This window comes from Lissotriton vulgaris, chromosome 3_1 (assembly GCF_964263255.1).
Source record: "Lissotriton vulgaris chromosome 3_1, aLisVul1.2, whole genome shotgun sequence".
NCBI classification, from domain to species: domain Eukaryota; kingdom Metazoa; phylum Chordata; class Amphibia; order Caudata; family Salamandridae; genus Lissotriton; species Lissotriton vulgaris.
In genome coordinates, this window is record NC_141689.1 from 971,864,693 (window position 1) to 972,008,871 (window position 144,179).

Sequence of the window (144,179 nt, forward strand, 5' to 3'; positions counted from 1 at the left end):
CTGTGGCGCCGTACAACTGGAGGGCAGTGGCTGGGGCCCGGGGTATTGGAGGAGGCTGCAGCTGCTGCCACCTCCTCTTCCTCCTCCTCTTCCAGAACCACCAGCTGACGATATTCAAACTGTATGGCCTCCAGCTTCCGTGGCGCCGAGCCTTACGTCACCTCCTTCCGATCAGGTTTCCCTGTGGAAGGAGTAGCTATATATCAAAAAGAAAAAACAAGACTATTGTAAAATATACTCTTAGCAAAGCAATAAGACAATTTAATTATGCACATAGTGTCATGGTAGCACTATCAAGCACAGGACATAACATTTGTTGTATGTATCTATCCTCGCACTTCCTTGTGTGTTTTTACATTTGTGAGAGTTTTTCAGGCCTACAACCAAACATGCATCTGATTCCTATCAGCCACCTATGCATGCATGCATCCCACGTATCCTTTTCTGTCAGTCATAAATATTAAATATCGCCCATCCTTCTTCCTTCCACCCTTCTTTCCCTTTTCGTTCAACCCATCCATCAAGGTTATCCTATCTGACTTTTAGTCTTCTCCATAAAACTTTCACAGCTGAGTTGAAATCAGATAGAAGAGGCCATTGGTTACTTAACACTCCCGCCGCTAATGCCTTTACTAATGCCAATTAAAGGATGTCTTCACTCTTCAACCGTTGACAACAACTTCTGACTTAGTAAGTCTCAACAGTGAGTGTAATGTCAATAAGTAAGGATTAGGAATCTAACTTACCACCACCCGCCACAGCTGCCGTCACCAGCCGCGTCGCCTTCACCGCTGGCCCCAGCACTGGTTGTCGGTAGTGTGCCTAGAAAAAACATTACACATCTTTTAGGTGTCATATACACCTCCTCTATTTTTCAGTAGCAAGATTGAAAAATGTGTTAATAGTAATACATACATATACAACATATATCACTAGGACTAATCAGGTAGTAGTAGAGTAGACACTAGTAGTTATATGGTCCCTAGGTCATTCTAGTCTTTGCTTAGTTAGCCCAAGCCATGCAACCATTTTATCTTTGTGTCTTTTATTTTTGCACACTGTTGGACCCGGCCCTTTAGGCAGGTTCACCCGAGACTTTTTGCTTTTTCCTAGCCTGTTTCTGGAACCTGGTGGTGGTGATTTTAGGCCTCTGCGCACTTTTTCACTGTGGTACAGTGTAAAGTGCTTGAGCTCTCAGTGTATGTGTGGTGAGTGACCTGCCCTCCCATAGGAATGAATGGGGAATATGTATGCCCATGGTAGTTCCTGATGTGTGGGGAGTGCAGGGGCGAGTTTGGTATGAGAGAACTCATGAGACTGAATGCTGCGAAATGGTATATGCGGCATGATTGTGCCTAGTCTAGAAGTGCCACTTTTAGAAGTTGGCAATTTTGTGTAATTTGTGTCTGGCGTGTGATTGGCTGGTGAGCCTGGGTCAGGAGTGCCTGGGCCTGCTTGTGGATTGACTGTCTGGTTTGAGGATGACAGGGGCTGCAGAGCCCCCAGGAGGTTGTCTGAGTCAGCCCATGGAGGAAAGGCAGCATCTGCTGCCAGGGAAGTGGGAGGAGATGGCACCTGATAGTGAAGGGCTGTGCCTGCTTGACCACAATGCTGGCTCCACCTCCCGCTGGGCGACTGTCACCTCTGTCCCTGATAATGACATGACTTCCCTATAACCAGTTCTAGCTGGTTCTCACACTGCCTGCACAAAGACTTCAAAGACTTTTCTCTGTATAAGAAGGGGCTGTGTCCCCTTCCAAAATGTTCTTGTTTCTGGCTTGAATATACCAGGGGCGGGCGCTGCCCAGCCTCTGGATGCCTGGAGGACTTCTGGGGGACCCCTCTGCCTTGCCTGGGCTGATGGGGGGACTTTGCTTTGCCCTGGGATCCTTTGGACCTTCTTCTTATCCCCCCAGGACTTTGCTGGACTTTTCTTGATTCCCCCTAGCGCCTGGGAGCGCTTTGTCCTGCTTTCAGCGCTTAAGAGCGCTCTATTTCGCCTGTAGCGCTTGGGAAGCGCTTTATTGGGCTGCTAGCGCTTATGAGCGCTTTATTTCATTTATGAACAAAACAGGTGATGGACCAAATGTGGACAATGTCACACATTCACCTCAGTCCAAAGATCTGGGCCCAAATCCATCGTTTTTTTGCACTCCACACCACCCTGGGTTAGAAAATGGCGATATGCAAATCAGCTCTGACCCTGTGCCCCATGGGAACAGTCCAGTCCGAACTACAAAAGCCATGTCCTTCCTAGAACGGAATCAAGCATCCGAGGACCGGACCGGTTTCGAGGTAACACCTCTCATCAGCCCGGCTAGCTTGACTCCAGTGGTGTGGAGTGCCTGGGACCCACGTCTGGGCATCCCCAGCGCACTTAGGCCCAGATCTTTGGACTGGGGTGAATGTTTGACATTGATCCACATTCGGTCCATCACCTGTTTTGTTTGCAAATTCCGCCCTAAGTGCGCTGGGGATGCTCAGACGTGGGTCCCAGGCACTCCACACCACTGGAGTCAAGCTAGCCGGGCTGATGAGAGGTGTTACCTCGAAACCGGTCCGGTCCTCGGATGCTTGATTCCGTTCTGGGAAGGACATGGCTTTTGTAGTTCGGACTGGACTGTTCCCATGGGGCACAGGGTCAGAGCTGATTTGCATATCGCCATTGTCTAACCCAGGGTGGTGTGGAGTGCAAAAAAACTATGGATTTGGGCCCAGATCTTCGGACTGGGGTGAATGTGTGACATTGATTCACATTCGGTCCATCACCTGTTTTGTTTGCAAATTCCGCCCTAAGTGCGCTGGGGATGCTCAGACGTGGGTCCCAGGCACTCCACACCACTGGAGTCAAGCTAGCCGGGCTGATGAGAGGTGTTACCTCGAAACCGGTCCGGTCCTCGGATGCTTGATTCTGCTCTGGGAAGGACATGACTTTTGTAGTTCGAACTGGACTGTTCCCATGGGGCACAAGGTCAGAGCTGATTTGCATATCGCCATTGTCTAACCCAGGGTGGTGTGGAGTGCAAAAAAACAATGGATTTGGGCCCAGATCTTCGGACTTGGGTGAATGTGTGACATTGATCCACATTCGGTCCATCACCTGTTTTGTTTGCAAATTCCGCCCTAAGTGCGCTGGGGATGCTCAGACGTGGGTCCCAGGCACTCCACACCACTAGAGTCAAGCTAGCCGGGCTGATGAGAGGTGTTACCTCGAAATCGGTCCGGTCCTCGGATGCTTGATTCCGTTCTGGGAAGGACATGGCTTTTGTAGTTCGGACTGGACTGTTCCCATGGGGCACAGGGTCAGAGCTGATTTGCATATCGCCATTGTCTAACCCAGGGTGGTGTGGAGTGCAAAAAAACGATGGATTTGGGCCCAGATCTTTGGACTGGGTTGAGTGTGTGACATTGATCCGCATTCGGTCATCACCTGTTGTGTTTGCTTATTTCATTTATAGCGCTGGGAGCGCTGTAATTTTCCCCTCAGCGCGTGGTAGCGCTGTTATGGCCTTCCGCGGCTGCCCACGCCGCGTATTCACTTGTTATTTATTTATCTCGAGGGAGCCCACCCCTCGGATAATGACTCCCCGCCTGCCTGCCTAAGCGGGGCCGCTGCGCTGCCCGCAGCGACCCGGAAGTGGTTGGCCGGCCGGCCAATCCTGGCGCCCCCGGCCAGAAGTCCCGCCCCGCCGCCGGGAAAGGGAAGAAGAAGGCACCAGGGAGATGGTGGCCGGTGCGGCCTGTCGCGGGGCTCCCCTGTGCTGAGGGAGCCCAGGAGGAGCTGAGGAGTAGCGGAGGGGGCACGGGGCACATTGCCTGTGCATGCCCCCACCGCACTGAGGAAATATAAATTTTATGGTCAAGTTGTGTTCCCTAGCGTGTACCCCACCGTCTCCATGTACCAGCTTAAAGTGCATGTAACTTCCCTCCTGTACCAGCTATGAAGACGCAAATACATTTGCGTCCAACGTTAACATGTCCTCTTTCAGACCCACCCTGAATGGGTTGAATAGTCCGTTCCTAAGTATGCTATGCCAACGTCTTTTTGTAGTGTACTTTACACGTTTTTCAGCTCTGGCAAAGTAGGCCCTGAATTCTGCCTTCGAGCTTCTCCCTGCCTTCTGACTCTGAAAGCCTCAGCCCAGGCTGTCTCTGTACCCGTGACCTCTGACTTACTTTCTGTGCGGCTCCCGGCGCTTAGCACAGCCTGCTGCCTGCCAAGACTGACTTCAACCTTCGAATTATCTGTTCCGCTCCTCGAAAATGCATTCCTGCCTACTAGTTTAAGTAAACATCCCCCCAGCTGCAAGAGCAAAGGGCCCGGCCTCACTGTCTACGTGCAAGTAATTCATAGCTCTGTTACCATGGTAGGCCCATGCCCCTCGCATTCTCATGCAGACACTTAGGCGCTTATACACGCACTCACAGTCAGTATAGAATAGCTTCTGCCCCAGAGACCTTTCCGTTTAGATAATATGGTTCCCAAACATCAGATATCAGATATGATAGAAGTACGAGTTGATCTGACATGCCAGACTTCTGTCTCTTTCCGCCAGTGTAAATGTCAAGTCCCCTGCACCCTCCAGTTTCACGTCAATCACACGTCATGCAGCTGCGCGCGCATCCAAGCCTCAGATTTCTGCTGACATTGCAACCTTTCTGCTTTGTGCCACCCATTTGTGACACCCACCTATGACGTTTCTAGCACACACCTCTAGTTCACGCCTAGTTCACGCCTTCTGATTACGTACTACTAACACGTGGATGCTGTTATCTTGTCTTCTCTCAGCTGTTACGCCTACTATATTGGTTTTTATGATGTGATTTCGGTATATAAGCTATGTATTATCAATAAAATATTGCTCTATCCCTTCCTGAACCCCTGTGGTTGCAGGAACATGATATCCAGGTCATGACCATTCCTTTTTGAGGAATAAAACCCCTAAGAACTCTAACACCACGGACTCTGCCTTTTTCTTTCCGATTGAGTTATTATTGATTAAGTACTTACCTGCATAGAAATTAAGACGGTAAATCAAATATTTACCACATTATTCTGGCGCCCGAACAGGGACCCCTCCCCCACCCCACGCGCCGGTTGGTGCGTTGCAAGCTCTGTCCCCTGCCATCAGTTAGACGGAAACTACGCGTACCGGCAGGATTTCCTGTATCTCCCTCTGGCCCACGGAGGTGACGAAGACTGCGATCAGCACCCAGACGAGGCGGTGAGGAGTGCGGAGGATCCCGACCAGAGCCTAGCCGAAAGAAGCAAGGTCCGAGGTGTCAAGAGGCCCACCAGTTTCCGAAGTATCCACGTGTCGAGTCGAGTCGAGTCCGGTCCAGTCCAGTCGAGTTTTCCGAGGCCTTCTGTTTCCGTGCTTCCCGGTGAGTACCATTGCTGGGACGTATCAAGACGGGTTTGGGTACACAAATTCGGTCTGCACTGTTTTAGACAGTGTATCTGTGCTGTTTAGCAGTACATCAGTTATTCAAGTTTTTGCATTGTCTCTGACAGTGTATCTGTGCTGTTTAGCAGTACATCCGGTATAGGGGGTAGTCATATATGTCTCAAATGTCTTTCATGTGATTAATGTCGTGGTATGAGTGTGACTGTTTTTAATGTGCATTATTGTGTTCTTGTGTAACTAGCTGTATTCAGAATTAAGTAGCAAGGATTGAGCGTTCAGTATTAAGTAAACAAGATGCCGTTTTTCAACAAGTTAAAGCAGATAGGGACTAGGAAAGGGATACTAGAGGAAGAAATTCCTATCCCCCCTAGGGACACTCCTGGAAATTTTATGTACCACAAGCATGGCTTAGATGCCATATTGTATCTAGATTTATGGGCCGATTATACTAAGCATCTAGACGAAAGACACAGATGGCCTGTTACCGGAACATGGGATGCCGAGTGCATCATGAAGGTAGAAGAAGCACTATGGAAAAAGAAAGCCAGACAGTCTCAGAAGGACGCCATAGAATTTTGGCGTAAGGAATCACATAAGCGTGCTGAAAAAGCACTCCGTAGAGAAGACAGACTTAAAGAATCAGATAAAGCCCAAGAAAACAAATTAGTTACTGAAGGGATTCGAGTAAAATCAGAGCAAATAGACCGTGCACGAAACAATCTCGTAAATGGTATGTATCTCGTGGCCGAGGGTTCGCCTAAGGCCACTTCAGAAATACCGAAAAATCTGCCGCCACCATTGGTTCCAACTAAAGTAAATCACAGGACTACTAAAGACATATTCCTGAATTCCTATCTAGAGGATGTAGCACCCGCTTACACCAATCTGCCTGTCCGCGTCCCGCCTACTGACGGTGACGGAGGTGGCAACCCGCCTCCAGATCATAACCCACCGTTACTGCAATCAGGTTTCCCCGTTCGACAGCCCATCGCTCCTCCACCTCCACCACTTCCCGCACCTAAAATTGATAGACCGAAACCGCTTCTACCTGATCCTACTAAAAGACAAGTTCAAGTACAGATACAGACCCCACAGAGAAATAATGTCCACGCTTCCGCTTCAGGAGGTGCGACCGGGGGTCACCAGACCCCGCCCCCAACACACAAATTACAGCTTAGGGATATGCAGAACCCTTTTTCGCTTCAATCACCCCGTCTCGACAGACTCAAAGAACCGCTTCCAGTTTGCAGATACGATCCAGTACCCGGTAAAGACGATAGGATGTTGATAGCATCACTACGATTGCGACAAGCTACAGATTACCTAACATTATTCTCAGGAATGAAGGAGCACCTAGATAGAATATATCATTTTGTCCAGACTGGGGAAGACCCAGACAGTATTAAGGATGCCATGGCACATCAGAAAGTTGACACTCAAGCATATATACTACGTTTTTTTATAAATTGCTTAATAAGAGAACGAGACAGGCCCGAGACAGAACAGGAGGAATTAGATGGGCTCAACAAGTGGGGTCAAAATATATCCGAAGGAAAGCATGATAAAGGGGGTTGCATAGCCAGTATGTACAAGAGAATAAGAAAAGCAGTGATAGAAATACACGAAAAAGAGAAAGAAAGGGCCTCCTCCGAGGGGGAGGAAGAACCTGAAGAATCAGAAAGGACTACAGACACGATAGCGTATGTAGGTAAGGGAACTTACCTTAGGAAAGGCATTCGTCCGGAAAGCAAGAGAGTTTTTCTCTCTGGCATAACAAAAACGAATTCTCCGGAACACCAGTTCCAAGAGACTGATAAAAGGCTTCGAGACCGAATAGGGTACCACGTACTCAATTCTATGGATGAACAAGAACTAGCCCGGTCAGCAGTATTATGGGCTGACAATCCGAACATATACAATGATGACAAAGTAGCGCAGACATTCCTGAACCTCTCCCCAGACGAGCAGAAATTAGCAGGTGTATACATGATTCAGCACCTCCTCACGTTATACAGAAACCAACATTCTGATCCAGGTCCCTTACACGATACATTAGAAGCACTACTCATGGATAGATGGAGAGGTCTAAGTACCAAGTTAATACAAATAATTCTAGAACAACGACATAGATATAACACTTTCGTAAGCTCCGAATATGTTCCCGCTCCGCCCCCAGAAAGGAAAATGTATCATATGGAGCGTCTGCATGGTCTTGAAAGTCAGAACCCCTTACGAGAAGTACATCCAGTTATGGGTGCCGATCAGACCTTGAAACGTGTGTATGTACACACGCCTCTGACTAAGTTAGAACTGTTAGAAATGAAGAAATTAGTACCCTGTCATGATAAAGACCCTGCAGGTTTTCACAGAGAACTTAAAGACATGTTACTGATGGGGGATTATACATATGAAGATATCATGAAAATGTTAAAGGTATTGTTGCCTACCGGCATCTACGAGAAACTCAAGGAAAAAGAATGGGAGGTGGGAGACAAAAAGATTGTATGGGCAGAAATAGAAGACGAGGAGGAAAAACGTACCCCAGGGCTAGGCCTTGGGGAGAAAACTAAAGCATTACCGGGTTTGATAGTACAGGTTCTGCCAAGATTACTGACAACTAGAAAGGAAGATTAGGACGCAATTTCGGCCTGTAAACAGAAACCAGATGAAGATACTAGTGACTTCTATTCAAGATTCGAGAAATGTTTCATTATTAATAGTGGTCTTAAACCAAGTAGCGAGTCGTACCCGCATCTTTTTGTATCGAAGTTAGTGGAAAATTCCCTGTTAGCAGTTAAAAACCGTGTATACAAGGTTGAGAGTACATGGCAAGCAAACACGCCATCACAGATGTTACAGATGTTACAATACCATCAGAACAGAATTAGAGAAGAACAGGATCATGAACAGAAACGTATGAAAGACACGAAAATGAAAATGTTAGTGGCCCAATCGGTTCCAGCCGACGGCCAAAGAAAGGGTACGACCCAGACAGGTCACGCCGCAGCTCCTGTTAAAGGGACATGCAACTATTGCAAGCAGCCAGGTCACTACGTACATGAATGCCCAGTTCTGAAACACAATATAGCAACAGGTAAAACTAAGGAAAGACCGCATCCGCCTAGACAAGACCAGGCCCAGCAACAGACTTCACAGAATGTACAGCCCATGCAGAATACACAGCATACACATGCTTCATCTCATACAGCACAGACGGTAGCGGTACCACAGCCACAGCCCATTGCCGCGACTCAACAAGTCTCACAACAGATGTACCAGTATGCCCAATCTGCTTACCCCGATTACCCACGATACACATGAAACAGCCTAGAGAGGGAATTTGGCTTGCCTCTTATTGAAATTCCTGTAGATCAAGAGGGTCCTTATGTACACAGTCAAGTATTGGGAAAAGACAGAAAGTTTTTAATTGACACAGGGGCAAGCTGCACAACAATCAGCCATAATGAAGTCCCAGGGGCACCCCTCTCAGGCTCACAGAATGTTTCCCTTGGTTTTTCAGGACAGCCTATTGTAAATGAGGTATCAGAACCAGTCCCCCTGGCTGTGGGTCCATTATCACGCGTTACAGACCTGTTACTTACGAAATCATGTCCAGAAAACCTGTTAGGTATCAAAACATTGAAGGCTCTAGGAGCAGTGATATGTTGTTCCCCGGAGGGAGTTAGACTCTTTCTGCGGGATTTCAAGGGTCACTATGTATTACGAGAGTTTGATGTCAGATTGAAAAATGTACCAGATCACTTATGGGCACAAGGCCCAAGTGATGTAGGCTGTATGCACATTACACCATACCGTGTTACACTCAAACCAGGTGTTGTTCTACCACGAATCAGACAATACAAGTTACCACCCGATGCTGTAGTGGCTTTACTGGAAATCATTGAAGAGCTCATCGCCCAAGGAGTGGTCGTAGAGACCGACTCCAATATCTGCAATTCCCCTATCATTCCAATTCTTAAACGTACTGATCCCAATGCACCGCCAGTATATCGGCTGGTGATTGATTTACGAGAACTGAATAAATGCATTGTACCACAGTACCCTGTGGTCCCCGACATCTCTTCCCTGTTGACTGCTATTGATTCCGAAGCAACGTTCTTTACTGTAATTGACCTCAAGAACGCCTTCTTTAGTGTACCTATTGACCCCGAGAGCCAATACCTTTTTGGATTCAGTTTAAATGGACGAAGTTTCAAATTTTCACGCGCACCTCAAGGATTCACAGAAAGCCCCAGCATCTATAGTCAAGCACTGAAAAGACAACTAGATTGTATTCAAATGCCAGTTAACACCGCTTTACTGCAATACGTCGATGATCTGCTGATCACCGCACGAAGTGAACCCGAATGTGAACAAGCATCACTGACAGTTTTATATTTCCTGGCCGACAAGGGACACAAGGTGTCTCCTTCGAAGCTACAATTCTGTGTTCAGCAAGTTGTGTACTTGGGTCACTTGCTGTCCAAAGTGGGGAGACAGCTCACTCCCGATCGCATTCAGTTAATTGTAAATATGCCACAACCCCAGACACAAAAGGAAGTGCGGGCCTTTATAGGCCTCACCTCGTACTGCAGACAATGGATTCCTCAATATGCATTTCTAGCTAAACCACTCATTCAGTTAACGACACAGGAGGCAGCGACTTCAACTGCCCTCCCTTGGACTCAGGAACACACACAAGCCTTTGAAGAATTAAAGAAAGCTTTATGCCAAGCACCAGTTTTAGCGACACCATGTTACAGCAAACTTTTTACACTTTTCGTTACAGAACGTGATGGTACAGCGTTGTCTGTCCTCACCCAAGACCACGCAGGTTCACATAAGCCTTGCGCTTATTTTTCAAGTACATTGGATTCAGTAGCCCAGGCACTCCCTGCGTGCTTAAAGTCAGTAGCAGCGACAGCATTAGCAATCAGACAGAGCGACTCAATTGTTTTAGGACATCAATTAACAGTACAAGTTCCACATTCTGTAGAGGTTCTTTTAAACAGAACCCAGACTCAACACTTGACTATAGCACGACTGACAGGTTATGAATTAACACTATTCCAGCCACACATAGAAATCAGACGCTGCAGCATTCTGAACCCCGCAACATTGTTACCTTCCATTATGACAGATCCAGCCCCGCATGATTGTCTAGAGATCATTAATGCAGTAACAAAGCCTCGACGAGACTTAACTGATGTTCCATTGACAAACCCAGACCTGACACTTTATGTGGATGGTTCATGTATGAGAACAAGTACAGGAGAATTAGTGGCCGCGTATGCAGTGACCACTGAAACCGAAGTTAAAGAAACACATCGTATTGACACACTGTCCGCTCAAGCGGCAGAGCTCATCGCTCTGACCCGAGCCTGTATACTAGCCAAGAACAGAAATGTTAACATATACACTGATTCCCGTTATGCCTTCGGAGTTGTACACGACTTCGGAATGTTATGGCAAGAACGAGGTTTTTTGACCTCTCATGGTGCCAAGATTCAACACGGTCCCCTCATTCAAGCACTGTTAGATGCAATACATCTGCCTTCAGGCATTTCCGTCATGAAGTGTAAAGCACATACTAAAGTTACAGATTCTGTTTCCCAGGGTAACGACCTGGCAGACCAGACAGCAAAACATACAGCACTGACTCACACTCAGACAACTGACGTGACAAAGACAATAGTACCGACACATTGTATGACAGTCAGGGATCCCGCACTAGATGTAATCGATATTCAGACACATGCTACTACAGATGAAATAAAGAAATGGACTGAACTAGGAGGGATCCAGACAGATCAAGGTTGGATGACGAAGGGAAAATCTACATGGTTTCTCCCCGACTCTATGGTTCAAGTCATAATCAATACAGCACATAGTCCTGCACATCTAGGAGAAAAAGCAATGTTAGACAGTTTACAGAATCTCTGGTGTAATAAACACTTACGAGCAGCAGCAAAACAGAAAGTGCGTACTTGCATGATCTGTTGTCAGTTCAATCCAGGTAAAAGCGTCCCTGTAGAGCAAGGTGGATTTCATCCTCCCGATCACCCTTTTGAAGTCCTCCAGATGGATTATATCCAGATGGACCATTGTCGAGGATTCAAATATGTTCTCGTAATTGTTTGTGCACTTTCCCGTTGGACCGAAGCATATCCAGTCCCAGATTACACTGCTCCGACCACTGCCAGGCAGCTGGTTCGAGAATTCTTCCCACGGTACAGCTTGCCTCGTGTCGTGTACTCAGATAACGGACAGCCATTCTCATCCGAATTAATGAAACAAGTTTCCTTGCTGCTAGGATATCAGTGGAGATTCCATTGTGTCCGACATCCCGAAGCCGCTGGCCTTGTAGAGAGGCATAACCAGACACTAAAGACACGCCTTGCTAAAGTTTGTAAAGAGAAAGGGGTCGACTGGATAGTCGCCCTGCCAGTTGCATTGTTCTATATGAGGATGGTCGCCCACTCGCGATCAGGACTATCCCCGTATGAAGTGGTCTTTGGCAGACCACCGAATATGTGGGGGACGCCCATTCCTAAGAAAATTACCGATGTCGATTGTAATATGCTGACAGATTACCTTGCCTCCTTGATGTCTGCACTCCAATCATGTCGTTCACAGGTTGCCGCAGCCTTCCCTGACAACACTGATGTAAAGCCGCATGATGTCCGTCCAGGAGATCTGGTCCTGATTAGGAACTTTGACAGGAAAAGTCCGCTGGAGCCCCGCTGGAAAGAGCCGAAGACCGTCCTTCTTACTACGAGGACAGCAATAAAGGTGGAAGGCAGAAAGGGGTGGATACATACGAGTCATATTAAAAGGTGCAACGAACTGAAACCAGACCCAGACTCGTCCACCCCCTCCAAAGACTGTATCGAGCCAAGTGACTTTAAAGTTCCCGAACGAGAGAAAACTCCCCGAGAGGAGTACAAACTGAAACTTCGATCTAGCAAGTCAGACAGTTTAATTGTTTAAGTCCTCCCCTAGGTGAATCGGTTAAATAGTTTCTGACATGTATCCCCTAGATCGAGATAGAGAGAGAGAGAGACAACTCAAGAAACACACATATTGCAAATCACTCCGCAGTCACTGTATAGTGACATTATTGATTATGTTTTTCCTAAGTCTTCTGATTATTGTTGCCAGTATACTGCTTCCTATCTACTACCCTATTTTCAAGCGTGAACAATCTGCTTACAATGTCACTGCTGAACATTCTTTTAGTGAATTACCTCCACACGAACTTTCTTACAGACTTGCGCTGCGCAACAACACATTCATTAGTATGTTACATCACTCCCATCAGACTAACAATGCTACAAACTGTTGGATATGTGGCCGACTCCCTCCCTACCAGAAATACAAGGGAGTTCTGCCCCTCTTTCCGTACCCGTTCACTCACAATGGCTCCTGTGGTGCATGGTTTAGAATAATTAATTCCTTAGATCCTGATATCGCTGTTTTCAAAGGGAGCTGGGTTTGGGGAAACTTGAACTTAGTTCTGCTTAATGTCTGTTACCCTGATAAGAAGGGACTCCCCACTAGAATAGGAACTGATCTAGAAAATGAAGTATATGGATTAGGTAATTACACAATTAACCTTATGATTCTTACTGTTGAATCCGAAGCTGCACCAGTTCTCCCTGCTATGTCAGTATTACCAGTCACTGGTGAATTATGTGTCAGTAAGAAAGGTTCAGTACACTTAGGTCATAGTAAATGTACTACTGTGGTCGAATTCAGTGATCAAGGTAAATCTTCCTTTAGAGCTACCCGTCATTCCTACTTTGTTTGTGGTCATACCGCATACATACGCTTACCTCCAGATTGGGATGGTACCTGTTATATTGCATTCCTTCTGCCCCCTGTTTTTCTAGCTCCTCCTGATTATCACAGAAATACAAATCTAGTAAAGAATAGACTCCGAAGAGATCTCCCGATTGTCGACTACACTGAAACGGCATGGGAACAGTACACAGATTTCAATAAAGGATTCTTTTTCTTCACAGGCCCCGTCCAAAATAGTAAATTGATACGCAGATTAACTAGAACACTTGAAGCAGTAGTGAATGAAACTGCCTCCGCCCTAGGTAACTTAACAGAAGAGCAGTCCGCCATGCGGGTTGTTGTTCTTCAGAATCGTCTTGTTATTGACGTCATCTTGGCAGATAGAGGCGGAGCTTGTAAGGTCATCGGGTCAAGTTGCTGTGTTTTCATTCCAGAAAACGCGCCATCTGTATACAAAGCTATTACACGTCTTCATAAGATTGCAAATCTGATAACTCAGAATCCAGGCACCTGGACTTGGTCCGGTTGGTTCTGGACAACGTTAACTGCTTGGGGATGGAAGATCCTATCCTTCCTAGGCGTTGGCCTAGTCATAGTATTCAGTTGTTGCCTGTGCCTACAGTGTGGGCCAGCGATTTGTGGACTGTGTGCCACATCATGCATTGAACATTCCAGTTTTCTCTCAAACCGTGAAAGAAAGAAAGAAAGAAGAACAAATGATGTTACAAGAACAGACTGATCGATTTATGAGGATCGATATATCATGAAGGGTCCGTAGGGAACAAGGAGGGAATGAGGAAATATAAATTTTATGGTCAAGTTGTGTTCCCTAGCGTGTACCCCACCGTCTCCATGTACCAGCTTAAAGTGCATGTAACTTCCCTCCTGTACCAGCTATGAAGACGCAAATACATTTGCATCCAACGTTAACATGTCCTCTTTCAGACCCACCCTGAATGGGTTGAATAGTCCGTTCTTAAGTATGCTATGCCAACGTCTTTTTGTAGTGTACTTTACACGTTTTTCAGCTCTGGCAAAGTAGGCCCTGAATTCTGCCTTCGAGCTTCTCCCTGCCTTCTGACTCTGAAAGCCTCAGCCCAGGCTGTCTCTGTACCCGTGACCTCTGACTTACTTTCTGTGCGGCTCCCGGCGCTTAGCACAGCCTGCTGCCTGCCAAGACTGACTTCAACCTTCGAATTATCTGTTCCGCTCCTCGAAAATGCATTCCTGCCTACTAGTTTAAGTAAACATCCCCCCAGCTGCAAGAGCAAAGGGCCCGGCCTCACTGTCTACGTGCAAGTAATTCATAGCTCTGTTACCATGGTAGGCCCATGCCCCTCGCATTCTCATGCAGACACTTAGGCGCTTATACACGCACTCACAGTCAGTATAGAATAGCTTCTGCCCCAGAGACCTTTCCGTTTAGATAATATGGTTCCCAAACATCAGATATCAGATATGATAGAAGTACGAGTTGATCTGACATGCCAGACTTCTGTCTCTTTCCGCCAGTGTAAATGTCAAGTCCCCTGCACCCTCCAGTTTCACGTCAATCACACGTCATGCAGCTGCGCGCGCATCCAAGCCTCAGATTTCTGCTGACATTGCAACCTTTCTGCTTTGTGCCACCCATTTGTGACACCCACCTATGACGTTTCTAGCACACACCTCTAGTTCACGCCTAGTTCACGCCTTCTGATTACGTACTACTAACACGTGGATGCTGTTATCTTGTCTTCTCTCAGCTGTTACGCCTACTATATTGGTTTTTATGATGTGATTTCGGTATATAAGCTATGTATTATCAATAAAATATTGCTCTATCCCTTCCTGAACCCCTGTGGTTGCAGGAACATGATATCCAGGTCATGACTATTCATTTTTGAGGAATAAAACCCCTAAGAACTCTTAACACCACGGACTCTGCCTTTTTCTTTCCGATTGAGTTATTATTGATTAAGTACTTACCTGCATAGAAATTAAGACGGTAAATCAAATATTTACCACAGCACGTCGAAGTCCGGAGAAGCGATGGCGGCCGGTGCCGCCGGTGCGGGGCTCCCACTGCTGAGGGAGAGCCCCGCAGGCACCAGCCAGCAGTTAGGAGAGGGCAGAGGTGGCACGGGGCACATTGCTGGTGCCCGCCCCTGCCCCAAGAGAAGAATCGCCGGAGGAGTCCCTGAAGCCGGTGAGTCAAAGCCGGCTGGGAGGAGAGGGGGAGTGAGGAGGCACTTTGCCGGTGCCTTCACCCTGAGCGGCCCCACTTGATAGCGGGCCGCTCCAACCTGTTGAGAGTTGTTCCTAAAGAGCCCTGAGAGGCTCCATGCCCGCAATATTGGTTTAGAGCCCTGCGAGGGCTCCTGGGGCATTTGTTCTTTGAGTCCCCCGGAGGGGGCTCCACCGAAGGCACCAACATTTGTTGTAGAGCCCTGAGAATGCTCTGGGGGCCATTTTTAGCTAGAAGGGGGCATTGGGGCACATTGTCGGTGCCCACCCCCCTCCTGCCTGCGAGATGTTGGGTTCTTGAGCTTGAGAGAAGGCTCGTGGCAGCATTTCCTTGATGTCGAGCCCCCGAGGGGGGCTCCAACGACCCCCCACAGTTGTTTCAGAGCCTGCTAGGCTCAGGGGGGGTATTTTGTTGAGGAGCCAGAGGGCTCCAGAGAGAGGATTTGCTGCAGAGCCTGTGTGGCTCCACCATTTGTGGCGCAATTCGCCAGAGGGGCTACTGAAGGCCCTGCCACAGTTTTTCATGATTCTCCAGCTGCCCAGCAATTAGTGGGCAGCTGCACCGTTTAGGCGCAATTTCAGGAGAGAGTCCCTGTGTGGGACAGAGAGGGCACAGTGGTGCCAGGCCTTCACAGCTGCGTAGCACTTAGTGCCAGCTGCTATGTTTAGGCTTTCTTTTCTTGGGACTGGCGCTGCATGGCAGCGCGCCCTGACATTTGGACACAGGGCATCTTTGCCCCAACAAGGCTAGTTGGCCTAGGGACTGCCACAGGTAGTGGCTTATGTGTGTTTTTACGCAATTGTATGGTTATTGCACCTCTGAATGTGTTTTCTTGCATCATGTGTTATTCCTGCACCTCTGAATGTTTTTAGGCATCATGTGATTTTTGCGCTATTGTATTGTTCTGGCACCTCTGAATGTTTTTAGGCATCAAGTGTCTTCCTTTTCCCTGCGCTGCGCCTCTGAATGTTTTAGGCATCATGTGTCTTCTTGCGCTGCACCCCTGAATGTATTTTATTGCATCATGTGCTTTGTTCTGAACACCGCTGAATGTGTAGGTTTATGCATCATGTGTTTCCCTTGTCTTACATCTCTGAATGTTTTTATGCATCATGTGTTTCCCTGGTCCTACTCCTCTGAAGGTATATTTATGCATCATGGGTAATGTGTTCTTTCCTAGACCCCTAAACGCTGTGTGATACTTAGGTGGTTGTTCTTTTTAGTACAGGTGGTCCTAGTGAGGTCCTGGTTCCCTGCGTGACATTCTCCTAAGGTGTTTAGGGTTGCGTAGGAGGTACTTACCTGTTCCCAGTAGTTACTGGATGTGATTTATAACTGTTACTTGGTGCTACAGTGATTCTATATTCTTTTATTCTAATTTCTGACAGTATTTCATTTCTACTAAGTGCTGATTCTGACAGTGGCCCATGTGGCCCTATCTTGTAAATAATCCCTTATGAATGTTGCCCGTGCCAGTTGGCACAATGTACATGTGTGATTTTTTATCTGATGTGTTTTTACAATACAAAAGATATTTTATAATAACCTTGTGTGGAGTTCCTTTTGTGGTGTGCCTAGTATGTAGTTGCCGTTGTGTGCTGGCGCAAATGCTTTACACATTGCCTCCGAGTTTAGCCTTAGTGCTCGTGCCAAGCTACCAAGGGGGTGAGCAGGGGTTATCTTGGCGTGTGACTTCCTTGCCCTGACTAGAATGGTGGTATCTGCCTGGCTTTGGCGTCAGCCTTAGCCTACCAAAAATAGCCAGTTCTAACACACATGTTACCTCGCAGCTTGTTTTATAAGATGCCTTTGAGCCCACATAACCTCATACTGCTACTGTCTAAGCGCTGCATACAAGGTCAACCAAAACAAGCCACTTTTTTATGGAGTTCTGGTGTTAGTGCATATTGATTATCCATAAAAATCTTACACTTTTTGGCACGACTGAGAAATGCTTTCAATATACTAACGTGCACCATTTTTCTCATAACAGACGGAAGACTCCCTTCTATGAACCAGAGCTTTGCAGAGCTTATGATGTAACCAGTACTAGGTTCTTCTAAGGTGAGGGGTCACCAGAATTCACTCAGAGATCTTCATTTATAATTTTATATAAACTATATTCCTACCAAGGGGATGGTGCTGCTTCCACCACTGTTCAGTTATCATGATTTCCCATTTTTTTATGTCCATTCTATGGACTTGTAGTTATTGTAAGTGTAACTAAGTGTAACAATGTTTATTGTTTTAATGTTATGCCCTTTTGCTGTTGGTGCTGCATTATAGAACAACGTACAGAGCTTGTCAATTGAGAATAAAACTTTTAAACTTACATAGACTTTGTGGTATTTGGTGTGGACTTACACGAGTGAGTGAGCGAAAGGAAGGGTGTGAGCATGTGTATTGCTTCCATGACTGAGATGTCAGGAGTGTTATGTTCTGGGTTGTCTACTCACTGTTGGGTATATTGGGGGGGTTCGGAGAGCAAATGGTTATGAGACACTACTATAACTAGTCGGGCAGGGGATTGTGGTGGGTTCTGATTGAGGTGTGAGGAAGGTCCATCCTCGCCATCACCAACATCCTATTTTCTTGTGCAAAGTTATGAATGTGCAAAATCCCTACAACAGTAGTAGTATGTCCTATCCTATCAAAATAGTAAAATCTGGGTGGGCATTTTGTTGGTGGGAATTGTTGAAAAGCCTCAAGATTAATAAAGCCTCAAGATTAATAAGACTAGAAGTAGTACAAGAGGACAACCCAAAGGACTGGGCTCAATGGCTAGAGCTACTAGTGAATCTGAGTTTTATTTAAAACCTTTTAAATAAAGAGTGGCCAACTGGGCAAGCTTCGCTACAGACAGACTAATAGTAGTAGTATAAAGAGTCATCATAGCAAAGGCAATTAGAGGCAGGAATAACAAGAATTTAGAAACAGATAGTCTAGATTGAAGGATAATTGTTGGTAAAAAATAGCATTTGGAAACAATAGTTTGGAAAAAATATGGTGCAGTAAAAGTTAGGGAATAAGAATTATTAATATTAAAAACAGGAAGACTTACTGGGGCCAGCAGAAGAGCCCTGTCCCTGGTCCTCCTGTCCCTGGTCTTCAAGTGCTCCCGCCGACTCGGACCCAGTGTTCTTGTCCCTGGGTGCTGATCATGAAAGATGTAAGAAAGAGACAAACATTGATGATTGGTGTGAAACAAATAAAATATTTTTAAAGTACGGTAGAAAAAACATTTATGTAAAGAACAATTGCAATGAAATTGACCTATTTCATCTGGTCGACAAGTAGTATCGGAGGATTCGCAGATCGACTAGTTAATATTTATCAACCCTAATCCAGTGTTAATTCTGATTCCAGAATACTAACTTAGCCTAAGTAGTATGTACCACCTGACCTAGCTCACCTATTCCTGGCGTGCTAATTGTACATTAGGTATGCATTTCTACTTCTTTTAGTCATCAAAAATGCATAAATGGAGGACACATGACTACATTTTTGCATACACCAAATTGTTGGTTGGTTGATGCTGATGTTCTGCTAGTGCTAAGCCTATTACCACTCACTGAAGAAACTACAAAAGGTTCTACTAAAGACTGGGGTAAGCACTAGCAGTGCGTGACGTAACAGAGGAGGTGTCATGCATACCACTAAATAATTACAAACTCATACTAATAAGTAACTAAACCTAAGTATAAATCAACCCTATCTCTTAGTGACAGGACAAAGGAAGGATTAGAGTCACTCTAGCATTACCTAACTTAAGTTCTCTAAAATAAATATTTACATAATCACGCTAAGCAAGCGAAAACGCAAAGTTGCAAGCAAGTAAGATTAGTACTGCAGAGCACCTGTGTCATAACAATCACAGAAGACGTTTAAATGTAATTCACCTGTAATGTAAGCAGCAGCATTCTAGCTGGTTGGAAAAAAAAGATATTCGCAATATATAACACAGAGCAGAAGAACAGACACAAAGTAGTAATAATTAAATAGTTACTCACCAAGACCCGGGAACTGCACTCCTAGCAGGTCCAGCAGGTCCTGCTCCCGGTCCAGGATATCGAACCACCTGTGCGTCAGCTGGTTCTGTGTGTGCCGGACACCAGAGCAGCGAAACACTCCCTGGCACACCTTTCCCCACCGCTGCCGACGCTCCTGGAGCCCATACCCGGACCCAGGCCTGCTGCCTGCAGCCAGGGTTAAGGGGAGGTGACGCTGCACAAAGAAAACCAGTGTGGCCAACTCTGCCTCCCCAAATAAGGCCCGTGCCTGCATTCCTTGTGGGCGCCGCCTTCCGCAAGGAAGGCGGTCGAGGCTCTAACTACGTGGAGCCCTGTGGCCCTTTCACATGGTTCTGGGGTAGGCTGGGGTGAGAAAGAAATGGTAAAAATTAAAAAAGAAGGTAAAAGAAATGAAAAAGCAGGTAATAGAAAAAGAGTGAAAAAGTAGTTAAAAACACACAAAAAGTAGACAAAAACAAAAAATATAGAATCAGGAAAATAGTCTGAGAGAAAATAAATAAAAAAGGTCAAACAAAAGTTTCCACAAACAAATGAGCAATAGAGTGAAAAACAAGATGGCTGCGCCCATTGGGACCGCGTGGGCAAGTTTGCGTGATATTTCCAACCCGAGCACGCAGAAAACGTCGCAAACACGTACTAGCGTTCCCCAACAGCAAATACTTATTGCGAACGGATGCGAGCATGCATTGCGCGACTCGGACCAGGAAATAAGCATCGCGAGCGGGCGGGACAAGTGAAAACAAGATGGCCGTGCCCTTATGCGACCGCATGGGCAAGTTGGCGACACATTTCCAACGCGATCACGCAAAAAATATCGCAAACAGGCAGGACAAGCATTTCCGCGTTTTCGCGATATTTCCGAGTGTTTGCGGATATTTTTGGCATTTTCGCAAAGATTTGTGTTACACGAATCCGCAAATTCCACTCCCCCCCCCCCTTGTTTCTTCCTTAGTACTTGATCTTCTGTTGGTCCATTGCTCTCCTGAACATTAAGGTTGCAGGGCATTCTCCTGTGGTCGATTGAGGGTACGAACGGTAAGCTTGAAGAGTAGAATTCAAGACAGTTTTTAAGGTCGAGCTTTTCCAATGCACCATGCTGAACAGCATTCTTAAGAGTACTCATGAAACGTTCGCATTCGACATGGCCAGTGGCCTTTTTGGCAAAATAGGTGTACTTCTCTGATGTTTCACAATAGGATGACCGAGCAAGTCTCCAAATTCTTGACTATTGAACCGGAACACCCCATGTTGCGCGCATGACATGTAATCTCTCAATGACTCTTTCTTGAGTGGTAGATGGGAGATCTTTAATCAATGGAAAATGGGAGTACTCATCAACAATCAACATCAGGTGATGTCCATTGTCAATTGGATTGCAGAAGTCAATGGCAATTCTTACTTTGGCAACGCTGACGTTTTTAAAGTGTGCTGAGTGGTTTTGGTTGAAAGGAAGTTGCATACATAACAGGCCTTCTATTCACTTTCAATTCTGAGATGAGGAAACCAGACTCTGTCTAGGAGACCTTGTTTTGAGGCAGTGATTTCACAATGTGCTTCATAGGCCACTTCATTTATCTGTGGTCACAGACTCTCTGGAGTAACAATTCTCAAATCTCTCGGGATAATGCCTCCTTGAGTGATGGACAGCTCATCTTTGATTTTTTTAAACGTCTGGTAATCATGGTCACTGATAATAGTTCGAGTGTACTGGTTCCTACATTAATGTGTAATAATGTCTTTTGGATTTAACATTTCACTATCTGAACTCGTGGCAGTCACAATTTGTTCCAACTAAATGGTAGCTGCTGTGCTTGATTTCACAATTAAATTTATGTTGGTGTCAGCCGTCTTGGAAGGGGTCCCCTGGCACTGTAAGGGCACTCTTGAGAAGTAGTCTGCAGGGTTCAGGGTTTTGATCTTTCCCTGGGTGGTGCACAAGTGTATTGTTGTACTCTTGTAATCATAGACCACAACGTTCAATGCGAGGAGGCATCTTGGCCTTTGGATTGCCTAAGATGGTCAACAATAGTTGATGATCTTTCACAAGCGTAAAAAGCTTTCCATATAAAAATATGTGAGATTGTTCACAAGCCAACACCACTGCTAAACGTTCTTCCTCAGGTTGTAAATAAGCATATTCAGTTTGGGATCCACTTCTGCTTGCAGATGCCAAAATATATCTTCGAACATGGGGGTGTCCGTTGTGCTGTGCAATTATTGCACATAACCAGACTAGGCTAGTGTCAACAACAACTTCTGGATTAAGCTTTAGGTCAAAGAATGCCATTTCAGTAGCCTTTTCAATAGCTTGTTCAATTTTCTTGAAGCTTCTCTCGCATTCATGTAACCATTATTTTTCGTCAAGTCTTTCAAATAAGCACTTGTGGTGGCAAAGTCTTACATGGATCTAGAACAGTAGCTGGCTTAAGAATGAACGCAACCTCGAAAAATCTTCTGGGGCAGTGACAGTTGACAAAGCTTGCACTTTAGCTGGATCGGTGTCCCATACTCCCTTCAGAAACGATATGTCCAAAGAATTTGAGCTTTATCTTCTGGAACTCACATTTCACAGTATTCAAAGTTAAACATGCATCAACAAGTAAATGCAACACTCGCATGAGAGCTTTATCGTGCTCCTTATGTGTAGCTCCAAAAACCAATATGTCATCACTATAATTGAAAGCATTCATGACAGGCTGTCTGATGCGTCGAATGACATCTTAAATGAGCTCTGCACCTGGTGACACACCGAAACGTAGTCTTTTATATAGGAACAGACAATTATCTGTAGAAAAGGTTGTAATGTACCTGCAATTCTCCTCGAGTTCTAACTGATGATATCCTTTATTCAAATCAAGGTGAGAGAAGCCCTTCCCTCCTTTAATTTGGTTATCATGTAGGCAATGTGCAGACCTAGATGTTGTTCTTTTTCAATTGCCTTCTTCCCTTGGCGCATGTCAACACAGATGCATACATCTCCTACACTGTCCTTTTTGGGTACTACCACTATGGGAGAAACACATGGTGTTGCCCAAGTGAACCACACAATCATATGTTTGGGTAATGATTCAAGTTCTATTTCAGCTGCTTCCAGTAAATTAAATGCAATTTCTCTGTGTCTTTAGGAAACAGGAGAGATGTCCTCATTTATGTGTAATTGTACTTTCATAGTCTTGAGTTTTCCTAACCCATTAAACAACAAAGAGAACTGACTTTTTCTTTCATGATGAGCATTCAGGTTATTTTTCACAGATATCAGTCCCATATCAGCAGCTGTGCAGAAACTGAGTAAGCAGGCACTTGATGCCTTACCTTGAGGTACATGAATGGGTGCTTGTACTTGTGTGTTCTTGTGTTTTATCATTGATACAAATGAACCTTGACTTTTTAATGGTGTTGATGCTGCCCTTGTATACACTTTAATTTTTGAATGCGTAAGTCGGGGCAATAGAGATAGTTCATTGTATTTGTTCTCAGGCGTAATGTTTATTGACACACAACTGTCGATAAGAAAAGGTATGGAGCAACCATTTACTTTTAGTGTAATCGTCGGACAATGTTTGAATGACTGTTGTGCTTTTCATGTTGAGTTTTCCTTGACTTGTATTTTCTTCACATTCAGCCCTTCTAACATGCACACTTTTTTCAGAGGTAAACATCGATATTGCAGAACCATCTTCTTCACTTTCAGGTTATATTGATACCAAAGAACATTTTGACTATGATTTAGATAATGGTCGCTTCATTTGGTGTTGATTTGCCTCAACTGGTGTTGTCACTTGGCCTTTTGGAAATGTGTTGAATGTCACTTCTGGAACACTCAGGCGGCTATTTTGTCTGTGCACTGTGACACACTCACTTTTTCCTTCGCCTTGCAAACTGTCACAAAGCGGTTCTCCTCCCCACATCCTTTGCATATTTGGCCTATTGTGGGACATTTAATTTCTTCCGGAAAACTAAATTCACAACTGAAGCTCAACTTCTTTTTTCATGAAGACATCACTCTGTGTCCTTCTGCCTTGTAATTTGGTTTACTTTTCATGTAAATCACTGACTCACTCTGGGCATCTGCGGCCTCCATGTCAGCAGCGTGGCGATCAGCGTGCTCTTAAGCTCTGGCAGCTATGAGAAATTACTCCAGACTAAGAGATTCTCTCGCATTTGCCATCTGAATGAAGCTGACAGGCATCCCTCAATAATTCTGAGACTAATAACTTCCATATCATTAAACTCATTGAACTCACAGTGTTTGATGAGCGTAACCAATCGCTCAAAAAATTTGTAGATGATTTCGCAAACTTTTTGTCATTCTTGGCTAAAAATGCTCCTTTCCTAATTTACGTTTGGCATTGGATTAAACTTGAGATTCAAGGTTTCTTTGATTTGACGGTATGTAATTTTGTTAGCTCGCTTAATTTTCTTTACGGCTTCTTTTACACCTTCACCAGCAAGATTCTTAATGTATTTCATCATCTTTTTGTTATCTGTTTCTTCTAGCAGATCGATGAAATCCGCTAATGTATTTATACAAGCAGTCAACCTGTAACCAATATTCTGCTTTTTGGCAGTATTGAATGCTGGTGGTAGTTTCAGGACGGAGGCAGCATTATAACCATTTGAGGAACTTACTGATGTGGCAAGTAGTGTTCTTTCTGACTAAATGTCATAAAATTCTCCCCATGTCAGCTTATAGTGCTAGTAGCACTACAAAAAGGAAAAATGTCTTTAGCTGTTTTTCTCTACCAGGGCATATAAAACATTCTTTATATTGTCCATGCTTTTTATAACTATGCACGTTACCCTGTGGACACCTAGGCCAGACCTTAGGGGGTAGCACATAAGTAATAATAAGATAGTTTTGGACTTTGGAAGGGCTTTTAATTCCAAAGATGAATATTGAAACATTTTTATTTTAAAACCAACCTGCAAGGCATGCCTATCTTTAAAATGATATCAGACACCACAGCTGTGCATGCTATATACTAGGGACGTACAGGTAGGCTGATCTTACCAATTAGAATTTATACCAGTCAACATATACCTGTAAAGAATAGAGCACTGGCCCTGTGCCTGGGTCTTGATAGCAGAGCCCAGGGACTTACACAGTCAGTAGCCACCAGCATCAGTCCAAGAACGGAGGGGATCAGGGCAAAAATTACACATTTCCTACAGGATCAGAACAATACAGCAGCTTCTCACCACACATCAGTGGCAAAGAGTGTGATGTCTGAATATGTTGCCGATGCGTAATAACTACTAAAAGGAAGAATCCCATTAAAAAAGATGTCAGCACTGGTAGCCATGAAATCTCAGGAACCTTTACTCACTGTCATCAGGATCTAGTGCAGGTTTCTTTAGGAGTGGGAAGATGAGGTTTATCTTGTGAGATTCCGGGAAATGACTTCAGTCAAGGTGCAAATTGAGATTAAGTGTGAGAGAGCTTTCATGAGAATGCTTTGATGAAGGGCAAGAGTAACATATCATATATTGATAGAAAGTTACTTTGAGGGAGCTGAGTATGTCAATGAGATAGGGCTTTGAAGGATGGCTATTGCATGATTCTGGGAGGAGGGTTTGTTGTAAGAGAAGTAGACCTGGTGCTGTTGATGTGTTGTTGAATTCTCTGTATTGTCTCACTGAAGAAGAGATTAATGGCATTGCACGTGTCTATAGAGTGTGTGATAGCCAGGCAAGGTGGGGGGTTGATGAAATGTTTGATTGTATATAATGACTATTATGCTTCATTCATAGTGTTGATATAGTTCTTTGCTTTAGCTGATGTGGTTAGCTGTTTGTGTGTTGCACGGACAGATTTCAGTATCATGAGGTCATCTGGAGTTCTGTTTTTGCTTGCATTTTCCTTTTATGACTGCAGATGGAGCGATTATTGTCAGCTAGTTCTTTAGTGTATCTGGGTACTAGAGATTTTTTTGCATTCTGAGATGCTAACGGTTTTAGCTTACACTTTGGTGTTTTAGTTGGAAGTTGGATGTTCACACTCAGGGGTATTCACAAAGATCAGCTAAAATAATTTACTTGTGTAAGTTTAGCCCTACACTTTTGAGGAACTTTACTACTTTGGTCAATTCACAACATTCGAGTGTAAACTTATTCAAGTTGCTGTCCTACCGCCGATGTGGATACACTGCTGGTTACCATACCTTTCTAAGACTACTAAGAGTAAGCACAGCAAAAACAGAAAATTACCTTAATATGCTGTTTTTGAGGAAATGTAACATGATATATTGATGTATGATTACCATTTCTCATTTAAGCCCTGAAGAAGTCTCATTGTAAGAGACGAAACGCGTTGGCTGGCTAAGAAGTAAATCCTTTTGTGTTCTTGGATTTTTCTTGTGCTGAAATACTATAATAAAGAACTTGAACAAGAAACTCTGCAAGAATTTGGACCCCTTTTTTTTACAAGATTGTGCATCTTTATATGTACTGTAGACATTTGAGACTATAAAGACAATACTTTCTGGATGGGTGCTGATTTCTTATTATACACTACAATTTTGGGCTTTGCCCTTGACGGAACAAACGGGGTTGTGTTCCTTGGAATCACATGCACCATCAATTTGAATTACAAGCCACAGGTGAAAGCAGGTGCAATTTGTTTTACCTCAACCCTTGGTGTCCTTTTGTATAAGTTATTCAAAAGTGTAGTCTCACACAGTTCCAACCCCTGAAAAAGGTAGCAGAGCCACATTTACAAATTTAAGTTATGGCTGGATAGAAGAAATAGCAGTTAAGTCCAGCACCACACATGACCAATCACTGACACACTTTGATTGAAAGTAATGGCAGTTGGGACTTAAACTAAAACCGCTTCTGAAATATTATTAAATTACATTTTTTTAAATAGTTACAAATCTAAGTAAGTATAACTTCATGTTAAAAAACATCTAGAGATAAAAGATATTTAATATTTAGTTATGAAATATTTTATAGTTTTTTTTTATAGTATTTTGTTTCTTAGTGTGCCAGGAGAATTTTGTGGGACTATTGTAGTTGGAAATTGTTTGAATTTTTTTTGACAACTTTTTAACTCTTATCCAGTATTGTTTGGGGGAAAGGTGGCTGATCACCATTTTGGTGGTACCATTCTGAGGCTCCATCTTCAGCTACATTGTAGCACTCATTTCTCAGCCTCCCTGTATGTGCCCGTTCACCTATAAAAACAGATGCAATGCGTGGATGTCCAGCGTACGCCGTAGTCGGTGGGGTGCTGGCACTCCTCGGACGTAGCAAAGGCAAACTCTTCTGCAGCTGCCTGTGACTGAATGGGTCCAGGGTCCAGGTACTCTGGCCCTTATCCATCAACTCAGTGCTTTATACCGCTGCTGTGCTGCAGGACTGCAGGGTACTGGTTGTCAGTGAGTGTTGGCACAGCGTTCATCTGTATCACTTGGAAAGTAATAGTCCACATTGTAAGTTTGTGGTGATCACTTGCCTTTTAAAAATCTACCTACCAGTCTGGGTGTTCTCGTTTCTTTAAACTAAATTGCCTGTCTTTGGGCAAACATATATTGGAGTTGTTTAACCTCACTCTTCATTATAGTCAAGTCAAGTCAAAAAGGCTTTATTTCGACATAAAAAATATCTTAAAAAGCATACATACATATAAAATTCATTTCAAAGCATTGAGGGTAAAACGTATAAAAGACCCCTTGCATGATGGAAATCAGCAATTTTTACAATTATTTGTTTTGGGGGAAGAGTATATAAATTACCTAAAAAGGTATGTTTATGAAACAGACCACAAAGGTAAAAGCATGATTAAACAATTTGTCTAAGTCTTTTTGACCGAATCCGCCATGCCCACCCAAGGTACTTCGAGGAGGCGCATGCGTAAAATGTGCGAGTGTCTGAAAGTAATATCCTTAGTGCCACATTACAATGTCTTGTTCCCAGTGTAAGACACATGGGTTTTAGCCATTTCATCCGTGGAACTTTATAGGCAGGACACTCGAATAAAAAGTGAGGGACAGATTCATGGCGCTGTGGGCAGAAGGGGCACCACGGAGCAGTCTGGTAAGGAATTTTCCAATGGCTTGTGAGTTCCATTACGGGGAGAAGACCTATTCTAAATTTGAAATACAGTGATCTTTCCCAAGGGGCTGAGATAGTGTCCAAATACAGTTCTCTAATGGGGACATCTTTAGATTCCATAAAGTTTCTAGTCGATTTACAAATCGAGGTAGAAGAGTTTCTTCTGTTTGCCACCCAATTCCAGTAAAGTTGTTTTAGCATTGATTTGGGCGGGGCTGTCTGTTGGTACCATGCTTCTTCCAGCCCCAGATTGGTAAGTAGTGCTTTGATGTCCGTTAGCCACTTTATTTTCGCCCAACCTGTAGATCTGATTATCTCCCGCAGGCCATCCGCATAACTTGAGAGCTCGGGAACTCTCCAGATGCGGGCCCACAGAAGCAAAGGGCGTAACTTTGCTTGGTCTTCAATCGCCCGACAGCCCATGTCCAATTGCAGTGGCAGAATGGGGACAGATGGACCGAGGGACATCAAACTTCTCAAAAAGGTGTTCTCAGCTCGAGTAAGCTCTTTCATATTTGACATTCCCCAAAGTTCCGCCCCATAGAGAGCGGCGCTTACTCCTCTGGCAGAGTAAATGTCCATTACTGCTGCTATAGGTTTAGTGGAGGCAGCTCTCTGCTCTTTCAGCAGGGCCCCAGTTACTCTTTTCAAATTTAGCAACATTTTGGTCAAATGATAGTCCCATTTCATGGAGTCCACCAGCCGGATACCCAGATAATCGAATGTCTTGGTCCTTTCCAGTGCAACGGACCCCAGTGTTGGAGGAGGGCCAAGTTTTTGCGGGGGATTCAAGATAAGATACTTTGTTTTATCTGTGTTAATGCAGAGTCCTCTTTGCTTACAAAAATCATCAAAACCAGAGAGAAGCTGCTGGAGGCCCATTGGGGATTTTGACAGAAGCAAAGTATCGTCCGCAAAAAGCAGAGTGGGAATTAAACAACCTGCCAAGCGGGGTGCATCTGCTGGTATCCTGGTCAAGTGGTCCACCACCCCATTAACATAGAGCGAGAAGAGTGTTGGGGCAAGTACGCACCCTTGCCGCACGCCTCTATTCACGTCTATTCTTGAGGTCTTTTGGCCATTCGGCCCCCAGCGAATTTGGGCATAGTTTTTTTCGTGGAACCTCATGATCAGGTGAAGCAGGTATGGTGGCAAGCCAAGATCACATAAAACCTTCCATAAATTATTTCTGGGGACCAAATCGAAGGCCGTCCGGAGGTCGATGAAGGCCAGATATAAAGTACCCTTCCCAATCGTGACGACCTTCCAGTGGATCATAAGTAGCCTTAACGATTGTTCAATTGTTCCTGTACCAGCTCGGAACCCAGCCTGAAGATCCGAGAGTATCTTGTTTTCATCTGCCCACTGCTGAACTCTGGTTAAAAGGACCTTGCCCGCTACTTTTTGCGAACAATCAATCAGGCTAATCGGCCTGTAGTTCGCTGGGTCTTCTCTTGAGCCTTTTTTGTGCAGAGGAACCACCTCGGCGGCCATCCATGAGGCGGGCAGTGGAGCGCCAGCCATAGCAGCATTTAATACTGATGTGATTAACATACTCCAATCGCCTAAATCTGCATGAAGCAGGTCGCCCGGAAGGCCATCGGGACCAGCCGCTTTGCGCGGGACAAGAGATTTTATAGCACCTTCCGCTTCTTTCCTGGTAAACAGACTTTCCTCATAACTCCCGTCACCTCGTGAGATCTGTGGTAATGCGAAATCCATCGCTTCGGCTACAGATGCTGTATACAATTTTGAAAAATGTGAGTACCATAGATCCTCAGTTATGTTGCATGTGATGACAGTATCTAGGGGTCTGTTTTTCTTGCGTATTAAGTCCCAAAAACCTTTTGCATTTTTTTCAACGCTGGCGACACGGAGTTCCTGCCAAAATGCATCTTCCCAGTCTCTCCTTGCTGTCTTTAACTCTGCTTTATAGCTCTTGCGTTTAGTGGCTATTAGGGTTGCGTCTCCACTTTTTACAGCCAAAATTAGTGCTCTCTTTCCAGCGCGACACTCCGTCGAGTACCAGCCAAATTTGCCCTGTCGCTTATCAAGGTTGTTGTTTCCCTTTTTTATTTTAACCTTGAATAGGTCCCCAATTGACATCGAGACCTCGCTGAACATTGCTGAAATCTGATTTGGGCTGACAGGCTCATTTTCCAAAATGGCACAGGCTGCAGAGGTAACAGCTCTAATGCATGATAGTTTTTCTTCATCTATTGCCACTTTGTCCCATTTTAAGCGTCTTAGGCAGTTTGAGGGAACCACCCCTCCCGAAGACCCTGGCTCAGGTATATCATGATTTCCACAAGCTGAATGGCTCTCCCTCCACCAGTATGTTAGGGATAGTGAAAGTGCGTTGTGGTCGCTATCCAGGGAAGGTAAGACTATCATATCCTTCATGTGAACCCACAAGGAAAAGTTTAAAAGGATATAATCTATCCTGGATGAGTGACCAACCCTATTATATGTATGTGCCCCCGCTAAGTCTGAGCGTGTTCTCCCGTTGGCTGCTCTCAAGCCATGCTCAAGTGTAAGGGAATTTAGCTGAATAGTTCTGGGGGTCCATCTGTTTATGATTGGGAGATCAAGTAACGGGACACCTCTCCTTGAATCTTCGTCATACAAGTCCAAAGATTCATCGGACAATAGAGGCTCGAATGTGCAATTAAAGGCCCCCATGACCATAATTAACGAGTCTCCACTGCACTCACCTAGGGCTACCTCCAAAGCCGAAAGAGTTGGTGACAAAGCTCTCCCAGAGGCCCCACGTGTGTAAATATTAATAATCTCCAGTTTTTCAGCTTTCCTTGGGCATGTTACGGTGAGGCGCATCAAGTCTGGAGATTTTTGGGGATGATGGTGTACTCTCCATCCTAGAGAAATATCTACCCAAACTAAGAGACCTCCATAAGGGCGACCTCTTCCCGATGCTGGAATACCTGCCGGAACAGAGAAGGTGGCATGACCCACTCTGTGCCTTGGTTCCACACACCACGTCTCTTGAAATGCACAGACTGAATGGGGTTCGATGAGCGCCACCCAATCCGGGGCATCTAACTTATTGTTTAAGCCTGCCACATTCCAGCTAATGGCTTTCAGGGATGCCTGATGCAGAGGCTCGGCGCGTCCTGCTTCCCCACCCTGTGTACCGGGAGTTTGTGCTCCATCCACTAACTCAATAGTCTCAGACCCATCGCCTGAGAAAGGGGGCATAATTGGGTTGGGCGGGGGTTGGGGCGCAGAAATGTTAGACAAGGATACCCGCCCAACTGTGCGTGGTGTATTGACCCTAGGAGGGGAGGCATTAGTTACTGCTATATCACCAAGTCACCAACCCCAGCCCTGCGATGGGGCTGCTTGGGTAGGTGTCCATGCCCTTGCTCTGACATCCAAGGTTGGGTAATGTGGGAACCATGCACCTCTGCCCCCATCTTGAGTAGGTTTCTTAGGCCCCATTAGAGGAGGTGGGTGATAGAAGTACCCCAGGTCCCTAGTTTGAATGTCGCAGAAGTTGTAATGCGACTGCTGACTGCAGATCATGCCTGCTGCTCTGGGATCGTTAAAATTGATCAGCACGCAGTCCCCGGTGAGATCCTTACGTCTATTTCCAATCCATCCCACACGACGGACCAGGGCTATTCTACCATCAATGTGCCCTGGGAGGGGTCTATTTGCTTTAAGCCAGGAGAGCGTCTTGTGTTTGAGGTCGGAATACAACTCACAAGAACCCTCTTCAAGCTCGGGAACCCCCGTTAAAATTACCACATAAGGCTTACAGCCAGGGGGGAGACTAGCATTTGGAGTGTGCCTTCTTACCCTGTCTTTAGCCGGGGATTTAGTTATGGTTTTCGCTGGAGGTTTGGACACGGCCTGTTTGGCAGGGGTTGAAAGGGATGGGGTTGTATCACCCTTCGTTGTGATCGCTGTGTTTCCTGCTACCTTAGTGTTTGGCACTATGGGCTTGGAGTTTGTGGCAAAGTTGACCTTAAGAGCCTTAGGTGCCTGGGTACTAGCTTTATTCCTTGGACGGGCCAAACTGGGCTCAAGAGTAAGGGTTAGTGGAGCAGGCATGGTTCCACTATTGGGTTGCTGCAATTGGGAAGCCTTTCCCAGGGCAGGCGTCTTTTGGCAAGATATAGGCTCAGGGTGAGCTATGGTGACAGAGGGAACTAAGGAGACAGCACCACTCGTTAACCCTCCATTTTCTTCAACCTGAGCCTTGGCGTGAAATTTGACTAGTGATTTCACAGCGTAAAAGTTATCCAGCATTGACTGTTCAAGTGTAGCTAGTTTGCGTGTGAGACTGTCAATCTTATCTACGAGAGGCATCACCACGGACTTAATTATGCTCTCAACTTGGGGGAAAATGCTGGTATCTAAAGAAGCCAATGGACCTGGTGTGCCCTCTGACGCGATATCTCCGGTGTGGGTCGCATAGGATTTTGGATATGGGACTTGGTTAGAACTGGTACCCCCTTTGGTCGCAGTATTCCTACTTACTTTACTATGTGGCTTTTGAGAGCCTCCCCTGCGGGGACTAGCAGGACGCTTTCTCTTCTTTTGTGGGACTGGTCCTAAAGCTAGTTTCCCTACGGGGGTGTTTTGGTGAGCCACTACTCTGGGAGTGCTAACTTCAGTATGTACAACAGCAGGTGGGGAATTCAAGGCTTCGCTAGACAGCACAGGGGGACTAAAAGCTTCATGGATTTCAGGGTTACAATCCAGAAGTAACTCCCCCGGCGAAGGGTCAGTTTGGGCGGGTGGATTAAGGTGTGTCGGGTCAAGAACAATGCTTGGTGCGGTGGTAGTTACCCTTTCTAAACTAGCCCTAATCCGACTCACTCTCTCATCGATGTTTGGGGAATCAATTATCACCAGTGGAGTTGGGGAAACATGTGCAGGGCTAGGGGCTAGGGCAATGGCGCCCAAAGATGAGCGTTTGTTGGACATGCTCATGGAATCCTGGGATAATCTTCGTTCTGCCAAGATTATCTCCTTTTCTACTATAGAGACTGCTCGAGTTATGAATTGGTCCATAGTACCTAAGACAACATCTCCCGCAGATTTCTTTGTTTTACAAGATCGGGTGCCTGAAGCCATTCTCCCGTTAATAGCGTGCCCACTTTACGGAGCCAGGAGATGTGGCCCGGCCTCTTCTGGCCCCTGATGGCCTGAGATGGTCCCGTCCTTGTCCCGTCCTTGTCCCGCGATGCTCCCGCGTGCTCCTGCACAGCGGGGACTGGGCGTTCCTTTATGGGGGCGTGAAGCGAGTGGTGGGAGGGGCAATCGGTCTGCAGGTGTGCCGTGGCGCAGGGACTCCTGGTTAGTTGAGTCCCTGCAGCGGCAACGGCAGCGCTGGTGTGTGGAGCGCGACCCTGCTCCTTGAAGACCTTCCCTGGGGCTGTGAGCAAACGTGCTCCCAACAGCCTTGCACTTCCAAACTGCGACGCGGCACCCGCGCAGCGGGTGTGGCTAGCTGTAGCTGATAGCAGAAAGCAGCTACAACGGACTTGGCAGAAAGCGTGGGAAGACGCCGGTAAGCCCTCGGCGTTTCAGTGTCCCGCTGGAATAGGGGAATCTGCTTCCTTTTCTCCTCTCCTTCAGAGCGAGTGGTGGGAGGGGCAATCGGTCTGCAGGTGTGCCGTGGCGCAGGGACTCCTGGTTAGTTGAGTCCCTGCAGCGGCAACGGCAGCGCTGGTGTGTGGAGCGCGACCCTGCTCCTTGAAGACCTTCCCTGGGGCTGTGAGCAAACGTGCTCCCAACAGCCTTGCACTTCCAAACTGCGACGCGGCACCCGCGCAGCGGGTGCGGCTAGCTGTAGCTGATAGCAGAAAGCAGCTACAACGGACTTGGCAGAAAGCGTGGGAAGACGCCGGTAAGCCCTCGGCGTTTCAGTGTCCCGCTGGAATAGGGGAATCTGCTTCCTTTTCTCCTCTCCTTCAGAGCGAGTGGTGGGAGGGGCAATCGGTCTGCAGGTGTGCCGTGGCACAGGGACTCCTGGTTAGTTGAGTCCCTGCAGCGGCAACGGCAGCGCTGGTGTGTGGAGCGCGACCCTGCTCCTTGAAGACCTTCCCTGGGGCTGTGAGCAAACGTGCTCCCAACAGCCTTGCACTTCCAAACTGCGACGCAGCACCCGCACAGCGGGTGCGGCTAGCTGTAGCTGATAGCAGAAAGCAGCTACAACGGACTTGGCAGAAAGCATGGGAAGACGCCGGTAAGCCCTCGGCGTTTCAGTGTTTATAAGTTAAATGCAGAGACATTGCTTAATGACTGTTTTGCACCTGATATTACACTGGCCCTCCTGGATGACTATGGTATAGCTAAATGTGACCATCAAAACAAAACTGATTATGGAAATGTGCTACTTGGGAGCCCGGAAGTCAGTGTTGAAGAATAAGCCGTTGGTTTCGGTCCTAACCGCATCATAATGGGACCCTATGTTTCTTGCATCACTAGATTTTCAGCTACCTGCTTGCCATTTTTACTCACCACTTTCATCAGTGTGGGCTTCAACTAAGCAGTCTGAGCTTCAGTTTATGTCTGAGTTGAAGTTTTAGACACATGGACTAAGGAAAGCTCAGAAGGGATGTGCATCTTTGAATAAGAGTATGCTTCTTCGTGGAGAAGTGTGGCTCAGGGGTTAGAGGCGGCAGACCCGGAAGCTGAGATCAGCCCTGGACCAGGGTTCAATTCCCCGCCTCGGCGGGTCTTGGGCTCAAAAATTCCACGGACTCGATAATTCTCGCTCCGGTGCCTTCTCGACTCACGGGTTCACACTCTGCGACTCTGGGCAATAGCTTGCTTAATCTCCACAACGGCCCCTCGCGGCGGGATGCCTGGCTTTCACCTTGTGGATACCCTGCCGGGGTTATCTCACAGGGGAATACCAGGACGGGTTCCCTAAGCAAGCGCCGGGAAACCCTTTGTGGGTAGCTGTGCGCTATATAAGCTCAAATACATTTACATTTTCTTGCACATTTTTTAATCACATTTCTGGTTTTGTCCAAGGGTATTAAAAGCAGTAAGCTTTCTCCGGTCAATCGTTATTCAGACTTGGTCTGTAAAGTGGTTCTAGTAGCTGAGACTAAGTCACCCAAAAAGATGCTTTTGATCACCACAAAAGTGGATGTGCAAAGTTTCTTACTTGTGATCATGTAGAATCAAGGTGCTCTCACAATGGAACTTGCTAATAACAGAGGAAAATAGACAATGAATCAGGTAACTAAGGGGGTACAAAGTTAGAGCCTCTGAGAGTAGTTTTCTCGAATGTTGAACCTTTGTGAAGTCCTCAACACTTTACCCCTTAAGTTCTAAAGGAAATCCCGAGACACTTATTAAGCTATTCCTGCCATTTAACCCCAATCAACTTGAGTAGTGACTTGAAGGCCTAAATGATCAAGTGCAATTAATAAAATAGCGCAAGCCAGGGACTTTATTCCACCTCCAATGTTATTTTTTTCTAGAACCGTCTCATGCTTTTTATGTAGCTTCTAGAAAGATCTGACAAGGAAACATACACAGATGGTGTTAAAACTTTACCAAATTAAACGTATGTAAGTATATAATGTAATTTTAAATATAAAACTTTTAAATATTGACTTGGGACACTAACGATAATTCCCCAACTGCTCCTAGGTATAACACAACACAATTTTGTGTACCCCTTCCACTTTTTTCTGTGATGAATAATTGATAAAAAAGTAGAGGAAAACCAAATATGACAGTGACATTGTTGCAAATCTTTCTGTTATTCCTGCAGAATTTAGTGGCTTTTGCCAACGAGAAGGAGAACATGAAATTGATCGATAGCTTAAGTTGGTAAAAGGTGTACATAATGCAAGCATTGGACCTGATTACAGTGTCGCCCGGTATGCCTCCAACCCCTCGTCAGAGGCTTACCGCCTGACATCCTTGGTTTGAAGTCCGACCACCGTATTACAATGACAGCGGTCGGAGTCCAAACCGGCCGATCAATCCTACTGGCTTCTGGTTGGCTCAAGGAGCCCGTCAGCCAGTTGGAACCACCACATAATCCCTTACGAACTGCGTTTTTGCCATCAGAATTATGATGTCGGTTTCCGACAGGTTTTCATGTCGGGAAGCAACTTTGGGAGCCCCTAGCAGGGCCCCGTTCTCTCTGCGGCCTACGATTGTGGGCCGGGGGCACCTATGATGCCCCCCTGTAAATCCCTACTTTCTGTGCAGTGAAGTGTCTGCCATACAGTGCAGTGACTTACAGTAACTCCCATTTCTCTATTGGAGCTTGTGCTGTGGCCGGTTTCCGACCACTGCACAAGCTCCCATAGGGAAATGGGAGTTTGCGACTGCACCTTGTGCAGTTGCATCATAATTGCGGCTTTACTGCTGAGAGCAGTGCTCTGATGTTTAAGAAAAGCAGGATTCACTATAAAAATAGATACATCCAAAATTTGGCAATCTAGTGAAGGGGTGAACCCTAAATTAAGTCTAGTTGTTGCTGTTAAGGAGGCACCATCCCATACCAATAAAGAGGATGCTGAATTCAACTATTCTACAGAAGAAAAGGAAGCATTATCCTGTTCTTGGATGGTAAATCCATTCAGCTTTTATTTTTTGGGTATGCCCTTTAGTTTAAGGACAAACCACAAACCCTGTATATCTTTATTTCTGACCAAAGGTATTGAAAGAGCAACACAAAGAGTAGCTAAATGGGTTTTACGTTTAGGTTTCCAAGGGCACAATTTCCACACAGAACATGTTCCAGAAAGCAAGAATGTTGCTTTCTGACTACGTTTTAAAGATGCCCAATGATAATGATAGTAACTACCATGATTTGAGACCAGAAGAATCAATACTCTCTGTGGTGGTTCCAGGTATCCTTAAGGGAAAATGGAAAAACCTCATGAGCCTTGACACGAACATGGCCTCAGTGAGAGAAAACAACATACACATTAGTTCTAAAAAGATCAACGGTTTACTAGAATATTTACATCCATTTTGGAATGTAAGAAACAAGTTATCTTTAATTGGTTATCTCATTTTGAGATCCGGCAAAATTGTACTTCCTAGTTGCATGAGAGAACGTATTATAAGCACTGCACATGAAGGCTACTTAGGGAGAAGTCTTACAAAAAACAAAGTCATAGGAAAATATTGGTTGTCTTACATAGATTTAATTATAGAAAATAAAGCAGAGAATTGCTTTGCCTGGACCATTAGTGACAAAGCTAGGTACACCCACATATCACCATTGTCCTCTGTTAAAATTCCTTCCGAACAATGGGACTAATTAGGACTTGACATTGTATGTTCTATTATCTTATCTGAAATTCACAACAAATATAATTTTGTCTTAATAAATTATCATTCTCACTAGGTTACAATCAAGCTTGTTAATAATATTAACTCCAAGTGTCTCATAGAACTCCTTTTTGATACATTCTCCAAAGAAGGGATTTCCAAACAGACCAAACTACCAAGCCAATTCTTATACTGGAAAGGAAACAAGCTTCCGGGGACCGGTTTCTGGCATTTCAGCCGTCTTCGGCCCGGCTTGCTTGAATCCTTTGGCTTGGTAGTTTAGTCTGCCCTGTTCCCATGATGCACTGGGCCAGGGACAGACTGATTTGCATATAGCCAGGTTCTGAACTGGGATGGTGCAGTGAGATAAATAACGGTGATGGATCAAGCCCTGATCTTTGGACTGGGTAAGAGTGGTCTGCTTAATTCAGACACTCTGTTCATCACCACCCCCTTTTCTGAATTGCTTTTTAAATAAAGCAGTTTTTATTTAAATTAAATGTTACTGTTTAATATTTTAAGAGGACCAGCGCCTGCTCTTAAAAAATATTTTGAATGTCAGTCACAAAGGGGAAGGGGTTCCCTGGGCACCCATTCCCCTTTGTGAGTGGCTTACTAACTACATGCAGTAGGTGGTAAACTATGATTGTTTTGCAACTGCAATTGCGGTCGCGAAACAATGTTACATACCGTTGTGACTCGCTATTAAGAAGGGAAGCCCTTGGCATGCCCCTTCCTAATAGCAAGCCGCAAACTATTTTGCGAGTCGGTAATAGGTTACGCAAAAAACAGTTGTACATTCGGCCCCTAGATCCTTCAGTTCGTAATCCTTTAATTTCCCCACATTTAACACATAAGGACCCATCTTTGAAACTGCACACATACTCTCCTGATCTTCCAGTAGTTTTTTTCTATCTATGCGACTGCAGCTAGTAGTTGTTTGCATTCACGTTTTATGCAGCACACTGGAGTGTCTCTTTCAGCTTGTAGTGCTATGCAATAGCTAAACTTCTATCAATCAATAATGTATTCCTTTTCCTTGCAAACATATGCCAGTGTGTTACCTATGAGAAGGCCTGGGCAAACATTTGAAAACATTTCTTGTGAAGATATGTGGATTTTCAGAGGAAATTGCCTGTGACTCCTAAGTATGTGTGTCTCAGTTTGGGGCATCAAATAACCCATGAAAGGTAATGGGCATATTTAGAAGACACCCTAACATCATTTTGTGTATAAGCCCATTGTGGGATGAGAGTTGTTCACAGGTTAATGTGCCTAGTATTTCAAGTGTAGAGGAGAGCAATCAGTATTTGAGACTACACCAGTCTAAAGAGAGCCTTCAATAGGAAATCATTGACTTACTAACACATGGGTATGCTATAATAGACATTTAAGGTTGAATCTGTGCCTGGGGCGGGCTTCATTGGGCACTTGAAGCCTCACTTAAGCATAGGAATTAAACATAGCAGAAGTAGTTTCAGAGCAAACACTCAAACCAAGGATGGAATGACGAAAGGCTAAGTAAACCTGCTGAAGTTGAGACCTGTAACCAAGAGGTCAAATATAGATTCCTAGAGAGGAAGCATTTAAACACTAGTGAGCCAGCAAACTCCAAGGTACGGTAAGTTTCAATGAATGAAGATTTACCTGTAGATATAGAGAAAGAATAACGCATTTTTGTCAAATTCAAGTGTCTCTGAAGGCTACGTTGGACATTCACAAACATATTTGTGGAATGAGATGCTGCACTGCATCGTTGAGATTATCTCATAGCAAAATTAAATGAGTGTTCAAGGTAATAACAGAACATTTGAGGATACACATACATTTATGAGATTGCACTGGGCATATGAGGGCTACATCTGAACACATAAGGCTATACCTCTGCACTTCTTGATTGATCCTGGGCATTCAGTGTGTGTCACTCTTCATTAGGAACTATGCCTAGACCTTTGAAAATAAGCATGGGTATTTGTGCATGTACCAGGGTATTGGGGCTCTGGCTTGGTACTGACAATATAACTCAGTCTTTGAGGATGTGGCTGGGTCAGGAGCCGGGCTCCTCACATGCGTAGGGAAATTATGTTTTCAAAACTCCAAAGAAGCACAATCACACAACCTAGTCTGTAGTAGAAAATCCTTTGAGTCCATTAACATTATCCACATGGAGCCGTGCACAACAAATCTCAGGGGCAAGCCGATCCTCGTCAGAAAACCAGCAACCAAACCCGATCCCCTTCATTTCCTTGCAAGGCCCTGCCGAGATCCACAAATGACCCTTCATTCTTTGTTAAAAGTAGCAACGCCCAGACCACATTTAAACGCCCACCAGAACCCACATGAGGAAGCCTAAAATCAGCCTAAAATTTTAAAACCTTCCAGAAAATAGGTGTAACCCAATAACCCAACCACTATTTAGAGAGCACCTCATTGTGTGCCATGTGCGGAGGCCAGAGAAACGCTCACGTGTCAACAGACAGCCCACCAAATAATTAAAACTCCTCTATTTCTCAAAATTGAACCCAACCCACACAGGACAAAAGGATGCTCCCACACAGAATTAAATAACACACCTTTTTACAGAGCAGCTCACAGAGGAAAATACTGTTCCCAGCGTAGCAAGCAGAGGGGGGAGTAAAAGTGCAAACAAAACTAAAAACCAAACTTAAAACTTACCAACCCCTAAAAATGCTACCATCATCTTTCAGCAACCTGCTAGGTAGTCTCACGCTACTGAAAAAGCCATAGAATATAGTCGTTTAAAAGGAAACCAGGAATTGTTTTAAAAAACTGTCTAACTAAGTGCTTTTTCCAAGATAACAAACAACGCACAGCTCTTATCCTACAGGTCGACAATCTAAGCACATATGCACCATCAGTGCAGCACCTGCCGCTTCTTCAGCCAAAGCCTCAAAAAAAAAAATTCAATCATAGCCACCAAAAAGACTTTCATAGGCCAACAGCTCAGGAGCACAGACTACAAATTAACATTACATCCGTTTTTGTTTGATAACTTCTTTTTGCTCTTCACCAAGACAAGACAACACTGGGTGCCCAGGTGACTGACATCTCCCTGAAGACCATCCTACAGCTGACAAATGTTTTTTAAGTTATGAACCCCTGTATTTTTGTGCACACTTTGCTTAGCCTGGGTGCTCGCATGCTCCATCTATTTCCGAAACGTGCCTTGTGCCATGAAAATCGCTGTGACATTCTTGCAACGCATGCGCAGAGACCTCTCACACCTCACCTACACATACCCTGAACCCAACACTAGAATCCCACAAGCACGACACAGAGCGCTCCTACACAACACATGATATCAACACATGACCACCATGGCAAACCAAACCCTGAACATATGCTCACTGATACCCCATGCGGTAGGTGCATATAGACTTTACTTACCCCAAGAGATAGGCCCCGAGAAAGACAAATGTCTCATCCACATGTGTCTCTGTAGGATTAGGGCAAATATACAACGAAGTCGAGTAGAGCCACATAAAGCAGTAGTAAATATCTACCGATACAAGGTCAATCCCACAGCACTGTACCTTTGAGCTGAACCTAGAAACATTCAAACAGAGGTATACAGGATGCGCAAATAGGGCTCTGTACGAGAGGACACTCTTTGGCCTCTAAGCTTTTCTGGAAAGAGGTTCTAGGAGGGAGCAAAACCACTTCTCCGGTGCGCAAACAAATCTGACCCCGCTTCCGTCTTTCGTCTCCAGATGGCCTTTAACATATTTGGGGTTGCCTTTTTTAATGATAAATGAGTCGGCGGTATGGAATTCCAGTGTAGGGCCATCCACCGTGACAATGCTAGGGGGATAAAAGTCCTATTGGATGGGATGGAACTCCAGCACAGACACCCCATGTTGGGAAATATGGGATAAATAGGTACTGTTATGTATTATTTTAGGACCCTATTGTAAGTTTCCCGATTCATGCTCTTATATAGGTATAAATCACCATATCCTTATATAGGCATAGAAATCATAACCATATTTAGGTATAGCTCATGCAGTCCAAATACGGCAGGGATACTTCCACTAGTTCCAAAAATCCACAACGATTTCTTGGAAAAACTCAGCTTCAGCAGCTAGGGACTTCCCCTAGCTTGAACATTGATTTGTCCAAGAACTCATGGAGTTTTTAAAGAACTGAGACTCTTTGATGACGTTATTACACTCGCCCAAGCAAACACACGGTGGTTTGGAGCAGTTCGACTATCTACTTGCCCGACGCGCCCTGCTACAGCAAGGGCCGAAGGAAGCCGACCCTCCAGCAGATGCACTGATAGAGACACTGTCTTTTCTCCTGCCGAGAAATCCAGCTCCAGTGTTTCCAAGCTACCCTTGTGGGTTGTTGGGAAATCGAGTCCCGAGACCGACCTTCTCCATTCTAAACTAAGGTACCGAGCTGATTAGACCCTAAGAGAAATCTTGGACAGATTCTTGGCAAAAGAATACTACATTTATGGTACACAACACTTACTTCTTCCCTCGTACTAAGCTTAGGTTAGGTACACCGGGGTAGGCGTATATTAGAAGCACCAGTTGAGTACTTTTAGCCTCTGTTATTTATGTATGTATTTATATATGGTTTAGTAACCATACCATGCTCTTACAGTATTATTTTATCCTACTCTTTATACTGTAGCGGAAATTCCGTTCTCCTACAGAACTGTGCATAGAGATTCGTAACCTCAGTGAATTAGGATGGCCCAAAATTCACCTCAGTACCCAAAATCCCATTACCGAGCTAGCTACAGTGTCTCATTGGTCATAACAAACTCCCAATGTTTAGACAAACAAGAACATGAACTTAGATTACCTCAGGTATCGTGGAACACATGAACACTCTTTCGCTATATAATCATTTAAAACCAGAACGTAGAGTAAATGAGGACACATGCATATTTGAAATATTTATTTACTAATGAACGGTTCTCAAATGCAGTATCTTATATAATACAAGCAAACATATTATAAGCAACAAAGTTATCAGCATAGTTACGAGTCCATAAAAGGCGAATGGTGACAGCATACTAAAATGCTGAAATGAATAGGAATTAACAACACCTAATTCTCACCCTCCCTATTTAGCATAGTATATTTATATCTATGAAGGTCTCATTTGGGTTTTAGCAGGGCGGGCCCATACCTCAAAATCTCAGTGGCAGAGGATCACATCATCTTCCACCAGCTCTCTGCATGCGAAGCACCATCAAGTATGTTACGTGTGTTTTCGGCAAAGCAATATAAAACCCGCTTAGAGACAGATTTTGGCAGCAGCATGTGTGTTATGTCTAGGAAGGTGCGGAGATCAGACCTCACAACAACACTGTGTCGAGTTATCCTTGGAGCCTTCAGCACTCACTGTGCAGACTGTGTACCAAGCAAAGCTGATATCAGAGCAATAACATATGATTTGTCAAGTAAATCACGACGCTCTTCTGGGTTGAAAGCTAAAATAACAATTATGTGTCGTGTGCGAAATGAAGCAAAAGGAAATATGGCGTTTAAACATTTATTAAGCTCATGCTAACTTAACACAGTATATAGAAACGAAGTAGCTATATGACAATACTGTATGCATTATATTTTATAAACAGTTTTACAAATGTAGCAGTTCATTTCTTATGCTTGAGAAAGAAGACTGTTCAATAAATCCTTTTATTGAAAACGCCCGCCTTTCTACTTTCTCTGCACCTCTAGTGAAACGAAGCATGCACGAGTGACTGAGTGAAATATCTATCTATTGTTTCCACGACTCTGAAGATACGTTTTATCTTGGGGAAAGAAAGTTGTCATGATTATGCGGTTGTCAGAGACTAATCCCTTCTTGTGAATTCGAGAAAGTTTCTAGTGACCTCTGAGCTAGCTGGCACACACAATTAAGTCTAGTATCTTCGATAGAGACCTAGTTGACCTCAGTCCTACGTCTAATCTATAGGATATACTATTCCAATGTGCAGAGCCTATTGGGATTATAGGATACACTACATGGCGCCCAACATTTGGTACGGCACTAATTTAACACTAGATACTAGAGTAACTCAGTTGTGTTTTTCACAAAGAGCCCGTTATCCCATAAAAACTCCAATAGACATCTGGAGTGGATTAAAGGATAAAATATACGCCTTAAACTGAGTAGGACGAAAAATCCTATGTATTAGTTTTCGGTTTTGTTCAACATTGAAGGATACAGTGTTTCAAATTATTGTGCACCTTATCTTTATTTCCTTGAAACTTGCTCTGCAAAACTTCTTAACAAAATGTCAGACGAGGATATTCCCGGGGGCAGTGGAGCTGCAAGGACTACAGCCTGACCAGGTTTAGACGAGACAGGTCTCCAACAAAATGACCCGGATGCTATAATCAACCTGGAAAACATGAGGAAAACTATAGCTATAAAGCTTATAGAAAATGGCCTATCAGCAAGAGGTGGTAGAGTCATATTTGTCATAGAGGCACATGAATATCGGCAGACAGAGGTATTCTATTCATGGATTGTCTTTCCACAGGCAAATCCAACAACACATGTGTTCCACTTCTATAAGATAGAGGAACCTCCACCGGAATACGTTCCTTTCGAGGACATTGAAATTCCACTAACTTCCCAAGAGCATCAGCTCTGGTTTAAAGGCCATTAGGTAGACCAGGAGCTACATGGCCGGTACTAGCCAGCTATACACCACATCCTTACATTGAACAAATGACAGGACCAGAACTGTTAGCTCAGCTAAAACAATTAATTAAAATACATAGATAATTGGTACAATATGTCATGCGGGCTTTAACAGTCCAACCTGCTATAATAATTCCACAGCACATCCTTCATCAGGGGAACACAAACAAAATCACACAACAGACTATACAGTCAGTAATCTGTAAGTTGCCTGCAAAAAGGGAACAAATTCCATTCTGATTAGCCCAGAAAATGACTCAAGTAGAGGCAGTATTTCCCGATAGTACAGCTCATGAGAAACACAGGATTTTAACAATCTGTTTACAAATGGGGATTGTACCACACGTGGAGGGCTGTGACACTTGGGGTACAGTCTTTGCTTAAATCTGCACAAAAACACATGGTGTCCCATCTATGGCGGCAATACCAGACGTTCTGAGACAGATTTAAAATTAATACGGTCCAGAACCAGCTTTGAATCTTGGTATGGAATTACTGAAAGATTTCAAACAGGTCTCAGCTATCTTATTAGCTAACATTAAAGGTGAAGCAGCATCCGTGGCAATCCGCCAGAAATTAAAAGAACTTGATATTACTGAGCAACCGTATGAACTTGCCAGAATTATTGAACAATCCTATGAAGAACTAGGAAGAGATAGTTTGGGAGGGAAACCTGTAAAGCTTGAACTAACAGAAAATCCTGAAAAAGACACATAACCTTAGAAATAGGGATAATATAAAAAACCTGATAGATATCAAGATACTGATACATGTTCCTCTCGTACCTTTCAGACTTCCTCGCAGAAATCAGAAAGAAGAGGACGATCAGAACACAAGGGGGAACGTGTGAAGTCCAAAGACGATCAACACGTTCCAAAAAATAAGAAAACTCAATTCTCCAAAAAGAAGGTAGCACGTCTAAAAATCAGACATGCCGAGGATCTTGAGGACACAACTCAAGAACGGGGAGATGGCCCAGACAATGCTGGACAGCGCAGCAGAGGACACCATAGCTCGCAGGATCCCGAAAGATCATCTGGAGACAGTGGATCTGAATGAATATATTCAGGTTGAAACTGCAGACACCAGGGTTAGTGTACCCCATAAGTTATATGAAGTAACACTACGAAAAGAGGGGGATATAACTAGGAAGATAAAAGCATTTTTTTGGGAAAACATTTCCAAAGGTTATGACATCCTTCTAGCTGAACAAGACTGTCCACCTGAATTTGTCAGGCAGTGCCCACATGGCGAAGAGATCATTATGCCAGCCTTCTCTAATCATAAAAAATACCCCATTGCAGAAAATGGGCTGTTGCCCAGGCTCCAGCATTATATAAAAATCATGTGGGATGGGATGAGGACTCTCCTCACCATAAAATTCAGTTAAGAAATCAACCAACTGCTCAGAGACAGTATCCAGTTAAGCAGGAAGCTAAAAAGCAAGTCAGGGAGATCTTAGATCAACTTGAATACCAAGGGGTGATTGAAACATGCACCTCGTTAATGAACAAACATTTGTTTCCTGTCTCCAAACCAGACAAAACATATTGTCTAGTTTTGGATTACAGACATTTAAACTCTTGTTGCAAAACCTTTGCAGTACAAAATTCATACAGTACAGCACTGATGAATAATATCGTTTGAAGAAATATAAAACTACTAAATGGTTTCTTCTGTCAAAACATTGCACCAGAAAGCAGGTACTTGACCGCTTTCTCAATAATGGGGACACACCTACACTTCTGTCGTCTCCCCCAGGGATTCAAGAACAGTCCTGGATTATTTAGAGCCAGAGTAACAGAGTTACTACAAACGTATGATGATGAGGCATTATCTTATGTCGATGACATCTACCTTACAGATGATGATTTGGACAGGCACTTGAACAGGGTGAACACCGTAGTACTTGGGTTCGCCTCAGAAGGGTATATATTCAACTTAAAAAAATCAAGAATTGCCCACCTCAATATCCTATTCTTCGGATACGAACTTTCAAGAGAAGGCAAAAGCCTGGCAGCAAACTTTTCGGAAATACGTGCGCTGCTCCAAACTCCAAAAATGCTGAAAAACTTACAGTCAGTTCTAGAAATTCCTAAACTTCGGAAGAAATAAGTTATATTCTGAATTACACAGAAAGAGTTAAACCTCTCTACGAACTAATCAAACCTGATTTCAAACCAACTAATTGGACTCAAAAACACAGAGAAATTTTGCGTTCAGTACAAACAGACATGTTGGCAACAACACACTTACAAACACGCGACAATGTACAGATGCAGATTCACATACCTAACCTTTAATGAAAGTGAAAAGGTACCAATAGCTTACAAATCACACTTGTACACACAAGCTGAAATGAAATTCACTTCAACAGAAAAAAATCTGACAGCGGTTCAGACTGCTGTAGCAAAGGAAAGAGCCCTCTCATAGGGTAAGCGCATTAAAGTTGTTACACCTGTACCTGCCTTAGAGGCAGTGACGAAAGCAAGCATTCCAAATGCAAAAGCTCTACATCCAAGATGGACACTATGGGTTAATTCTCTTGCTGCAAAAGACGTTGAATACGTATTTGACCCTTACTTGAAGACACAAGAATTTCTCCAATACGAACAAGAATGTCCTCTGCCTACTGAAATTCTACCTCTAGAACATTACGGCTATATAATATATACAGACGAATCAGCACAGCCCGCAATTGGGGGCAAACAAGCTTACAGTGCTGCGTGCACGATTGTTAAAGGTCGCTGGCGCGATGGTAAATTCAGACCTATGGTCACAAAAACTTAATCACTAGGAGACTGTACAGCTCAGCAAGCTGAACTCCAAGCATTCAAGATGGCGCTGGAAAATACCGATCACAAATTCCCCACACTCGTAGTGTGCGATTCGTATTACAGCGTCCAGTCATTCAAAGAATATTTGCAGACCTGGGTTCAAAATGGTTTTAAAGACGCAAAAGGTGGCACAATCAAACATAAAATGCTTTGGGAACAAGTAGTTCTTTTATGGAAAGAACTACAAAAGACTCACGTGATCCATACACTGAGTCATCAGCGTGATGGCGTTCACGTTGAAGGGAATTCATTGGCTGAAGAAGCCGCGGAAGCAGCTGTGCAAACGGCTTCCGTAGCTACAATCAATCGTTCGAAAACAACAATAGACGGTGAAACCATGCTTCCTGTCAATGCCACGAGCAAAGGCAGTGGAGCTGCATTACCTCTAAATTATCCACTCAAGTATAAATACATAATTGATGCAAATTCTGTTCCTTTTGCTCGAATCCCTGGAGTGGGGGATCGAGTAATTCCAAACAGGAACAGGAGATGTGCTCTCATTTTTGAGGCACATATGGGAAATGGTCTGATACATCAAGGGATCTCTAAATCTCTATTAGAATTAGAAGAGATGTACTGGTGCCAGGGATGAAAGCTCACGTATACGAATTCGGAATTAATTGTGATGACTGTTACAAATACCACAGCTTTGAACACCACCAGTTTCCTGACTATAGCGTAGCTTGCCCTGTACAGATACCACTGTTAGACAGCATAAGGCTATCTACATGCGGTCGTCCGAATGGACTGATGCAGTCCCACAAATATTAAGACAAGATTCATTTGGATGTGGCCTCAGCGCTCAGCTGACGCCCGAATAGTTATAAAAGATTTGCGAGTCTTTATCGGCACATACGCAATCGGCATGCTACATTCTGACCAGGGTCCTACGTTTAGATGTAGGGCTTACAAGGAGGCCATGGTAATTTTGGGCGTTGCATTGCGATTTTCGAGTCCATTCCATCCTGAGGGAAATTCGGTTGTGGAGAGAAAAAACTGTGACATAAAGTAATCTATAACAGCTAGGCTATTAGGTTCAGGTGATGGGTGGGTCAAACATCTAATATATGTCCAACGTAGTCTTAATAACCTGCCAAGAAATTCTGTGGGTGGAATCACTCCATATGAAATCATCTTTGGTACTAGAATGCTGGTTGAAGACCTCGATCGTCAAACTTCAGTGGTAGAACAAAAACCCTTTGATATCAAAGATCGTTTGGCTGTTTTACAGGAATTAAATGAAACAAGAAGAAGTCTAAGCAATACCAGCGAAAAGCCAACAACCACTAAAGAAAAACCACCTGTCCCAGCAAGACCTGTCTGGATTCCAAAGATTGGGGGTCTGGTCCGGGAGAAAATAGCAGACAAGAAGGAATTTGGGCCTTCTTGCAGAAAACCAGTACCTCCACTAGCAATCCAGGGATCAAGAACAGTACTACTGCCTCCCCTTGCTGGAAAAAAGGAGAACCGGTCTGTGTCAATTGACCCGATAAAACCACACCATGTGGCCGATAATAAGTGGTAGGCCCAGTGGACTCCCAAGATGTAGCAGATGACCAAATCTTGGCACTATCCAAGAGGTTCAAACTGAAAGACTCATCACCTTTGAAGATTCTAAAGTGAGAAAAGAAGGATTATGCAACAAAGCCATGGAACTTGTGCTTCTTGAAACTCCAATAGCAGTTCGTCAAGACACTCCTGTCTACAATGATGTAGCATCTGACTATACAAACATGTCAAGGGAACAAGCAACTCCAGCGATTTCAAAAAATCCGGATGCAATACCAACTATTGACAGAACTGCTTCTGGCTATTTTATCAACTTTGATAACTTTTCTGAGGATCCCAGTGAACCTGAAACTACGCCAGCAAATAAAACTTTCAAGGAAAAAATAAAGGAAATTGGTTAAGAGCTAACAAATGCATATCTGGTTTCACATTGGGTTGAACTTTGGATTGTGTTAGGTGTACTTTATCTCCTGCTATGGCTCATTCTTGTTTTAAGTTTGGGAAAGCTGATAGATGGAAAACACATTAAAATGGACACAGCAAGTAAGAACATCAACTTGCTCCTGAAGCCAGACAAATCATCTCATCGTGAATAACGAGACCTGTCATCACTGAACATCACATTGGTTCCTCTACCTGGTAGAATAGCATGGGATACAACTGATTATGACATTTATGGCCCTGTCGATCTGCTAAAAAATTCACACCAATTTAAAGTTTCCTTGAGTGATTTCGTTTCTCCCAGCACATTTTCTGATGATTGGGACTTTGAGACTGTTATTAACATGATGGCAGACTTAGAAATGTCAGCAACATTTATAAAACATGAATACTGAGAAGGTTCAGCAAATTATGAAGAAATGTATTGTTTTAATCATTTTGGCCATCATTACTTGCATACATCTGCAAACCCTAGAAATGTTTTAACTTATAATCAATGGGAACATTGTCCAACTCCTCCAAAAGGTAGCTCTAAAAGGTTTCTTAGAAAATGTCTATATTTCAAAGGTTTTAATGTTACAAACCCAGAACGTTTTTACTTTAAAAATATGAATAAGACAGATTTGAAAAGTATGTTGACAAACACTTAACACATTTATTCTGCAACCTTTTATGCTCAATTGTCCACCTTAGGCTTTGACTTTTGGAAAGACAACACTGAGACAAAAATTGTTTGGGGCACAAAATACTGTCAGGTACAAGGTTTAGAAGCATTGTTCAGAGCCTGCATCATCCCAGGACAAATGATGTTTTTAAATGAAACTGTTCAAAAGACATCTTGTCTTGGCATTGTAAGATAAAAGATTTAAACAAACCGTCCATACCTAAGCCCACACCTGATAGTAATTTAACTTCAGATGAGGAGGTAGACGTAAATTATATTTTACGACAGAACAGAACAAATCCTGAATGGAACAAATGGTTAATCTGGCCCACAGACACGAATAACTGTCAAGATAGATTCCTGAACAAGACACAAGGGTTCACAGTAACTCGGCCAGATCCAAGATATATCCAAAGCCAACATCCATGGATAATAACAACTTATAGTGTAGGAAAACTATGCCTTGAGTGGCTACAGAGATGCACACTTCCAGACATAAAACAACACTGATCTTTGCCTAAAGATGGCATTGATTTACGAGAATTCTTACTGGGACCTCGTAATCCACGTCATAAACGCTTCATATTCGCCGGTATATACACTGCATACAATGAAGCATGGAAAGTCACGCAAATTGAAACAGCTGAAAGAATACGAGAAATTGATCGTATTTATTTAGAGAAATCACTCTCTGTAGTTGACAATGGGTTAACAACTCTGTTGTCCAGAATATATTATTTGGACAGCATTGTATCCTCTGCCATAGATATAATGGAACGGGACTTACTAATGTTACAACATGGCCAGTCTCAATTACGTTCTATAATGCTATTAGGCTGGACGCTGCAAAACCTTCGTTCACGCTATGTGCCTTGGCGTCTAATCAACACTACGTCACTGTTTCCTGTATTTAACCTTACAGATAAACAAATCTCATTGGCACAGAGGGGGGCAGACTATACGGTACTGAGCATTGAAAAACTGTAAAGATTACCATTGACCGTTGCTGAGAAACCATCAGTTGAATGGATAATACATGGCACCATCACAATACCAGTGACGACTTTCCAGTTTCAGTATTGCTTAAAACACATACCAGCAGGCCTGTATGAAAGGTTGGGGAAAGAATACATTAAGTGGACCTGGGATTTACCATACACACATAAATGTTGGAGTGGGGTAAAGGAAGTATTTCTTAGTGGTAAAAATTTATGAAAACTCACTAAGCGGTACACTATTGTGTCAAGGTATTAATTTACACGGAGCCGGCGAAGGTTCTTCCAATAACGTTTCTTGCCACCTGCAGGGTTCGCCCACAGCGGTGATAGATCCAATTTTCAGGCAGCTTTCCAATGGTAGCTACATTATGTTAAATGATCACAGCTGTTGTGGAATGATGCCAGGAATAAGCTATCTCGTTACTGTGTCAGCCAGGGTCACTTTCTGTATGCAAGTATTGTTTCCTAAAACCAAGACAGACGAGGAGTCGCCACTATGGCCTTCACTGAACATCTCTTCTATACGAATTGATACTTTAAGCAGAATGAAAGCCATTCTTTTGCAAAAAACTGTGCCACTGACCTCGTCCAGAGAGACGTATGATCTGCAAGTTGCAAGGACTTCTGCAGAGATACATGCAAAATTATCAACAAACTGCCCGGTACATTTTGCAGAAATATTAGGTCGTATCTTTAACATGTCTGATACCAGCGGTATTGCACATGTATTTAGGACGATTTTTCCGGGACTGTTAGCACCCTTTGAAGCAGTTCTGGGCATTTTTCCTAACATCGTCCACTTTGTGTTCGGCGGCCTGCATCTCATTTTGGGACTCGTAGCAGGGATCTTATTTTTATTCCTCCTGCTCCTTTATGGCACATCCGGCCACCAGCGACACCCAAGCCAGTATGGAAAATGAGCTGCAGGCTATGAGGTACCGTGACAGAATAACACAGATCCTTGGTTTGGCTCGTTTGAGAGATCTGAATACCACATGGTTCCTGTCATTCAGACAAATCGGGCAAGATTGCATCTTACCTGTTCTACGATGCCAGCTTTGTGGAGAGGAATGCGTGTTAGATGTCTGTCTAACACAACCATCGGTTATGCCGATGGATGCTAACGCATTACTGAGTCCGGTAACGGCTCATGTGTTGTGTTGCCCCCAGCGGCTACCAACCCTGATGACGACATTCATTGAGACCTCACCGGCAAATACAACTGGAAGTGAGATACGCGGACCATCAGGCACACAAGTACCATCTGCTATGAACATTGCTAATGCGGCTGACGCTGACGGCGATGCTTCACATCTGTGCACAATTGACCTTCTTAATGAAGTAGTCGAACTTTCACCTACTGTGGTAGACAATTTCTTTGCCAGCCTTGATGATTTAATGTTTTCTCCTGACACTTAGAATAACTTTTTAAATTAGCACACAGCGTTCTTTCGAACTCTGAAAATTTGACCTTCAGCTTTTCTTTTTTCTCTTTCTCAAAACAAAGCTACCAAGTGTGGAACTCTATTTTTACGACAGATTTATTTGACTTTTTCCAAAAAACAAACAGAACCTTGGCACAAAAAAGTAATCTGCTTAAAGTAGAACTATTCTTAGAGAGCAAGAATTTCTTGAACACTTCCTAGAAACAATATTAGCCTAATCCACAAACCAAAACAGTTTGTATATTCTGCTATGGGTTTGGTCTCGACCTTTTTTCTTCTGTAACTAAGCGGCATTTCATAAATTTAATTTTCGTGATTCATTCAGTTAGCATTGCTAATATCATATCATATGCTTACAATGAAATCATTGCCTTTAAATGTGTACTGTACAAAAATGCTCAATTTTTTGTATGCAACCATTTCAAATTCATTTTATATGATTTTTTGGGTGTTGTAAACACATGCTCTAGATTATATGTTTTAGTGCTTGGACTTAGATAAACATGATAACCTGGAGTGGGTGATATGTATTATTTTAGGACCCTATTGTAAGTTTCCTGATTCATGCCCTTATATAGGTATAAATTACCATATATTTATTTAGGCATAAAAATCATAACCATATTTAGGCATAGCTCATGCAGTCCAAATACGGCAGGGCTACTTCCACTAGTTCCAAAAATCCACAGCGATTTCTTGGAAAAACTCAGCTTCAGCAGCTAGGGACTTCCCCTTGCTTGAATATTGATTTGTCCAAGAACTCATGGAGTTTTCAAAGAACTAAAGTTAATGTTAATGTTAATGATCCTTTGCAGAGCGCACTTACACCGGGTGGCTTCTTGGCGCTAATAGGCTCAGTGAGCTGTCCAGAATTTGTTGGGTGTGTGCTGGCAGAAATAGCGTACGCGTCCAGGGGTAATGAACTGACCAGAGATGTTTAGTTGTTTAGACTCTTTGATGACGTTATTATGTCCAACTGTACATCAAACTCGGCACCTTCACAGTATAAATATGCCCACACTCGCCCTAGCAAACACACGGTGGTTTTGGAGCAGTTCGACTATCTACTTGCCCGACGCACCCTGCTACAGCACGTGCCGAAGGAAGCCGAACCTCCAGCAGACGCACTGAGAGAGACGCTAACTTTTCTCCTGCCGAGAAATCCAGCTCCAGTGTTTCCAAGCTACCCTTGCGGGTTGTTGAGAAATCGAGTCCCGAGACCGACCTTCTCCATTCTTAACTAAGGTACGGAGCTGATTAGACCCTAGGAGAAATCTTGGACAGATTCTTGTCAAAAGAATACTACATTTATGCTACACCTCACTTACTTCTTCCCTCATACTAAGCTTAGGTTAGGTACACCGGGGTAGGATTATTTTAGAAGCACCAGTTGAGTACTTTTAGCCTCTGTTATTTATGTATGTATTTATATATGGTTTAGGAACCATACCATGCTCTTACAGTATTATTTTATCCTACTCTTTATACTGTATGCATTATATTTTATAAACAGTTTTACGTTAGTAGAAGTTCATTTCTTATGCTTGAGAAAGAAGACTGTTCAATAAATCCTTTTTTTGAAAATGCCTGTCTTTCTACTTTCTCTGCACCTCTAGTGAAACAAAGCATGCACGAGTGACTGAGTGAAATATCTATCTATTGTTTCCACGACTCTGAAGATACGTTTTATCTTGGGAAAACAAAGTTGTCATGTTCATGCGGTTGTCAGAGACTAATCCCTTCTTGTGAATTCGAGAAAGTTTCTAGTGACCTCTGAGCTAGCTGGCACACACAATTAATTCTAGTCTTGACCTCAGTCCTATGAGCAGAGCCTATTGGGAATATAGGAACTACACTACAGTACATGTGCCTGGAAGGGAAATAATAACCCCTAGGTATACAGAAACTCTCACAGAATTCTTTGTGTTTCAGAGGCAAAGGGACAATACCGCTCGAAACGAATGTCAACTGTGAAGCAGTGTTACACATCCCCGGCCTGCTATGGGGCACCTCAATGCTACTGAATTTTTACAGGCATTGTGGTGACCTTGCCTATGCCCAACTTATTCCTGGATGGCAAGGCCTGTGCACCCTCGTAACCATACACACCCTGACCTTGTTCATCCCTGGAGAAGATCTGTCTGAGTTGTTCCAACATCTGCTACAGAAGAAAACAACTCTGTTACATCAGGTTTGAAGAAGAACTGCTGATTATTTTGGTTGGGCTCACTACAAGGACATTCCGGAAGAATCCAGACTGTTCACAGATGCTCAAATAAATGCAGAAGGGTCCTTGCCCTTCTTCACTGTTCAAATGCCCACTGGTTGCAAATCATCAGATGGGAGCTGCTGAAGATGATAAATGTCACTGAGCTTGGGCTTCATGCTATTAGGAAAGAATTGAGAGCTGTACGTTCATAGTGATGCAACATCGGTATGTGTAGGACTTGATGACCGAAGTGGAAGGAGTGGTGTGTGACAAGATTGGTGCTTCCTATTGTACTTTTATGCCTGAAAACGACATAGATAATGGGACACTTGAAGGAAGTGGCCCGCTTAGGGTCACCCGGGTCACTCACGACCACCTCTCAGCCGTCCATACTAAATCAAGAGTTGGTCAGAAAGTAGAGAATACAAACCAAGTATATGTTTATTCAGGTACACTCGAGTTGCGCCCCGTCTGCCTAGTCTCTTAGGGCTTCTGGAGAGAGGACTGACTTCCGCAAACATAATGATACATTATGTACATTTCAGAACCAAGAAAGACCCGCCCATAATGGAATCTTCTGAGCAGGTGCAGTTAACACACAGAAGTACAGTAGGATGAGTTTCGATTCTGAGGCCAGGTACACAATATCTTTTAGCCAAGGTCACCCAGCCCGTGCCTTCCACTAGACTAGTGGGAAAAAAACTCTACCTAGAGAGAAAGGTATGCGCTAATAAGAACAGTGCATTCATTAGCAGAGTAAGGCCTAACCTTGGAGAAACGAAACTTTCCACAGCCGGCTTTATCAAGAGGCAAAAAGCAGGCAGTGGCTTAATTCAAAATGGCGACTAAACATAAAATGGTGCAGTGAATGCTAACTTACATAAAACAGTGCACGGACAGGATACCAAAAACATTTACAATTCATCACACTGGCTCTTGCCATCCAAGCACTGCATCATGTACAAACGGACATGAAGGAGAAGGGGGTGCCCTTGAGCAGGACTGGTTTCATAGTCTTATTGCCTGACTTCCCTTATGGTTGACAAAGCTGTGCACATCGCTGATTACTGTTGTCATGGGTGTAAAATTAAGGTGTGGTTTCCTATACGTGGGGGTTGCCTGCTGTAAAAATGCAGTCCGCAAATAGCTAGGAAAGAGCTAACAGACACCAAAACTACACACACCATTTTGATGATTCGTACTGCAAAACAATTTACTAAAAATATAGAAACAAGCATTCTTTAAACCAATATACTAGTAGGAAATATTCACAAACAAATATTTTTAAAAATATATATATTTTTGATGGGAAGGTTGGAGCTTTTCTGCATTTATTTGAGGCTTCTCATATTTTATTCTGTTTGATGCATTTGCATTGCTTCCACGAAACAATCTGAGAATACTAACTGAAGTGTTAGAATACTAACCTAAGTGTTAACCTCCTATTTCACATTATTTCACATTATAGAGTGTTTTAAGATTTTGCTTCTTTATTTGTATACACTTTATTAATCTGTTAATATTATTTGATTTTCTAAGCAGTTGCGGATCCCCTGAATAGGATTCATGGACCCTGAGAGGTCTTCGGAGTACAGGTAAAGACCCACTGATGTAGACAACCTTGAATCATACCAATTATTGTCAACATGTACAGCAAGCCCTCTGTAGCTATCTATCTTGGTTTGCAATAGTGAAATATCTATACACCATTTGTAAATGCTTATAGTGTCAGACGCTAAACATGCAAACCATTCATTCACTCTTTCGAAATAGAAATACACTTGCTCATAGCCCTGACTTACCTGACAGCCGATCACACAAAGCTATAGCTGTAACCAATTACCCTGTCTAAACTGATATTATACAAATTATTGCTACTACTTGAAAACTCGGATTTAGAGACAAGAGTGATTACTCAAAAGACTCCCTGGCTTCTCCTTTTGTGTCTGCAGGAGCGCCACATGCGGCCACTTTCCCAAATCTCAGAGAGCCTATTCAGGTGGATAAAAACATGACTTCCCCTGACCTTTTCAAGGAACAAAGCTGCAGCACGGGTTTATCATTTGCTGGCACTTACACACAGCATCTTGACACGAACCAATTGCTAAACATTGGTTCCCTAATTACACTTGAACCTGCACATTTCTTAATTGCTTGCAGTAACACTGCATGCCCTTCTGCTGTCTTCTCTCTCTTCCTCTCTCTTCAAAATGGCGCCTCGAGAACAAATTGCCTTCTTTGTCAGGAGCCTGCTTGCTCGCAGTGGGGTTCTCGGTCTGAACAAACCTGAAGACGCCAGGCTGTATAAACACTCGAGGAAAGATATGCTTCATAGAGGCTCTTGCTCGGGAAAATTATACCCTACTTTAAAAATGCTTTGCCACATTTAAAAGTGTAATTCCGTTTAATGACTGACACAGCATAAGTTTACACATATTTTAGTTGACTCATGAAGGTACGCATTAGCACGTTGCGCACGCTCTGGTCTCCACCTGGAGGCAAGATGGTCCTCTGGGATGACGTCTGAAATCATCTGTGATCCCTGTCAGAGGTCCGTTTCATAATGGTGCATTTCTTGAGTTAGTAACGTAGCACGGGTGTCTTGGGCTCAGGTGCACCCAAAGAAAATGGGCCCCATGTTTTCGAGTTAAGTGTCCATCCATAATCCATCATTGGGGTTCACGTTCCCTTAAAAACTCTGGATCCTGGTACCAATTCGCCTGCAGCACTTTTGATATCTACTTCACTCTATGCCCATTCATTTGACAATGGTTTTCGGCCCATTAATGCATTATGCTTTGGCACTATGATTACCATTCTGGTCAATTAAATTAAATTTTCTTTAGAAACTCTCCTAAAACATTGTATGAAATACTTATTATAGCTGTCCTCAAAAACAGAAATGGTGCATAACATGTAACAGTTGCACGATTCAGTTCTTTCAGGCAACTGCATGCAAAATACATTTTCTGAAACCGAACCCGCCTAAAAATCTAGTTGAAATGTCATGAATATCATTTCGTTTCTGATTAACTTGTTCCATTGGCGTTCACATTGGGTTATGGTGTAGGGCGCAAACAGCCCTTTTGTTAGACTGCATAAGTAATATGACACACAGTTTGTAATTGCAATTGCATTTATAATCTTTAATGTATTAACTGACCTGACCGGATGATATTTTAATTGTCGGTTTATGACTTGTTTTGTTTAGGAAGGGAATCCGATTTACAGCTGCTTCATTAGCAAAGTATAGACATGTATGCACACAGACGTGTTTAAAGTCACAATACAAATTTGTTAAAACTTTATATTCTCCAATATTTCGCTCTGTATGTTCTATATTGATGTAGCCAAAAAATTGCTTCAGTTTGGAATTTTCTTTCTAGGGCAGCTGAGGGCAACACATTGATTTTGTCAATGCTTATATTGTTTTCCCCATGCTAGAACGACTAGCAGGAGTTGCTTTCCTTTTGGTGTACAAGTAGACAGTTTCCGACATTAGCACAGAAAAAATGTACTTTTTTCTATTGCGACATCCCTTGGCTTGCTTATCAAACTGAAACATAAGGATTCACCTCTAGGTGCAGTTGTAGAGTGCCATTAATGTAAAACTTACAAATGAAAATGATTAACCAGATGCTCTAAGGTAAATATCAGTGGTAGAATAGAAAACATTGTTATGAATGCAAGCAGACAGTGGTCAGTGTGTCTTTCACAGATCTTCCATTCACTGAAAGAGTCAGTTGCAAATAGAGAATCATCATACGAGTAATTGTTGGTGACTTTGCACACATGCAAATTCATCCATTCAGCATTGTAAGGTAGCACTGCAGGGGGGTATAGCAGCATATATGGAAGTGCAGATATTCAGTAAATACAAAGGGGGATATTTATAAAGATAATTCCAGAGCTCAGTGTTACACCAAATAAGGCAACGCTGGGCTTCGACATTTTCAAAATGCAGGGATATGCCGCATTTATAAAAAATACGGCGCACCCCTGCGTTCCCCCTAGTGCTGCCACCCTAAAAGAGCTGCCTAGAGCCAGGGCAGGCACCCTTGCGGCATGTTGCAAGGGTGCCTGCGTTGCAGGGGCGATTGTTTATGTGCAGGAAGGGACATCAGTAACTGTGATTTGCTCTTTCTGTACTTGCTGCAGAATGTAGCACACATAGAAAGAGCAAAAAACGAGGCAATATTAGTAATTTCTCCTCATTTTGCCAATCTATGCCCAGGTATTACCTGCCCTATGTTTTGACGCTGCCCCAGCCTTTTAAATGTGGAGCAGCATCACAAAGCAATGGGTGTTGTGGTGGAACGCCCACTGTAACACCCATTGCCCACACCTTTGCCGCAGCAAACTGTGGCGGAAATGGGTATATTTACAAGGTGGCAGTACGAGCTTAGTGCCACCTCGTAAATATGGGTATTGACGCAACGCCACTTCGGCATCAAAAAAAGTGACGCTCCAGTGGTGTTACGGGCTTGTAAAAATGCCCCATAAGCTAATTCAGCAAGACAAGCCATGGCAACCTACAACATTATGGAAATCAGAAAATGAAGAAGAAGAAGCTCTCTGGAGAGGATGCTTTGTAGAGGTATGAGCCACTGAGCATGACAAACATTTTGGAAATTCACCATAACATTTACTAAAGCTATGGAAGGCAACATTGGCAAAAAATCCAAAGCCTTTTTAATGCACTCTTCATAATCATAATCATGTAGTGCCATATGAGGTGACACACAAAGGAAAGAATATCTGGTCTTTGGGAGAAGTTATCTGGGAAAATCAAAAAACCCAGCATTGATCCCTCTCCAGGACCACTGTAGCTGCTTATTAAGAGTACCTTCATTTCAGATGCAGTTCAATGAGGGTCAGAGATAAAGATATCAACAGAGCAACTTGTTTTAACATCATTCACCACATCATCAAGGCAATGCATGACACAGGAAAACCAATGTTAATCGAAGAAGCATGGGCAATACTGTACCAATAAATTGTTTGGAAACTATTATGCACCACTGTTCATTCTAGGACTTGTACTGAAGGGTATATAAAAATTACCTTGGTAACCATGGTATGCTCATTGTTGACAGTGCCCTGCACTGTCAGTGAGTAACAATATACACTTGTGGAAGTCTGACATGAGGGGAACACGTAAGGGGAAGCAAGTATTATATCACACTATTCAGATGTGTGTGGCCTACAAATACAAACAGACTTTGACCATGTTCTATCTATTGTTACCTATCTTGTGAAAAAACACATCAAATCAGCCTGACACTTATGATGATGAAGTAGTTGCTGCCCTCATACTTGAGACCACCACATCACCTGCAAGGATTGAAGCTCTTGTGTCAGACCCACCTTCTCTGCCACAGATTCCATCCCAACCAACACTGAGAAGCCATATATAGGGAAGTCAACACCACAGAAGCTAAAAGGCCACAGCAGCATTCGTGCTGCAGAAGAATTCTGGCCAGAGAAAGATCCATAGTGCACTCCATGAATATGTATGACCAGAAGATTTACGGCCATGGACAAAAGATGTGAAATTAGGCTTACAGTGAGAGGGAAAATAGTGATAGACTTGGGAAGTCAGTATCAACTGCAGCAGAAGGAATGCAATCCCTGGCAGGTAGATAAAGGCATTTGTAGGACAGCTGCAATTGATCCGAAAAGGTAAGATTTAGCCAGGCAATTGAACAACAAGCAGCCTCCATGTTGTACTGCTGTAAATAGACCTCCAGGAGAGGCAGGAATGGTGTTCATTGGTTCATATGTATCAATTGAGTTTGGGGCGGTAATATCAGTGCTGTATGAGTTATTGACTGCTGATGCCTCAATGGAAGGGACCCCAGTATCAAGTGCCTTTATCGAGGAGGCTACCATCCAGACCATTGTGTTTCTGTCAGACTCAAAAACAGGGAGATGTTGGCATAGCAGGGTAGTAAGACTTCAGGGCAGCGTTCTATATCACATGGTATGGGATTTGTGTCTGACAGAAGGAAGAGTAAGTGCTTATGTGCAAGGTAGTTCAGTCCAGTAAAAATGCATTTTCTTCTAGTTACTGTTACTGTGCACAGACTTCTACAAATGGTTACATGTTTGTATACCATTATGTTATATCCTAAGAGCATAATTAATCCAAAGTTACTTTGTTCAAACAGCACTTGGGAACATGAGATTTACTTGCACAATGTGTCATTTTGTGGTAGGCCTAACCATACATTGTGTTGTGATGGCTCTGAGATACATTCCCTTTGTATCTGTGACCCAGTCCTGTCTTTTGGTATTCTGAGTGATCCTCCTTCACCCCTAGATTCAGACAATTAAAATTGCTATGGTGTGTAAGATGGTACAGCTTATATAATGCAGCAGGTTCCTTTATTTTACTGTAGTGCCCCTCATGTTTTATACAAGCATCAGAGCATTTATCGCAGGATTTTAAAAAGTGATCTTCACCTTAATCTTATGTTTGTGAATAAGAGGCATTGTATCTGTGTTGCTGAAGAATAATGAGGTTCAAATAGTCTGTCAACATCCCTGAACAGAGGGCAAAGGCACTAACACATAAATGTTAAAAATAGTTCAGTCTTGGGGTGCTGAGAACTGTATGATATAAGTTGCTACATACTGTAGTACTGTACTAGCAAATTATTGTCTCCAAGATCACTCTGGAAATGCAGACAGAAAGGTTACTGTGGTGGAATGAGAAGGAGTTTATGGGGGATAGGGGGATCAAAGCACTGCTGTACCACCTCACTCCCCTAAAAACAAAAGAACCTGCCTCAGGGAATTGGGTCCCGGGCCCTCTAAGTGCCTCTAATAGGATCATGGGGTAGGGCACCTGCTCCTCTCCTCTTAAATTCAACCCCAGGAGATGGGGCCCCGGGGCCTCTAAAAGCCTCTGAGAGGATCGGGCGAGGGGGCACATGTATTGTTGTGTGTGAAATACCATTTGGTGTTCTTTGAAGACCTTTGTCTGCAAATCAACAATCAAAATCAGCCTACCAAATTAACTCATTTTCATATTGCATCCTAAAGTGATACATCTACATCCAACTGTGATAACAAAGCAGACCCCTTAAGACCTGCTTTTATACTTAGAATCAAAAACGTATCAGAAATATTAACTTCTTTTCAAATGAGCATTGGTAATTGACCGCCATAGGTGGCTGGCGAGAGCTCAGGAAAATCAGGCTCACCCAAGAAGAAGCTTGGTGGTTTGGGTCAGCAGTTGCCATTGGTAAAAGAGGGTAGGTACTCAGATACAACAGACAGCAAGATTTGCTTCTTTCTTTTTCTGTGCTGCCTAAAAATAAATACTAACTCAGATAAATATTGGGTTAAATAAATTCCCTTTACGCACTTCAGGCACATAAAACAGGCCCTTAAAGTCCCTCATGATACTGCCCCACAGCACTGAGGCAGGGTACCAAGGTATTTTTTATAGCCAAGTCACATACTAGCCCCCCCCACCAGCTGCTCAAAGTGAGATTGCATTGAACACCAGTTTCTTCTTGGCATAATTCGGTGCGAGAAAAGCTGAGCATTAAAAGAAGATATTTTCGTGAAAATCTGCAGTTTTGTGCCTACTGACATTGGGGTCGATTCCAATTCGGGACAAACCGCTTCGAATAGCCGTTCGAAGCGTTTTTCCCGTACAAATCGAACCCTGCAACGTCCCCCGAACGTACGACGAAGTACGATTCGTACCAAGAGCTGGACTCCGTACGAATCGTACAGAGACCATACAAATCAAATCCCCGTACGATTCTCCCCCGCAACCCCCTGTACGCGACATCTGTACAGTTGGCGGCTGTTTTTTACGACCCGGCAAGTACGATTTGTGTCGGGTACGCACCTTATGACCCTTTTTCTACGGAAGCTGAAAACAGCCGTAAAAGCAGAGTTTGCCCAGAAACAGGTACGGAACAGACCCCCCAAGTACGGTGCATAACCCCATGATCACAGGGGTACGGTGCGTACCCCTGCGATCACGGGGTGTACGCACCGTACCCACCGATCTTGGGGTGTACGCACCGTACCCCATGTTTGCTGGGTGTACGGTACGTACACCCTGCGAACGCGGGGTATGGTGCGTACACCCCGTGATCACAGGGGTATGCACCGTACCCCAGCGATCATGGGGTGTACGCACAGTACAGTGTGTAAGTGATTATGTGCTTTTCCGTACAATTCGCCCTTACCTGACGTGGACCGTACGAATCGCGTCCTCATACCACGGTCCGAATCGTACTCGTCGGGTTGTACGGCATGTGTACGAGTCGTACAGTTCACTGTTTCAGCCTTGCAATACGTACAGATCGCGACGATTCGGACGGATTAACGGAATACGGATCGTACTACGCGACTCCGACGGACGGGTACGAATCGTACGGCGATGGCTCCGGATGAAAATCGTACGGACGATTTTTTTCCAGGATCGGAATCGGTCCCTTTATGTCTAAGTTCCCAGTATATAATATTATTTTTTTGCTATGCTTGCAGCTGAGTGATAAGACCTCGATTACAGAAATTAAACTACTTTGAGGGAAAATGTCATCTATATCCCTACTTTCCTGTTGGCCTTTTACTTAACATTTGACATTTTTTGAGTGTAAGAAATTGGTAATTAGTTGTGAGGGTTGGAAGCTCCACTCAAGTAATGAACACAATCCTTGTCAGGGTGAACCACAAAAGTCACTTAGTAAACCTCTTGCTTAACCCTCTGGTAGCTTGGCACAAATGCGTTTAGGCTTGAACTTACAGGCAATGCTTAAAATATTTATGCAGCACTCAAACAGTTTTAAAGTGAAAATACAACATAAGAAAAACTCCAACCCAATTTAGATCAATAGAGTAAAATGTAATAAAGAAAATTACACCAAAACAGGTAACACCCAATCAGTAGAACCGGAATTACAAAGTTTTAAAATTCTAGGTGAAAATAGGGCCCAAAAGCACAAAGCACCACTCGCGAGAATCTGGTCACATTGGCCAGGGTCAAAATCACATGTTCATGCTGACCATAATGGAGCGTGGGTCGGATACAGAGTCCAGGTTTGTACCGGTGAAGACTTAAAAATGTCCTTGCTATCGTAAAGAAAAGTTTCAATTCTATTAAGAACGCAGAGGATAGGATTAAGCTTTTCTTTGTCTACTTTATTAATTTCAGCAGCCATCAATAGTTTATAACATAACAAAAAACGAAATGTTCCATGATGCTACGGGAAATGGAAAGAGAAAAAGAGTCCAACAATAACGTCCAATCCTAAAGCGGGACATCCAAAGACTTCCCCCGAGGACGCTTCACCCTCCTCTTTCTTCCTGCAACCACACCCAGTGAGTTCGGATTATTCTTGTTTACTGGTGTCCATACATGAATCAAATAAAGATAGGCTGCAATTCTGGGTAGGGGAACACATGTTCATCCTCAGACAACAACTGAACATCCAAAGCAAAGCAAAGGTAGCAATCAAATCAACCAAAGACAATCAGAAAAACTGAAAATGTGTTACTCACCCCATGAACTTAGGTATTCAGGGAGGGACTTTGAGTGATCGGGTAGGCTAATCCTTGCCTCCGTGTCCTTAACAGAATTGAAACTTTCCTTTATATGATAGCTAGGACATTTTTCATTCTATATCAGGATCGGAGGCTTTGGATTAGGCTAGTTTAAAGCTTATCCACTACCAAAGATGCTAGTCATAGCACTGGTTTGAAATAGAATCTTTTGAAGGTGGAATCAGAGGACCAGTCTGTGGCATTAAGGATATCCTCCAACCGCACCACTAGAGAGAAAGCTTTTAATGCCATTGCCCCACAGATGGAATGAGCTCTGAATTGAGAGGTGTCAATACCTGCTTCTTGCACAGCCCAGGGAACCCATCTTGCAATTGTTGGTGATGAAACTGCCCCCTGTGGTTTAGTGAGAGCTATGAGCAGTTGTCTGACACCCTGTGGGCGTATGTCTACTCTTGCCACTTCAAAGTCTTTGAGCTCTTTGACGACACATAATTTAGGGACATCAGGGAAGGCGGGATAGAACACTAAATTCCAATTACTCTTGGTCCTTCTAAATCTATGAAATGCAACTTCCTCAGGAGTGAAAACTCGACCTGTGAGATTCAAGGCCCTCACACCTGAAACCCTGTGGAGGAATATCAAACATAGAAGAGTTGCCAGTTTTGCTGACATCTGTTTTCGTGATAGGTACTTATTAGATGGCCATGATTGAAACAAATTCAAGACTTTGTTAACATCCCATAGAGCGGAGTACCAGGGTTCTGGAGGCAAGGAAAGTCTGATACCTCTTAGTAACTTGCACACTAGAGGATATTCCCCTCTTGGATGTCCCTCTACTGGGACATGGTTCGCTGATATGGCTGATCGAAACATGTGTTGACTGACCTGTAGGCCAGAACCCCCTTCACAAAGAGGCTAAGAAATTAAGGACATAGACAACACTGATCCCCATCTGATCCACCTGTTGTTGAAGACACTGACTCCCCCATGTAGACCAGGCGGAGCAGTACCTCTTGTTAATGCTCTCTGCTAATGACTTTGTGAATAGTGAGGCAGCGTCTGTCAAAAGGCCTGGTATTTTCCAGCTTTGCCAGTAACCCACCAGGCCATCAGGTGAAGACCGCCAGAGAGAAGGAGGTGATGGGGATTCCCTTAAGGATCCCGGAGGAGATCCTGAAATTGGGGTAGCTGGATTAGAAAATCCCAAGAAAGTTCCATCACAACTGGAAACCAGGCTTGCAACCTCCAGATTGGGGTGATCACCACTAGGTTCGCGCGCTGTCTTCTTACTTGGATTGACACTGTCTTTATCATCGCAAAGGGGAAAAATGCATAACCCTTCAATGCATTCCAGTCCTAAAGGAATACATTCACCGCTGTCACCTCCGGGCGCCTGCTGTAATACTTCTCCAGTTGGGCATCCAGCCGGAAGGCAAAGAGATCTATTGAGAAGGGACCTGAATGGAATTGGAATACCGTGGGAGGTAATTTCCACAGACTGGTGTCCTTCCAATGGCAGGAGTACCAGTCTGCCACTTGGTTGGGCGCTCCCAGAAGGTGTTCCACCGAACCCGATATCTGGTTGTACAGACAGTATTTCCAGAGATCTCGCACCAGATCTGATAGGGCTTTGGATCTTGTCCTCCCTAGGTGATTTATGTATCGGATTGCTGCCATGTTGTCCATCGTGAGTAGGATGCAACATTGGGCCTTGTCTCCGGTCCAACATTTCACTGCAAAGGACTCGGCCATGAATTCCAGGCAATTTATGTGAAGACCCTGTTCTGTGGAAGACCACAGAGCACCCCACCTGAACTGCTGGCATCAGATTCTATCACTTGGTCGGGTTGGGATCCGAAGATGGCCCGACCTTTCCACGCCTTATGTGGGAAATTTACCCTTGCAGCTCAGTCTTTGCCTCCTCCAAGAGGGGCATGAATTGGGAATATGCAGAGCCTTTGCGTAGGTGTGAGCCTTTGAGGTGCTGAAGGGCCCTGTAGTGCAGGGGGCCTCGAAATATGGCCTGTATTGATGACAACAGGAGGCCCACCTCTCTGGCCAGGTGGTGAAGTGATATTGCGGGTTTGGCTGGAGTGCGTCTTAGTTCATGTCTGATCTTTGACAGTTTGCAAGAGGGAAGGCTCAGGGTTGCATTGAGTCTACCATGAAACTCAGGAATTGCATCTTCTGAGAGGGATTGCACCCTGACTTGGATTCGTTGACCACAGACCCGAGGGATTCTAACAGGTTTACTGTTTGTTGCAGTTGGACGAGCAAGCGTCGAAGACACTGGTTCATTATGATGATATCGTCCAGATAGACTATCAGTCTGATCCCCTCCGATTGAAGGCACTCCACCACAGGCTTTATCACCTTGGTGGAGCACCACAGAGCGGAGGATAGACCAAAAGGGAGGGAGGTGAATTTGTATATCTGGGCATTCCACTGGAACTGAAAAAAACATCAGTGTGGGGGAAATTTTGGAATTGTAAGATAAGCATCCTTCAGGTCCAGGTGGACCATCCAGTCCTGACCCTGGAGAAGGTTCCTGAGGAGATGGATACCCTCCATCTTGAAGTAGCAGTAGGAGAGCCATTCGTTGAGCGCCTTGAGGTTCATCACTGGGCGATAGCCCCATTCCGCTTCTCCACCAGGAAGATGTTGCTGAGTAAACCCTGTGGGTGGAGGGTTGCGGTTACAATGGCCCTGTTCTGTAAGAGATCTGAAACTTCCCTGTCTATTAGTTCCATCTGTTCCCTTGGGAAGGAAGGGGATCTTGGGCCAACCAATTGAGAAGGGTACTCAAAAACTCTATCTGGAATCCCTGTACTGTCTGTAAGACCCAGGCTTCTGAGGTTAAAGAAGCCCAATTGTGTATCAAAATTGCTGTCTGCCCCCTATTTTTATATCTTCTGAACTTTGAACTCTCACCTTGCTGGTTGTTGTAGAATCCATTTCCTCTTCCTCTACCAACTCTGCGGTGTGGGTGCGATCTGGTAGCAGATATTCCCAAACGTATTGGGGTCTTGCCATTGTCCTCTGCGTAGTTTTGCGGATTTGTAGGAGGCTTGTTTGTAGAGATGGCCGGTTGAGCACCCCTTGCCACCACCGGCTGCCCCTAAAACGCGCAAGGCAAAGATGCGTTTTATAGACCTTTGGGCCTTGTTAAGGGATTTGAACGTGTTAACAAATGTACCCAACTCTTTGACAAAGGGGTCTCCAAAAAGGTTGCCCTCCGCCAACGGTCCAGCTTCTGAGGTGGCCAGCTCCCCTAACTTAGGGTCTATTTTGATCAACAGGGATCAGCGAGGTTCTGTAGAAATCGCCGCATTCGCAATCCCTAGAAAAATGACTGTTCTCTGCGCCCAGCTAGAGAGGGCCTCTGGGGAGATAAGCGTACCCAAGGCCTTGGCGTCCTCCGCCATATCTATTATTTCTGCCAGGGGACCTGCCGTGTCAAGGAGTTTATCTTGGCATGCCCTCCAGGAACGATCTATGCCCTTCTTAGTTTCATGGATAAACATGGCCTGGAACGTGGCCATCTAAAGGTCCACATCTGGCATGAAGAAGACTTTCTCCTCCTGGGCCTGTCTCAGGCATTCCGCTCGTATGCAGCTTCTAACATTCTTGTTGAGAGGTTCTTGAAGTCTGGCAGCCACATATGCTGGTACCTTAGGGGCCGGAGTCCATTCCGTGGACCTTGGGTGTAAGAGGTCATCAGGGTTCAGCATATCGCTCCCTGCACCGGGATCTACAGCCTAATCTAACTTTGCGGGGGCATGCCCTGCCCGAGCCACCATTCCATCCAAGGTCTGAGGGGACTCATCCGGATCCCCCACAGGTAAAGCATCGGGGTATCCCCAGGGTCCTGACATATCCTCTGAGGGTCGAGCAGGGTTGAGGGGGACTAAGCATTTATGAAGCCCTTCTTTAAAGGTGCAAAAGCATCTGTATCTATGCCAGAATTTGCAGCGGGTTTCATTTTGGGATCTAAGGCAGTGGTGGAGGACTGCCCTGGAGGTGGGGAGTTCTGATCGACAGATAGGTCTTCTCTCGGTTGGAGGGGTTGTTGGCCCTGGCCTGCAGCTGATTTATTTTCCTCTACAAGGGCTCTACCACCTGTGAGACCGCCTAGAGGATGGAGGTGTCCATAACATGGCAGAAGTGGTCATCAATGGGTAGGTAAGTAACCTCCTCCTCCTCCTCATAATAATCAAAATCCTCCATAGTGCTTATGAAGACTGAGGACTATATACAGAAAAAAGAGTTAATGTAGGGGGTTACCCTGTATTATATGAGAGACCCTCTGGGTACAAATGTAGGCTTGAGCCATGGGACCACTGCTCCCTATTGCTTCTGAGAGTATTATCCTGCCTGGGCTGGTACCTTCACTGATCACAATTGCCTTACCCGTGTCACAGGTGTCACACTCCAGGCAGGGACTCTCGATACTGCCACCAATCGTTAAAATGCAATATGAAAAACAAACCTTCCCCCGCGTGTATGCAAAAGGAAAAGAACAGCCGTGCGAGTCTCTCGCCGTTTGACTTGGGGTGAAATGAGAACTTGCTGGCCGTGCTGGAGGTAAAGACATGCTCAGGTATGTATAATCGATTGCGCTGACCCCTAGCGGTGAGAGGACTGCACCGTACGGAATAAAATTGCAGCGCAACTAATAAGACCGTGCTTAATAAGCTTTCATGCCATAAAAACACTCACGCATTAGCAAAACATGCTTGATTAACTTTTAATAAACCATCAAAACAGTAAATCACTGAGAGAAAGGCAAGTTACTTATCTCAATGCTACTGGAGCAGCAAAGAAAGAGAAGGGTAGAGCGTCCTTGGGAAGTCATTGGATGTCCTGCTTCAGAACTGGACATTATTGTTGCCATCTTTTTCTCTTTCCATTTCCCGTAGCATCATGGGAAATGTAGTTTTTGGTTATGTTATGAACTATTGATGGCTGCTGGAATTAATAAAGTGGAGAAAAAAAAGCCTAATACGAAGCCTCTGGTCCTGACATAGAATTTACCTTCTCACAAACCAAGTCCATGGAAGGAGCCTCAGAGCCAGCTTCACACTGGCAGGTCCGCTAGGAGTCCGTTGCTGGTGTGAGGTTGAAGCAGCCAGTCGTTGTTTTGGTGCAAAGAGCACATCATCGCTGGAGCTTCACTTTGGCAGGGACATGAGGTCACTGCTGAAATAAGAAGTTTTAGTTGATCGGAAGAGCAGGGTGTTGCTAGAGCTTTGCCTTGGCGGACATCACTAACAGTTGTTTCTTGATGTGAAGCCCAAAGTGTCTGGATTTTCACCTGGAATTCAGAAGGAGAATATGTGATGCTAGCCAAGCGTCCAGGAGACTCACTCCAGCAGAGGCCAGCATAAGGAATCAGGCACCTCCAGATGGTGCTTTAAAACTGCACTACAGACTTCATTGGCAGAATTGAGACATGTTTTATAGGGCTTCTATTGTGGGTGGCACAAGGAACGCTGCAGCCTACTAGTAGCATTTAATCCACAGACCCTGAGTACATGTCGGACAATTTACTACTGGCATATATGTAAATTAAAAGTACCAATCAAGTGTAGGTCCATTTTACCATGTTAAGGGGAGAAAGCACACTTTACCACTGGTTAGCAGGAGTGCTCAGAGTCCTAGGAGGCAATGTGAGGGCCTGGTCCATCATTGAATTCTTGATTTTTCCTTTGTGAATCTTTAGTCTTAGTGACATAACATTATTATCACTGTCTTCCGATCACGTACAGTTCACATTGGTGGCATTTTGTGTATCACCTGTTGCATTGCACTACAGAGACAGGTCACAGATGTGGGGATTCTTATTTTAGGGTGAGCTGGGTGCTAAAGACTTCAACGGATGTGTGAGAGAAATGTCGGAAAATGCTTCTGTGCATTAAGAGTGTTCTGTGACACAGACAATTCAAAAAATTGACACATTTAGTTCTTTAACAAGCCTGAATTGGTGTTTATGATTCCATGGTGATGGGCCTCATGTTGTCATGTGCACTTTGTCAAGGAATAGGCAAGGCGCTCTAGGAAAGTAGGGCTCAAAATATTGTGGTTAAAATATCTACCCAGAAAAAAATCAAACCCACAATATTGACGACCACTATATCTTTACAGTAAGCAGATGTAGAGTTAAGAATAATAAATCTTAACTTCCGTATGTATAATATAAGGGTAGTCGAAGTTATGAATGCTATATTTTTCTACGTCAAAATTTCGACCACCACACTGTGACATAAGTATTGTTGGAGTGTTATAGTGTTCTATCAATTGACAGCAATGAATGGAGAAGCCAAGAAAAAGAGCTAGGAAGTAATTACCTTTTATTTAATTTAACTGAAGATGTCCATCACTACAGATAAATCACACCAGAGATGTAGATCATCTGGTAGTGTAACAGTAAGGAATTATAGTATAACATAAAGTTCCCTCGTAAAAACAGCACTATGTGGACCAAGGAAGAAATATGGCTCGTCTATAAAAAAACATAAAGAGGAATTTAACGATGATCACACTGATAAGTCGATAAAACTTTTTTTAATAAGAACGAGCTGTGTTAGACCAGCAAAATGACCTTGAGGATAGAACTAAGAAGCGAAGCCAACGAAGCAAACTTTTGCCCATTAAAATACAAAAGTGAAAACCACAAAAGTTTAAACACCGTTGAAAATTGCCAACCTCCGGATATCACAAGAGGCAGAAAAGAAGGGAACATTAGGAAATATATCCCTGCCCCACGTAAGGATTTTTTTTAAGTAGTCATTATGCAAGGACAGTCTTGCATAGATTGCAGTTGTTGGTATAGCTGTAGTTCACTTGCTTTGCCAGTTTTGTAGGTCTAGTCTTTGCCGTAGTTTGTTTATGTAAACAGGCAATGTTTACTCGCAAGTACTAGTTGGCACTGAACATGGATGTGCCATGTTCTTGTTCCGTTTTCATTGCAGCAAAGCAACGGGATAGAGGTTAGCAATCTTTTGTTTAAAAACGAATGTTACATGTCCTACGAGAGGAGAACTTCTCGACCCACAGGTAAAAAGTAAGGAATTTGGGAAAAATTATGAACATTTCTCAAGAGAAAATCTGCAACTTTGCACACTTCCAGCAATAGGAAAGAAGTTACTTTTAGACTGATGGACAACATTTCACACTATGGACCTGGGAGATCACAGAATCAGAGAGAAAACCAATACCATGAAATGATATGCTATTAATATGAATTTAACCGATCCTACAGACACCGATTGTGTCCGACTCTTTCATCAGCTGTAACAATTCCAAGTGTTTAATGGAAACAAAAAATGAGGACCCATATTGCGCTGACAAACGTGATTAAACAGTTGAAAAATATTGACGCAGACACAGTCGATATGAAGCGGACATGCTTAAATCGGAAAGTACAGGCATGTGTCTCGGTGCGAATTTAAGCCTTTAAAAGGATCAAAGTGAATGAAAAGGCTTTATCAATGAAGCCCTGAAGGGAGAAAGAATCAAAGAGTAGAGGAGTTGGATCAGCATGCAAAAGCAATGCAAGAAGCATGGACAAGCAAGGACAAGCAAGGAGTTCTCAAAAGTGAAAACTGGAAGCATGTGAAATGGGAAAATAGAAACAAACAAGAGAACAAACCACAACGAAGAGTGAGGGGGAAGTGGTCCCCAGATAGGTCCCTTTACATTATGCTACACGTGCTATACTTGGGTTGCAAAGAAGCACACTAGCATCAGAAAATGAGCTGTCAAGCAATCTTCAGGCCTACTTTTAGCTTAGGCCTCACCTCTTATTATCCTTCATTCTTTTTTCAGTTGTCTTTAATTGAAGCATTCATGTACAGCCTCTTATAAGTCCATTTGGTATACACCCGTTACAACGCATCTTTTACTCCGCACTACCATTACAACGCGACTTTTACAACGCATACCATTACAACGCATTGCGCTGGGGGGCGCTCTAGGATAGGGAATAAGTATAATTTACTATCCAACACCTTCCCTAGGGTCCACGGGGACTGGAGTTAGAATAGTAAATTATACTTACCACTATCCAGCACCTCAAAGCGCTATGCGTTGTAATGGTATGCGTTGTAATGGTCGCGTTGTAACGGTAGGTAGTTGTAATAGTATGCGTTGTAACGTCATACATCCAGTCCATTTATCTATCCAGAGAGCCCTTCTTAGTACAAAAGTTTTCAGATACCCGGGGTCCAACTGGGCCAAAAAATAGATTCAGACACCAAAATAAAAATGGGCTCCTTAACTAACCAAGGCTCGTATTATGAATTTTCACTGTTTGCAATGGACGCACCCATTAAAAGGTGCACGGTGCAAACAATGAAAGTGAGCCCCAGGGCAGCGCATTTATCTGAAAACACGGAGCGGCGCTTTTCACAGTGCAGGCGTCACCCGCCTGCACTTCTACAGGGGATTAAAGATCCCCTTCCAGGCGGGTGCAGTCAGTAACTGCACCTGCCTGCAAGGGGATGGCTGGTGTGTCCATAGGATCGTCTTTCCCCCCTCTAGAGGGCTGCTCTCAGGAAGCTCATGAGTGCAGGTGATGCCTGCACTCTGCAAGCAGCCGCTCCGTGTTTTCACATGAATGCCTTATGGATGGCCTTATAGGTGGCGCAAAGTGAGTGCGCCCACTGAGAGCTTCTTTTCCTCTGCGTCGGTAATACGGTGTGGGTGCAGAGGAAAATGAATTCCCTCATTTGCATAGGATTCGCCTCCAAGGAAATGAGGGAATGCCCTCGGAAGGTAGCATTTGCACTTTAAGTGCGCAATGGCTATCCGTATTACTGAATGGGACGCACAAGGTTCTGTGTCCCCTTCGGTAATACCAAGGTGCCCTGGAGAGCGTAATTTGGGCACAAACGACCATTGCGCCCCCAAGGCACTTACTGTAATACGGCCCCTGATAGCTAAAAAAGTGGCTCACATTTGTAAACATTGCCAGTGAACTTGTAAATGCACACTGTATTGATATTTTGCAAATGTACGGGCGACTGTATGTGTTTGCTGCAGGCAACATTTCTGGTAGTATTAGGGAATTGAATAGTAAACAGTGTCCCAACAGTCCAAACAATATGTCCACAAACAGCCAAATATTATCCCACACTCTGACCTATCAACCACCATCGGGCACTGTCTAATTGACCTAATAGGCCATACCAAACCTTCAGATGCCCTAAATTGACATAGGGCCCTTTAATTTCAACAAGAGATGAGTTTTTGTTGGTCTCCATTTGCACTAAAACTCTACAGTCCTACACAACGGGGAACAGTTTATTCAACATAGGGAATAGCTTATTCAACTGAAGAAAAACACTGAGGGAATCAGTGGCCACTTCATTTGAGCCTACCGTCATTGTATAGTTTTCTGTATTTAACAGTTATTGTAAAGATAGTAACTTGTTTTTTTAACCTAGAAGTTGAAAAAGTGATATGGAATTTGTCCAGTGTAATATGTTTGAAATAGATGAGCAGTATTTCAGTTGTATTGTATGAGCCACTTCAGACACAAATCACCAAAAACTATGGACCTGCTTAAGGGTTGTCGGCTAGTCACAAAGGTATTTCACTAGTAGTATCTGTACGACTGCTGAGACTTCGAAAGTAAAAAGATAGGAAAGTCCTATTTTTCATGTGTGGAGACTCCACACTCACAAAGATACTATTAGTAAAACACCTTTTTGAATAGCAAACAATCCTAAATTTACACAAAATTGTAAGTTTACCTTTGAAAAACAGACCCAGTGATATTAGGTGTGTTGTTCACTTAAATTGGGAAATGTTTCTACATTGAACGACTTTGCTTTAGTTTAATACAATGCAATTGTGAACATTCATAATGTTATGTATTGGACGTTTTTGAAAGCTCTTTAAAACCATCAAGTAAAATTCAGATTAACCAAACTTGAGAGAAAATTAATTTGCTCTACCATACATACCTCCTGCTGAGTCTATAATAAGGGTTTCTGTAAATGCCTTATAAGTTCAGTGTTCCATTCTTATTGATTGGTAAATGTAAATGTTTTTGTACTTGTATAGCGCACAGCTACCCGCTGTGGCTTTCCCGGCGCTTGTACGAATACCGCAAGGGAACCCTTCCTGGCTTTCCCTGTGAAGTGTCCACTCCAGGGCACCCCCATGGTGCAGACCAGTTATCCCTCGCGTTGTGGGGGCCGTTGTGGAGACAAAGCAAGCTATTGCCCAGAGTTGCAGCGTGGGACCCATGATCAGAATAGGCACTGAGGCGAGAATATCCGGTCAGGGGAATTAATGAGCCCGAGACCCGCTGGGGCAGAAATCGAAACCTGGTCCCTGGCCAGAGCTCTGCATCGAGGTCTGCCTGCTCTAACCATTGAGCCACACTTCTCCACTTGATCATAGTCTGTGGAGTAATCAGCTAGCAGCTTTGATTTGGCATGGGTTTGGATCGCATGCTACTTTCAATGAAGGGATTGTTGGGTATGTTATTCACTAACCATACACTTATTCAATATCTGGAGCTTTTCTTGTAGTTTAAGGAATGCGGCTTTGAGTGATTTTTTTTCAATTCTTCTTGAACTAAGATAAATAGTACTGTAAGGTAACTTTCTTTTCCATCTCTCAGGTGCCAAGCTTTGTGTACTCCTTTTTCCTCTATGTTTAACATTTACGTGAAATTACTCATTGAGCTTCTCTGGGACCACCAACTTCAGTTTCATACTATGAAACGAGCTTTATTACTTGTTGAATGGGTTAATGACTTTTGAAGGAAAAGATGCATACAAATGGCTTCAATTTGAATGTAAGCAAAATAGACATAGGCCCTGTGCCCAAAGCATCTCCCCCAAAACCAAAGACCACCTTTTCCTGGTTTTGGGCCAGGCCCTACAAATGCCCCTAGGACCATACAAAGGGCTTTAAAGAATCTTTTTGTTATTTTGGACACTAATATGGGAATATCCCCAAAGGGTAGTGCTGCAATCTACTAGCTGTATTGCCTTTGACTAATTAACAAAGCGTCTTACTGTATGCATTTGCATTCTGTCCTTTATGCAGGGCAGTGATTATGTGCCAATGTTTGTTTCATTTCTAAGCTCCTTGATGGAATTATAACTCTTTACTGGATGTTAGTTTGCTGCTGTAGTGTCTAAAATTACAGCAGATGGTAGAGATTCAGGATGGCTGCGTAAGGCTTAAATACATTTCAATATGTGATGGATTACTTAAATCTTTCTAGTGGATGCTTGTTCAGAGACAAGCAAACACCTACCTGGAAGTTGCCGCCACCGCCAGGAGTCATTGTGAGGCAGCGAGGAAGCCCTGCAGCACGCCGCCACCGCCAAGAGTCAAAATCCAGCTGACTCCATGCGCCGCCGCTCCGGGACTACAATTCCCGGCAGCCTACGCGGCGGCGCGCGTTTCTGACGACGCGAGGGCGCCAGGAGGCGCACTTAAGCGCCGCAGCTACCGGCGGAGCGGGGGAGACAAGCAAACACCTACCTGGAAGTTGCCGCCACCGCCAGGAGTCATTGTGAGGCAGCGAGGAAGCCCTGCAGCACGCCGCCACCGCCAAGAGTCAAAATCCAGCTGACTCCACGCGCCGCCGCTCCGGGACTACAATTCCCGGCAGCCTACGCGGCGGCGCGCGTTTCTGACGACGCGAGGGCGCCAGGAGGCGCACTTAAGCGCCGCAGCTACCGGCGGAGCGGGGGAGACAAGCAAACACCTACCTGGAAGTTGCCGCCACCGCTAGGAGTCATTGTGAGGCAGCGAGGAAGCCCTGCAGCACGCCGCCACCGCCAAGAGTCAAAATCCAGCTGACTCCACGCGCCGCCGCTCCGGGACTACAATTCCCGGCAGCCTACGCGGCGGCGCGCGTTTCTGACGACGCGAGGGCGCCAGGAGGCGCACTTAAGCGCCGCAGCTACCGGCGGAGCGGGGGAGACAAGCAAACACCTACCTGGAAGTTGCCGCCACCGCCAGGAGTCATTGTGAGGCAGCGAGGAAGCCCTGCAGCACGCCGCCACCGCCAAGAGTCAAAATCCAGCTGACTCCACGCGCCGCCGCTCCGGGACTACAATTCCCGGCAGCCTACGCGGCGGCGCGCGTTTCTGACGACGCGAGGGCGCCAGGAGGCGCACTTAAGCGCCGCAGCTACCGGCGGAGCGGGGGAGACAAGCAAACACCTACCTGGAAGTTGCCGCCACCGCCAGGAGTCATTGTGAGGCAGCGAGGAAGCCCTTCAGCACGCCGCCACCGCCAAGAGTCAAAATCCAGCTGACTCCACGCGCCGCCGCTCCGGGACTACAATTCCCGGCAGCCTACGCGGCGGCGCGCGTTTCTGACGACGCGAGGGCGCCAGGAGGCGCACTTAAGCGCCGCAGCTACCCGCTTCGCGGGACGCGAGCGGGACGCCCGGAGCGAAGCCCGGGCAATGGGCGGGCCCTCTACGGCCCTCATCGGCACGAAGAGGCAGGAGCAGGGCCAAGAACGCTGTCCAATCCTATCTAAGTAAGTGCTGTCACCTTTTTACTCCTGTATTCGTCTGGATCATCACATTGTCTGTCATCCCAAGGACTACCTTTGCTGATACTAATATGCCTAAAGCTAAAGCATCCTCCGCTCCAATTAATACAATTGAAAACTACATGGTACAGAAAGTTGCCAAAATCAACCAGGATAGGAGGTCTTCTTTGGGTCTTAGCTATTCTCCGGACATGCTTATTGGCAACACACCTCCACCAGTCTCAATTCTTGACATCAGTAATGAGGTCTTTTAAATTCCTGATACTAACTCATTGACCCAATTACTAGTTGAAATTAATGAAGCAGCCCCCGAGTGCACTATTGACGTTGAAAGTAATACCCTAGAGGAGGAAGCCCCTACACCGGTGCCAGCCCCTAGAGTAACGAAGAACAAGGGTAAAAACATACCAAAAAGGGGCGGACTTAGATCAGGTAAAAAATGTCTTGAGGCCTCCTCAGAGGATAAACATGGTGACGACATTGAGAATAATGGGGGAGGTGGAATCCATCTAGACGAAGATCAATTCAAAAAGCTACTGAATGCCATAGATAACAAAATTAAAACGATCACCAAACCACTTTTAAGCAAAATTGACTCGCTCACAGCAGAGGTCACTAGATTGGGATCGCTTCTGCAAAAAACTATAACAGAAACACCTAGGCCTGCCCAAACAAATTTGACAATGGCAGTCCCTAAAAATACTAAAGCCATAATCTGCCCAGATAGTGCCGCAAGCACTTCCCAAAACATCACGCACCAATCTGGTCAAGGGGGAGAAGGGATAGGAACTATAAATCCAGTCCTGAGGGTTGAGGACTCAACAGGGCCTGCTACCAGAAATACCAACGAGTTAGAGTACTTGGACAGGGGTCCTGCAGAACTAATAGTAGAAGCTTCCCCACTAATTCTGGTTCTAGTAAACGTCCCTCAATTAGAACCAGGACAAGAGGAGAATATCCCTTCATTGATAAACAAATCACTCCATTGGTTATCCAAGAATATGGCTTTTAAACCAGGAGGCAGGGATCAACTGGCACAGGAAATAGTAAAAGCTAGAAGGGTCGAATGGATCGGAGGTGGCTTTAAAAAGTTTAGGGGGGATTGCGTGGTGTTGCACCTCTCAGATCCCGAAGTCCTACCAAACATACTAGCTAATATATACCCCCCTCAGCGAAGATCTACAGAAATAGTGCCATTAACGCTGGATTTCTTTTATACAAAAAAGGGAATTGCCATAAATCCAACGTTGTTAAAAACTAAATGGAACCCTGTTATTAGAAAAGCCAAATACCCGCCAAACAAAAGTAACTGGGGAATTACGTTAGAAAATAGGTTCTCTGCCATATCAGGACTAAGCCAATGTGATTGACTGGATAGCCAGAGGAGTGCAGGGCAACTAAAGATTATAGAGGTTCATCATGGGAATCCTAGTCTTACTATGTTAGAAGAAACAGATCATAGGATACTCGACCCTAGAGGCTGTACCACTAAACTAGTGGCGAACAGCTCATCAGCTGCCCAACCAGGCATTACATTGATTGAAGCAAGGTCCCTACCTGGTGAGCCTTCCCCTAACCTGACTACTCCCTTACATAAGAGGAGTATGGAAAGAGGAAGTCCCATCAAGATTATCTCTTGGAATATTGCAGGTATCCAACATAAAACTGAGACCCCGGAATGGTGTGACTTTATAGATTCTTATGACATTGTACTGTTACAAGAGACATGGTCAGTGTCACCAGTATTTCGCCTGGGATTTTTGAACTTTTATGTGCCCGCGAAGAAGAATCTAAAGGGACGCCCTTCAGGGGGTTTAATCATTTGGTTACGGCAAACTCTGCAATGTACTACTAAGCAGAATCTTATTTCCAACAGTGACCTACTTTCTATCCTGCTCACTTGCAACGATGGTTGCAAGCTGGCAATATACAACATCTATGCTAGGGGGACTCTAGGGGGTATACCCTCAGATATAGTAGTAGATCTAGATGCGGACCTAGAGAAGTTATCTACTCAGTATAACATCTTAGTAGGAGGAGACCTAAATACAACATTTGAACCTCTAGGTTGTGAGGACAATGATCTGACTTACGAAGAAGACACCAAATGGGGAATTCCTCAGTTAGACATTCCAGTGGTTAAAAAATGGTCACAAGTAGCTATTCAGGTGAAAAGTTTATGCCTATCCAGAGGATTGAGGGCAGTAAATGGCCGTACTCCTTCTGATGCTCAGGGTAGGCACACCTTTGATAACCTAAGATCAAGTAGTAGAATTGATTATATTCTGATAGATGTTAGAGTCTGGAACAAAGTGATTGATATGCAGGTCATATCCAGGTTGGAGAGTGATCACAACCCTCTGTCTTTAATATTTAACCTTGAACAAAAAATCATGACAGAAAATTTAGCTAGGAACTTTATGACCTCAGACGTTGTTTTATCAAACGACGTTCGTCATGTTAGATGGGCAACTTTAGTGGCCAATGCAGAGGATAGGCAGGTCCTTGAGGGGCTAGTTATTGATGAAGTTGCCAGACTGCAGGTTTTAATGAATGATGGAAATTTTAAAATGATAATCGAAGAGTCACAGCCAAAGTTCTTTGCCAACCTCCAGAAGTTATTCTTGAAAGCTGGCAAGAAGAAGAAGGGTAACGGACAATCTATAAAAAAGGGTTGGTACGACCAATCATGTAGAGTAGCAAGGCATAACCTTAGTAATGCTCTTAGATCTAAAACGGGAGTTTTGAAAGCCAGGGATGAATATAGAAAAACCCAGGCAAAGGCAAAAAAGCAATGGGATGAGAATCTCTGGTTAGAACTGAAGAAGGCATGTGCTGACAAACATCAGAAAGAGTTTTGGGCCATATTAAAATGGGGCTCAGGGGGTGTAGCGGAATGCCCAAAAAATCATGTCCCGAAAGAGTCCTGGGTTGACTTCTTCAAACCCCAATACGCTGACAATATAGGTCAACAGGTAGTTCCTCCTCCAGAAAGGGTCTTCTTTGCCAATGGACCATTTACACTAAAAGATGCACATGAGGCAATGGATGGAGTGACCAGAGGCAGGGCACCAGGCATTGATGGTATACCGGCTGACGTTTTCTTATTAGACAGAGATAGCTGGTGTAAATATTTCGTATGGCTCGGGAATGCTATCGCACAGGGGGCAAAGATTCCCACAACGTGGAAAGGAGCAGAAATTATTCCAGTTTACAAAAAAGGAGATAAGGCTCTAGCAAGCAACTACAGGCCAATCAGCCTTATCGACTGTGCCCAAAAATTGATGGGTAGGCTGGTTCAAAACAAGTTGCAAGCCTGGATAGTTGACAAGGACATTCTTTCGCCTTATCAAGCTGGATTTCGCCCTTTAACCAGCTCTGTTGACCAAGTGTTTCACTTTTTAACTTTATATTGGAAGAACGTCACCCTGCTAAATGGTCCCCTGTTCGCTGTTTTTGTTGACCTGAAGGCCGCATTTGATTTAGTTCCCCGTCAAAAACTTTGGGATGTTTTAAGGGATTTAGGAATAAGCCCGGAATTACTAACTTTGCTTGTAAGACTCCACGAGAACAACTATGCCCGGATTAGGTGGGGAACCCAGGGGGAGGTCACGGAAACCTTTCCTGTGGAGAGAGGAGTAAGACAGGGCTGTGTCCTGGCCCCCACGCTATTCTCCCTCTTCATAAACGGCATTGTGGATTTCCTGAAGCAAACTCCGACGGATGCTCCATTACTAGATGGGAAGCGAGTTCCAGTACTTATGTTCGCGGACGATACCCTGCTGGTCTCGCGGACCCCTAGCAGCCTACAAAAGACACTAAACGCTTTTGGAGAATTCTGCCGGATCCGAGGCCTAGAAATAAACACATCAAAGACAAAATTTATGAATCTGAATCCCTCCAAGAAATACAAGGGGAAAATGGTTCACAATGGGGCTTTCTTAGAAGAAGTTGACGCCTTTACCTATCTAGGCATCTCTATGAATGCTAGCATGAATTGGAGAACTCACATGGACTTTGTAATGTTAAAATATAATCAGTTGGCAGGGGCAATAGCCAAGAAGCATACAACTTCATTTACAAAACCAACACAGCCAACATTGGAGATCTACGGCATGAAAGTGCTGGGTGCATGCCTTTACGGGTCAGAACTTTGGGGCTTCACCAATTTGAATGCTTTATCAGTGGCAGAAAATAAATTCCTGCGAGGCTTAATCGGGGTCCCACAGAGTACCCCCTCCACTCCTCTCCTTTATGATCTGGGGAGGAAAAGGATTGTGGACATGATTAGACTTCGCCCCCTCCTATACTGGAGGCGTATAAAAACTACCCCGGAACTGAGCCACTATGCTGCTGCCTTATTGGATGTTGACAATTCTGATACCTTTCACAAAGTAGTTTGGTTAAAAGAGGTGAGGAAACTACTTCAAAAATTGCACCTTGAACACTTGTGGTCCGTAACTGACCCAGATGACTTTCCTTCCAAGAATACATTAAAAAAGCTATACTGGGAAATGATAAATAATGCCGCATTGGTAACCAGCCAATCTCCCGCCTTGACATCCCAGTTTCTAGAGATAAAAACTTTCCCTATGTTTGAACTGTACTGGGATTTGATCTCCAAGCCTCTAGATAGGAAATTGTTTTTCCAGTTCAGAGTCGGCACCCTACCCCTAAATGCTTTTACTGTTAAATGGTCCCCTGATAACGTTAGCACATGCTTTTATTGTAAATCCCATGTAGAAGATATTTTGCACTTTTTATTCGTATGTCCATTATACGCTGCCCCAAGGAGCAGGTGGCTGAAACCGGCATGCAAAAACCTGGGCACAAGGAGATGTCTCGAGGCTTTCAGGGTCCTGAAATCAAATTGTGCCCCTCAACTTGCAATTGCAGTGGCCAAATTCCTGGGATGGGCTTGGATAATACGCACGCGCACTTTAAAACCCCCATGAACTACATGAACTTCCTTTGGTCTGTGATGATACTTTTTAATGTGTAAATTTTAAAGATTCTTATTCGCCAACAATACACTATTGCACGTTATTTAATATGTTTTTTACTATTAGATTAGTATTTATTATGTTTAGATAGGGATGAAAGCTTTTATGACAATGTTGTCGAATAAAGTATTTAAATTTGATTTGCTTGTTCAGACCAGAATGCTCTTCAGAACTATGTGTCCCATTAAAAAAATCTGACTATGAATTAAGCACAAATACGTGACTGTGTCAGCATGGACATTACAAGTGGTCCCCAGCTCCCGAGGTGGCAGCTCTGACTGCTGCACTACACCCTCTTCCATGCCTCTTTGCACACTTAGATGGCTTTGTGTCTTAATTTCTCCTACCATCAGGAAGCAGCCTTATGGACTACCATCATGCACAGGAAGCATGTGAGTGACCAGCCCAATGTGGAGTAGATGGTAAGAGGATTTGAGAGAAAGCCTCCAGGGGGCTGTTACACAGGAGTGAGCATAGGAGGCCATCCTGTCCCTGCCACCACCACCCTTCCCCTCCACAGCCTGTCTAGACAACAACTCAAAAATTGCAAAAACCTCAACCAGCAAACTGCGTTCATTATGCACCTAAGCAAAAAAAGGGCCGACCTATGGTTTACCATGGCATTATATAGTTATGTACTTCCATACAAAACAATTATGGTCTACAATAATACCCAAATCATAATACACAGTGGTCAGCGACAAGTTGTAACTTATACCTCCTAAATTCACATAAGGCTTATCTACTATGAGGGTTATCTATCACCAGCACTGTGTAGCCAAAAAAACAAACATCATCAAATGAACATGAATAGAATGGTGACTGATAGAACATCGATGTAACAAACATCAATGTTCTAAATATCAAAGGAAAAATATAGAATACAAAAATATCGACTCCCTATATTTAACCAGGTAAGTACAAGAATATCAAATACAAAATATTGAAGTAAAAAATATAGATGTACAAAATATTGACTTGAAAATATATATAACATGAAATAAATATATTAAAAATAATTAATATTTTTAACAAAATAAATTATATTTAGGGGCCGATTCCGATTCTGCAAAATCCACTACGAATAGCCGGACGGAGCATATTTCCCGTACGAACCATATACCTTAAACGTCCCTGTACCTACGACGAAGTACAATCCGAACCCAAAGCAGATCTCCGTACGAATCGTACGAAAGACCATACGACGTAATAATCCGTACTAATCGCATTCGGAACACGCAGTTCGCAACATCCGTACAGATCGAAGCAGCTTTTTCCAACCCAGCAAGTAAGATTCGTCACATCAACACTCCGTACGACTCTTTTTCTACGGGAACTCAAAACGTCCGTAAAAGCAGATTTTGTCTCAAACCACGTACGAAACAGACCCCCCACGGATACATGAGTACATCCCATGATTGCAGGGGTACGGTGCGTAGGGGTACAGTGCTTAGGGGTACAGTGCATAGGTGTACGGTGCATAGGGGTATGGTGCTTAGGGGTACGGTGCATAGGTGTACGGTGCGTAGGGGTACAGTGCTTAGGGGTATGTGTGATTGTTTGGCTCTCCGTATGAATTGCTCATACGACGTTTTCCGTACAAATCGCGTTCTCGTTTCCCGGTCCGGATCATACTTGTCGGGTCGTACAGCAAGTTTATGATTCGTACGGTTTACCGTGAGGGTCCATATCGTACGGATTTTCCCTTGCTTTTCGTACGGTTCGCAAAGATTCAGACGTATTTTTTTCCTACGGATCGTACTACGCGATTCGGACGGATTTGTACGATTCGTACGGAAAGTGCTACTAATTCGAATCGTCGTAGCTTCCCTAATCCGAATCGACCCCTTAATGCACATTTTAACTAAATATAACAAGTAAACTTAATTAAAAAAATATAAACACACTAACATAAAAATGTATACATGCACATATATTTACTTAAATATAATTTATTAACTGTTATCGTTATTTCATTTTTAAACTTTTAAATATATAAAAATTCAATATATACACATATCAATAGTTTACAATTAAAAACATAACCATTTTACAAGAATTTCAACCATAACGGATGAGTAAAAATTACTGTTCCCACTTCAGTGAGTGCAACAGTAGGAAAAGTGCAGGATACCGGATGAGTAAAAATTACTATTCCCACTCCAAGTGAGTACAGCAGTAGGTAAAGAGCTGGATAGCAGATGGGTAAAAATTACTATTCTCACTCCACTTAGTGCAACAGTAGGGAAAGTACAGGATAGCGGACGGGTAAAAATTACTATTCCCACTCCAGTGAGTGCAACAGTAGGGAAAGAGCGGGATAGCGGATGAATGAGAATTACTATTCGCACACCAGTGAGCGCAACAGTAGGGAAAGTGCTGGATAGCGGAGGAATAAAAATGACTATTCCCACTCCAGTGAGTGCAACAGTAAGGAAAGTGCTGTATAGCGTAGGGGTACAAATTACTATTCCCACTCCAGTGAGCGCAACAGTAGGGAACGTACTGGATAGCAGAGAAACAAAAATGAATAATAACATTTAAATATTTTAAAAATGTAAACAATATAATAAATAAATAAAAATATAAAAAAAATAGCAGATTAAACGTATTACCCGCTTCGCCACGGTGCAAATTCTGCGACGGTGCGGCAGAATTTGACACATGCCCACTGTGACGTCGGACGGCCGGGGGCCGTCCAACCCATGGAAGAGGTTAAACATTAACATTAATAAACATTGATTTAATATGCATTCTTTAAAACTATAATATTCACAACACACACCTAAAATGAAGTACACAAATATCATGATTAATTATTAACTAATTATTTGTAATTAAATGACTAATTTTATTAATAAATTACTTCCCACCCTTCCCACCAATTTCACCCATAAACACCTCAACACACCTCTTTTTTTTACATAATTAACATAATTATTTGTCATTTAATTATTTAAAATTAATTAACAACTAATTATTAAATCATTTATTAAAAACGAAATTACTTCACACCATTTTCACCATTTTCATCTAGGAGCAGCACAACACACACATACAAATAATTTTACAATTAATATAATGAATTGCCAATTAATTAATTTAAATTAATTAACAACTAATTATTACATAATTGATAACAATTATATGTACACTTTTAACACTATAACATCTCAATTCAACAATTATTAATAAATGAAAATTATTCTATACATTTTATATAATTAAATTACTTCCCACCCTATTCCCCAATAAACCCACATCACACTGATACTAAAAACACAAAAAATCCGAATTAAAAAAAATGAATAACTACTCAAAACACTCAATGCATTTTAAATAATCAAATTACTTCCCTCCCTATGCCTCTATAAACCCACAACCCACTACGGAACTAGAAACGCAAAATTCAAACAAAAAAATTTAATAACTACTAACATTTTTACACATATAATAAAAACACAAACAAATCTTATACACAAAATACATGCATCACACACATAAAATATATACTAACATACATAACATTAATACAAAATCGATATTTTTAACATCTATATTTTTGCAAATGATAATAATCACTTGAATAATTTTGACATCAATATTACTTAACCAAAGTCGATATTCTGCACCACGATATTTTGTCTGTCAATATTCTTGAGCCACGATATTTTTGCATTGATATTCAGGTAAGTCAATAATTGTGAATCAATATTAAGGGGTCCATTACCGCAACGGTACATAGGACCATCCGCCAGAGGTGCGGCGGTCCTGCCATGGCAATTAGGATGCCACCCCCACGGTGGCGGGGGCATCCTGCATATATTGCATTGTGGTGGGCGGTGCTGTAAGCAGCACCCGCCACAATTGAATATATGCATGTTGTGCATTGGCATGCACAAAGTGACTGGCACCGTACGGTTCCTGCCACCTTGTGTATGCCAATGTTTGGGGATACCATAGTATACTCCAAGTGCAGCCCACCTTGGGGGCCCACAACGGGCCCCTGAATCGAAATCCCCATGCCTTTCCATGGCGGAGTCACCGACATGGAAAGGCATTGAAAGAGCCACATGCTAATATGCACCGCCGCCTTGCTAAGGGCCTTTTCTGCCCTGTCGGGAATCCAACCAGCGGAAAAGCAGCAGACGGTCTTTCCGTCCGCTGCGGTGCCCCATGGCATCCAAATATAGCGAGGGTGATACGGGGCCACCTGGCGGGCGGGCGCCTAACATGCTAATGACCCCCTTAGTCTCTGCACTGCATAGAAAAACTGAAGATGTCTGTCACACATTATTGGACAATTTGGGCTTTAATATAGTCTATTCAGTACAGGTCCCAAATATCTATACAATCTGATTGCTTCTTTACATCTCTTAAAAACCCTCAGATATGGGATGATAATAAAAAAAGACCATCCCAACAGATCTCTCGACTACTTCTCTCTGCCTCCACCCATGCCTCCTCAGGATCACAACTATACACAAATTCCCAGATTAGACAGCCCAGTGCAGTAACCAGTTAAGCAGACTATATAATATGAAATACTGTAAAAGGACCTACAGAGCTGTTCAAAGCTACTAGCGTACTGAAAACCATGAGACCCATGATACTTTGGATCTGTCTCTTACAGTTAATTATCCAGCGCTGCTATGCGCTGTGTCCCATAACAAGATAACCTCCCCTTGGTGGTCAACATGCATGCTATGGAAACCCTTCCCACAAAGGATCAAAACTAAAACAACAACCTTCCAACCACACACCCTACACATGTATCATGCTACTCACATATAGGCAAAGGCTACAACTCCCCATATAGAGGTAGTAAGTGCTATATAAATGTTGGATTGCAATAAAATACAATGGGGTATGCAGATGAGGACAAGAGAAGTTGCATCAGTAGTAGTAGTTAGAGCCCAGGAATATTATATTCACTTGTAGTGGCAGGTATAAAGGAATGGGTTCAACAAAGAGTTATGGTATACAGGCTGATGGGTGAGGATGAAAAGCCATGGCATGACACTTCTTTCATCAGCTATAAGCTTTATCCACATTTCTATTGGGTATGTTATGTAAACCAGAAGATTGTGTTCCCCTATAATTTTCTATTTCGGGACTTATGGGGGTTGGATAATTTATTTGCATATCACAATTTCTTGAGTGGCATCCACAGATAGAACGTAAAAACTTAGAAAGTGCAGAATACCTTCCTTCTACTACGTCTTATTTTTGTAAAACTTGAAGTATGCACAGGTGTGGGTGTCTCACTCTGTCATCCAATTTCTACGTTTTGGCCTTAATTGGCGCTACGGTTATTCATTCACAACTCTGAAATTGCTTAAAGAAGTCATGCTCTCCGTTCAGGAGAGACGGGTTGGAAGCCATATTTGTCATGGTTTTACAGACCTTGAGTATTATTTAATCAGTTCTATCATGCATGAATTTGACCTCCTAAGTTTTGACCTTTGTTCCTGTGTTGTGGGAAGTTAGCTGCAGCTCTTCCATTGCTGTGATCAAGAAAAACGTGTTATTGCTTCCCTTTTATACATTCTCTGCCTTTTCCAAAGTAATTACCACCTCATTGTTAGCCCATATCTGTTTATATTTGTCCCACAGAATTCCACCTTCTATTGAGGGACTGCATGCATTTCGATTGGCATGTGCCAGTGATGCCTTCATGTGTTGTAGCCTCACTGCTGTATCCACTACTTCAGGTTCCTTCTATATGCATTGGGCCCCATTCAGTGCTGTCTGTACCTCTCACTAGTGCCATCCTGTGCCACCATTACCAACGGCATCCATGTTAATTTTGTGACTTTGGTGGGGCACTTCCATTCACAGTGCAAGGCTTTCACCTTAAATTTACCTTAATTGCTTACACCATCTTGATCCCTCAGATACATAGCTCCACGGTCAGCATTACAGTAAATATCAGTGTGCACAATATAGTTTCAGCAATCCCTAACCTATATTGCATCTTGAAGGGCCTCAAGTTTCCTACAGCTAAACACAGCAAAAACTAAGGGCCTTGTTTATGAAGGCCTGTGACAGTTTAACGCCACCGGCACATCACCTTTTGTGACGCTGCAGCGGCATGAATAATGTGCCATGTTGAGCCATATTTACAAAGTGATGCATCTAAGTAAATGCACCTCTTTTTAAAGGCCTGCGCTACATTATACCTGCATCAGGTATAATGTATGCAGGGTGGGCATTCCCCCACAATAAAGGGTCATAGAAGTGGCTCAGTGAAATCTGTGAGCTTTAACTGTGACACTTCTAGAACGCTACTGCGTTAACAACTTAAGACTGCCTCACAGCAGGTGTACGTCTGATGAAGGCCATTTCACATGGGTCTTGCCCCATGTCAAAGGACACATTGCTGAGTTGTGTCTGTTTTCAGACACAACTAAGTAATGCCTCATTTTTGCGCCTACAGATACATCAGAAAGACTGACGTATTTGTAATTACTTGCAACATGGAGCTCCTTACATTAAATATGGCGCATCCATCAGTGAAAACTGGTGCATCTCAGTTTTCACACAGCGATGCAACAGTTTTCATAAATGAGGCCCTGAGTTTCTTGTTTTCAAACTACAGTCATTAGTAGCGGAGGACCCCTGTAATAGCTCCACTCAATGTCTGCCAATTCTGTTAGAAAGGAAGATGCGCAATTGCTGCCTCTCTCTTTTAGCTAGATGGAAACAAACAAAATAAAATATTAAATACTGTTTTTTACAATGTATGATTTTTGTGGAAGTTTTAACCTAAGATGTTTTTGATCAGATGTGTGTATCTAATTTGTAATTGTTTTCTATGCTATAACTATTTATAGGCAGCAAATTATATCTGTAACGCTGCTATGCATTTGTTTACAAATGTAAATAACCTAGCATGAGATTATATTTATTGCTGTGTTTTTCCCATGACTATTGTACACTTTCATGTTTTTTTTAAACTGAATACAATTTTATTGATGATGATGATGAAAATAGAAACCACTTATTTTCTGATCCTTCAGAATCTCAAGAAAATTCCACCATATCCATATCTTCCACCAGATGGAAGATGGCCTGTAGTTAGGGTTGTCTTGCCTCGACTATAGCCAGGGTCGGACCTGGGCACAAAGTAAGCCCAAGCACCCAAACAAAAGTGGCCCACATTAACAAAACATACAGTTAAAAAAAATGTTACATCACAGAAATCAACAGTAAAAGCGGTTCGGTTGGCCATAAAACCAGGCCCAATGCTGCTAAAAACTAGCCCACGCACAGATCTGTCAGACCAGCCCATCGGTCACTGTCTGATCACCCTATAGGCCAATCCGACCATGATTATAGCAATTCCATCCTTCTCCGACACCGGAAGTATCTTCTCACAAGACTGCAGGCCAATGAAAGCGTGGTTGTTCACCCTTTCTTCAAACTCCCTTTATGCGTCCTGGGTATGGTTCATCTTGAAAGTTGTAATTGGCTAACATTCGCAAATGCATACGTTATAAATGTCGGTGCATCTCCCATAAATGCATTGCAGATATGGTCCAATCTATCTCATCCCAGCTCATGACCTCTCGCACATCCCTTCCCATTCACACATTTACTTTTCTCATGATACACAAAATTTGCCTCACCAGATCAGGCAGCGAACCTTCGCCTCCGTTCTTTGGAAATGCCTTTCCTATGATCTTAGAATGCTGGGTGAACATCTTCCCTTATAAGCTCAAGACCTTCGTCTTTGCAAACACCCTTTACACCAGAAGCCATGTTGGTGGCTCTGCTTTATAGTGCCAGGATGCCCTAGTTAGCTGTACCTTTTGCAAAAACATGATTCACTGACGAACATTAAGCTGCAGGATTTGCACATATATCAGGACACACATTTCTCAAAAAGTATTCTGTATTTTGCTAATAAATGGTGCTACATCTTTCTCTTCCATTTTACCATATTTTCAGGCCCCTCGCTAATTGGTTTTCCCTGGAGTGGGCAGGAAATGGAGCTTGCGCTGACTCGGAGCTCAGCCAGCGCAGTCCCGCGAAAGCTTCACACCCTAGGCTAGGTTACGATCGCAAATTGCATCATCACCAATTTGTATATGCTTTTTCTCATCCATTATAACATTTAGCCATTTATAATTATGTCGCGCAGAATTTCGAGTAAGCAGAGATCGAGCATGCAGTGTGCCTTACTACTGAGCTTTTTTCTTCTGAGCTCTGTTATGTGGCACGGTGACTCTCCGCGCTCCTTAAATGACTTACATCGACCAGGACACATCTGTCTCAACACATCACTGAAAAGATTGGCCTTGGCAAGCCTTAAATTAGCGTATCAATGCTCACTGGTACATTAATTTAAGGCTTGCGTGAACATCCCCCTTGCTAGGTTCCAGCGTGTTTAATTAAGTACTTACATGGGCAGTGATGTCTCCCTGGCAAGTTAATTGCAGCCATTTGTTGGGTAAATGAAGTTGACCGTAACTCCCACACAAACGCTAATTCTGCCATTCTATCAAATGTCATGGAACAGTATTCACAGGAGAAAGCGCGGCAACCGAGTCACTGACGGGATCACAGACGCACGCGCAGCGCTGTGAGTGGACGTGACTCGGTACGATCTGTTTTATAGGTTAGCTCGACAAAATAGATAGTAGGATAAACCGCTTCTTAATTCTTTTGCTTTTTTGCTGGCAAGGTTGTGAACCAACTCTCCTGCTCCATTCATTCTTTTAAACATCTGTATTCTCTTTATATTTAAAAAATTAACCTTTTAAGAACCTGAGGACTGTTAATTCTCTGTGGTTTTTTTAGAATTTGAAATGTTACCACAAACAATTTGCAGTGCTGGCAATTTAGTCTTAATAGGCATGCAAGATCACATATGTTAGAGCTGGAGTTCTCTATTTGGGGCAAAATCGTTTTTGTACAGGGCAGGGCACAAGTCCTATAAAAAGAAGTGGGGGGACTGACCGAGTTAGGCAGTGACATCATGAACGAAGCCCATGATGTCACGAGGCATGACATCGCACGTGGGCTCGGCATTAGGATGAGTAGCGCTATAAAAGAAATAAAAGAGTGCTATTTATATTGTTATTTGTGTAATTACTGGGACAGACCAACCCATCTGATATTCTTAAGTGCATGCACTTATATACAGGGACTGAAAAAAGTAGAAAGCATGCATCTCTTAAGTATCTGTGAATAGATAACAAGCTGTGTGGTTTGGTTTCCTCTCCTGTGTTTAAGTGAGAGATTCCAGGCCGCCCATACTCGATCAAAAGGAGGTCTGATGGCCCCTCAACTTCTGCCTTTATCTTTGGCACAGAAGGAGGTGAAAAAAGCCCCATTTTGTAAATTCACCTCACGATTGCAATTCTCATAATGCTGCTGAAGGTTGAGGCTGCACAGCTGGCAGATGTGGCTTAATTTGTGTGCCCATGGCCAGAAGAAGGCTGGCAGGTCACATGGCCTGCTGACAGCCTCCGTTTTATGTCTGATAGGGGTAGCTATTGTTACCCCACATGAGTCAACACTCCCAGCCAAGTACCACGCATCAGGGGTTAGGCTAATGCATTTTAATATGGTGGTCCGCATCATCACACTAAAATGCATTAATCACACTTTATTGTTGGTTTGACACCACCAGCGACGATAGGAGCTGCATTAATTGCTGTGCACACTGTGCTGCAGATGAAACCTCCACTGCGTACCGTCTTCAGTCTCTGAGTTTTATTATATACATCTGAAAAAATAAGATTTGACACTAGTACATGCTGCAACTGAACTCTCCCTGTAGTGGTGCATGTCTGGCTCTGGCTCCACTGACTGCATTGATTCAAGCTGAGACACAGCCACGGCATCAGAGGCCATTCCTTGAGGCCTGCCTGTCACAAGACAAGATCATCTTATCCAGAGTGACTCAGTACACTGGCAGTACACTCACATCAGTCTGGCGGTTAGTAGCATCTTGCACTTGTTTTTCCGGTAACCGGTGTAGTGTGACTTTTGCACCCTAAAAGTGGCAGACATTTATTGGCAAAACTTTATTTTTTCACATTGTCTGGCACCTGCCGTAAGAGAGTGGGGCTGTCCCTCAGGTCCTGTACGCAGCACGTCCCTCATGGCAGTGAATCTCTGACCAGCTAGCTGCCTCCAGGCTCCGATAGCCTAAAGTTCTTCGAGTGCAGCTGGCTTCTAATAGCCATGCAGCAGGATACATAGGTAGGACAGTCTTGTCTTTGATGTGCAAGGACTCTGCAGGTCCTACTAGTAAAATACATTTGTGAATAGAAAACAATCATAAACTTACACAAGGGTGTAGCTTTACCCTTGTGAATCAGGCCCTTTGGATACTTCACCGGCATACACAACCGCTGCCTCCTTGCCTCTCTTTACCGATCCTGAATCCACCAGAAGAAAAGTTAGGGTTTTGAATGCCCGTGTGGCTGGAGGATGTCAGATAACAATTGCATCAATTATAGACAGACTATTATTGCCATTATATGAAAATGCAGATCCCGATTCACAAAGGTAAACTTAGACTTAGGTCTATGTTTATTACTTGTTGGTATTCACAAAGGTAAGTTACTACTAGTAACACTACTAGTAATTTTATTAGTGGTAAAGTTACCAGCAGTAACTTACCTTTGAGAATACCAAAAAGTAGTAAACTTAAATTTAAGTCTAAGTTTACCCTTGTAAATCAGGCCCACAATCTCCAGTTACAGAGGTCGCCACCTCTAGGACACTGAGGTAGCTTACACTCCACTTTGCATTCCACCCAGCTTCAGCACTATCTGGAAACAGGCAGGGGGCACCTTCTCCATATTAGCGCATTCATGGGAATGCATGATTACTATTACTGCTACAGTGACAGAGAGGACTGCCAACTCTACACTCTAGTAGTAACCCAGAGTCAAGGGGGAAACCTCTGGAGAAATCCAGTAATAAATTAGAGGTTGAACCAACACCAAGAACATCATTCCAGCATCTCACAAATGGAGAACTGATCACATTTTGGAAAACGTAATCTTACATAACAGTCTGAGTCCAGAGCCAGGAGTTAAAGCATTGAAATATAGTTTAAGATATAAAGAGTGTCATGTTATTGGGGCCCAATCATGTGTTTGCCTGGGGGACTTGAACAGATTGCTGCAGGTGTTGCTTGGGGCACAAAGCCTAAATTTCCCAAAATTCCAGGCTGCATACAGGAGGAGGAGGCCCAGAGTACTTCTTTGAGCACTTAGTGCATGCACTGCGAGAAACACAAACAGATTGGTGCAGGTGTTACTAGGGCACAAGGATCCAGTTACCCACAATTCCACACTGCTTGCAGGAGAGTTTGCATATTAGAGCACTCAACGCCTGCTACATATGACAAAAACAGATCACTGCAGGGGATGCTAGGTTCAGGGAAACTCCATTACCCACAATTTCATACAGCCTACAGGAGGAGGAAAAGCCAGTGTGCATCTTAGTGCCCCCAACACACCCTATGCCCAGTCGGGGCCAAGCTGGCCAATCTATTCTGAACCAGTCAGAGTCCAAGAAAGCTGAGCTGGCCAACTTTATTGGCTTTGGAGTTGAAAGCCAATTTCTCCAGACTGGAGGAGCCGCTAGAGGCGTACTTGAAATGGGTAAGAGAAAATCTGCAAACTCTATGGATGGGAGAACCCCTTGGCAGCAACATCATCAATTATCAGCTTCATAACAGGTGTAAAGGGGGTGATAAACAATGAAATTGGGATTGCAGAAGAATGTTTAGGGGCTGACCATCGCATCACTTTACAATTGTGCTCTGAGCCAAACACTTCGTCACCCGGGATTTCGCCCAGATCCTGACTTAAGGACACAACATCTGGCCTTGGAAGCAGCAGCGGTTCAAAAGGGGGTGGTGATGGATGGAGCATCTGAACCAATCAAACACTCACACCCAGTCAACAGATCTGGGTTTAATCCATCACGGTTCTTTAGCCCACACTGCCACCCCAGTTCAGACATGGCCATATGCAAATCAGTCTGACCTTGTGCCTCATGGGAACAGTCCAGCCGGAACTGTCAAGCCATGCCTTCCCTGGACCGAAAACAAGCTTCCTAGGACTGGTTTCTGGCATTACAGCCGTCTTCAGCCAGGCTTGCTTGAATCCAGTGGCAAAGTGAACAAGGGACTCACATCTGAGCATACCCTGCCAACTTATGGCGAACAAATCGGTACAAAAGAGGGTGGTGATGGACGGAGCATCTGAACCAATCAAACCCTCACACCCAGTCAACAGATCTGGGTTTAATCCATCATCGTTCTTTAGCCCACTCTGCCACCCCAGTTATCCTGCCCTGCCCTGCCCTGACATTATGAAGGAACCTCTGACAGAGCCTACCATGTGTTATTTGTAGATGGCTCATGCTTGCGAGGTTATGATGGCATACTCAGAGCAGCGTATGCTGTGTGCATCATAAATGATGTGGTCGAAGCATCATGGCTTCAAAAATATTTTTCTGCCCAAGTTGCTGAACTGATTGCTCTTACTTGAGCCTGCACCTTAACTGCTCAAGTGAGAGTCACCATATTTACTGACAACCATTATGGGTTTCGTGTAGTCTATGATTTTGGACCTCTGTGGTCACAGAGAGGGTTTCCTACATCCTCAGGAACCCCTATAAAGAACAGGATGCACTTCAAAGACCTATTGGAGTCTCTGCAGTTGCCAGAAAAGATCTCTGTGTTAAAGTACTTAGCATATCAATGAGGAAGGGAAAACGTTGCCTTGGGCAACCAATACGCTGACTCAGTAACCAGATACTGCTCTCTGTTAGCCTGTTCACTTAATGGAGGTTTCACTTTTGAGTCTGAAGAGGAAAGTTCTTTTGAAGTGTTGATGAAAGTCACAGATAAATATGATCAACTGAAATAGGTGCAGACAAATGAGTCATAAGCAGAATAAAATGGTTGGATAAAGGCAGGTTGTGAGAAAAAAGCCAATGCTATTTGGATGTCAGCAGATAGGAGACTGGCATTACTGGATTGCTTCTTGTTTCCAATGACATGATATTGATGGCGCGCGTGGGATTACCATCTCAGTTTACCATACTTACCTGGGCCCATAAACATTCACACCTTGAACCGGTAATCCTGCTTAACTTCCTGCCTATCAGAATTTACTTCACTTTAGGACTTATACCTATACACCATAACTTACCAAATCCTTGTCACCTGTACACTAAGTCCTATGGATCGAAAAAGGATGTTAGAATAGTAGGTAGTAATATAACATTTACCTTTATGAAATAACCACTGACTCGGGAGAAAGTTTAAAACTCTTTATCTATGCAATATTGTGTGAATCATAAACCATACAAATGAGATTAAAATTCTTTCAATTAAGAAAATAATTATTGAAGCAATAGTTCTGCAAAACTTTAAAGATGAACCTTTAGACATTGGTTCCTGGGAAGGGTGAAAAAGGGAAGCAGTACAAGGACATACCCACACAGATTATATTTACCTAGAATGGTGCGAGGACCGACCCTGGCCACAGGTTGGGACAAAGAGGAAAAGGGATCCAGACAAACCAGGTGCCAACAGGACAGGACAGGTGCAGGTCAGGACAGGTAACCTCAGCTAAGTTCAAAACCAGTGTCACACCTCTCTTCGCGTCTCACACTCGGACCCCGACTGGGTCATTGAATCTTCTCCCTCAGCCAAACTCCTGATTCTTCTGACAGAGTGCTTGACTAGCACCCCGCTCTCGATTCTCCTTCAGCATACGTTGGGTCAGTGACAGGTCTGTGACAAGTCGGACAATCTAACTGACTAAACCTACCTTAGTTATACTATTTCCAGGGCAATGTACCACCCCCCAATGTTGCAAATTTGTGTATTCCCTTCATTTGATTGGTCCGAAAGGCAAGGAGAGGTCATCACACAATACAAGTATGAAGTCATTTTCATGAAATAAAGTTGATCAATATTCCCGCCCATAATCTTACTGTCCCATGCACTTTTATTCCACCCAGCAATAATTGTTTCAATATTATGTAAAATGTATTTGATCAGTTCATATTTCTTCCTCTCGTGGGGTCAAACGGGCAATTTCCCAGGAACATCACAGGTAAGATGGTCTTTGGCAAGGATTCAATGCCACTGCTCGAAGTCTCTCAGTACTTTTGGTTCATGCACAGTGCAGATTCAATATGGCGTTGCAAGTCACCCATCAGGCCCACATACGAGCTATTAATAAAGTCAAAGCGAGAAAAATTGAAATGCAGGAATAAATGAATGCACTGTATACCACTTTTTCTACTCTAACCACATTACTTTATTTTTACTATAGCATTAATGGTTAAGCAGAGCGATCAAAGTTTAGTTAAAGCAGGAGCAGGTGCATTCATGTGTGAGACATGAAGCCGCCATTTTGGCACTAGTGCGCAGCAGCAAAGAAATTCCCACCAAGCGATAGATACGTCACATCACGTGGATGTGACAGACACAGGCGGAGAAAAGTTCCCGCTTTTTAAGTTCCCATTCTAATGCATTCGGGTAACTGTTATTGAAAGCACATATGGAAGCTTCCCCTAGATGCTAGAAATGTTGTGTAATATATTTGTTAATAATACAAAACATGTTGAATAATAAGTTACATGTTATTTCGAGAGGGCTGAGTGCGAGCAAGTTTCTTTACGCATGAAACCTTGCTCCATCAATCCTCTCTTTGATGGTATTCTATACCATCACTCATCACAAATTAAGGAACCAGATGCCAACTTCAGCACTCTCCCAATTCAATTTCTTCTATTACTTTAGAATTTCTCCTTTCCCTATTCTTTTGAAAACCCCTCATTCTCTTGTATATATCCCCTTTTATCTCTCCATGCTGAATTTCGTCAAATGTTCTCTTCTTTCTCATTTACTGCATACCACCTTTTGTCTCTGCAGCATTTGCACCAACTCATTATCACTAGAATCAGTAGGGCTATTCCCATTATTGGCATCAGTATTCTACCTACAATACTTTTTCCTACGTTAGAAAACCAACTACCTACAGAAGAGAGACCATCAGTTAGTCATTTCCATGAACTATCGACCTCCAGTGGTTTCAATTATTCTTCCAAATGAGTAATATTTCTGACGTACCTTCCAATTTCAATACTTTTATCAGGTATGTAAGTGCAACAATGTTGCGCCTTCAGCATTCTATAGACTCCGCCCTCTATTGCCAATAATATATCAAGAGCAAGTCGATTTTGTAAAACCATAGATCTTATCGCAACTAATTCAGTATTGATCAGTAAGAATCCTCCAGCAGTATCAGTCGATAAGCGATCAACCACTGTGGACCATTTACAAATTCTTTGAGCAATTCAGAATTACTCCCACTGAAAGTATCAATTCACTAAATATATCACCTACAATTTCTGAAAAACAAGCTTTTTTATATTGTTTTAGTTCATTATTTTCTTCATTGCTTCCAGTGATTCTTTTGACATGATATGCCTTCGGGAATACTATTCCGAAATAGCAACTCCCATACCAATGATCAGGCAGCTTAAAGTAAGCTTTGTTCCCACAAATGAAATGCATTCCAGGACATACTGGATCAGTTCCAGCTGTTAGTCCCAACCCCAAATTATCAGGAAATTGTGTTCACATTCACTGGAACCGATGAATACATTGTTATACTCTGTTTTTAACCTATGGAGACAGATTTTCCCCTTCTTTTCAAAGTCCAGAGACATAGCAGCATACATCTTGCCAGTTGCCATAAAATCTTCCCTTTTAGCCCACTTGGGTATCTGGGGTTTCGGTTCAGAGACTTTTCTATAGAAATCCTGTCACCTTTTCTCTACTAATTTCAAAAACACTTTTTTCTTGTTCATTTAACTTTCATGTTAGATTTTCATTGTGTGCTTCAGCTATATCTATTGATTTCATTGTTAAGAAATATTCGCCCATAAACTCCCGTAAACTGTGAGTTTTTACTACTAAGGACAGGGTTCATATTTTTACGTATAGGAATTTCAGAAAAAATCACATCTATGTTAAAATAATAATACTGTAATTTTCCAGTTCTATAAAATAAACTAGCTAAAATACTACCTGAAATACCATAGGTCAGTGATAAGTGATGATAGGTCATCCCTTCTCCTACTGATGTGGGCAACGTCATGCACAAGTAGCAATCACTAATTTCCATTGTTTATACATAATGTACTAACAGGTTAGGAAATACATTCAAATCTGTCTCATTATTTCTATTATGGTGTAAATCTCATCTGGTGGTTCTAAATCTACTCTGTCCTGCTCAGGTTAGCGACCCTTCCATGTGTACTGTACTAGTTTCATTCTGTGTATTTGCAGCCATCAAGTAAGGTATTGCTAGCGTCAGTCCTAACCATGCTATGAGCACTATAAATATACTAAGACAGCATGTCTTTATACAATATCTTTTCGATTTTCCAGTAACTCTATTGTCAGCCATTTATGACTAAGGAGTTTTATCCCTTCTTTGTAACTTTCATACAGAATACAAACTGTGAAGCTTTTCAAGTTGGTCTCACTGCTTCGATAATTTGATCAGCAATTAGTTTGTCATCACTTTCATCACTGATGTTCAGATTTTCAAAATCTTCATTTATCACATAGGTTCATTCAGGATCTTTGAATTTATTATTCAGTCTTTTCAAGCGTGGAATTCTCCTTCTGGGTTTCTCTGTGGATGGTCCAGACTGGCTTGTTTTTTCTCTACTTGTTCAGGTTCTTCATCTATTGTTTTAATGCAATATTTTACTCTTTTGACAAATCTAGGCCAAGCATCATCTTTTCTGAGTCTCTAAGCTGGCACTGTGCTTTGATTTTCTTCAGATGTTCTTTTGTTTTTGTTTAGTTGTGGCACATTTTGTTTATTTTCGTCTTCTCTTTTGCTCTTTGTCTGACCTTCTCCAGGGCATATTACCTCTGTTGTTTCCACCTGGATGGGTTCTTCAATACTAATCTGACCTTGTTCAGGAGTTTGCTGAATTTGACTTTGACTTTTGCTTTGTTGACCTTCTTCTTCCTGAACACATTTTTCTATACCTGTTTGGTCCTGCTCAGGTCTTGAAATTTCTTGATTGTCTTCTGGCTGAGCATTTCCTCTAATACCTGTCTGTCCCTCCTCAGACTCAGGAGTGCTGATGCTGTTTTCTTCTGTCTGAGTGTATTGCTCTTCCCTGATCTGGTCTTCCTCAGATTTAATTTTGTCTTTGATTTCTATAATCTGAGTGTGTTCTTCTATTCCTGTTTCGTCCTCACTATCACTCTGACTATCAAAATACGTTTGACTTCTTGTTCTTATTGTCACTTCAGGTATGTCGACTACTGGAATCCATTCATCCTGACTGGTGCTTGGTTGTTCTCCATCAGCTACTTCAGGATCAACCACTTGAGACCCCTCCGCAGCAAAACCTTCAGCCTCTACTTCATCAGGTTCAGTTACTCTTTTAGCATGACTAGCATGAATCCAGTTTGGAATTCCTTTGCACTTTACAGCTGTGGTGGTAACCATTATTACTTGATGTGGTTTACCCCACCGTGGTGCTAGGCACTATTCTCGGGTGTTCTCCTTCATCACTACCCAATCTCCTGGATTTAAGTCATGTGCTGGAGTCAATTCTCTGGCTACGGCGTCTTCCCCAACCTGGTGAGAGATAGAAGCACCAAAATGAACCCCAGGTGGTTGGAGGGTGAAAAATGTGTTTCGCTTGATCTAGACCGAGCAATGAAAAAGTTCATCTCCATCAGCAAAAATACAAGTTGTGGTATGACAAAAAACATGGAGTCAAAAATCCTGATTTCAAGGCAGATACGCCTGTGGTTGTCAAGAAACCCACTCATTTGCAACCATGGGACAAGCAAGTACTATGTTCCCCTATGAGTGGACAAAGCGGGCAAGAATGTAGTCCGCTTAGAGAATGGACAGACGTGGAGTCATGAAAGACTTGTGGACATTTCATAATGTTGTATTTATTTCAATTTATGTTCCCTATACAAAGGAGATGTGTTGTAATCTTGATATTGGGTTCCCTAAGTGGTACAGTCTGTTCCCCCCTCCCCTGCCATGTCCTTTATAACCTTCCATGGGGAGTTCATGTTAGAATGTTGAATTCTCTGTTGATGATTCTGAGGAGAGTGGATGATCAGAATAAAGGTTCCAATCTTACCTGCACTGGAGTCTGCACATTTCTTGGACCTCAACACATAACTTTTGATATTTTTTAATACATAACTAAATATAAACATGTTACTTAATGTGTGAATTTTGTTGATAAGTCTTAAAAATAATAATTTGAATGTAATAGAATATATTAAAATTATTTAAATATTTATTTCAAATTGAGTTATAGTGTTTGGATTTACAATGAATATATAAAACTAGCAGCCTGCCCCGACGTTGTCCGGGGGCAATCCGGCTTGCTGGTATTCCACCCGCCGACATGTAATTGCACTGGTCCCGTACTTTGAAGCAGAGTTTTGGGCGCTGGTACTTATTCTTAATTCTGCTTAACCCCAGGCTCACTTCCATTCCCACATTGTCCGGGGGCAATTAGGCTTGCTCCCAGTTGCCGAAACCCAGGCCCCCAACCACGTCCTCAGCCCAAGTTCACCGCCACCTTCAGTGCCCCCAATCATCCGCACACGCCCTGCTCCCTAACACTGTGGCCACGCATCCGACGCTGCAAAAGCCAGTATACACGCCCCGCTGCAGCGCTAAAGTTTACCTGTCATCCCGCTCCAGTCCGCCTTACTTCACCCCTCCTCCCCATGGTTCACGTACCTCAGGCCGCTCCAGTGTGGCTAAGTTCTCCACTCCTCCCCGCGCTGTTGTCGGCCACTCCTCCACGCGGTCCTGTCCGCCGCTCCTCCTCGCGCTCCCGTCCTCCGATGATGATGTCAGCACGTACGTGGTTAGCGCACACGGCCGGCGCTACTTCGAAGGGACTACTTTTTTTATTGTAAATTTTTTAAATAACGTATTTTTTTTTAATATAGCCTATGTCCATCTACTGGACCTCCCCTTTCCAACGCTGTATTGGATGTTGCGATTGGTGGTGTACTTTTCGAGTTTACCTGGCTCAAAGGACACAGTTCTCTCTTTATAATAGTAGTATAGATTAATGTAAATGTAGATTTATCATAAAAATATTTTTAGAATTTTTATTTAAAGTTTAATAACTTATAACTTTTTCTCTATACTTTCCATAGGGAGATCACACGGTGGCAGGGTCATCCAGTTACGTGAAAAGAGTTACTAGTTGTTCCTTTGCACTTGTAAATTTGGCCTCATCCCCTTGTTTCAGGGAGTGGAGACATGTACGTCTACACTTTGTAGAAAATTTACACAAAAAAATGATGGCTAGCCAAAAGTACTAAGGGGCAGATGTATCATCCGTTTTTTTTCTCACAAACGCTGCGATTCGGAAAATAGCAGCGTTTGCGACAAAAAAAACGGGATTTGGAATGTATCATTTAAAAAGCCTCGCAATATTAAGGAATCGCTAATTTAGCGATTCTTTAACATTGCGAGGCTTTTCAGAAATGGCAAATTGCGATTTAATATTTGAAATGTATCAAGCATTTCAGTGTTGCGAATTTTGACTAAGAATTCGCAAATTACCATCAACTTGTAGTTGGTGGTAACTTGCGAATTCTTTTCAAAAAGCACTTTTTTTAAATTCTAAAGGTGCCATATGACACTCATACATGCCCTTAGGGCATGTATGTGCGCCATATGCGTACACATATCAAATTCAGGGGTGCAGCAGGTTGTCCTTAAGACACCCTTGCACCCTTGAAATTATTCTCAATTTGCGATTAGCTAATTGCTAATCGCAAATTGAGTATAATTTTACATTCATTCCTATGGGCCTCCTGGCCCATAGAAATGAATGGGAAATTATTCCTTAATTGCGATTAGCAATTTGCTAATCGCAATTAAGGAATTCTAAGGAATCGCTAATAAATAGCGAAATTCTACATACATACCATTTTGCACTTCTCAAATAGAGATTCCTTAACAATCGCTATTTGAGAAGTGCAAAATGGTATCTTGATACATCTGCCCCCAGATGTATTACAAAATGTAACAGTAAATGCCCATGTGTATATTTACTCATGTGTAAATTTACCTTTACAAGTAGACCCTGTTGTATCATAAGGATATCTTTATGTGGACAACACAGTGGTCGACAGTCTGAATATCTCACCATTTATTTTAATGTGAGTAATGTAGGAAAGATACTCTGTGATGGTGTGGAGATTAGACGATAGAATGTAGAATGTAGTGAGGCCAAAGGTGTGCTCTGGGTCTGTGGGTCAGTTACTCCTGGGGCCTTTCATGAATGGACACACTCGCTCAAATAAACAGTCACACTTCCTCCAATTATGTCGGGTCTGACTATCTTCACACATTTGGTAGCGACCTGGAATATATTCTGCTGCCTCATGGAAAACATTGTGGGGGCCGGAGAGTAAACAGCTGGACACTGCAGCAGGGAATCAAGTGACACTCAACTGTTTTTCTCACTCGTTATTGATCAAGGTGAGACTTTCTTGTTAACTGAGAAACTGTCCACACGGACAGTGCGGAATGGCACGGCATGTGATTTTTTTTCTCTTTCATATTCTTACCCGTCTTACAGCAGCATTTTCGGCGGTTGCCCAGCACTACAAAACAGAACTTCAAAAGGGACGCACGACTATGACTTGCACTGCCCTGAATCCAGCCTTGAAGGCACTGTGCTTGTAGAGCCTCACTGCCTTTAATAAAATATGTGGCAGCCTTTTAATAGCAATCTCCCATATTATAGGCGGCATTGAAAGAGGTGTTGCTGTGCTGTCATGTCATGTTCAGCCGTGCTGTTTAAAAAAAGTGCAACAGCATTGCAAGAGACTTCACTACGCACCTGCAGTCATCCTGATCTGTTGTCTGCTTCCTCTCTGCCTCCTGGATGTTTGTTTTCCCTATGAAAGGAACGATAAAGTCTACAACGTACGTACCATTGTATTCCTGCATACTTATACTCCCTCTTGTGGCTGCATGCAGAACAGCACATCAACTTACATTTAAAATTGTGTGTGCGCACAGGATTCCATTTTATTTTGGCGTTCCCTACATGAGTATGTTAAGGTTGTCCTAATCTGTGATGTGTGCACAAGTTCTCATTTAATTCAGCAATGATTTGCACGCTTGTGCAAGTCTAGATCTCCGATCCTATTTAAAGTCAGCTGCGATTTGCACACTTCTGGATCTGACCAACTTCTACATTTATGCTTGTATTACTTTAAGTCACTGCTGTGATTGGCGCGCATAATTGACTGGTCTTCTTCAATAAAACAAAAATATATATATTTTTCTTCACAAGTGGAACTCAAGGAACTAACCATGCAGAGCATTCTTTCCACCTGCAACTTTTTTGTAAGAACCTGGTGAACCACAACTGGAATGGAAGTTGTGAATTCGCTCTTTTAAGGCATACTTAACAGCAATTGACGCAACAAAGTTGAAACCAAAAAGAAAAGAAAGGATTAATGTATTATCATCTGGGAGTAGAGGGTCAAAATATGTTTGATCATTTACCAGAATATGAAGACCTTAGTGGAGAAGAACTTGACGAATATGATTGGACAAATATTTTTCAAAGACTAAAAATTTAGTAGTTTATAGATTAAAACTTTTCACCAGAGTGCAAAAACCATCTGAAAGTATAGATACCTATGTCACAGCCTTGAAGGTTTTAGCTTTTACGTGTGAATTTGAAGATTTCACTTCACAATTAATTAGGGATCACCAAGTAGTATGATGTAGTTCCAAGAAAATTCAAGAACATCTACCTACATGTAAAAATCCTTTTTTGTATAAAGTAATTGATATAGCTAAAAGCGTAAAAGGTTCCTGTGAAGATTTGAAATTTCTAGAAGAATCCTTAGTAAAACCTCAATTTCAGGGGCAGTTATAATTAAACCTGTAGTATCAGTAGAAGGTTACTGTGACAATGTGAAATTTCTAGAAGAATCTTTAGTAAAACCTCCATTTCAGGGGCAGTTATAAATAAACATGTAGTATCAATAGAAAACAAGAAAGGTAAGAGTGTGGGAAGATTTAATTTTCAAAACCCTCAACCAAGGTCGGGTCACCAAGTCTTGCATCTATGTTCAAATATTGTCCTGCATATGGTGGACAATGTAAAAAAAGTGGTAGAATAGGCCATGTTTTGAAGGTATGCAGAGGAGGAAGGAACAACTTGGTTTGGTGTGTAGTTAGTGACGAATATGAGGTCAATGAAGACAGTAAGCAAGAGGAACATAAAGAACTGGTATTAAGGGTGAGATGTGAGAAACAAGACAAAGCACTTCAAATACCTGATCCTGAGACAGAGGTATGGATTGAAAGTAAGCCAGTGAAACTTTCAGTGGACACAGGAGCTCGGATATCTATTGTGGATCAATACAATATTGTCAATTTATGGAAAGAACAACCTTTGTTACCCCTGATGTGATGACGGTAGCAAGGTAGATTTATTTGGTTATTTTCACACAACTATCAAACTATTAGGTCTTCTATCAAAGGGAAAGTGTATGTAGCACATAAAGGCATTTATGTGTTGGGTTTAATTCATCAAACAGAATTTAACTTGAAAATAAGACCTGGTTTTAGCAATCCTGTCACTATTGAAAAACATGACATAAATTCTGTCACAAATGTACATTTCAAAGTGTTTTTCAAGATAATCTGTGGAAAATGACAGAATGTGTCTATTTCATAATGGTCAAACAAGAAGTTCCTCCTGTGAAGCACAAATTGTGAAATATTCCTTTGAGCCTAGGAAAGAACTGTCAGACATTTTAAAGGTTATGTGTGAACAGGTCATTATCGAAGAAGTGGAGGGGACTATATGGCTATCTGCCATTGTTCTGGCAAAGAAAATGTCTGTGGAGCTCAGAATGTGTGTGAACTTAAGGTGTGTCAATGAAGCCATCTGGGATGATAACTTTCCCTTACCTAGAATAAAGGACCTCATCACAAAAATCAGCCATGCTAGTTGGTTTACAATGTTCGGGTCTGTGAATTGAGAACAAATTCTGTAAAACTTTCTGATAGGAACTGGTGGAGCATCACCAGCTTTTTTGTAGTCCCCAATGATGCTTCTGTGGATGGAAAAGTGGAAAAGAGGGCAAAAGATAACATAATGATCAATCCAACAAGAAAAATCACCCACAACAAATTTGTGCCAAAGAAATGCAAAGATCTCATTGCACATCGAGTTGGCTATTTTATTGTGTTTCTTGTGCAAGTATCTTGTGTGTGGGTGGGCCTGCATACCTGGTGAACAGTATGTTAACCAACAAACTACCAAATTTAAATGTGTCTGTTTTGGTGTGGCTATGCGTGCTATCTCACTCAAGGGTATAGGCCTAATCCCTATCTAATATTAACCAATTGCCAAGGCGTGGGAACACACAGGTCTGTGAGATGCACAGCTTCTGTCCCTGCAGTTTCAAATTCTTATTACAATATTTTATATATTTTTTTAAATATGCAAAGTTTACACAAAAATGTTTTAAAGTATTATATTGTGAACACCATAAGGAATATTAGAAAAACAATTGCCTGTGAATTAGCTTCACAATGTAAACATATATAGTTCTCCTTTGCTTGCTAATCTATGTCTTAACAAGCATCAAAGCATGTCAAATTTGCATGTGTAATCAAACATTCTAACAAAAAATTCCCAATGCATTTCAGGTTGAAAACCCATCTTCAGGGGTATTTCTTAAAATAAAAATGTTGACGATTGAGTTCAGTTCCTTCGAGGTGGGACTACAACAGAAGTGGAGAATAACCAAAGTTTTCACAAGAAGTCAAAGTATGAACATTGTACATGATCAGCGATTTTAGGATTTGCACAGGTCAAAGGGTGTTTCTCAGGAATGAAGACAAGAGATGCTGCATGCCGAAGTGACAGAGTGCCCAGTGATTCAGACAACAGTCGACAGGCCGACTGCACCCATTCTACGAGTGTTAGACTCTTCCTTATTTCGTAGGATGTTTGGGCAACCAGTGTCAAAGTGATCAAATAAAGAACCGTGTGCTTAACAACGTGAGAAAAAACTTGAAAAACACCAATGTCGTGCTGCGGTGTAAAGACAACTCATACCCGTGTTGTAGTATTAAACACCAGCCTCCTCGCTACAAAAAATGAATGAAATGCCACTTTAAACTAATAAGCACATATGAAACTGCATGTTTCAGCTTAACGTAAGAGTGATTACTGAGCTTACCAAGAGTCATGTCTCTTTTTGTACACAAGTAGAGTGCATAATACGCCTTGTGCCCTAAACAGGGTGATGCGGTTTAATGTTCGTGACTTCAACGTTTATTACTGAAAATTAAATGTGACAAACAGCAATGAGTAACCTGTTTCGTGCATAAAAATGCTGTCGGGCAGCTTTGTATCTACGAGTGTAAGATAGCACAGGGCTTACCAAACACCCCTAATGCGATGATTGTTTCTGAAAGACAAGAAACACTACTTTACCAACTGGCTCAAAGTGCCTCTATGAAAATATGACAAAGCCTCTCATGACTAAAAATATTAGAAGTTACATTGCTTGCAGTGCTCACCTCACAAACGCCGACCGGGCGACCAGTAACCACCATTTCCGTGCAGAAAGAAGACGCCATGACGTGTACAGGAATGTGATCTGTTTTAAAAGCACCACGTCCTAATTACCCATTTCAAACAATGTGTTAGCCGCAAAACTTTATTTATATACGTAAATGTGCACAGCATACACTATGTGTGCACGTTCATCTAGACTTTATGTTCCGGGAAGCCGCGCACAAAAACTAGAATCTATAATGTGATGTTGATACCACAATTTATAATGTGCGAACACACGACATCAACAGTCTTGTTTGACTAAAACCTAGAAATAAACAGGTCATGTACCCCAAAAAGGAGTATTCAAAAATGTGAAAGTCTGTGGTGAGAGAGTGAAGCATATCTCCTGAAAAAGACAACTCGTGCAAATCCTTTACAAAGACCCATGCTAATATGAGATATTCCAACCACATTAGTACATCTGTAACTAAACAAAGCACAATAGTTCGTAGTGGTCATTCAGACCCCCCGGAAAAATGGTTCCTAAGTCTTTGATCCAGAAAATCTCTCTGCGTGCCTGAGATGTATTAAAATCTAACCCTTGGATGAGATCGATTTTCTCTAAAATGGTGAACCTGAGTTGGGGTATCGTGTGTGCAGTGTACACCCAATGTGCTGCTAAACAAGAGTTCAAGTATTTATTACGAATCATACTCTTATGTGCTATGATTCGGGTCTTGATTTTTCTGGATTTTCTGCCTACGTACACAAGCCCGCAAGGGCATTGAATGGCGTATATAACGCCCTCAGTGTTACAATCCGAGGTATGTCGTAAGGTGATCTTGTTGCCTCTATGAGGGTGCGCGAAAGTGTTTCCTAGAATGATATTACTGCATTGGCCACAAGTCCAACACTTTCTCATTCCTTTGAAACTGGAAGTTTTCACCATTTGTTTCAGTTTCAGAAGTTCTCGTAAAGTCTTGGAATGATTGTGAGCAAATAACGGTTCGTCTTGGAATATGGTTTGAAGTCAGGCTCTTGCTCTATGATCTCCCATCGGTTTCTAATGATTCTTTTTATTTTAGACGCCTGTACTGAATACTTGAGAATGAATAGTTCTCGTTGTCCCTTGGGTTTTTCAGATGTTTTGAGCAGGTCTTCTCGATTTTTTTGTTCAACAAAAGCTGCTTCTTTTGATATTACATCATCAGGGTATCCCCTTTCTTTGTATCTGTTAGATTGTTCCATAATAAGAGTTTTACTTAGTTCTGGTTCATATGTTATACTTTTGATTCTTATGAATTGTGACACAGGTATGTGTTTCTTTAAAGTGATCGGGTGAGCGCTTGAATAGTGAAGTGCATTGTTCACATCTGTTGGTTTTCTGTAAACTGTTGTGGCCCAACCTTCATCTGTTTTATAAATCTCAATGTCTACGAACTGTATTCTTTCTGATTGAATGTTGTGTGTGAACTGTATTATGGGGTTACAGAAATTCAATTCCCGTATTCAATCATCCAGGCTGTTCTGGTTTACTTTCCACAGAACCAATATGTCATCTATTTACCGCATGTATGCAATGCTGTTCTCATGCCATGCTGGGTTATGTAAAATGTGTGTATCCTCGAAGTAAGCCATATAGGTATTAGCATGTGATGGTGCTCCTGTAAATCCCATAGACTTTCCTGTTTGTTGTAAGTAGAAATTCTCCTTCCACACAAAATAGCTATGGTATAATGAGAAATGAAGTAGCTCAAGTAAGAATACCCCGATGTTTTCCTCAGTGGAGGTGTGCAATAATCTCCATTCCAAGGCCTCCAGGCCTTCATTGTGAGCAATTGAGGTGTATAAGGCTGTGATGCCTATGGTACAAAGTAAAAGTTAGTGGTTAAGATGATCGCAAAGGGTCTCAAGTTTCAAGAGACAGTCCGTAGTGTCCTTTACATATGTGCCCGACAGCATTTTTATGCACGAAACAGGTTACTCATTGCTGTTTGTCACATTTAATTTTCAGTGATAAACGTTGAAGTCACGAACATTAAACCGCATCACCCGGTTAAGGGCACGAGGCGTATTATGCACTCTACTTGTGTACAAGAAGATACGTGACACTTGGTAAGCCCAGTAATCACTCTTACATTAAGTGGAAACATGCAGTTTCATATGTACTTATTAGGTTAAAATGGCATTTCATTCATTTTTTGTAGCGAGGAGGCTGGTGTATAATACTGCAACACGGGTATGAGTTGTCGTTACACCGCAGCACAACGTTGGTGTTTTTTGCGTTTTTCTCACTTTGTTAAGCACACGGTTCTTTATTTGATCACTTAGACACTGGTTGTCTATGCATCCTACGAAATAAGGAAGAGTCTAACACTGGTAGAATGGGCGCAGTCAGCCTGTAGGCTGTTGTCTGAATCACTGGGCACTCTGTCACTTCGGCATGCAGCATCTCTTGTTTTCATTCCTGAGAAACACCCTTTCACCTGTGCAAAACTTAAAATCGCTGATCATGTACAATGTTCATACTTTGACTTCTTGCTACAACTTTGGTTATTCTCCACTTCTGTTGTAGTCCCACCTCGAAGGAACTGAACTCAATCGATCAACATTTTTATTTTAAGAAATACCCCTGAAGAAGGGTTTTCATCCCGAGATGCATTGGGAATTTTTTGTTAGAATGTTTGATTACACATGCAATTTTGACATTCTTTGATGCTTGTTAAGAAATAGATTAGCAAGCAAAGGAGAACTATATATGTTTATGTTGTGAAGCTCATTCACAGGCAATTGTTTTTCTTGTTCAAGTATGTCATGTTCCATTTTTTTTTTGCTACTGTAACTTTTCAAGTTCTGATTATTCGTTTTGGGCTAAATCCATTGCTGTTTTGCTCACCATGCCATTCCAGTTTAGACACAGCCATATGCAAATCAGTCATGACCCTACGCCCAATGGGAACATCGCAGCCCAAACTGTCATGCCAGGTCCTCCCTGGTCTGGAAACAAGCATCCTAGGGCCGGTTTCAGGCTTTCAGCCCTCAACAGCCAGGATAGCTTGACTCCAGTGGCATGGAGAGCACAGGACCTACTTCTGGGTATAACTGTCCCACTCGGGGTAACAAATGCAAAAAGAACAATTGGTGGACAGAATGCAGATCAATGTCATATATTCACCCCAGTACAGAGATCTGGACCTAAATCCATCCTTTTGTTGCTCACCATGCCCTTCCAGTTTGGGCCCAGCCATATGCAAATCAGTCTTGACCCTGCACCCAATGGGAAATATCCAGCCCGAACTGCCAGGCCAGGTCCTCCCTGGACTGGAAAAAGCATCCTAGAACCGGTTTCAGGCTTTTAGCCCTCATCAGCCAGGAAAGCTTGACTCCAGTGGCATGGAGAGCATGGGACTCACATCTGGGCATACCCTTGCCACTCGGGATGACAAATGCAAAATGAACAATTGATGGACAGAATGCAGAACAATGTCATACATTCACCCAGTACAGAGATCTGGGCCTAAATCCATGTTTTGGTACCCAACATGCATTTTAAGTTTGGAACCATCCATATGCAAATCAGTCTTGACCTTGCACCCAATTGGAACAGTCCAGCCCAAACTGCCAGGCCAGGTCCTCCTTGGACTGGAAAGAAGCATCCTTGGACCGATTTTGGGCTTTCAGCCCGCATCAGCCAAGATAGCTTGACTCCAGTGGCATGGGGATCACGAGACCCACGTCTGGGCATACCCGTCCCACTCGGGGTGACAAATGCAAAAAGAACAATTGATGGACAGAGTGCAGAACAATGTCATACATTCTCCCCAGTACAGAGATCTGGGCCTAAATCCATCGTTTTTTTGCTCACCATGCCATTCCAATTTGGACCCAGTCATATGCAAATCAGTCTTGACCCTGCACCCAATGGGAACAGTCAAGCCCGTACTGCCAGGCCAGGTCCTCCCTAGACTGGGGCCAGAGGAAACACGTATGTTATGCGAGCGCTCCACTTTGACTTTAGCCATATGTAAAAAAAAAAATTTAAAAACACAGTGTGCTAGTTACCTTTAGCATAGATACCAATGAATGGCACCATTGAGTCAGACTATATGCATTGACATGGCACAATAGAGAGGGATCCACTATTCTCTGTTGATGCTCTTCTGGGGTATATGTGCATTGGGTTGACGCATTTGCATGAATGGGGGGGCAGCCCACGCATGCAAGGGCAATTCAAAGAGCAGGCTAACGTATATATATAATACTGATTACATGTAATACCCCACAGGTTGATACGACAACCGACTGCTTGGCGGAGCACCCTTTGTTCAGCTGGTACGAGGGAGCATAGCTGAATAAGGGTAAACTAACATTGAATAATTTTTGCTACGAAAAGTACAAACATTTGGGTTGTCTAGATTATGAACTGGTCGTGATTTTATTTTATTTTATTTTATTTTTCAACTCGGAAGCTTCCTGTTCAAAAGCTGTTGGAAGTGGGTGCAGTAACAGAGTATTGACCCTGATGAATCTGCCATAAAGGTTTCTGGGCAGTGAAACATGTCGGTCACAGGTAGTGGAATGCAATTTTAAGCTACCAGCCTTTTTATTTCAACTTCGCACACCCTATTCATAAATAAAAGTAGTTCAAGTGGTGTGGCTGTTGATTTTATCTTTCACTCTGTTCTGTTTGTTTAAGGAGTCACGCTCTAAAACTCCTTGCTTTGCACCTTTTCTTTACCCTTTTTTTCACGTATTCACCAAATTCTGGAATAGGAATGGCCGCCTATGATGAGAAAGGGGCCAAGTTTCTGGTAAACATCTGACCAGATTGCCCCGAGGGTGTTCGCCCGTGAGTTGCCTTCCTCTCCGCCACACATTTTTTCCTTTTCCTATTACTTTGGTGTATGTGTGGGTCTGTGTATGGTCCTATGCAGGGCTGACCTTTTTTTTGGTTGCGCCGAGTTGAAAATATATGGAACCCCCCACAATCAGTAATAATGATAGACTAGATTGTCTGTTCTAGGATAGTAGGGCATTAGAGACAACAAACACCTTAATACAGAAATAATATCGGGTGTTCTCCGAGATTCTACGTTCTGAGAATCTAGGCGGATTAGAGTCGCATGCCTATTAGATAATTACTAACTATAGTCCCGGGTTTTGGGAATTCTTTTGGATTGCCTCCCTGGACTGGAAACAAGTATCCCAGGACCGGTTTTGGGATTTCAACCCTCATCATCTAGGATAGCTTGACTCCAGTGGCATGGAGAGCACAGGGCCCACGTCTGGGCATACCCGTCCCACTCGGGGTGACAAATGCAAAAAGAACAATTGATGGACAGAATGCAGAACAATGTCATACATTCACCCCAGTACAGAGATCTGGGCCTAAATCTATAGTTTTTTTGCTCACCATGCCATTCCAGTTTGGAACCAGCCATATGCAAATCAGTCTTGACCCTGCGCCCAATGGGAACAGTCCAGCCCGAACTGCCAGGCCAGGTCATCCCTGGACTGGAAACAGCCTTCATCAGCCAGGTCAGCTTGGCTCCAGTGGCATGGAGAGCTATGATTTATGACATCGTATTTTTGTTTTATAAAAAAGGGAGATGTGTGATCTTGTGGAGATTAGAAGATAGAATCTAGAACGCAGTGTGGTCATGGGTGTGCTCTGGCTCTGTGATCAGTTACTCCTGGGCCCCTTCATGGATGGATGCACTCACTCAAATAAACAGGTACACTTCTTCCAATGGTGTCTGGTCTGACTATCTTCAGGATATACTACTAACAAGAAATCACACTACATTCTGACATCTACTTTAATGGCCTCATGCACTTTAAACTAAAGTTCAATCCAGTCTCTGCACAGTTGAAATTCACTAATGCTTGCCAGGGTTCAAAGCATCCAACAAATCCTTTTAAGTGCATCTTCTTGTAATGTGGCCACAAATAATATATGGTTGTCTCTCAATAGCTCTGTTGAATTTTGTCTTAGGGAATTTCCAGACTTTATATATATTGAAAACAGCACAGAAATAAGGGCTTTAAAGTATTGCTCGTCAACATGACTCTTGAACAACAGCCAACTGATTTTTACAGCTTCCACTTCAGAATAAAATACACCATTATTACCTTTAGTGATGGGACTGGGTGACAAGGACCCATAACTATCAAGCACTTACCTCACTGATGTAATTTGAGATATGATCAGTGATGTCATTAGTGATGTCACTGACCATGTCATGAATGATGTGATATGTGACATCATCAGCAGTGCATTGCGGGCGTGCAAGTTATAGTTAGCAGAACTAACTATAATGGAAGAATTTCTATGGTTTTGTACGAGTGAAATGTCCAGCTAACTATAACAGTCCTGAAACCTATGGTTTTTTCCAGTGAATTTCTAAGGTTTTTTTAAATGCTAATTCCTAACTATAACATGCCTGAAACCTATGGTTTTTTCAGTGAATTTCTAAGGTTTTTTAAAAGCTAATTCCTAACTATGACATGCCTGAAACCTATGTTTTTTTCAGTGAATTTCTAAGGTTTTTTAAATGCTAATTTCTAACTATAACGTGCCTGAAACATGTTTTTTTAAGTGAATTTCAAAGGTTTTTACAATGCTAGTTTCTAACTATGCCTACAGAGGTAGAATATGTGAAGAAAGAAGAAAAAATGCACAGAAAGAAGCAAAAGAAATGCGGAAAGGAGTAACAGAAGTCCTCAAAGACGAAGAAAAGTGCAGGAAGAAGCAAGACATGTGCAGAAAGAACCAAGGGAGGAGCAGAAAGAGGCCTTGTTACAAAATCATACTGTGCCCACAACTTTTTCAGACGAGTACTGGTGGTAACTGACTCTGACTAACCAGACCTAGAGCCAGTGGTATGCTAAAAGACACTTAGAATACAGTGAAAACACCTATCTACACTGGGGAACACTATGCGTTGGGGTACCCCTGTGATTAGCATGACCTCCTCTGTAAGCCCCTAGTATATAATAGGGCAGAGGGATTAAAAATACCTCTTAAAATGCGCCACGGGGTGCGTCTGCACACTGGTGAAGGGAGGGGGGGCCGGAGATGACATGTGTGCAAACACGACCTGTGGGCGTTTTAAGTTGGGGGATAAAGTCCCCTTGAATCCTGAGGGTCCCTAGGGGCCAACTAACCTACCAGGTATGTCCAGTAAGTGCCACAGAGTTGCATTGCAGAGTGGTGTAAAATGGGGCAAGGACTCGGACCACCTCTCTGCTACGCAGCTCTGTGGTGCTTACTGGAGGTACATGGTGGACTAGTTGCACCCAGGGACTCTCAGGATTAAAGAGGACTTAATTCCCCAACTAAAAACATACCACAGGGTGTGTTTACACACGTCACCTCAGGCCCCGTCCCCTCCCTTCACCACTGTGTAAACAAACCCTGTGGCCATTTTAATTTGGGAGATTAAGTCCCCTTGAATCCTGAGGGTCCCTAGGGTCCCTCTAGCCCACTAGGTACCTCCAGTAAGCGTCACAGAGCTGCGTTGCAGAGATGTGTGAAAAGGGGCACGGCCTAGACCAACTCTCTGCAACGCAGCTCCCTGGCACATACTAGAGGTACCTGGTGGGCTAGTTGGCCCCCAGGGACCCTCTGTATTGAAGGGGAATTAATTCCCCAACTTACAACTCGCCAGTGGGCGCGTTTGCACAGTGATGAAGGAAGGGGTCGGGGCCTGAGGTGATATGTTTGCAAACACGCCCTGTGACGCGTTTTAAGTTGGGGAATTAATTCCTCTTCAATTCTGAGGGACCCTGGGGGCCAACTAGCAAATGAAAAACAAATTTCATAAAAATAAATTGTTTACTGTTAGAAGTTCAGTTAATAATCTGGTAAGACCTTGGGTGCGGAATGTGTGTGCTGGTGGACGCTCTTTTGGTGTACTGTCGGCTGGACATTCTGGAATGTGCTCTCCACCGTCACTCGTAGCTTGGAAAACTACATGTCATTACGCAGGGCCATCAAAACGCAGCTTTTTCCATCATAGACTGTTGTGTGCTGTTTTTCTGATTTGCTGTTTTCTGTTTCAGCGCTGGGACGCCCCTTTTGCTGGAGCAGCTGTGCGCTATATAGAATCGCATAACATAACCATTCTTGGTTAAACTGAATAAGATGATATCATCAGCATAGGCAAGGTGCGAGAGGGTTAACGGACCTAGATGCGGAGAATGGGAGTTGATTGCATTAAGTTTTACAGACTGGTCGGCTATCAATAGATTAAATAAATTTGGGGTCACCACACATCCCTGGTTCAGGTCCGTATTCATGTACAATTTTCTTGAAACTCCAGAGCCGTCCCCAAGTTTCACTCTCACCCATAAATTGGTATAAAATAACATTAATCCTTTTTAAAATCCTTTCCTGGGATATTCCATGCTTGTAGTTTGGCCCACAGAAGTTTCTGGTCCACTCTATTAAACACAGCTTTTAGATCAATGAAACAGAGATACAAACTCTGTTTATTTTCCTTACATTTCTCTGCTATTAAGGAGATAGATACAATGTTGAAAATGGTCCAATCCCCTTTCTGAAGCCAGTCTGGTGTTCTGGGATCAGGTTGAGTTCATCTGACTAGTTGACCAGATCTTCCAGGATCAAGGAGGCAAGATATTTTGATTCGACATCCATTAGTGCAATACGTCTGTAGTTTGATTGATTAGTTCTTTCTCCTCCTTTATATATTGATGTTATAATTGATCCTTGCCAGCTGTCAGGAATTTTATTTAGGGACTCAACTTCAGCAAAAAGTTTCTTTATTTGAATACTTCTAAAAACAGAGTCATGTTTAAAAATGGCTTGGGGAACACTGTTGGGCCCTGGAGCACCGTCTCTTTTGCTTTTGTTTATTAGACTTAATATAGCATCCGTTGAGTTAGGTGAATTGTTTGTATTAGATTCACCTTGTTGGTCATGGTTCTCATTCGTGCCCTTTGTGTATAGTTGACGGTCGCCAAGACGTAATTGATGTGTACAAGTTGGGAGGTCCAGACGTATATGTGTCTGTTGAAGAGTATGGTACTGCAGTTTAAATGTCTGAGTTATATAGTTATCCCAGACCTGTTCCTGCACATTTGATGCTAAAATGTTCCTTGGTCGATTCAGATGGTTTATTGTGTGCAAGAATTTGTTTGAATTTTGATGCCTTGCATTGTGTATTCATTTGACCTGAAAATTGTCCACACTCTATCTTTTGTTCTCCCACAGTTTCTTTTTGTAAAATTTCCTCTGTTGCCGAAATGCTTCCAATGTGATCCCTTTGCTTTTATTTGTGTGTGATTTTCTTAATGATAATTTTAGGTCCCTTTTCATTTTTGTACCTCACTTGTTAATCCTTTAAATGGATTGGTACCTGTAACCTTTTCTGAGGTTTTGTCCTTACAGTTGGGAATTCAATCAGAAAATTAGACCAAGCTTGTATCCTGAAGGTAATCACTAGTAAAGACTCAGATAGTTACCCTTTTATTACTGTAAACTGCTTCTGGTTCGTTTCGCTTGACCAGGTACGGTGTTTTAGGGTTATTGAGTTCAAGTTTCCTTCTTGTGAAGTGGCTGTTTGTAATCTTGACAAGTTCAAGTTAAAGACAATGTGTTGGAATTAGTGATTGCTCAGTGTGGTATACCCTATGTGGAAATGACTCAAGAAACGGCGTTGAAGCATTATGATCGTATGGTCAAGTGTCGATTGGGACCTTGGGCCATGGACGTGTGTTTTGGCAGATTATATTCTTCCGATCTTCCATTGATCACACACTTTCCCTGATTCGAGAGCTGTTACTAGCTGTAGACCAATATGGTTTGCACGAGTTGTCCTATTTGAAAGCTGTTGCTCTACGCTCCACAAAATATTGTCCGCTGTCAAGATTTTGTCTTCGTCTGGTGTGTGGAGTAAGTTTGCGTTAAAATCTCCGGTCAAAACTATGTTGCAAGCTGGTTCGGCACAACATAAGTCTGAAATGGTTTTAATTAGAAGTGCTTTGTTGTCCTTTTTCTTTTGGACCATTGGCTGTGTATAATAGTTTATCAATATCTTTGATCTCTATTTTTCCCAAACAATGATACAGAAGTGTGGCTCAATGGTTAGAGCGGCAGACCCTGATGCAGAGGTCTAGCCCGGGACCAGGGTTCAATTCCCCGCCTCGGCGGGTCTTGGGCTCAAAATTCCACGGACCTGATAATTCTCGCCTCGGTGCCTATTCCAATCATGGAGTCCCACTCTGCAACTTGGGCAATAGCTTTCTTAATCTCCACAACGGCACCCACAAAGCTAAGGATGCCTGGCCTCCACCTAGGGGGTGCCCAGGAGTGGACGCATCACAGGAAAAGCCAGGATGGGGTCCACAGCGGTATTCGTACAAGCGCCTTGAGACCCTTGTGGGTGAGTAGCGCGCTATACACGTATCAATTTACATTTACATTTAAGTTTATTAAGTTAGGGGCGCTAGAGGGCGCGCTTGCGGAATGGCTGCCTAGACCTGCAGCTCCCGCTCCTTGGTAACTGATCCTGCCTAGATCCTGTGCCACGGGGTGCTGTATCGCCCTAAAACTACCGGATTCCACATCCAGACACTGTGCTCTACACTCGTCCCAAGTTGGAAGCCGCTGCGAGCTCTGGGGCCGGAGCTACGGGCTGCTGCAATCTGCCCGACTTTCACTTTGGAGCTGCGGAGTGCAGGCAGCCGGTCGCTGCGATCACGCGACACTGGGGACTGCCACGAGGGTTCCAGGCCGCATCGAGACTCTGCACTCGGGATCCTCCTGGGACGGCGTGCGGGGGCGACCGCGCAGGTAGGCGACCGCTGAGAACTTCGCCTATGGTCCCCACCCTTCCCCAGCCTCCGCTGAGTCACCCTACTGGCGCTGAGGGGGGGACGCTCCTCGCACGGCGGGTAGAGCTGCGGTCCCCTCCGGACTGTCGTGCCTGTCTCCCGCACTGCCGCTGATCCCGGCCCACACAGCGTGGACCGCTGGACCTGCTGACCGGGGGTCGGGCCGGCCCCCCTGTGCGAAATAGCCCTGTCGCATCCCGCCTCATTCGCCTGCGGCATACCACATCGCGCCGGGTGCCGGAGGTACTGTCAGCTGTGCAGGCACTACGTGGCTGCTCCCCTGCGCAGCTCCCTCCTGTGAGACACGATGCCCTGCTGCTAACTGCCGCTGTCTGCCCTGCTGATTTGGACCCTGCTGCCTGCTGATGCTCTAGGTGCCCTGGCCTCTCCCCCAGTCGGCTCTGTGCTACGAGTGCCCACTGCTGGGATCACTTACCTCTGGCTGGACATTCGCCTACTACCTCCTAGCGCTTGGAGGCTGCACAGCGCTTTTCCTAGACGGCGCTTCCACTGCTGTATACTGAGGCATACCGAGCTTGTGATCCTCCTGTCTACTGCTGGCTGCATCTTCCCTGCGTGGCCCGGCCTTGCGCTAAATTGCTCTGCCATCCCTCATCTTGGCCCATTACTTGCCCCCAGACACTGCCATGGGACGGCCCGAGACTCGCCAGCCCAAGCTGAGCTCCGATAGCGCTCGCAAAAACGCCACGTTGACACAGACGAACCCAGGGACTAGCGCGCCGTCTCCGCAGCCTACCCCGCCTCCTGCCCCTGCTGTGGACCTTACCAACCTGATACAGGAGATGCGTCAGGGCTTCACCACCGTTGTGGAGAAGGTGGATGGGGTCACGGCTCGACTGGACGCCTTAGTCCACAAGGTCGACCGCCATGAAGAGCGTATTACGACCGCGGAGCAGCGGATCTCCGACAACACCGATGTAACTACGACCCATACGATGCAGCTGGCCAGAATGGACAATCTACTCCGCGTCATAGCGGCAAAGAATGAGGACTTGGAAGCACGCAGCCGCGGGAACAACATTCGCATTACAAATGTGCCGGAATCCACCGCCACGGGTAGGATGGAACTATACGTGGAGAAATTGCTGAGAGGCTCAATTGGAGAAGAGGCTTTCTCGCCTCAGTTCATTGTGGAGAGGGCCCACCGCTCCCTGGCGCCTATGCCCCAGCCTGGTTTGCCACCAAGGCCTATAATTGCTCGTCTCCTGAACTATCGCGATCATGACACAGCCCTCAGAGCTGCTCGGACTCAAAGATCACTGCAGTACGACGGAATTACTTTTCCATCTACCCCGACTTTACACCGAGGGTTCAGGATGAACGGCGCAAGTTCCTTCCAGTGAAGAAAAAACTGCGGGAGGCCCAAATAGACTATGCCCTCTTGTATCCTGCAAAGCTCCGAGTTACTCATCAGGGCAAGCAACGTTTTTTTAGCAATCTGCAAAAAGCTGAGGACTTCCTAAAGACGATCCGAAGGGCACGCAGGGACGAACATGTACCTGCAGATGAACAGGAGAATGCTGATCTGCCTCCGGTGCACCGCAATGACTAACTATCCCTACATGCTTTGAATTGCATAGGCACTGCACCGACCTGCCTGCTGGCAGCGGCTCAGACTTTAACAGCTGGGGTGATACGAGAGCGATGGACCTGTGTGGACCCTGCACCCCAGTGGTAACGTACACCAAGGACCACTTTCTCGGCCCTAGTCTCCACCGAGGGCGGTATAGTTCTGGAGCTACGGACCGGGAAGTGGCAGTGCGCGCTCTATGATGTTCCCCTGTCGGGTGTTCCCCATTGCCTTGTTGCGTTTTTTGCTGTTTGCGTTGCTAAAGTTGGGAGGGAGGGGGAGGAGGAGGGGCTGCGTGGGGGGGGTCCATGGCTACTGGCATGATTGGGATGCTGGGGTGGGTGGGGGGGGCTAGATTTAATGAGGTTTACGTTGCTTAGACTGTGTGTATATTTACTAGCCTGGTGTATGTCTTGGTACTGGAGGGGTGGATGTGGTTTCATAATGTTGTCCCCTAGGGCGCTATCACTTCTACTGTTGCTATGTCCATGGCTGCTTTGAATGTAACTGCGCGACTGACATGCTTATCATGGAATGTTCGAGGATTGAACAATGCTAAAAAATGCAGGAATGTTATTGCCTACCTTGATAGACATCATGTACAGGTTGCCATGCTGCAGGAGACGCATCTGCCTATGCGAGGCGATGCCTCTTTTGCGTCAAAGTGGGCTGGTGCCCGTGTTTTCTCCTCCTACTCGACTTATGCAAGGGGTGTGGCGGTGCTCATTGCCCGCGGAGTGCCTTTTCACCGCCTTGGGGAGGCGGTGGACAGAGAGGGCCGTTATGCTTTGTTGTGAGGTAGGGTGGGACATGACGTCTATTTATTTGTATCAATGTATGCACCGAATATTGATTCACCTGCCTTTTTTTCCACATTGTGGGGGAGGATTGTGGCTGTTGGGGCGCGACACGTCCTATGGGGTGGTGATTTCAACTTGGCGCTGGCGCCCCCCCTAGACAGAGCGGATGGTGTTAGCTCCCACAAGCCCAAGGCCAGGGAGGCATTGGAGGGAGTCGTAGAGGAGGGTGGACTATTAGATGCCTGGAGACACCTACATCCCCTTGGACGAGAGGGTACACACTTCACATCTCACACTGGGACTTGGGCGCGCTTAGATTACTTTCTGGTTAACAGGGACATTGCTATAGAGTTGGTGGGGGTGGACCATTTGCCTAGAACCTATTCTGATCACAGCCCTGTGAAGTTGCAGTTCCGTACTCCTGGGTGGGACAGTCCGCGGCCGCAGTGGAGACTGCGTCCCGATGTGCTTCTCGACAACCTATTTCGCACTGAGTTGGGTGAGGAGATTGAGGATTTCTTTACTAGGAATAAGGGTTCGGTGGAGTCAGTTGAACACATATGGGAGGCTTTCAAGGTCACTATCAGGGGGTTCTGCATCTCAAAAAGCCACGGGGTACTGCGTGATATCCTACATACCATCACTACACTGGAAAGGGACCTGCAGGCTCTAGAACACCGCATGACGTTAGACACTGACCCACGCCTGCACGCGACCTTTAGAGAGACACTGTCCAAATATGAGGAAGAGGCGGCCAGAGAAGCGAAGTATCGGGGTAAGCACTGGGTAGCCCGGAAATACTGTGAGGGGGATAGACCTGGAAAAGTACTAGCTGCGATCACACGTCCATCACGGGTACAAAACACTATACTAGAAATTACAGATGAGTCCGGTGCCACCATCAGAGAATCGGATGCGATACTCTCCACCTTCACGACACATTACTCTTCACTTTATACATCCACGGCAGAAATGGACGCGCCATACGCTGAATACCTCAATGACGTGGCGCTGTGCTGGCTCAGCGATGGGGACAGGGAGTTTCTTGCAGCACCATTTGAATTGGACGAGGTTCGCGAGGCCATCATGTCCCTCAAAAATGGTAAAGCGCCGGGGCTCGATGGCATACCAGCCGAGTTCTACAAAGCCTATATCGACATCATGGCGCCCGTGCTCCGCGAGGTCTTTACCGAGTCCCTCGCTGATGGGATACTTCCATGCTCTATGCGCGAGGTAGTTATCACCTCCCTTTTGAAGCCGAATAAAGATCCCTCCTCCTGTGACTCTTACCGTCCACTTTCCCTCCTAAACTGCGATGTTAAGATCCTCGCCAAGGTTCTGGCCACACGGCTTTCGCTGCTAATGACCAGACTTGTTCTGCCTGATCAATCTGGTTTCGTTGCGGGCAGATCCACATCCCATAATCTTCGCACCCTCTTCTCCCTGCTCCGCACGGTCCACCCTGACGTCCCAGTGGCGGCTGTGTTCCTGGACGCCACCAAGGCGTTCGACTCTGTCGAGTGGCCCTACCTCTTCTCGGTCCTGGCTAGCATGGGATTCCCTAAAATGTTCCTAGCCTGGGTTCGCCTCTTATACACGGACCCCACGGCGAGGGTGCTAATTAACGGACGGTTGTCGCAACCTATCACACTCACGAGGGGCACCCGTCAGGGATGCCCGCTCTCTCCTCTGTTATTTGCTATTGCGGTCGAACCACTTGCCTGTCGCTTACGTCAATTACACCGAGCAGGAGTGGTACAATGCCTGCAGCGGCAAATTGATGTATCCCTTTATGCGGACGACATCACGCTATATGTCAAATATCCTGAAATGCATCTCAATCCCTGCTTCGGGAGTTTATCCTCTTCGGAGGGGTATCAGGTGTTCACATCAATTGGGCCAAGTCGCAATTTTTTCCTCTTACAGATGCGGTACATGCCTTCCCTCTTGATTATCCGTTGGTATGGTGCCGCGATGAACTTCGTTATTTGGGAATCCGTATTTCTCGTGATAAGGACGAGACACTACCATCCAATTATGGGGTAGCCATAACCAAGTTGACTGCTTCCGTCGACAGGTGGATCACGTTACCCCTCTCCATGGCTGGGAGAGCCTCACTCATAAAAATGGTGATATTGCCCCGCTTTCTGTACCTTTTTCTTAATATCCCCTACTACCCTGGTGCCTTTTTCTTCAAGACGCTCCGCACGGAGCTGCGCAGACTTTTCTGGGGTGGCAACTCTCCCCGCTTAAAGTGGTCGACACTGACCCTTCTCTACGACCAGGGAGGATTCGATGTCCCCGATTTTGAAACATACTATCAATGCGCGCAGGCGCATTTTGCCTACCATTGGATGGCTCCTACTCCCTTCATGCCACATATAGCGGTGGAGGACTGGATTGTGCACCCACTCCCTCTCAACGGCCTGCTACACTGTCCTGAGACATCCATCACCACATCGAATACCTCGGTCTCCTGCACATTAGATGCATGGCGCCGTATCGCTAAGCGACTGTTATGCCCGCTGCCCTACTCCCCCAGACTACCGCTCACCTACCATCCACAACTTTCCTTGTTATCAGAACTGGGATTCCGCCAACTCTGTGATAAACTGCTAGTCACCTGCTGGGGTGATCTGTTTCACGAAAATCATTTCAAGTCCGCTAACCTATTTTTCAAAACGCATGAGCATACTCCCCTCGAACTCTTTTACTATATTCGGCTACGCGCTGGGATGCGTGACATCCTGCCCGACTACCCCGATGAGCCTGAGATCATGCCACCGCTGCACTTCCTCTTGGGATCCCAAGACGGGACCCACTTGGTCTCTGGGCTCTGCCGCCAGATCCGCGGTGCTGCGCCAGAGCAGGTCTCCGCTGCCCGGCTACACTGGTCCGCTGAACTTGCCATCGACATCTCAGATGACCAGTGGAAACACTGCTGTACACTGACTTCCCGCATCTCTGCCAGCTGCAGATTGAAAATTATTCATTACAAATTCCTTCAGAGGATATATTACACGCCGGTCCGGAAGTATAGATTCGGGTTGGCTGATAATGATCGGTACGAGCGTTGTCGCGCCGATCATGCTGATTTTCTTCACCTGGCATGGGCTTGCCCCCAGATTGCCCACTACTGGCGACAGGTGATGGAGGCCATTGCAGAGATGGTGGGGGAGGAGATCCCTGCGGACCCTCTGATAGCCATCCTCGGTTACACGATGCAAATGCCTAGAGAGTGCAGAAAATTCGTTGACACAGCTTTGCTCTTGGCCAAGCGGCGTGTTGCGTGCCGCAGGAGCAGGGGAAGGGCGCCCAAGTTCAAGGACTGGCTTACGGATTTGACATATTGCCAGGATCAGCATACCACCTTTGCTGAGCTGCTGCCTCTCTCATGTCGGCCCAGAGACATCTGGGATCCTCTGGTGCAATACCTGCTCAGGCGCTCAAACGAAGACGCGCAATCGGGCGACTTAGCTGCCACTCCACGGCACCCTGAACTCTCTCTCAGAACTTAACCTATAACTCTCGATGTGGCTTTCAGCTCTCTCTCTCTATGTGTGCCCTCCTACCCCCACGGACTCCCTGGTGATGCGGGCTGCCCTGCCTCGATCGATCTGCCCCCTCCTCCTCTCTGAGCATGTACACCCTCTCTCGCAATCACGACACGATTTCACACCTCTGGCGGGCGACATCCAGAGACAGCCTGCGCTTTCTCGAGGTGAAACTCTACTGACTTCTACAGCACTGGGATAAAAGCTCTGGACGCACTCTCTCCCACACGCCACTACCTGCCTGGACTACCACAATACACCACTATCTTTCATCACTACTACACGGTCATGTACTGCCTCTTTGTTGTTACCTAGTTGGGGTGTTTTGGTTCCTGTTCTACAAACTACAAAAAAAGTAGTGAGACTCTTCTCTCGCTCGAAAAAATCTGTTCAACTGCTGCTCATCCTTACTTGTCCTACATCACCGGATGCGGAACCAGCGTCATATAAGTCTGTAATGTGCCGCCGGGCCCCTGGGATGCCGGCTTCTAGGCTGTGTATTGTTTATTTTCTCCTGCTGCCGGCCTCCGGGTTGTAGGCGACCCAAGCTGTGTACCATACTCTGTTTACTCCAATAAAGCAGATTTGAACCCCAAAAAAATAAAAAAAAATAAAAAATAAATAAAAACGTTTATTAAGTTGAATACTAGGATCTGGAGATTTCAACTGTTCTGATGTACTATTTAGAGCTATTGCTAATTAAAAACTGGCAAGCCACCTTTTGCATGGCCTGATTGTTTTCATTTTTCTGCCACAACTGTGTAGTGAGTAAAACCAACTATGGGGAGATCTTCCAATGGCCATGTCTCTTGTAAGCCAATTATGTCACAGGCATCCCACTCGTGAAGAGGAAGGACTTCTTCAAGGAGCTTTTTTGCTCCAGCTATGTTTCTGGATAAAATGTGGATTGCACCTTCATAAGAATTACTAGGTTTATCTTTTCTTTGTCAGTCTCTCTTCCTTTTGGCAAGAGTACCTGGGAACCAGTTCCATTGATTTAAGCTTAAATTAGTTTCTGCTTGCCGGTCTGTAGTTGTTCTATCCAATGTCACGTCTGTGCCACTGCTTCCCTTAGTGTTCTGTAGTATTGAGTAAACTTGGTTTGTGACCAATGAGTGGTTAGGATCTCGTTTAAATTGGTGTGCTTGGTATCAGCCACTGCCCGTGGAGGGAGTTTCGGTGGGGCAGTGAGGCGGGGTGGGGAGGGGCAGGGTGGGGGGTGCTAAAAACCGGAGTATGGTTAATTGAAAGTAAGTAAACAATTTCATTAATAAAATGAATTTTGTAGCGCACCCTGCATCACATTTTGCGATGCAGGGCGCGCTACAAAATTCGTTTTATTAATGAAATTGTTTACTTACCTTCAATTATCCATACTCCGGTTTTTAGCACCCCCCACCCTGCCCCTCCCCCGCCCCGCCTCTTCGCCCCACCGAAACTCCCTCCACGGGCCGTGGCTGCTTGGTATCCAGTCAGAGGAGAGGGATAGCAAGAGATTATTGGTGTAGATGATTTTTTATCCCAGATTGCAAATTGCTCAGAACTCAATTGGCTTAAGAAAGGTATTGCACCTCTGCTACTGAGGTTGCCCACTGGAATTGGCAAATTGTAGAGAAAATACAAGAGAGAGCAGTCCCCACCAACTACAAAATCACATTGATTCCAAAATTGATTCCATGCATACAGTCAGATTTCAGATTTGGCAGAAGCATGACAGTCAAGTCAAATCAATTCATGACAGTCACAATAACTGAAATCAGAGTAGGTTTGTCCGTTAACCTTGATGCCTGCAACCCCAGCATTTTGATTTTACTTAAACGCTGTGTGGCAGTACAATATAAGATGTTCCTTCTCAACCAATTGACAATTAGCCTAATATAAGTAGGAAACTGCTCCTGTAGTGCCATTCATTTCTTGAAGATCGTAGCAAGCAAATCAAAATGGAATCATCATCAGTAGCTCTAAAACCCATTGCAAGTGGGGTTTCTCTCAGTACTCTCCCTTATCTCTGCTTCTCTTTAGCAACTATTGAGATCGCTTGAGGAGATCATCTCCCACTACCATCTGCACTTCCAAATGTATGGCGGTGACATGCATTCACTCCAAGGTGGTAAAGCCTCAGACCAAGATATAAATATAGGAATTTTCCTGCATTATATCCACCAATTGATAAAGGAGAGCTTTCTTCACATGAATAGAACAAAACAATACATTCTGACTAGTGACAGCAATCTAGCAAATAGCGTCCTGGTGGCTGAGGGATCTATCTATCTATCTATCTATCTATCTATCTATCTATCTATCTATCTATCTATCTATCTATCTATCTATCTATCTATCTATCTATCTATCTATCTATCTATCTATCTATCTATCTATCTATCTATCTATCTATCTATCTATCTATCTATCTATCTATCTATCTATCTACCTACCTACCTACCTACCTACCTACCTACCTATCTACCTACCTACCTACCTACCTACCTACCTACCTATCTATCTATCTATCTATCTATCTATCTATCTATCTATCTATCTATCTATCTATCTATCTATCTATCTATCTATCTATCTATCTATCTATCTATCTATCTATCTATCTATCTATCTATCTATCTATCTATCTATCTATCTATCTATCTATCTATCTGTCTGTCTGTCTGTCTGTCTATCTGTCTGTCTGTCTGTCTGTCTGTCTGTCTGTCTGTCTGTCTGTCTGTCTGTCGGTCTGTCTGTCTGTCTGTCTGTCTGTCTGTCTGTCTGTCTGTCTGTCTGTCTGTCTATCTATCTTCTATCTATCTATCTATCTATCTATCTATCTATCTATCTATCTATCTATCTATCTATCTATCTATCTATCTATCTATCCATCTATCTATCTCCATTTATCTGCCTCATCTGCTTCTATCTTCTATCGGTCTATATCATGACTAACTCCATGGGGCCCATTTATCTAGACTTTGAGTTGCCAAAAAGTCACAGAAAATGCTGCACAGTAGGGCAAATAGCGCTTTACACTGATTTGAGGTACTTTGCATCAAATAGGTATTCCATTGGGGGTCCTTGAGCATTCCAATGCTACCACCAACATTTTTTGATGCAAAGCGACATCTACAAATATTAGCAGACACAGCCTTGCACCAAATGATAATGCCTCCTTGAGACAGGCCAAAGTGTTGTAATATCTCCTGGGACTCTAACCCAGGTCTACAAGGTTTGATTCCCCCCCAACAAGTGCAGGGATTGAGTTCAGTGCAGCATCGCTTGGGGAGTCCAGGTTATTGTAGCCCCACACAACCAACTCACAGTACATGATGGTGTGATGTTTATGCTTTCTGGTTTACTAACAGTCCCATAAAGGGTTTAGGGACACAGTGGTAATTCACACACAATTTTGTTCTTTAGAATAGCACACTCAAGCACTGTATTTAAAAACGGAACTATGGGCCATACGTAGGTAGCTCATTTGCAATCACAATTAGGGCAGTGTGCTATGTAGTACACAAAAACCCATATGCAAAATAAGGAATCGATAAAATTTGCGATTCCTTATTTTACAATTGCATTTAAGGAATCGCAAATTGCGATTCCTTAAATGCAATTTAGGAAGCACCCAAGTTGTGCGAATTTTCGCTTAAGGAAGCGCAAAATACCACCAACTTCAGGTTGGTGGTAAATTGCGATTTCTTTGAAAAATAAACTTTTTGGCATTTTTCAAAGTGCCAAGTGGGTCACATACATGCCCTTAGGGCATGTATGTGGGCCACATGTGCACACATGCTAATTTCAGGGATGCAACGGTGTGTCCTATTGACACCCTTGCAACCCTGAAATTGCATTCTCAATTTGCGATTTTCTAATAGAGAATCGCAAATTGAGAAGTCTTCCAATTCATTCCTATGTGCCTTCTAGCCCATAGGAATGAATGAGAAGATATTCCTTATTTGCAAATCTCATTTTGTGATTCGCAAATAAGGAATAATTGGGATTCGCAAAAAAAAAATTGATAATCCTAGCTACATTTCATTTTGCGATTCTCTAATTGCGATTCCCCCATTACCTACATATGCCCCTATATACATTGAACGTGTTTTATTTCAACAGTCACATCCTGTTGCTTAGTACATGAGTAATAACTGCACAGAATATAATCAAAACAACGCGTCTGCAAGTTGTTAGCAGCGAGAAGAAAATGAACAGTTCTAACAAAATTAGAATGTTCCTAGCAGCCTATCTCCCTAAAGCTACTACTATGCACTAGACTAAGAGAGCATGGGATGAAAATACTTCAATTAGGACTTCATGTTTATTTTACACATCTGTAGTTAAACCTTAAAACATTGATATGTTTAGCTTGTAGTAGACTTGCAAAGTCATTGTTTAGATGGAATTACACTCACACATTTTGCAAAAGAAAATGAACTGCTGAATATGGACAAAAGGCAGTTAGGCAAATTTAACATGTTTAAAATGGAGTTTGTCTTTGGTATTTTATCACACTCCAAACATTTCACTCATTAAATGTTGCTCCACTGAACAGCAGAGATCCATTGTGTGAAATCTTTACAAAATTGTTTACCCATTGGATTTTGTACTGAAAGTGTAACCTTCAAGTGCAAAACTTATGCTAGACTTGATGCATGTCCTGTTGCACTATGATGCAAATGTTTGTGCGTGGTGCTTGATAGTCTTGAAGAGAGTCGGCACAGGTGAGGAGAGCAGCAGTAGGCCATACCTTCTAAATGTGTCTTTGAACTGCTCTCTCTTCCTAGTTCAACGCAGCAGAGTGATGCCACTCTGATAGCAATAATGGTCAAATCCGACTTTACCTGCCATCTATCGAGATTAGAAATCAAGGATAGTGAATGTGCACGATTCAATATTAAGATTAACTGTCAACTTAGCCTTATAGGTCTTTTGATATACAGGCCCCCGGGAGCAAGCATGAGTTTTACAACCTCGCTCCTAGATAATATATGCTCTCTGATCACCGAAACTGCAAACTTCACCATTATAGGAGACCTGAACATTCACTTTGATCTCACTTCTAACACCAAGATCAACACCTTGCTAGCCAACCTCGCTGCCCTCCAGCTCTGCCAGTTTGTGAGTGAACCTACACACAGCGGTGGGCATCTTTTAGATCCCATCTTTTCGAATTTGAGCAATGTTAGTGTTGAACCCCCTATCCCCATGGTCTGGTCTGACCACTGTTTGGTGATAATGACCATACCTCTCAGTATTGACCCCAACTTAAAACCCGCCCAGCAAGTCCTGAAAAGACCATGGAGGAAGCTTCGACTTGAAGACTTCCATGCACTCCTCACAAAGAATCCCCCTCAACCGAGCGAGGACCCTGACCGAAATTATGACCAGTTTTGCGAGTGGATCAGTAAAGCCTTGGACACCCTGATACCAGCTAAATGGATCAAGGCACGCTCCCATGAATCCAGCCCTTGGTTCAACGAAGCGCTATCCTTGCAAAAAAAATAATGCAAAAAAGCTGAACGAAGATGGAGGAGAGACTATGATCCGACACTCAAGGCCCTCTATGTCCAATTACAAAAAAGCTACCATCGAAATATTTGCAGGACTCGAATGGAGTATTACACCACTGAGATTAAGAATAGTGACAATGCCTCTCAAACCATTTTTAGGATACTGAAAGAGCTCAGTGCCAAGAAATCGATAAACAACTCCAGTACGTCTTCTGCATTTTGTAACAACATGGCGTCTTTCTTCATTGACAAAATCAAGAAAATCTATAGTACCTTTCCAGCGAATCCTCACCTTACTCCTTCAGCTGACCCAAATAGGCCTAACCTCTCCGATATCTCAGCACTCAGCCAAGAAGATTTCCTTAAACTCTGCCATAAAAATCAAGTCAGGGTCATCAGCAGATCTCCTGAAGCCCAAACTATTTAGAGAGTCAGACATGACGGTCCTGGGCCCTCTTAGAGACATGAAAAACTGTCCTTCTCCACGGCCATTATACCCACAAGATGGAAGCAAGCCTAGGTGACTCCCATTATAAAAAAACCCACGCTAGACCCAACCCTACCCGAAAACTTTAGACCTATATCACTCCTCCCCTGGCCAGCAAAAGTAGCGGAAGCTCATGTTAATTCCATCCTCACCAACTATTTGACATCCAATTCCATTCTGGACAGGTCCCAACATGGTTTCCGTGCTGGCCACAGCACTGAGACAGCTCTCATAAGTGTGACAGAACATCTCCGTACCATATTAGATTCTGGAGGGATGGCAGCACTGATTCTTTTAGATCTCAGTGCTGCCTTCGATACGGTGTCACACGAGATTTTGTTGTCGAGGCTGGAGGAGATAGGGATTATAGGGCAGGCTCTCAAGTGGTTCAAAGCTTTCCTTTCAGGCAGATCCTTCCGACTTTCCACCCCTCCTTTTCTTTCTAAAGAGTACCCCATTGAACAAGGTGTGCCCCAGGGGTCAGCTTTGAGCCCTACCCTGTTCAATGTCTACCTCCAACCCCTGGCAGAAGTAGCCAGGAGACATGGTCTCTCACTTGTGACCTACGCCGACGACACCCAGTTGGTGGTGGCACTGGACAACGAAAGCGGTCTCAGTGCACAAAATTTCAAACAGACGCTTATTGATATCACCAGCTGGATGACGGCGAACTATCTCCAACTAAACAGCGGTAAAACGGAGGTGTTACTAGTGGGTAAAGAAACAACTGCCAACTGGTGGCCAGAGACACTCGGCCAACCCCCTGAGTGCAAAGACCATGTAAGAAACCTGGGAGTCTGGGTGGACGCTGCCCTGAACTTTACTCATCATACCAAAAAGGTGGCGGCTACCTGTTATGGTATTTTACGCAATCTTAGACCGATTCTAAAAATTTTCGACCCGCCAACTAGGGGTGCAGTCAGCAACCCTGTCAAGGCTGGACAACGCCAGCTCCCTCTTGTTAGGGGCAAACATAGCAGAGAAATCTAGACTCCAGCGAGTCCAGAACGCCACGGCCAGAGCGCTGACAGGTCAAGTCAGTGTCCACTGTCCTCACGAAACTCCACTGGCTCCCCGTGGAAAAAAGGATCCACTATAAAGCCCTTTGTCTTGCATTTAAAATCCTTAAAACTGCCTCCCCCCATGCTATGTCCACTGCTTACATCCTACGTTCCCCGACGCAGGCTACGTTCAGAGGGACAGAACTTGGCAGTAGTGCCCCATTTCAAATTAGCAAGAATGGGCAATCGTTCATTCAGATATCTCGCTGCAAAACTCTGGAATGAACTTCCAATTCAAATCCGAAGAATTGAGGATCTACTACCCTTCAGGAAAGCCATAAAGACTTACCTCTTCTGTTAATGTGCAACTGTCCTACTATGACAGCACAAACACCCCCTACCTGTGCATCTTCATGCAGCTAGCGCCGGGACGCCCCTTGGCTGGGGCAGCCGTGCGCATTACAAGTCCATTTAACATTAACATTAACATTTAACTTTGCTTGCTTTACTGAGCTGCGCTAATACTTTATAAATCTGCCCCTATATGCTTGTCTTACTCCACCTATCATTGCTCTATTTATGTTGTGAACTGCCTCTCTGTCATTTCGAGGGTCTCTGTGTTTCAGTGCCTCTTTACATATTTGTCTCTATGCCCTCTGTGCCTCCCGCTGTCTCTCTTTGTGTCTCTGCCCACTTCCCGTCTTTATCTCAAAATAAGCACTGCTTTTAATCTCACAATCAGTCTCATGATCTGTGAAGGCAGCGTTCTGGGTCTCCTCAGACACCCCCATTGGTGCTATTGTAGGCCATCCTTTTACGGATTGTGACTCATGTACTTCTTCTTCAGTATGTGTATCCAGGATATGTTTGTTCATGAAGGTCCTTTGTGCTGTTGCAACACCCATGTCTCTGCCAGCGTCCTTGTGTGGCCTTGTTAGGGTTAATATTGTAAGTGCTCTGCTCCACTGGATATCCTAGGTTTAACCTATGCCCACGGTAATAGACTCTTCAATATTCACCTCTACCAATATTCATATCAAGAACACATTCATAACAAACTGGCGGCGCACACACAGGATGCACAGGTGCATAAGTCCCTGGTTCTTCAGGAGATAAATAAAGCCAGGCCTTTGCTTCAGCCCTGCTGACTGCAGCCTTAGCCCCTTCTCAGTGGACGCCATGTGATGCATATGCAATTCACTATCACGGGCCGGCGAGGAGCAGCGCGCCTCAGCAAAGAGCACATTCTTATTCATAAGCACATTTTATACTGTTCTGATCTTCTGCCGGCAGAACAAATAGGTAATCGAGCCTGTATCCAGGCAAGCACATATCTCTTCATGGTTCATATCCCAAAATTAATTGACCTCCACGGTCTCAATGACATTTTCTTTACTGTGTTCAAGAGCACATTTCAGAATGCGCTCAGCTTGTTTCAGTTCACGGCCATGTTTTTCATTTAAAACCCCCTCATCAAACTCCCCTCTCTCTCTCTTTGCATCAGTTATGATTTGAGGCGCATTTGTTTACGACTGGGGCAGTGATCCAGAAGGCGGGCTTCAGCTCTCATCAATCTCCATTTGATGAGCAAAACAGGACTTGGAAACAGATAACAGCCCTTCCTGCTTTTTTCTTTCAAACCACGTGGTGCCAAATCCATCTACCAAATGTGCTCGTGCTTGCTTTGTCACCCTTTTGTACCAAAAATGAATAGTTCTGCACTGCCTATATATGTTATCTTTTCTTAATGTCATCGTCAAAGTGCAATGTAAAATAAAGTGTTTTTTACACATAAAGGCCATATCTTGGTCCTAAATAATGGCCTCATTTGTATTTTGGCAGTCCGGCCGCTGTTCATCGAAGGTGATGGAGTAAATACCTCCATCACCTTGTTGGAGGTCCCACGCGACAAATTTATAAATGACTGCCAAGCTGGCCGTAATTTATAAAGCAATGACAAGAACCGTCGTCACTGCGCTTCCTGTCAATGCATATCACTGGTGCAGGGCTGCACCTAACAGTTTTTTAGTTTTTATTTTGAAAAAACGCTTTTTCTTTTTTTGTTTTTGTTTAATAAAGCTTTATTGGAATGTAATAGAAATGTACAGAAATATTATTTCTTTATCACAAAAGTAGTACATGAGTAGAGCAATACAGAAGAGAGCACATGTAAATGTAAATGTATGTATACTTGTAAAGCGCACTATCACCTTTCAGGCATCCTGGCGCTGTATACCGCTGTGGAACCCTTCCTTGCTTTCCCTGTGAGATGCCCCCTACTGGGCACCCCGAAGGTGAAGCCAGGCATCCCAGCGCTTTCGGGGCCGTTGTAGAGATTAAGCAAGCTATTGCCCAGAGTTGCAGAATGGGACCCATGATTAGAATAGGCACCGAGGCGAGAATTATCAGGTCCGTGGACATTGAGCCCAAGACCCTGCGGCGTCAGGTCTGTGCATCAGGGTCTGCCGCTTCTAACCAGTGAGCCACACTTCTCCACAAACAATAGATAAAGTTAAATGTAAAGGAAGATATATTGTACAATAAACTTATTGAAGTAATATCAATGTTCTGTACTCATAGATTGCATTTTCATATTTTATAATTAAATAGAAAAAAGGTAAGAGAAGAAGGAAAAGAAAGAAAAAGAACAGAAAAAGAAGCAAGAAAACAGAAGAAAAGAGAAGAAAACAAAGAAAGAAGAGAAAAAATATATGTATTAGCATATGCATTACATAATCTGGGAGTATATCTATACTACTATTATAAAGAGAGAACACAAACCTTTTGGCAAGGTAAACTCGGGAACCACAGCGCCAATACACACCCAATACATTGTTGTAATCCTCTGGGTGTGCAGATGAAGATAGGCTATAGAAAATAAAAAAAAACGTAAATTAAAAAATATAACTTAAAAAAAAAAAGTAGTGCCCTGAAAGTAGCGCCGGCCGCGATGCTGATGGCCACGACGTAGCGCTGGCCGCAACGTACGTGATGACGAGGAGGAGCGGCGGTGAAGTGAGGAGCTCGGGGAGGAGCGGCGGCTCAGGTAAGGCTCTGGGACACGGGACGGGTGGGAGCCGGTGCGGGAGGTTGGCCCGGAACAACTGCGGTAAGGCTCAGGGTCTGGGGGCAGCATTTCAGGCTTGTGAGGAGGAGCGACGATGAAGTGAGGAGCTCAGGGAGGAGTGGCGGCTCAGGTAAGGTTCTGGGACACGGGACGGGAGGGAGCCGGTGCGGGAGATTGGGCCGGAACAACTGCGGTAAGGCTCAGGGTCTGGGAGCAGCATTTCAGGTTTGCGTGCACTCCCGCCCCAGCCCCCGCCCGCCACGACATTGTCCGGTACACAGACAAGAGAGAGAGAGAGAGAAAAGAGAGAATGATGGTGAAAGTATGTTAAGGATGGAAAGGAAAGGGCGATACAAGCAATTTTTTCTAATTTATGCCTTACATTATTATGTAAAGAGTCTGCATCCTGATGAAAGGCATAACCTGTTTTAGAGCAAAAGCATTATGATATTGCTGGAAATTAGGAAAACCTACATCTCCCAGCTCTTTAGGTTTACAAAGAGATGCTAAGGAAATGCGTGACTTTTTCCCATTCCATTAAAATACGGAAATCAATCGGTTTAGCAGCTTAAAAACTTTCTGGGGAAGTTTGATAGGTAGCATGGATAAATAAAAATTAATGACAGGCATAAACATCATCTTTACCGTGGCTAATCTGCCCCACCAAGACAAATATAGAGGTGACCATTTTTCAGTCCTTTGACTAATTCTATGCTGAACATCATCTAAATTAGTCTGAATAGTCTTTACCAGGGAAGTAGAATATTTGATTCCCAAACATTTAATAAATTGTGGAGACCATTTAACCCGTTTACTGCAGCCCCGATTTTCCCGCAGTGCGGCACTTCCGCAAAACAGGCGGGGCCGCGTCGGTCATTGGCCGATGGCAGCACTGGGGAGGTAGTGCTGCCGTCGGCCAATTGCCGACGGCAGCCAGGAAGGGGTTAAATCTAGTGTCTTTAAACATGTCTTTCAAACAAAATGTATTAAGGGGAAGAACCTCTGATTTTGAAAAATTCTATTTATAACCAGATAATTTAAAATTAATATTATTATTATCATTATTATTATTACTATTAATTCATTCTTGATAGAGCGCATGGCTACCCTTAGGCATCCCAGCGCTAGTTGCAACTGTAAGAAGATTCAGGTCTCACTGCAATTTCTGGAAGAACCACATTTTGAATTGCTTCCTGAATGTAAAATGGTGAGTCATTGATCTAAGCTGAATCGGAAGCGTGTTCCATGGAATGGATACGTTGTATGAGAACATACACCCGCCTGAATGTACTCTCAAGATTTTAGGAACCTTCGCTTGGAATAGGTTGGCCGATCTCAGGCTACGACAGGACCGGTGAAAGGACATCAGAGAGCAAATAGGATGATTAAAGGTTAGTAAAGACCGGTATTGATGATTCTGGATCAGAAACATAAAGGATCACATCATCAGAGTATGGAGTGAATTTAAATTCAGTATCTCTACAACGGAAGCCATGACACTCCGAGGAATTTTGTAATGTATGCAGAAAAGGTTCTAGCGTTAAAATAAAAAGCAAAGGAGACAAAGTACACCCCTGTCTGGTACCTCGTAAAAGGGGGAAATAGGAGGATTGTATACCATTTAAAAAAACAGAAGTCTTCGGGAAAGAGCATAATATAGCAATATATTTAAGGAAAGTTGGACTAAACCCATGCCATTTGAGAGCCCACTTCATAAATTCCTAGTTGACATGATCAAAAGCCTTTTCGGCATCTAACAAAATAGCAGTGATAGGCGTGTTACCAGTGGACGTCATGTGCAAGATATCCCAAAAGAAGTCTAGAGTTATCAGTCATATGCCTTCCTTTAATAGAGCCAGTTTGTTCAAATCCTACCATATCAGGAATACGAGGAGAGATCCTAATAGATAAAATCTTAGCAAAAAGTTTACAATCTAAATTAATGAGAGAAATGGGTCGATAATTGGCACATGAGAAAGGATCTTCATCTTTTTTGGGGATTAAACAATCATAGCCTCCAGGAAAGTACCCTGGGCTTATTTCTGAGAAAAGAAATATTAGTATACAGTAAGTAAAAGCGGGAGAAGAAGATGTGAAAAACAAGAATAGAATTCACCCCAAAAGCCATCCGGACCAAGTCCTTTATCTTTTGGTGAAGAATTAAAAGCTGATTTTAGCTCAGAAAGTGAGATGGGCTCATCTAAAAAGGAGAGATCCTGTACCTGCTGTTGTTTGGGTGACAGAGAATGGAAGTAAATATCCAGCTCCTCATCCGTAGGGGAGTGATCCGGTGTATAGAGATTTGTGTAAAAGTCAGAGAAAAATTATAGGATTTCAGAATTTTTAAAATGAGGATTCCCACTTTCGTCCACCACCTTTACTATTTTGGACTTCTGAGATTTGATCTTCGGATAGTTAGCAAGTAGTTTACCGGATTTATTACGCCCTCCATAAAACCTAGAGTTAATTTTCAGCAATGTTCCGGTAGCTTCTTCCGTTGATCTCTCATTAGAATTGAATTTCGAACACCTTAAGCGCTGTAGCGCATTACCCTTTTTGGTTGTGAAATATTCATGCTTCAATTGTTTAAAAGAATTAATTAATAAAGAAGTTTCTTTGATGGCTGTCCTCTTTTTAGCCTATAATTAATTATATATCCTCGGGCTGATGACTTAAATGCATCCCAAATTATATGAAAAGAAATATCAGATGTAAGGTTATGGGAAAAATGTATTTATTCATTTATTTATTTAGTAAGGAGTTTTATATACCGCTGGCCAGACTTGCGGGTATCGGAGTGCATATAATAGAGCAGTGTTATACATATTGGTTCGGAAGTCCAAGTGTGCTGTGAGGTATAGAGGTAGTACGTGGGTCCTGAGATAACCTTGTTGAATGCACGTTGTCTTGGGTTGAACCTCTTAGGGGGAGGAGCAGGAGATGTTCAAAGAGCAGGGAGGAGGTAGGTCTTTCTGATACAATGTCAGGGAGCAACGGTGAGTAGGGATTTGCGTTAAGGCATTGTCTATCCATCCGGGAGGGAGTGGTTGAGGAAGAGGACTTTTAGGTGTTTTTTCAATTTTGTGAAGGACGAGATAGTTCTGATATCTGCTGGGATGGAGTTCCAGATTTTAGGCGCGTTTCCGGTGAAGGACCGTGCAGCGTTTTTTTGTTTGCTTGTTATAGGGATGAGAAGTAGGGTATGGGAGCTACTGAGGTTTCTTGTCTGACCAGCCCTCTTGAGTTTGGCAGCCAGGTAGTGAGGCTTTGTGCATGAGGCAGGCAGTTCTGAAGCGGGCACGCAGTTCGAGTGGGAACCATTTTAGTTCTCTGAGTGCTGGTGAAATATGATTGTATTTCCTAATTCCAGTGACGATTCTGGCTGCTGTGTTGAGAGTTGTTTTGAGGAGAGCTAGGTGGGATTTTGTTTTACTAGTTAGGGTTGTATTCCCATAGTAAAGTACGGATAGCACCAGTGATTGGGTGGCTTGTTTGGGATCTTTGGTTGGAATGAATGGTTTAATTTAGTTGAGTAGCTTCAGATTGAGGAAGGCACCCTTTGCAGAGTTTTTAATGTGTATCACCATATTGAGTTTTGGGTCTAAAGTGATTCCTAATGATTTTACAGAGTTTTCCAGAGTGAGATGACCTTTGAGAGCATCCATAGCTTTTAGCCGTTCTGCAATTTGTGGTTTCTCTTCTTTGTTGGAGATGAGGAGGATTTCAGTTTTGTCTTGATTGAGTTTTAAGTGACAGCCAATGTTGAATTTCTTTTAGAGCGTCATTTAGTCTGTGGATGTCATCTAAGGAGGAGGTTTCTAGACAGATCTTGGTGTCATCAGCATATACATGGAAAGGGGTGTTGGCATTTTTAAGTATGGTGGTGAGGAGTTCCATGTATATGTTGAACAGTTATGGTGAGAGCACTGAGCGTTGGGGGACACCCTTGCTGTAGGTCGGAAGTACATTTTCAGACTTTTATCCTGTGCGAGCAACTGTGTAAGAAGGAGGAGAACCAGTGTAGGACCACCTCATCAGCACCTACCCTTTCTTGTAGAGCCTTGATGAGTAGTTGGTGATCAACTGTGTCAAAGGCTGCCAATGGATCCAGGTGAATGAGTAGGCAGCATTGATCGGTATCCAGGGATTTTTGGATATCGTCTGTGATGTTAAGGATCGTGGTCTCGGTGCAATAACCTTTTCTGAATCCCGATTGGTGGGGAACAAGAAGGTTGATGTTGCCCATGTGCTGAGTCAGTTGTAAGAGGACACATTAGGATTTTGGATAAGAAGGGGAGATTGGGGACAGGTCTGAAGTTATTCAGGTTCTTGGAGTCAAGGCCTGTTTTTTTAGTAAAAACATTCTTTGATAAAACATTCAACATTTTTTACAAATTCTTTATCTTTTAGGAGGGTATTATTAAATCGCCATTGACTTGGTTTAGAGGTTTCTGGTAAAAGATCAATTTCAATTATAAAAGGAGCATGAAATTAGTATTGATCCAATTTCAGCATGAATAAGTGTAGGAACTAAAGGAGGGGGAAGGAATACATAATCAATCCTGGACTGTGATTTGTGAGTGGGTGAAAAGAAGGTGTATTCCAGTACATCTGGAGAGTACAGTCTCCAGCCATCAACCAACCCTCTAGAATGAATACATCTTATGAATATTTTCTGTATCTTATTAGGAATGTATTTGACCTGTGACTTTTTATCCAGAAAGGGGTCTACAATCTGATTAAAATCCCCTCCGACTATAACATTTGCATTTGGCCAAGAGCATAACATATGGTATTTGAATCCAAAATTTACATCAACATCAGTGGGTCCATAATCATTTAAAATAGAGATAGGTGTATTGTGGATAGTAGCATGTAATAGCAACCAGCGCCACTCCGTGTCCCTTGCCTCTCTCTCAATTAGCAAAGTAAGAGATTTATGTATCAGAACATTAACCCTGTTTTTATGATCAAGGGCTGGAGAGCAGTATACCTGACCAACCCAGTTCTTACGCAATTAATTATGATCTTTGTCGAATAGATGCGTTTCCTGTAATAGAGCAATATTTCATTTAAGACTGGATAAATGGGTAACCACTCGTTGCTCCTTTATAGGATTCCGTGAGCCTTTGACATTCCAGGAAATAACCTTCACATTTTTTACCATTGTAGTGAGTTAGTATACATATTGAATAACAATACATATATATATAAAAAAAATCAACCAGTGATCTAAAATTTGTATGCAAAGATGAGCTATGTTTCATATTAAATAGACCACGAAAGTCATAAAGAAGTATTATCGAAACAATTAAACAATTAAAGGACAGCAGTTGATCGAATGGATAAAAAACACAAGACAAAAATACAGTTAAATCAACATATGAAATTAAGGCACATAGAAGACCAATAACTAGCACTTACCAAGACAAGAGGGTAATATGCACATGGGAAGTCTGGGAAGGGAGGCACTTAGGGAACAACACACCAGGGAAAGAAATCCACATGAGACAACATATATCTGCGAGCAAAATTCAAATGAATATATATATATGTAAAAAAAAATAATTAGACTGAAATCAGCGACCAATGCTATAATCACTGTTGAGCAATATATATATTTTTTTAATATTATAACAATTTTTTTAGAAATATGGAACATAAGCGAACCTAAAAGAAACTGGAGAAAGAAGATCAAAATACAGTATACCAACAAACAGAGACATTAAAGTAGAAAGGTTTAGGGAGTCATTAGCATGGTGGGCGGATCGCCACCGCCCTACCGGCGGTGGCAATCCGCCCGCCAAAACACCCTGCCAGATGGCCTGTTACCCCCACCACATCAGCATGGTGGACTGCAGCAGACGGAAAGTCCGTCCACCATCCATATTATGATGTTGGTGGTTTCATGCCTTTCCTTGTCGGAGACTCCATCATGGAAAGGCATGTGGGAATTGCTTGGGGGGCCCATTGTGGGCCCCCGGGGGGATGGGGGACATGGGGCTGCACTTAGGGGGTACCCCCCTACATTGGCATCCCAAGGTGGCAGGCACTGCTTGGTGCCTGTCACGTTGTGCATGCCAATACACAGCATGCATTTACAACATTGTGGTGAGTGCTGCTCACAGCACTGCCTGCCACAATGTGTATATGCGGGATCTGACCTCCACGGTGGCAGCCGCATCCTAACTGGCGGTGCAGGACCACCTCACCACTGGCAGCTGGTCCCAGCACCGCTCGGTTGACGGGCAGACTGAAGTCCGCCCGACATCCTAATGGACCCCTTAATCTTCCCGAGGTCCATTACTTCACCCATGTGTCGAATAATACATTGTCTGAGGTGGTCTGGATATTCAAATGAAAACGTTTGTTCGTTATAGGTGACTTTAAAGAAACAAGTGTGTACAAGACCATATCTCGCATTCATGGATCTTAGAGTAGGGGAAAGGAAAGAAACTCCTTCCGGCGAGCATCAGTTGCACGCACTACATTCTGCGAGATAAAGACTCTCTGACCGGACCATAACATCTGCTTTCTTTGTTTGGCCATGGATATAACTATAAGCTACTCAGTGTATTGCAAAAAAGCACTACTATCTCTCTGGGTCTACCAGAACTCGAGGGTGCTGCAGGTTTAGGTCCAATTCGGTCAGTTTGCTGCACGTTGAGGTGTGATCTTTCTTTAAGGCCCACCAGTTAATGAGTTTAAATCACCAAAAAGACAAGCATGTCAGACCCTACCGCTCCTTCCGGTATATCATAAATTCGTAGGTTGTTGCGTCTATTACGATTTTCTAAGTTCTCTGTCTGTCGCTTCAAGAGCAATATCTCTTTTTCCATGCCAACCACCTTGGCTGTAACATCTTGTACTTCACCAATCCACCGTTCAACACTTGATACTCTAGACTCCAAGGTGAACCATTTTTCTTCAATGCGCTAAAGTGTTACGTTAGTTTCTGTCACAAAAGGCTCCAAATGTTTAATCTCTTCCATGAGGTCTTCCAATGTCAAATGTAGAGGAGACTTCATAGGGGACCCAGGATCCCTTTTTTGCCTCTTTGTAGAAGCATTAGTGACTTTGCGTACAACTGGCATGGTAGTAGATGAAGCAACAGTCTTCTGGTTGACAGACATAGGGGTCTCCATAAGAAATTTAAAAAAAACAAGGCTAGAGTGAGAGCACAATGTCAGTGTAGGAATTTCAAAGTTACCTGAAACAATGTGTTATGGAGGAATGGAGCTGAGAATGTTAGCGCACACTAAAGTCCACTCATTAACGAAAAACAAGTAAAAATCCAAAGATACCCCTAGTGTCTCTTAGTAACACTGCTCTTATTTGGTGAATGTCGAGTGTGTAAGCGTATGTCTGGAAAGTGATTTATATTGCAAGTGCTCCCTCAGCATTCTATAGTAACATATCCTCCCATAGCACTAGGATCATGGTAAGACTATTATAGAGTGTGAGGAAAGAATGTTTAGGGCCCATATTGTCTCCATTGTCTTGAGGGAAGTAAAAATGTTCAGAGCAACGGGCGAGAAAGCCAATTCCGTTGCGCTCTTTTTAAACAAAATGGCGGCTGCAGCTGTCAGGGCCTGAGGTGAGTAATGCAGGAGAGCCAAAGCAAGGTAAAACAGCTAGATTTTAGCCAAAAAGAAAAATACCTACTCTCCCTGATTTCGGGACCCCAGACCTCTGCAACATTCTTCTTCTAGAGACCAACTGCCGTCTTTATAATGTGAAATCCTCTGGCGACGCACGGAGCTTAACATACCTGCAGCCATCTTGCGGGCGGCTCGACCACGCCCTCTCTGGATTTTATTTTTCAAAAGATAAGAAGTTCTCCCTTCACCATAAGAAGCATCTCCCATGGCGGTGGTGGTGGTGGAGGAAGAGGGGGCTTTATTTAAATTTTATTGTCCCCCGTAGGTAGGGTTTGCCTGGTAGTGAGAGTGAGGGACAGTAACTACATATCTGCCCATTTAAATTTTTTGGGAGGACATCAGGACCATCATAGCAGTCTGGCCACGGCAGGAATGGAATAGTCTGATGAACTGATGATCTACCAGACATTAAAATAGACCTGCAGACCAGCAAAGAAAAGAAAATGAGATTTGTGTAATGTAACCGGCGCTCATGTAAAGTGCTCCAGTACCTTCAGGTCGACATTTCACTATATAAAACTCAAAAATAAATAAGTATTGCTTTTTGGTCAACTTTTGTTTTCAGAAGCTGAGGGGCCACAGGGGAGTAAGCCTAAATACCTTTTTACTAGGTTTTAAACATTGGGGGTTTTAGCATCTAGCTACAGAGTTGCCAATCCCTAACGCCATCCGTCAGCTATAAAGAGCACAGGCATATCACAAATTTCCCTGACTGTGCCACTGATTTGACTTTACAGCTTTCTTGTGATGTAACGCAGTGTCTACAATTTAAATTCAAGGTCTAACAGTGCCACCATTGGGCATTCTTTGTTTAGGAAAATATTCAGAATGCAATGAAAGGAAACAACAACGCATTGAAAACAAGGAAAAAAGAAAAGATTAAAAACCATAATGGTATTTTTAATAGACATAGTTTTTTTGCTTTAGAAGTCAATGCTGCACACATACATCTATAACTGGTTAAAGTGCAGTTACTCCAACCTTCACTTCTTCACTGTAGGAGAGTCTGTGCATCCAGTGCCATACACTTCCTCAGTCATTGAATGAGCAGTTCCCATGATAGGCGTGTCTTGTAATCAGGACATACATATACATTATAAGTGTATATTTAATATACTATTTCATGACCATTGATGGGTGTTGCCTCGAGCAGGGGGAGTGCTATGTTTTTCCCCAGCTCTGTGACCATTGTTGCTAGCAACACACCATCTCTCACTGCAGCCTAGTGGCATTCTGTAGGTCCAGCACTGCTCCCTGTAGTAGTCGACCAGAGTGACATAATGGGGCTTAATCTGTTCTCATCACTGCAAATGGATTCAGATTTACAGAGTGGCAGAGTAGGCAGTGCCTGTACTGCACATGTGGTGAAGTGGTGTGGAGAATGGAGATGGAGAGTGGATGTCGACCACTGAGTGTGAATGTACAGGTTGAAAGTGCATCTTGTAGGTGTAGCGCAAATGTTCAGAGTGGAGGTTGGAGAGGACATGTACAGTTTGGGGAGTGGATGTTGAGGGCAGAGAGCCCATGTGAAGTATGAGCAGCAAATGAAGAGGGCAGGAAGCAAATGTGAAAGGTGGAAAAGAAGATGTGAAGAGTAGGGAGGTATATGTGAAGGGTGGGGCGCAGAGTACTGGCTGGCGATGGAATATGCACGGCAAATCTATTGGGTGGAGAGCACATATGGACTGTGAAGTGTGGGTGTGGTAGGTGGAGTGTGGAAACCTCATGCAGATGGAAGATGTGAAGCGAAGAAGGCAGGTGACCACTGAGAGGGGATGTGTGCAAGGAACAAGGATAGAGCGGATCTAGAGTGGATGTGGAGGGAATATGTACATGGTGGAAAGTGGATGTGCAATTGCAGACTGCGGGCAGAGGGTTTAGAATGAATGTGCAGTGTGCAGAACAGAAGTAGAAGCAAATGCAAACCGTGGGCTTTAGAAATGGCAAGAGTATTCTGCACCTGTGCGGTGGCTTTGCAAGAGTACCATGAGTCCAATGCAAAAATGGAAAATGGGTCCCTTACCCCAGTTAGATAGTTAAATATACCCATAATTATGGAGGAGAGGGGCCTCATATCCCAGTGCAGTGTTGCAACCATACCTGCTGCATTATTGATAGCTACACCCCCTGTAAAATGCAGAATGCACCTAGGGGCAGAAGGAACACCTGTTTGGAGAGTACATGAAGAGTCACCATGGAAGGTGGCAAAGTGATCTACAGAGTGGAGAGCATGAGTGGGCAGTGCATGCAGATGGCGGTGAGCACACAAAGGAAAGGGGATGAGCATGACAGTGAGCACAGCACAGGTACAGTGTGAGAGTAAATACATGGAGTAGATGCAGAGCATAATCAGTAAATGTGGACCGTGGAGTGCCGTCATTCACGTGAGAACAGATGTAGAGTCTGTGAAGTAGATGTGGTGAAGGGGTGTTGAGAATGGATATGGAGTGGGTATGGACCACTGAGAGTAGAAAGTGAAGGTTTAGGTTGGAGACAACAAGTGAAAAAATGGGGAGCGAATGGGGAAAAAAGTATGTGGAGGGCGGAGACTGAATCTGGGGGGTATACAACATATCTCAGTAGAAGTAGAATTCATCTGGAGAGTTCAAAATGAATTTTTATCCTGGAAAGGGGATGTGGATAGAAGATGCTGAGGATGGAGTGGGCCCGGCAGGGTGGCAAGAGGAAATTAAGTTTGAAAAGAAAAGATACAGGCTAAAGTGCAGATGAACAGGGTATTGGCTCTAAGGAAAGTATTGGGAGCACATGTGGAGTGTAGAGAAGATGTCTAGGATAGAGTGTGATGTACAGGGTAGACAGCAGATGTAGAGAGTGGACAGTGGAGAGAACATGTGGAGAAGGCATAACGAAAGTGAATGTGGAAAGTGGAGAGCAGATGTAGAGGATAGATAGGGGGCGCATTTACACTGTAGTGAATAGAAGTTCAGCATGTAGAGCTTACCTGGAGGATGGAGAAGAGATGTGGAGGGTTGAGAATACATGTGGTGAGTGGATAATTCTTATAGCGGGTGAGGAGGGTATTTATATGGGGCTCAGCAGGAGAACAGTTTGTACAGCAAATATGACAGTGGTGAGTGTGTAGAAAGGGTTGAGAGCGGATTGGTTGCAAGAACATGTATACAGGGTTGGAAAAGCAAGTGGAGCATGCATGTGGCAACGTTGAGATTGGATGTGAATGATTAAGTGAGAATGTATAGGCTGCATAGAGCAAATGGAGAGACTAGAGATCTCGAGGAATGTGTGGAAATAGGGTGGAAAGTAGACGTAATATAGAGAGCACTTATGCGTGGAGTTACAGGCTAAAAGGTGCACGTGGAAAGTAAAGAACTTGTTGCAAAGCTTAGATGTGGCATTGGATAGGAAGATACCAACCTGTAGTGGAAAATGCTGCAGAACCAAAGGAGTGTGATGTATTGAAAGGAGAGGAAGGAGGTGCACTGAAAAAGTTAAATGTGAGGAGGCATCCCTCTCCCTTCCCATTTAAAAACTACTGAACGTGTCTGTCTCACACCTAGAGGCATGGGGACGTTCAATACTTCACTCACCCCATTCATCTCCGTTCTCCGTGTTACATCACTACTCTCTTTCCCATTCTGCCAGAGTGCTGCACTTTCAACACCCTGCACCTTCCTCGATTTAATGTCAAAAGAGACACAAAGAGATGTCAAAGTAATTCCAGGGGCCTCATTTATGAAAAGTGACGCATCGCTGCGTGAAAACAGCGATGCGTCACTTTTCACTGCGCACTCCTTACGACATTCCTGATGCGTCATATTTAATGTATGACGCATCATATCGCAAGGAGTTACAGATACGTCAGTATTTCTGACGTATCTGTAAGCGCAAAAAGTGACGCATTGCTGGAGTGTGTCACAAAAGTGACGCAACTCCAGCAATGCGTCCTTTCACATGGGGAAAGCCCCATGTGAAAGGGCTTGCGTCAGTCTTACGCCTGCTGTGAGGCAGGCGCAAGATTTTGACGCAACAGCGTCCTAAAAGTGACGCAGTGAAATCTCATAGATTTCACTTGCGTCACTATTACAAGGCTTTTTGCAGGGGAACGCTCCCTCTGCATACATTATACCTGACGCAGGTATAATGTGGCGCAGGGGTTTAAAAAGTGACGCATCTACCTAGATGCGTCACTTTTTAAATATGGCGCAACGAGGCGCATTTTTTACACCGCTGGTGCGTCACAAAAAGTGACGCACCGGCGGCGCAAAACTGACGCAAGGCCTTCATAAATAAGGCCCCTTGTGTTTAGCTGCACGCTGGCGCAGCTGGAATTCACTGCATTTCTCTCGGTTTCATTTCCATGTGGAACATGCTGAGATGC